Raw genomic sequence first — 130,094 nt, 5'->3', positions numbered from 1 at the left:
TTTTTATTTTTTTTGGTACGCGGGCCTCTCACTGCTGTGGCCTCTCCCACCGCCGAGCACAGGCTCCCGACGTTCAGGCTCAGCGGCCATGGCTCACGGGCCCAGCCGCTCCGCGGCATGTGGGATCCTCCCGGACCAGGGCACGAACCCGTGTCCCCTGCACTGGCAGGCGGACTCTCAACCACTGCGCCACCAGGGAAGCCCCCTCCAGCTCCATTCTTAAGATTGTTTTAGCTATTCAGGGTCTTCTGTGTTTCTGTACAAGTTTAAAAATTTTTTGTTCTAGTTCTTTGAAAAAATGCCATTGGTAATTTGGTAGGGATTGCATTGAATCTGTACATTGCCTTAGATAATATGGTCTTTTTAATATTGATTCTTCCAATCCAAGAACATGGTATATCTTTCCACCTGTTTGTGTCATCTTCAATTCTTTCATCAGCATCTTATAGTTTTCAGAGTACAGGGTTTTTTTTGCCTCCTTAGATAGGTTTATTCCTAGGTATTTTATTCTTTTTGATGTGATGGTAAATGGGGTTGTTGCCTTAATTTCTCTTTCTGATATTTCATTGTTAGTGAATAGGAACTGTATATTAATTTTGTATCCTGCAACTTTACTGAATTCATTGATGAACTCTAATAGTTTTCTGGTGGCACCTTTAGGATTTTCTAGGTATAGTATCATATGATCTGCAAACAGTGACAGTTTTACTTCTTTTCCAGTTTGGATTCCTTTTATTTCTTTTTCTTCTCTGATTGTTGTGGCTAGGACTTCCAAAACCATGTTGAATAAAAGTGGCAAGAGTGAGCATCCTTGTCTAATTCCTGACCTTAGCGGGAATGCTTTCAGCTTTTCACTGTTGAGCATGATGTTAGCTGTGGGTTTGTCATATGTGACCTTTATTATGTTCAGGTAGGTTCCCTCTGTGCCTACTTTCTGGAGAGTTTTTTTCATAACTGAATGTTGAATTTTATCAAAAGCTTTTTCTGCATCTGTTGAGATGATCATATGGTTTTTATTCTTCAGTTTGTTAATGTGGTGTATCACATTGATTGAATTGCAGATATTGAAAAATCCTTGCATCCCTGGGATGAATCCCACTTGATCATGGTGTATGATGCTTTTAATGTATTGTTGGAGTTGGTTTGCTAGTATTTTGCTGAGAATTTTTGCATCTATGTTCATCAGTGATATTGGCCTGTAATTGTCTTTTTTGTGTGATATCTTTGTCTGGTTTTGGTCGCAAGGTGATGATGGTGGCCTCATAGAATGAGTTCAGAAGTGTTTCTTCCTCTGCAATTTTTGAAATAGTTTCAGAAGGATAGGTGTTAACTCTTCTCTAAATGTTTAGTAGAATTCACCCGTGAAGCCATCTGGTCCTGGACATTTGTTTGTTGGGATTTTTAAATTACTGATTCAGTATCAGTACTGCTAATTGGTCTGTTCATATTTTCTATTTCTTCCTAGTTTGGTCTTGTGAGATTGTACCTTTCTAAGAATTTGGCTATTTCTTCTAGGTTGTACATTTTATTGGTATATAATTGTTCATAGTAGTCTCTTATCATCCTTTGTACTTCTGTGATGTCGGTTATAACTTCTTTTTCATTTCTGATTTTATTGATTTGTGCCCTCTCCCTTTTTTTTCTTGATGAGTCTGGCTAAATGTTCATCAATTTTGTTTATCTTTTCAAAGAACCAGCTTTTCGTCTCATTGGTTTTTTTTTCTTTGCCTCTATTTCATTTATTTCTGCTCTGATATTTGTGATTTATTGCCTTCTGCTGACTTTGGGTTTTGTTTGTTCTTCTCTCTCTAGTTGCTTTAGGTGTAAGATTAGGTTCTTTATTTGAGATTTTTCTCATTTCCTGAGATAAGCATGTATTGCTATAAACTTCCCTCTTAGAACTGCTTTTGCTGAGTCCCATAGGTTTTGGATCATCGTATTTTTGTTTTCATTTGTCTCTAGGTTTTTTTGGGTTTTTTTTTTGCAGTATGCGGGCCTCTCACTGTTGTGGCCTCTCCCGTTGCAGAGCACAGGCTCTGGATGCGCAGGCTCAGCGGCCATGGCTCACGGGCCCAGCCGCTCCGCAGCATGTGGGATCTTCCCAGACCAGGGCACGAACCCGTGTCCCCTGCATCGGCAGGTGGACTCTCAACCACTGCGCCACAAGGGAAGCCCTGTCTTTAGGTAGTTTTTGATTTCTTCTTTGATTTCTTCAGTGATCCACTGATTGTTTAGTAGGATATTGTTTAGCCTCTGACATGTTTGTGTCTTTTGCAGTTTTTTTTTTCTTGTAGCTGATTTCTAGTCTCATAGTGTTGTGGTTGGGGGGAAAAAAAAGATGCTTCATACGATTTCGATTTTGTGAAATTTACCAAGGTTTGTTTTGTGGCCTAGCATGTGACCTATCCTGGAGAATGTTCCGTGTGTACATGAAAAGAATGTGTATTTTGCTGCTTTCGGATATAATGATCTATAAATATCATCTGGCCTAATGTGTTATTTAAGGTCTGTGTTTCTTTATTGATTTTCTGTCTGGATGATCTGTCCATTGATATAAGTGGGGTGTTAAAAAGCCCCCTACTGGGCTTCCCTGGTGCTGCAGTGGTTGAGAGTCCACCTGCCGATGCAGGGGACACGGGTTTGTGCCCCAGTCTGGGAAGATCCCACATGCCGCAGAGCAGCTGGGCCCGTGAGCCATGGCCCCTGAGTCTGTGCGTCCGGAGCCTGTGCTCCGCAATGGGAGAGGCCACAACAATGAAAGGCCCACGTACAGCAATAAAAAAAAAAAAGCCCCCTACTATTCTGTTACTGTTAATTTCTCCTTTTGTTTCTGTTAATATTTGCCTTATATATTGAGATGTTCCTGTGTTGGGTGCATGTGTGTGTGTGTGTGTGTGTGTATGTATATATATATACATATATATATATATATTTACAATTGTTATATCTTCTTCTTCGATTGATCCCTTGATCATTATGTAGTATCCTTCTTTGTCTCTTGTAACAGTCTTTATTTTAAAGTCTATTTTGGGACTTCCCAGGTGGTGCAGTGGTTGAGAGTCTGCCTGCCGATGCAGGGGACACAGGTTTGTGCCCCGGTCCGGGGAGATCCCACGTGCCGCGGAGCGGCTGGGCCCGTGGGCCATGGCCACTGAGCCCGCGGTGCAGAGCCTGTGCTCCGCAACGGGAGAGGCCGTGGCAGTGAGAGGCCCACGTACCGCAAATAAATAAATAAATAAATAAATATAAAGTCTATTTTGGCTGATATAAGCATTGCTACTCTGGCTTTCTTTTGATTTCCATTTGTGTGGAATACCTTTTTCCTTCTCCTCACTTTCAGTCTGTATGTGTCTCTAGATCTGTGAGTCTTTTGTAGGCAGCATATATACGGGTCTTTTTTTATATCCATTCAGCCAGTCTGTCTTTTGGTTGGAGCATTTAGTCTGTTTATATTTAAGATAATTACCTTTTTTTTTTTTCTGCTACGTTGGGTCTTTTGTTGCTGCACGTAGGCTTTCTCTAGTTGTGGTGAGCAGAGGCTACTTTTTGTTGCAGTGCCTGGGTTTCTCATTGCGGTGGCTTCTCTTGTTGTGGAGCACGGGCTCTAGGTGCATGGGCTTCAGTAGTTGTGGCACACGGGTTCAGTAGTTGTGGCTCGTGGGCTCTAGAGCGCAGGCTCAGTAGTTGTTGGGCTTTGTTGCTCCACGGCATGTGGGATCTTCTCAGACCAGGGCTCGAACCCATGTCCCCTGCATTGGCAGGTGGATTCTTTTCTTTTTTTTTTTCTTTTGCAGTACGCGGGCCTCTCACTGTTGTGGCCTCTCACATTGCGGAGCACAGGCTTCAGACGCGCAGGCTCAGCAGCCATGGCTCACGGACCCAGCCGCTCCGCGGCATGTGGGATCTCCCCGGACCAGGGCATGAACCCGTGTCCCCTGCATCGGCAGGCGGACTCTCAACCACTGCGCCACCAGGGAATCCTGGCAGGTGGATTCTTAACCACTGCACCGCCAGGGAAGTCCTCGATATGTATGTTCTTAATGCCATTTTATTAATTGTTTTGAATTTGTTTTTGTAGGTCTTTCCCCCCCCCCTTTCTTCTTTTGTTCTCTATTTTGTGACTTGATGGCTATCTTTAGTGTTATATTTGGATTCCTTTTTCTTTTTTGGGGTGTATATCTAGTATAGATTTTTGGTTTGCCATTACCATAAGGTTTTTGTATAGCCGTGTATTATATACATGATTGTTTTAAATTGCTGATCTCTTAATTTCAAGTGCATTTAAAATACCCTGCATTTGTATTCACCCCTCACGATTACTGGTTTTGATATCATATTTTACATCTAATTGTTTTGTGTATCCCTTAAATGCTTATTGTGGATACAGATGATTTTACTACTTTTGTCTTTTAACCTCCATACTGCCTTTGTGTGTGGATGATTTCCTACCTTTACTATATGTTTGCCTTTACCAGTGAGCTTTTTCATTCCATAATTTTCTTGTTCCTAAACATAGCCTTTTATTTTTCACCTAGATAAGTTCCTTTAACATGTGTTGTAAAGCTGGTTTGGTGGTGCTGAATTCTTTTAGCTTTTGCTTGTCTGTAAAGCTTTTGATTTCTCCATCAAATCTGAATGAGAGCCTTGCTGGGTAGAGTATTTTTGGTTGTAGGTTTTTTCCTTTCATCACTTTAAGTATATCGTGCCACTCCCTTCTTGCCTGCAGAATTTTTGCTGAAAAATCAGCTTATAGCCTTACAGGAGTTACCTCGTATGTTGTTTGTTGCTTTTCCCTTGCTGCTTTTGTATTCTCTTTTTACCTTTAATTTTTGTAATGTTGATTAAAATGTGTCTTGGTTGTTCTCTTTGGGTTAATCCTGTGTGGGCCTCTGTGCTTCCTGGACTTAGGTGACTGTTTCCTTTCCCAGGTTAGGGAGGTTCTCCTTCTGGGACCCCTATAATGCAAATATTAGTGTGCCTGATGTTGTCCCAGAGGTCTCTTAAACTGTCCTCATTTCTTTTCATTCTTTTATCTTTTTTCTGTTTAACTGCAGTGATTTCCACCCTTCTGTCTTCCAGCTCACTAATCTGTTCTTCTGAATCCTTTAGTCTACTATTGATTCCTTCTCGTGTATTTTTCATTCCAGTTATTGTATTGTTCATCTCTGTTTGATTGTTCTTTATATTTTCTAACTCTTTGTTAAAAACTTCTAACTTCTCGCTCTGTGCATCCATTCTCCTCCCGAGTTCTTTGATCATCTTTAAGATCATCACTCTGAACTCTTTCTCAGGTAGACTGCCTATCTCCACTTCACTCAGTAGTTGTTCTGCAGTTTTATCTTGTTCCTTCACCTGGAACATATTTTTCTGCCACCTAATTTTGTCTCAGTTGCTGTTTGTATTTTATGTATGTCATAGGTTACCTACGTTTCTCAACCTTGGAGACATGACCCTCTGTAGGAGGCAGCCTGTGCATCCCCGCAGTGCATTCCTCTCTCATCACCCAGGCTATATGCTCTAGAGGCTCCCCCTAAGAGGGCTGCATGGGTCCTTCTGTGTAGCGGGCTGACTGTATGGGCTGTCTGGTAGGCTTGGTTAGCCTCTAGTCTGGTTGGTTAACGGGCCCTACTTTGCGCGGATTCTGCTGCATGTTGTTTAGCAGGGCCTGGTCCTGAGGTCGCTGGTTACGGAATCCTAGGGAGCCCCAGGGCTAGCGCTGTCTCGCTGGTAGGTAGAGTCAGGGTCCTGAAGACTCTGGGGCTGTTGCCCACCTACTGGCAGGTGAAACCAGATCCTGGGGTTGGTGCTGGGCTTCTGGCAGGCAGAGCTGGTTCCTGAAGTCTGGTTGCAGGGCCCAGGGATCCCAGATCTCATTTCAGATCATTGGTGGGAGAGGGCCAGTTCCTGACACAGTTGGGTATGGGGTCTGGAGTGTCCTGAAGGTTGCGTTGCCCTGCTAGTGGGCAAAGGCAGGGCCCAGCCGGTCCCAGGGTAGGGTCTGGCCTGTTTCAGGATCATAATTTTCTTGCTTCTGATGTCTGCTCCCCGGTGGGTGAAACTGGTCTAGAGGCTTGTGCAAGCTTTCCTGGTGGGAGGTGCTGGTGCCTGTCCACTGGTTTGTGGAGCTGGGTCTTGGCCCTCTGGTGGGCTAGGCCATGTCTAGGGGAGTGTCTAGAGGTGGCTGTGATCTCTTTAGTCTTTAGGCCACCTGTCTGCCAATGGGTGGGGCTGTGTCCCCACCCAGTTAGTTGTTTGGCCTGAGTCATCCTAGTACTAGAGCCTACAAGCTATTGAGTGGGGCCAGGGCTTGGCACTAATGAGCCAATATGGCAGCTGCCGGGAGTGTTCTTAAGGTTGAATGTTCCCCAATACGTCTGCCACCAGTGTCTGTGTCCCCAGGGTGAGCCACAGCCACCCTCCCACCTCTCCAGGAGACTCTAAGACCAACAGGTAGGTCTGGCCCAGGCTCCTATCAAATTACTGCTTTTGCCTTGGGTCCCAGTATGCATGAGATTTTGCATGCCCCCTTTAAGAGTGAAGTCTCTGTTTCCCCTAGTACTGTGGGGCTCCTGTAATTAAGCCCCACTGGCCTTCAAAGCCAAATGCTCTGGGGGCTCATCTTCCCGGTGCCAGACTCCCAGGCTGAGCAGCCCGATGTGGAGCTCAGAATCCTCACTCCTGTAGGAGAACCTCTGCAGTATAATTATTCTCCAATTTGTGGGTCTTCTACCCAGGGGGTATGGGATTTAATTATATCACGAGTCCACACCTCCTCCCTACTCCTTGTGGCTCCTTCTTTATGTCTTTAGTTGTAGAAAATCTTTTCTGGTAGGTTCCAGTATTTGTTCATCGATGGTTGTTCTGTAGATAGTTGTGATTTTGTTGTGCTTGTGAGAAGAGGTGAGCTCGGGGTCTTTCTACTCCATCATCTTGGTTGTTTTCCTTATTATTCTGATTTTATAGATCAGAAACAAACTTAGTGGAGCTCAGTCACATGATTTCAAGTGACAGGGCCATGACTCAAGTGCAGGGCCTCCATCTCCTCTTCTCACAGTCTTTCCACTTGTACCTTTCTCCCTCTTCCAGAAAATGATAGCAAAAACTCCTTGCTTGAATGTTTTAAATGTCATCTTGCCTCACTTTATAAATGTCCTAAATTCAGCAAGTATATTACAGAAACCAATAGTGAGAAACTGTCATCTCAATTAACTGGTAGGTAACAAAATGTATATAATAACTGGCTTTGTTTTATATATTAGATCATATTTGGATCAGCTCCTGACATCAATGTACTGACCTAAAGCATTTTAAAAGCCCTACATTGTACTTCCTTTCAGAAAGATGGGAAGTAGAATAAGAGCAGCAGCCTGGGGAAAACTCATACAAAAGAAAGGATTTAAAGGAATTGAGTCAAATAAATGGTCCTAAGCAAAGGTGGTACCCTGTACAAAACTGGGGAAATTGGTCACTAAGTTCCAAAATGAAGCAAGTGAAACTCCACCAAGGAAAAAATCAAGTGCCAGATGCATTTAAATTAAGTTTTCTTGTGTAAGGAAAACATACGCGTCAGAGTGTCAAAGGAGGAGGTAGCCAACTAGAGTGTTAGTACTAGGGGAGAGTTACCATTACTCAGGAAAAAACTAATCTCGGATCCTGCACTTTGGGATAAAAGCCAGAAGAAGAATTACTGCCTGGCTCTTTTCCCTCCATGTACCAAAACAGAGCAACCTGTATTTAGAAGAAAACCTGTCCCCCACGACGCAGGCTAGGACAAGCTTCTCTGCCCTTGGCCATGCTTCCCTTGCCAGCTCACACTCTAGCTCTCCGCAGCTACTGCCTCAGTCTTTGTTCCACAAACCTGTGAAGCCCTCACCTCCTCCCACACTCTCCAACTTCAGAGAGAAAATAGGAACTGTCATGAACTTCAACTTTCCTGACACCAAATCTACAAATCTAACTATATCTGTACCCACCTTTGAGCCTTCCTCACGCCTGTTGCATTGACCCTCATAGCTATGGCTAATGCCTTCACCTGTGCACAGGGATTTTTGTGCAGACAGTTCCTTCACACACAGCAGCAGCAGCAGGACTCTCTCCTGTTTTCCATCAGCATTTAGATGTACATATGTATTAAATCTCCCCATCTTTAAAAATAAATAAAAGTATGACCTCATGTCTCTCTCTAGATATTGACCTTTTGCTTTCTTCCTCTTTACAGCCAGATCTAAAGTGTCAGTTTCTCACCTCCTGCCCACTTCTCAACCCACGGTAATCTAGACTCTGCGCCCACCACTCTACAAAAAATTCTCAACAAGAGCACTAATGGTTCTCATTTTACTAGTCCTCCTAGCAACATTAAACCCTCCTTTTCAAACAACTCTTCCTTTAATTGATGTGATACCTAGTTTTTCTAGTACTTCCTTGACCACTCTTTCTTATTTGCCAGTTTCTTGTCTATTTGCTGTAGATTCTCAGGTTTTTGTTCCCAAGTCCCTTTTCTCATTCTGTACACACTTCCTAGGCTCTCCCATCCTTTCCCCAGGCCAGTGATAGATTTGGACACATCAGACCTATACTTCTCTCCTGACCTCTGCCAAACTTCTACCTGAATATCCATTTACCAGCCTACATCTTCCCTTGGATATTTCACAGGCAACTCAAATCCAACAAATCCCAAAGCTCAACTCATCTTTCCCCATCAGATCTGCTCTATCAGTATTTTCTACCTCAGGAAATGGCACCACTGCCCCACCCAATTCTAGCCAGAAATCTAGGAGTCATCCTTTACTTGTCTCTCTCTCTCACACACTTCACATTTCCCAATCTCCTAGTCGTGTTGATTCTACATCTTGAATATCCTTAACTCCATGGATTTCTCTCACCAATGCCACCACTGTCATCCGGGCAACCATCATCTCTCATCTGGACTGCCACAATATCTTGTAAAGTAGTCCTCCAGTATTCACACATATTGTCCATCCCCCAGTCGGTTTCATATCCTGCCAATATCTTTAATAAAGCTCTGCACAATCTGGCCTCTTCCTGCTTCTCCTGCCTCTCTATGAGCTAGATCCCTCTTGCCCTATTTTATTGTTCCCCAACTCTGCAGACCTTCTTTTAGTTCCTCCAGCAGAGCACATTCTTTTCTCCCCTTAAAGCCTTCCTACTTGCTGTTCTCTCCCCCTCTAACTCTCCAGCACTCTTCATCAGGGAAATTCCTATGGAATCTCTTCCTCAGGGAAATCTTCCCTGATGCCCCAGACTAATTTGCTTTCCTTGTTAAACAATACCCTAGAATCATGAACCCTTTCAGTGTGCCCAAATCACCTATAATTTTTGGTGGTGTAAAATTATAGGTGATTTATAGTGGCAAGATTTTCCAGTCTTGCCACTAAACTAGAAGCCCTGGAGGCCAGGGACGATGTCTCATCACCACTGAATCCACGCTGCTTAGTATAGTGCCTGGCACATAGACACTGGTTATTATTCGTTGAATAACTAAATACAAATATAGAAGCAATTTATCCAAAAAAAAGCCCATCTTTCCATGGTATTAAAGTAGAAATCAAAATGCCCTGTTAATCAGCATAACTTTTCATGCTTGCATAATACCAAGCTATTGTTGGGGGAGGGTTTGACAAACTTAAGCAACGTGACAGAAAACAAGGACCTCGCTAAACATGTAACTCTAACCATGGACATCTCTTCAACTTATCTGCTGATTTTTTAGAGATTTTCACATTTCACATAGTTATAATCCATGCATAAGCACTATTTTAATTCTGCTTTTACAAATTTCCTCCCTTAATCATTGTCTACTTGTTATGTTTAATGGTAACCTGGGGTTACAACAGGTTAATAGGTCATAACTTTCTTAGTCGTTTCCTCCCCAAAGTTAGGTGTTTTTTTTTTTTTGGTTAGTTCCGATGTTGTTATGAATGGCATTGCTGCAAACACTCTTCATAAACAACTTTTTCATTCCAAATTATCTCCATGAGGAATACAAAAGTGGAGCTGAGACATCAAAGCATATGAGCAATTTATTTCCCTTCATATAGATATCCAGAGAGTTCTCAAAAGAGAATCAATATGCAAGTACCATTAATAATGTATAATAAAAACCTATGTTTAGGGCTTCCCTGGTGGCGCAGTGGTTGAGAGTCCGCCTGCCGATGCAGGGGACACAGGTTCGTGCCCTGGTCCGGGAAGATCCTACATGCCGCGGAGCGGCTGGGCCCGTGAGCCATGGCCACTGAGCCTGCGTGTCCGGAGCCTGTGCTCCGCAATGGGAGAGGCCACAACAGTGAGAGGCCCGCGTACCGCAAAAAAAAAAAAAAAAAAAAAATCTATGTTTAATTCTGTGTAGCCATACCAACACTGGGTTTTATACTTATTTAAGTTTAAATTTTCTTGAAGCTTAATAGATAATAACTAACATTTATTGAGCTCTTTCTGTGTGTCAGGGACTTCTAAGGATTTGATGTAAATTTCCAACTTAATAATAACCATAAAGCTCTAAGGTAGACGCTACTACTGTCCCCCTTTTAGAGATGAGAAGACTAAAGCTTAGAGTTGCCCAAGTGAATTAATGAGGTTTAAATGTAGATGTGCTAAAAAAAAAAAATGTAGATGTACTGATTACAGAACCTCTACTCTTAACCACTGTGATACACTGCTGTATGGTTTATTAGTGGTAATGCTTTTTTTTCTGTTTTATTTACCCAAAAGGAAAAACTACTATTAAAAACAAAAACTGAATGTAGCTTTTCTGACTTCAGGAGTGTTGCATAATTTATTGCTAGAGAGCTTGTTGTTTTGTTGAAGTAAATATCTTGATGGACCTTTTTGGTTGAGAAAGGTCAACTCTCTGGGTTTAGCCTAAGTGGGCCAGGAGGATACAAAGAGAGATCAGTTACTCCAAATAATAAGATGAAAGAAATCTGAATTTTCATTGGATGCCCTAGAAAAAGAGAATGAGGCCTAGGAAAGAAAGTAGAGGGAGGTTGGTAAAAAGAACTGAGATGGGATACATGCCAGAAACACGGCAGGAGGCAGGGGCCTACTGGAGGACATGGCTGGTGAGAAGTGGCTGTCCTGAGAGAATGGCTGTCACATTGCTATAAGCAGTCATGTGTGCACTGAATTTGAAGTTGTTTTCCGCTTTGTGCCATAGCCTCCCATTAACTCTAAATCTTTCATGCAATTTGGATACATCTGATTATCTTGGTGGTGGATCATTTGGAGGAATGAAGGATGAGGAGTGGCACATCATGGGCAAGAAGGCAATAGCTAAAGGAACAGGAGACAGTAGACAAGCAGACTGCATCATGGTCTAACCCAGGAGACACAGAAGCAACCTTGGAAACTCTTGCAGAAATTGAGTCTCAGGACTGCCATAGTGGTTGGAAATGGGGCTCGGGCCATTTTTGTACTGAAAGAATAACCCTAAACATTAAATTGTTTGGAGTTGTCCAGGTTAGAAACTTCTGGGTTATATTCAAGTGGAAAAGAAATTTTGTTGAGCCACAGTAAAAGAAATTTGGTTTATTAGCAGCATTTGTCAGTCTCCTTGCCGTATGGTAATTACCTTCCAGAACACCAGACTCTTCTGGGTTTCCTTGTGCTTCATCAGGCACTCATCAGTTTCCTTTGCTAGTTCCTCCTTTTCTTCCTGATCTCTTGATCACAGTGTGCCACAGGGCTCAGTCATCCATACTTTCCTCTATCAATGGACACTCAGTCCTTGGTGATCTCATCCAGTCTCTTGCTACTACATACCGTCCATATGTTGACAGTTCCCAGATTTGTATTTCCTAGACTTCTCTCCTGAACTCCAGACATATATCTATTGCCCACTTGACATCCCCACTTATATGTCTAAAACTCATCTCAAACTTTACATGTTCAATGGTACATTTCTGGTCTTCCTCCCAAAAAATATACCACTCATGGCTTTCTTCATCTCAGTTGATGGCAGCTCTGTCCATCCTCTCAAGCCATAAAACATGAGTCATCCTTTATGACTCTTTTTCTGTTATCCTCCATCTCTAATTTGACAGGAGATTCTGTTGTTTTTACCATCAGAATATATCCAGAATCTGCCCATTTCCACCATCTCTGCTTCTACCACCTGAGTCAGAGCCTCTGTCATCTCTCAACACAATCACCCCAAAGTCTCCTAACTGACCTCCCTGCTTCCACCTTTCCCTGCCTCACAGCCAACAAAGATCCTTTTAAAGCCTATATAATTAAAGCGTATTATTCACTCCTTTGTCTCTCATTTCATTCAGAGTAAAAGCCAAAGTTCTTACGGTGGTCTTATCTGATCTTCACTGATTCCTGCTTTAGACAAAGATACATCTTGGTAAATCATAGTTCTTCGTTGCAGGCCAGGCTGTATCCATCCACTCTACCAACTGCCAAAAACAAAATGTTAAAAAGGTGAACGCAAGCCTAGCAAAATTACAGATCAGTAGCTTTTCTGCCTGTGGACAGATTGGACATTCCTTATTCAAAGCAGTGGTTGAGTAAGATGTGACTTGGGGGTGAGCGGGTAGAGAGAGAAATCCTGATATCAGCCACTTTCTTGCTAATGAGCACATTATCTGTAGTTTTGGTGTATCCTCTAGAGGTTTCTAATATGCAGAATGATCTACTTCTGAGCCTCTTTAGGCCATTAAGTTTAGGCCATTAAGTTCTTTGGCATTGATGACGAATTTCCTGTGGCAAGGAAATCATTTTTACTTTTGTCAGCTATTCTAAAAGTCAGTAGATTGATGCAGTTGGTTCTGAAAATACCTGCCAACATTCTGAGGTCCAAGCCCTTACCTCCTGCCTTCTAGACTAATGATTCTCAATCATGGGCCACTGCGTCCCCCAGGGGACATTTGGCAATGTCTGGAGATGTTTTTGGTTGTCACAGCTAAGGGTGGGAGGTGCTACTGGCATCAGGTGGGCCAAGGATGTGGCCGAGCACCCACCAATGCACAGGACAAACCCCCCATAACAAAGGATTACGCAGCCCAAAATGGCAGTAGTGCTGAGGTTGAGAAACCGCCATCTAGACTATTCTGGTGGACTTTTAATCTACCTTGTGCCCCATTGCCAAACCAGCATTCCTAAACCGTCACGTTTATCCATCACTCCTAAGTTCCAGTAGCCCCCATAGCTCTTCATTGCCTGAAAGATCAAGTCTCTTCTTCTCATCCTGGCGTTTAGATCCTGAGGTGTTTTGCACACTTAACGTATCCATTCCCTAGCAGGAACTCTGCTTCTCCTAAGCTTTCATTGGCACCATCCTTCGCACTACCATCCTTTTACTGACATTAACCCCCCAAACACACAACCGGTGAGGACCCTCCCCACAGCTCTCCTCTGATCCAACTCTTACCCTCTGAAGTCCACACGTGTGGCACACCCCTTGCCACTGAGTCAGTCTATGCCACTCCCTTCTGTACATATCAGGGCTCACATGTCTACACTGTTATACAGCTATTCCCTCTATCTTGTCTCCTCAATAAACTCTTTGAAGGGGTCCATATTGTATTTCTGGCCTATCGATCTCAGTTTCCACAGCATAAGGTGTGAAAACCATATTGTTGTATTGAGAGTTCCTTGTTGTGAGAGTCAAATGAGCATAAAAAGTACCTTGCATAGGGCCTGGTACCCAGTTTATTGCTCAGAAAATTACAGAATCATAGTATCTATAGAAGCATACATTCAAGAGTCTATAGCAAGTGCTTAATAAATCTTTTAAATGTAATTACAGACTGGAGAGAGCATGCATTCAGACCAGCCTGGTATTTGGAACTAACAGCAAAGAAAAACTTCCATCAGAAATCCTACACCAATTAACACTCCTTCATGCTAGAGTGAATCCAGGAGCAGTGGGTGTCACATTTTCCCAAAGTGGAGCCTAAGCCAACCTTTCTGCATTTAACAAGTTAATGAACAGCTTGTGAGTAACACTTTGCCCACTCTGGCCCAATTTAGAAGGCTGCCAAAAGGATAAGATGTCAATATGCCACTCTCTGCTTTGCTGCGGTGCCAGCTGCATCCTGCCTAAGTGCTTCTGCCCTCAGCCACTGGAGAGCACGATGTCCTTAGAGAAGGCGGCACCAGTAGGATGAGGCTGCAGCGCGGGCCTGGCCTTTCCCCAAGCGGAAGAGAGCCTTGTCTCGGATTCTGTGAGAGAAGTGAGTGGGGCATGGTATTCTGAGCAGCCCAGGTTTGGCTTTGGGCCAGGCACTGAGTGGCAAACAAGAAGGAACACATTCCGGGAAGGCAAGGAGCCCTGCCAACGCGAAGGAGGACCAGCCAGCAGGGCCTGCTGGGCGCCAGGTGCTCCTTGGCTCTGTGGAGGTCAGGCACACAGAGGATAAACTCGGGTTTCTCTGGATTATCGTTTCAGAGGCTTAAACGCCTCCCTCCCCCTCACTTTCATGGGCAAAGCGTATGTAGCCATGTAACCGTTAAATTTGAATCCTCTCTGCTCTGGGGTCCAGCCCCTTATCTCTAAATGAAGGTAGGAGGAGAAAGAGTGAAATCACACCTTGCAGAATCCAGGTTTCTGCAATTGTGTGCCCTGGGTAAGAGAAGATGCTACTGACAACAAGGGCAGAGCCGGGGAAAGCCTGGGGTTTCTGTGCCCCTGTTGGAAGCTGAGCTCCCCACTCACCCCCAGAGCCCACACCACACACACACCACACACACACACCACACACACCACACACACACACCACACACATACCCCACACACATACCCCACACACATACCCCACACACACACACCCCACACCACACACACCCCACACCACACACACCCCACACCACACACACACCACACTTGTTCTTCACACCAGCCACTTCTGCCTTCTGACTGACCAGACCTCAGGAGATCTGCAGAGTCCTTGGGAACGCTTTCCTTTCATAATCACCTCAGGCCTTTCCCCTGGGGTATGATAGAAGAGGGGAGAGGAGAGAAAGAACCAAAGGGCACCGGGGAGAAATGGCCTTGGGAGCCTGCCCAGCTTCCCTTCTGCCACTGCCAGGGCTCCCCCCCAGAGTGAGATCTGCCTAGGGATCTGGCCTGTCCCAGCCTGAGGCTGACAGGAGAGCCTTCTCTGAAAAGCTTCTCTGCCCTAGGATGCCCTGATTCTGCTTTTTTTTAATTAATTTATTTTTGCTGCTAGGAGAGAGGAGCAGCACAGGGTCACCACCTCACCTAGCTCGATAGGTGTCCTAACGGCATGGCCACCAGGTGAGAGGGCCAGGGCTGGCTGGGTGGGCGCCTGGGAGTGGGGGCAGTTTCTTACTCCCAGGATGTCTCTGGTAGGATGCAGTTCTCCCAGAGCCCCCCTCACTCCTGAATGCCTTTTTCACGAGAACTTCTGCCCACTCTCACGACTCTTCCTCATCTGGCTAAAGCCCATGTTGCAAACTGAGGCTCCCACATAAAATATATATACCTCCGTTTCTCCAAGTTTAGGGCTGTTGTTTCTCCCTTATAAAGTTAGCTCAACTTAAAAAATATGATATGCCCTCACTGTGATGCTGCTGCTATGAACCACTCCCTGGGAATAGTGAAAAGGAGGTGTGTGACAGTATGTAGAAATTCAGCCATATTTTTCTGCATATTACATCCACGTGTTTATTTTCTCTAGCAAAAGAAAGCACTTGGTTTCAGTAACCACTGATTCTGCCAGCTCCAAACTTTCAGACCTGAGCTGCAGTACCCAGGGAATGTATAAAATCCAAATTCCCTTCTGCCTACCTCTCCAACCTCTTATTTTTTTTATTGTGGCAAAATACATATAAAATTTATCATCTTAATCTTTTTTTTAATTAATTTATTTTTGGCTGTGTTGGGTCTTCGTTGCTGCGTGCAGGCTTTCTCTAGTTGCGGCGAGCAGGGGCTACTCTTCGTTGCGGTGCGCGGACCTCTCACTGCCGTGGCTTCTCTTGTGGAGCATGGGCTCTAGGTGTGTGAGCTCAGTAGTTGTGGCTCACGGGCTCTAGAGCTCAGGCTCAGTAGTTGTGGCACGCAGGCTCAGTAGTTGTGACTCACGGGCTCTAGAGCGCAGGCTCAGTAGCTGTGGTGCACGGGCTTAGTTGCTCCGCAGCATGTGGGATCTTCCTGGACCAGGGCTCGAACCTGTGTCCCCTTCATTGGCAGGCAGATTCTTAACCACTGCGCCACCAGGGAAGCCTTATCATCTTAATCATTTTTAAGCGTATAGTTCCACAGTGTGAGGTACATTCACATTATTGTCCAGCAATCATCACCATCTCCAGAACTCTGTTTATCTTGCAAAACTGAAACTCTGTACACATTAAACAATAACTCCCATTTCCCTTCCCCATAGCTCCTGGCAACCACCATTCTGCTTTCTGTTTCTATGAATCTGACTACCATAGGTACCTCATATATGTAGAGTCATACAGCATTTGTCTTTTAGTGACTGGCTTACTTCACTTAGCATAATGTCTTCAAGGTTTATCCATGTTGTAGCATATGTCAAGACTTTCTTTTGAAGGTTGAATAATATTCCATTGCATGTATACACCAAATTTTGTTTATCCATTCACCTCTCGATAGATACTTGGGTTGCTTCCACCTTTTGGCTGATTGTGACTGACACTGCTATGAACATGGGTGTACAGATAGCTCTTCAAGCCCTCATTTTCAATTCTTGTGGGTATATACGCAGAATTGGAATTACTGGATCATGTGGTAATCGTTTTTAATTTTTTGAAGAACTGCCATACTGTTTTCCACAGTGGCTGCACCATTTTACATTCCTACCAATAGTGCATAAGGGTTCCAATTTCTCCACATCCTCAGTAACACTTTTGTTTTCCATTTCTTTGATAGTAGCCATCCTAATGGATATGAAGTGGTATCTAATTGTGGTTTTGATTTGCATTTCCCTAATGACTAGTGATGTTGAAATGTCTATTCAAGTCCTTTACCGACTTTTAAACAGGTTGTTTTGTTGTTGCTGAGTTGCCCTTTCCAACCTCTTTTCATGTCACTCTCCCACTGACTAGTATCCTAGACTCATGCAGATGGTCTCTCTGTTCCACAGAGACATATGCGTTCTTTCCTACCTTTCACAGTTGCCGACCCTTTTCCCAGTTCCTTCCATGACTGGCTCCTCATCCTTTAAGCACCAGCTTAAATCTCACTTCAGAGAACATTTCTTGACCACCATCCAAAGCCACCTCCCTGTTTACTGTATCTTGTATCACTGTTTCTTTCCTTCATGGAACTTAACCACAATCTGGAATTACCTTGTTTGTTCACGATTTACTTGGAACTTATGTTTACGTGGAATGCAAGTGCCATCGGGGATGCAGAGATATTGCCTGACATGTTCACTGCTCTATCCTCAGTGCCTAGCTTAGTACCAGCTCATAGTCTGGGCTCAGCATTTACTGAACGAACGAATCACTACTAGAGGGGGCCTCCCAGAGAGAAAGTAAGGTGACGTGGCCCAAATTGGAATTTAACCTCCATAATCTAGGCTTGATGTCATAGAAAAGGACACAGGGGTTTTCTAGCTCTGAGTTCCAGACTTTAATTTCTGAGTCAGGAGCACAGTACTAGTTGAGCCAGGGACACTGCTTTAGAGTTGCCCAGGAGAAACAGGGAAGCATTCTCAGTGTCCATCCAACAGAGGGAGGAGGCTATGGTGGTGTGCTGTGGCCACCCTTACCATTCCCCATATGCCTGAAGTATGAGTCAGCTCAGCTAAAGTCCTGTGAGATGTGCAAAGTACTTGGGATTCTGGGAATGACTTTGGCTCCGTTAGTCTCCTTCGTGCCAAATATGTCAGTAAAGAGCACTTTTAATGAGTAGTCAGAAGATAAAAGTGAACTTCCCATACCACGGGACACCAGAAAAATCGGATTTTTTATTTAAAAATATTTTCAACATCATAGTGGAACAACTGAAGGATAGTTGAACCAAATTCTCAGGGAATTAGAGGAGCATCCTCCAATGCAAGCAGGTTGTATAAATACACATGGTTTATAAATGAGCACAACAGAAGGTACGCTGGCCAGAGGACCAGACTGGGGGACAGAAGGGAGAAACAGAGGGCCCTCCAAGAGGGACAGGCACACACTCCTATCACTCAAAGCCCTGGACCCCAAGAGGGCCTCCAAAGTCACCTACTCTACTGCACGCCTCTTGCCGTCTCTGAGCCTGGGGCATGGAGACTGGAGACTTGGCACCTCTCGTGGCCTCTGGCTCAACCCAGCAAGTCTCAAAGAATGGACCTGTTCTCCCTGCCCTTCAGCAAGGACCAGGGAGGGGAGGTGCTGGGGCAAGTAGGATTATTTCCCTGAAAATCTGATGGAAAAGAAGTGATTAAGGGGGCTGGTTCCCAAAAAAGGACGGGCATTCATCTGGTGTGGCAATGTGGGGAGAATGGAGCAGTGACTTTCACCTGAGACATACAGATTTAGTGCAGGTATCCCACAAGGCCAGGCTCTAAGCCAAATCCTAGAACCTGGGATGGGGAGAGAATGAAGAGACCTCCAGTCTGCGTTTAGGAAGTTGTCACCTCCTGTCAGTCCCTCCAGTCTTCAATTGGGTTTGTCATAAATAGGACAGTCACAGCTCCACAGTAAATAACTTCCACCTGGATTTCTCCCTAGTCAACCTCTCAGGTGTCTGAAGAGGGAAAAAGTGGCTCTTTCTGACACCACCCACCCCATCGCCAGTGACTTTCCCTGATACGTCTGGCCTCCTCACTAAGCCCTTTCCAGAACCTACAAAGGCACTCTCTTAGCATTTCGGAGTCCCAGAGAGGACAGGCCAGAGTTTTAAGGCACAGAGAAGCTTTTAGAATTGAGGAGACCTTGACAGAGAAGGAAGAATCTCTAAGGCAAAGCCACTACCATGTCCACTCTTCCTATCCTCTACCTCTCTTGTCCCCAAAGGTATCAGACAGACCCCCTTGGCCTGGTCCCTGCACTGTCCCAGGCCCACCTTGGACACCTCCATTATACTCATGGAGAACAGAGCCCGTGGAGTGGAGGAACCTCCTGCATGGCCTGCAGGTGACATGGTGAGCTCTGCCCTGCGGTGGCCCAGCACCATCGTGCCCAGTGCCCAGCCAAGCCCGACAGGCTGCCATTGGCCACACCCAAAATCCAGGCAGTCAGGCAGAGAGTACAAAGCAAGACCTCAGATCAAAGCCACTGCCCCTCCCATCCCCCACTTCCCACCTGGGGCACCTTGGAAATGTTTGAGCACGCCAGGGAAAGATCCAGTACCTGGTCTGCGACCACAGTGGTCAAAAGGCCCTGCTCCACCTGTCTCACCAAGAAATAGCAGCTGAGGACACAGAAATGCTGGACCTCTATTCTCCTTCACAGCCACTGCCACAGTCCCCGGCTGCAGGTAGTGTCCTCTCAGATTCAGCCAGCCTCCTCATGAGGGGCCAGAACAGAGCCTCCGCACAGAGTGAACACTCCTCTTGCTGGAATCCTGGCCACAGACCCTCCTCTCCTCGTTCATAGCTTACCTCACTCCCTCCAGTCTGCCCTGCATGGGTCCCTGGCTGACTGCAGAGAAGTCCTTTGGGCCCCAAATCAGGGACTCAGGCATCCAAGTGAGAGCACAGTATGCTGGGAGAGAGCGGAGCCCACACTGGTGGTTTGGGTTCTGGCCTCTGTCCTACCACTGGAGTGAGCCAAGTGACAGGTATCAAAGCGTGGCCGTTGTCCCTTGCAGCGGCCCCAGGTGCTCTTCCTGTATGTCAGAGCTGTTTCCAAGGAACAAGTTAAAATCTTCTTTTCATTGAAGTGGTTGCTAAGGCTTAGTGTACAGAATTCCTCAGCTAGATCCAAAAATCTGGCTTTTTGTCCGAGTCCCAAAATTGTAGGAGCTTTGTAAACAGGTACTAAAGATCACTCATTAAAGGAGGGAGAAGAGTTGTGGGGCGAGAAGGGATCCGGAATATTTTCTTTCAGACTCAGTCTCAGCATAGCAGCAGCATAACCCAAGCGGATTGTTGGTGGCACCTGAGCACCCAGAGCATTCTTCTTGGAGGAGTGGGGACAAAGGCCAAGTGGCTGTTACCTGCACACAGGAGAGATGACCAGGTCAGACAGAGGGCCTAGAAGGCAGGCAGACGAGTCAGTGAAGACTTTGTCCACCCATGAGAGGGGGTCCAGGTGGGATCTGTGTACCCTGCCCAACCTTGCTGAGGGCCATCAGGCCAGCTCAAGGGCAAGGCCAAGACCAGCCAGACTAACAAGCAGCCTGGCCATAGGTTTCGGCTGCTGTCCTTAACCCTCAATCCCAGAAGCATGAGAAAGAGAAAGGGCGTCACCTGTGCCCAGGGACTGAGCCGCCCCAATTCAGGGAGCGTAACTGCTGTTCTAGCCGGGAGATGCGGAACGCCAGGTACGATGAAGACATGACCAAGAAGCAGGTCCTGGAGAAAGAGGGGTAAGGAGGAATTGAATCTCTCTTCTAGAAACGGGGCATTTTTACAGAATCCCCCAAAATAGGAGTGGGACTAAGCTAGTTCCTGCAGTTGGAAGAATTAAAGAACCTTTTGCCTGCAGTTACGTTCTAGACCTAGGCATCTTTTTTCCCAGAGGGCCACATGGGGGTCCTGAGACTCGTCCCCATGGAGGTGTCCTTGAAGCCCAGCAGGAGTTCTGGGTCCTTCAGCTGAGCCCACCTTCCCTCTGACCAGCCACCTTGGTCCTACACCCCCTCTGCAAGGCCACTAAGATTACCCCCTAAGGTGGTAGCCCTTCCCACAGCAAGTGCTGAGGTTGACAGTCAAAACCCAGCCAGCAGAGCCAGAGGAAGGTGATGAGGTGAGGTGAGGGAATCCAGGGGCTGGCTCTTCATAAAACATCTCACCATGCTCACTGCTCTACTTAGGCAGAATTACAGACAAGCCTGGGTTTCCAGAAAACACCCCAATGGTGGGCAGCGGGAAGGCCATGGCTCTCCCTTAGTCTATCTGATGGGCCTCTCAGATTTTGCCAACCCTCCTCCTCCCCAATCCTGTGCAACTTTTTCTTTCTTCAACAGTTTCATGTCTTGCCCCTCTCCACAGCCTTAACCCTAAATTACAGGGTTGTAAGGATGAAAACTGGAAATACTTTATCTTGCTCTAGAAGAGCCTGCTGCACGGCTGCCAGATGCCACCCGGGAGCTTGCAGTTGACTCAGAACCTTCCCCTCGCTCTGGACACTGACCTCCCCACACACCAAGGCCCTGGCTCTAAACACTCAGACACCCACCACCCTCCATACAGCCACCTACAGCACGAGGAAGACCTTCAGGAGCCCGTGATCCCAGAGCCTCTGCTCCCCGTTGCTCTGGGGCTCGTCCTCCAGCCTCTTCTCCTCATAGTCAGCGTTCTCTGCAACAGGACGGCATTAGGCATCTTCCTGGGCAGAAGGCAGGGCCCCAACCCACTCTCCCGCCCATGTTCTCTGGAGCCGCTTTGGCTCTTGGCTTTCCCTTATGGATTTGGAGAAAGAAAGAAACAGCTCTCAGAAGCCCTGCTGGCTGTGATGACCTCTTTTTGCAGAAGTGGGAGGCGGGACAGCCTGGTCTTTGCAAGCAGTTGCCATGAACAAGCACGCTGAACTCACCAGACCCCGGAGGCTTCCTGGAGGGGAAGAAGTCATCCGTGGAGTCCATGGATGCCCGAGGGATACAAGGGATGTTGTCTGGGAGGGACAGGGACCTGGAGGCAGGGCACACTTTTCTCCACTTCATCTCAGGGATGAGGACTTCCTGCAGAGAAGGCAGGAGAAGCTGTCTCACCATGGCCCTTGGGACCTCACTTGCCCTAAGGGGTTCACGCTAGATTGATCAAAGCTTTTCCAGATATTATCAATATGGATGCCTAGCAAGCATGAAAGCAGGTGCCCAGAAGCGGGGAAACCACTGCCATAGCAATCACATGTCTCATCTGCTCCCTTGCTGTGACCAGCCACTCTTCCAGGGAATGGTGTCTTTGAAGACTGCTAGTGTAGAACCACAGTGGAATCTAAGACATGAGCCATCCCAGGTACGTGTTCAGATCGGCTGAGTCCAAGACAGCTTGGCACTGTATATCTTAGATGGAATAAGTTGTGACTCCTGCTAATCTGGGCTCTAACCCTATGTCACTGACCTTGACTTAAGGTCCCCATCAATAAAAAGGCGAACACCGCCTTCCATCCCCTGCATGGCATTGCGCGTATTGTATGCTTGGCTAAACGCTTAATAGTTACTCAAGTAGACTTCAAACACCCTGGGGTCATTTCCACCCCCCACCCCTGCTCTAGAAACTCTGCTTACCCAGGATCCCAGGAGCAAAAGAAACAGCTGGGACCTTGGCCAATCTAAAAGGATCCTGCCTCAGTTCTGACTGCCTTCAGCGCTCTTCCCCAGGGACATCTCCAGCCCCTTGAAGGCCCTCCTGACTGCTAAAGGAAAGAGGATGGGTTGCTGGCTCTGTACCCGCGAAGGTATAGGGTCCAACCTGGGCAGTGTTCTGGGGGCTGGGCATCTGTTCTGCTCAGGAAGTTAGCACATCTGCCCGGGACATAGTGGCTCTGCATGGTATGGAGCGTGGTGGGTCTAGGGGACCCCCTGACACAGCATGGCCACTGGCTCTTGAGCCTGCTGCCCCAGTTCTGCACTGTGGGCTCCTGCCTGGAAGGCCCTGAAGCCTTAGAACCACAGGCAATCTCAAGCCAGCCACTTTTGCCCCCAGCCTCAGCTCTCACCAGAGACTCGCACTCAGGTTCCTCTAGAAATTCTCTTGCACTCAGACTCTTCTTGCTGGAAGGCTGAGGAGGGAAGGGAACAGGGATCACTTGTCCATCTGGAACAGCCAAAGTCAGGCATGGGGAGGTATTAACACTCTCCAAGAGAGCTTTACCTCCAAATAAGCCACTTTAGGTCAGATAAGTTTGCAGGGGGATCCCTAGTTAATTCTGGAGCAGAGGGCAAAGCCAAGGCAACATACTCCCCCAAGCTGCTGCCCTCCCCCTTCCTCACCATAGGCAAGAGCGAGCTGTAGGCATATTGGGAAGTGGCCACGTGCTCCTGCCCGTCTGTGCACCAAGGAAGCACAAGTGAGGGCTATACGTGGGGACACACAAGGGCCCAGTGGCCTCAAAAAGGCTCACAAGCATAGACACATGGTCCAAGGACTGCCTCTGATTCACTGAGCCTGAGCCCGTTACTCCCCGTTTCCTGTGCCGGGGAGATGGGCCAGCCCCCCCCCCACAACAGCCCTGACCCCAAGCTTCGTACCTGTAGGTGGGTGCAGACCCTCCTCAGCATGTCATATACACTGTCCCGGGAGAGCAGTGACACAAAGACATACTAGAACATACAAAGAGAACAGAAAGAGGCAAGGTAAATAAAGACTTGGGAGAGTGCCAGGGTCAAGCTGTGGACTCCTAGAGCTGGAATGGGGAGAAGGACAAGGGAGCGCTGGCCCAGAATCTCACTGACCTTCTGGCTGGTGTTGGTGGTGATGGCCAGGCCATTGGGAAGGAGCCGCGCCATCTTGTGTTTTTTGATCATTTGCACAGACACCACGGGAATGACCACCTGACGGGGGAGAGGCATTCTTCTCTCAGGACTCACCCCCAAGGACACAGTCCCTTTGCTTCCTGCTTAGGGCGCCAGCCACAGCTGGCAGTGACCCAAGCACGAGCACCGTGGAGATGTCTGGTCCCATGTGGGAGAGTATCTGAGCCTCCACCGTCTCACGCAGGCTCCCATCAGTTATCCCCCACCCCTTGGCCGCACGCGCTGCTCCGGCCTCTCACCCCATCATCCAGGAGGCAAGGATGGTTGCCCTGGTGAATCCCATACTGCAGTAACAGAGTTCCCTGAGCCACCATGCACCGTGGCCACTTTCGGGCCCCCCTAAGTGTGACATCCCACTCTGATTCTGAAGGCATTTTGGAGGTACCCGTAGGCAGAATAATTTGGCAGTGAACTGTTCAGGCCGCTCAGGCCAGATGTGGAGTCTAGATGGGGGCCCCTGTTTGGAAGGGGTGGGGCTGCTGCCCTGGACACCAGGTGGGATGCCCTACAGTGAGAAGCCTCACCAAGTGTCAGCGTGTGGAGGGACAGGCCTGACTTGAGGTGCGCCCACAGGGCAGGGGCGTCTCTTCCCTGGGCTGTGGCAGCCCTTACCACTTATTACTACCTTGATATCCTTGCCAAAGAGGCTGGCATGGAAGCAGAGCCAGTTGGGGGAGATGAAGAGCCGGCCCTGGAGAAGGAGGTCCCTCTGGAGGGCGCAGGAGCACACTGGGAAGTCACAGGAGACTGCCGTGAGCAAGGCCAGCCCGGGAGCCCCGGGGCCTGGGTCCTCCCACTCAGGAGTCCAGAGTCCAGCCTCGGGGACTGTCCTCCTCAGTACCCTTCCCAATCCCAGGCCCCAGCAACCCATTCCCCCAGTACCCTAGCATCCTTTCCTGTGACTCCTGACCGCTCCCACCCCACCAGACTGCTAGATGTTTCCTCTTCCTCCATCCATGCCCCAAAAGGTCCGGCAGGTTTCTGCCCTGGTCCCCTAAGCCTGGATGTTCACCTCCACAGGCAGAACTCCTTGCCCTGCCCTGCCAGGGAGAGAGGGCCTTGATTGTGCAAATGCTCCCACACACTCCCTGGCAGGCCTGAGCAGGAGAGAATAGACACTGATAAGAGCAGAACAGAAATAAGATTTGGAAGCCCCAACATTTCCTCAAGAAAATTTTTGTAAATTCAACTTCATATCTCAAATCAGCCCATTCTTCTCACACTTTTGAAGAAAAAAAGGGCACGTTCAAAGGGCAGCCAGTTCCCATATCTGATTTGTGCCTGGAAGCTCTGGGGGAGAGGACCTGGGCCTTGGGCACTGCAGGTGCCTGTCCAGCCACCCGGGGAGACAGCTCACCTTTGAGAACCACCTCCTCCAAGGGGATGTCCTTAAACAGCTTGTGATATTGCTGGTTGTATTTTCTCAGTAGCGTCTGCAAACACACGAGCTGGGTCTGAGAAGTCCCAGGAGATCGGACCACAAGAGGGCCCTGCTCCAGCCACCAGCAAATAAGGCCACAGGGGTGGGGGTCCTGCGGTGACTTAGCATGAAGTAGTGGGTAAGCAGCCAGTGGGTGTGGAGGGCTGAGCTCCAAGCACAGCTTGTCTCCTGGTGACGCGAGGTCCTGACAGGCAGCCTAGGGCTGGAAGAGGACACAACTCCCACCCAGGAGGGGACACCCACTAGGTTTCCTGGTGACAGGCCTGTGGCCAAGGAGCCAACAGTCACCAAGTTCAGGCAGCCCGGGTCCCCTCTCTCAGTGGGCAGTGAGAAGTCGGCTTCCCCACACTTACCCCTTCTCGGCCGCACTTCTTTATGTCTTCACCCTTCAAGCCTTCTGGCCAGTGCATACTGCAAAGGAGACATGCCATTCCGGGGACAAGGAACCCTCAAAGTCCTACCCATGCATCCTTAGTGCCAATTCTGTCCTGGCCTCAAGCCACAAGCTTGGGGCAGAGATCGGAGGCTGGGGCCCTTCACAGCGAGCGCATAGCTCGCCCTGGGGAGGGGCACTCCTGAGGCAGGGAGGGGTCGCTGAGAGCCCTCTTCCCCGACAGCTGTGAGCAGCCGCCCCCAGGAGGTGTGCTCGGCCTGAGCCTCGATGTCCCAGAGCTGCCCACCCCTGAGTGTCAAAAGCCCTCTCCCGTTTTTCTGACCTAGGCGCAAGCAGAGGAGCGGACCGCAGAGTGAATGAGCAGGAGGCACAGGGATGGGGAGCAGGTGGGGTGGGGGCGTCAGCCTCACGGCTCCAGGGCCTGGCCATGGGCCATGATCCCAGCAGGACTGCCCTCTCCCCGGGCCTGCAGCTCTGCAGTGAGGGGCTGGGCAGACTCACCTGACCTGACGGAAGCTACCAGGGCTGGCGGAGAGGGGGTGGTGCTGAAACGCAAACTTTTGCCCTGGCCAGGTTGGCCTGAGGACAGGTGGGCAGGGAGGAGGCTGGTAACCCGAGAAGCCTGGACTCTGCTAGGTCCCAGTGCGCTGGGACAGGCCTGGGAGTGGGAGGAAGAGGCCCGGGGCAGCCTATGCCCAACCTAACCCCCTGACGCAGCCTTAAGGCCCCCTTTCGAACAGGTCACCTCCAGAGGGCTTCCCACCCCCAATCAGTATGTATATCTGATCGGGAGAGGGGCCTCACCTGGAGCCTCGGAGTCTCTGGACCCTGCCTAGTTTCTCCGTGCTCTTCAAAGAAGCCGTCTTTCCGTGCACCTGTTGAATACTGAGGAGAAACAGGCCCTCATCAGGAAGGGGGGCTTTCTGGGGACACCTTTCCCAGCCAGCTCCACCATGTCCAGGGCAGCTGCCTCTGCCCCCTACCCAAGACCGGCCCTGCTATTCAAGGTGCGCTGAAGATGTCACAGTCCAGAGGCAGCAGCCCAGGCAGGGCTTCAGGGCAACTGACAGAGCGGAGACTCACTCACTGTCTTTCCTGGAAGCGTGAAGTCCAGTTTATGCCTGGGTATGAAGGAAAATCAATCTCCCAGGCATCTTAGGCCTCCAGCCCCACCCTTGAGAAGGCACCTGGGAGGGAGGACCCTGTGACTTGCTCCAGACCGAAAGCAAAAGTTTCGGAGGAGCCCAGGCAGTATTACCTTAAACCATCAGCTTCTGGGAAAGGATTCTGAGCACAGGAGGCCTTATCAAGGCTGAGCAGCTGATACTGCGCAGATGTGGTCATGAACTTCAGCCCACAGCTGAGTGTGGGCTTAGGGGGCGGGGATGCCCCACACCAGGAAGTGGCCTCAATGCCTTCAGACCATCAGGGTAGCTCAGACCTGAGAGCCAAACCATCACAAAAATGTCCCATAGAGAGGGCCCGAGAGGGGGTAGACACCCTCTCCATAGGCAGGTGGGGCTCCCCAAAGGCTTTTGAATTCATGCCTCCACTAAACAGCTCCAAAGCCTAGGGTCCTCCCCTTCCTGCTCCTCCAGAGCAGAAAGACTAAAGCTTGAGCAGGCAAACTAGCCGCAGCTGAGTGGGCCCAGGGGCGATGGGAAGAGAGGGTGGCCAAGAAGCAGGGCCAAGGCAGGGCAGTGTGGTGGTCGTGAATAGGTAACGGGGTCTGTGCACTGGTCTCTCAGCAGGTAAGGAGCTGGAACCTGGAACCTGCAGATCCCAGCGCTCCATCCCTCTCGGCAGTGTCACCAGGCAAAGTCAAATTCTCTTCTTCAAGAACAGAGTTACCGGGACTTCCCCGGTGATCCAGTGGGTAAGACTCCGCGCTCCCAACGCAGGGGGCCGGGGTTCGATCCCTGGTCGGGGAACTTGATCCCACATGCGTGCAGCAACAAAGATCCCGACGCGGTGCAGCCAAAATAGATAAATATTTTAAAAAATAAAATTACATTTAAAAATAAATTTAATTAATTAATTAAAGAAGAGTTACTGCCTAGCCAAGATCTGCCAAGCCCCTCCAGGATTATTAATCTGACCCTCCTCCCACCCTACCATTGTACAGATAGGAAACTGAGACCTGCCAGGGACAGGCTGTACCCAGTGTCACACAGCAAAGAGCCAGGTGATCTTACCCACCAAATGAGCCCAGCCACAGCCGTGTGGCCTGATGACCTCTGTCCTCAACCTCACGGTGAGTTTTGGTGCACATATCATGTATGTCCTGAATCTTTCAAAGTGACAGGTTGTGCTAGCGATGTGACACCCTTTGACTCCTAAAGTTAATTTCTGAATTTATTTGGGTCCATCATAACACATTTCACAGGGACTTCTCCCCCTTGATTTTTTTAATGCTTATTATAGAAAATATGAGAAATATAAAATATATAAAGCATTATGATCAAAAATCACCCATAAGAAAAAAATTCCCCCAAAATCACCCAAAGAAAACATTTATGCATAAATATATAATTTACGTAAGGGGGATTATATATCATATAATTTGTATGCCCTATTTTTGCTTAACATAATTTCATGAGAAATTCCCCATGTCACTATTCATTCCTTGGTTAGATTCTCAGAAGTGAAATTTGTGGATGGAGGATGAGCATTTCTCAGGATCTTCAGACCCACTTCCAAAATGCTTTCCAGGTGCTGCACCAACGAGCATGGCCATCAGCACTATATGAGGATGCCCGTTGCCCTACATCCAGGCCGTACACTGGTATGATCTTTTTCTCACCTTCGCAAATTTGATAGGTGAAAATATATTGTTTTCATTTCTATTTCTGCTTATTGACAGGTGGAACATTTTTGCCAAATACATATTAACCACTGGGATTTCATCTGTGAATTGTCTATAAGGATCTTCATGTCTTTCTTATTGATTTGTATACCTTCTTTGTTGAGAAGATTAATCCTTAGTTTATCATTTTTGCAAATACTTCCCCCATTTGCCTTTCAGTTCTGTGGTATTGTTGCTGTACTTGTGTTTAATTTTTGTGCGGCCCATCCCATCCCTCTCTTTCATCTCTCCGTTTCTTTCTTGCTTTGAAGATAAGAGAGGCCCCTGAGGCAGAGTGTGTACAAGTCAAATCACGGAGCCTTAGAGACCTTGAACCCTGCAGCCCAGGAGCCCACGGGGCCACCAGGGAGGAGATGGGTGTGGGCTCCGCTCTAAGGAACACACTCCAGCCCTGGGGACCAAGGATAAAACAAGACCCCAAGAGGAAGAAGGAGGAACTTGATCATGCTTTCAGAGGCAGGGAGCCTGTCATTCAGGCACTGGAAAGTGTGATACGAGTTGTCAGGGCTGCAGGAGCTCAGAGGACACACAGTGAAAGAGTTATAGCAGGACTCCCAGAGAAAAGGAAGCTGAGCCTGACCAGCTGGGTGGGACTATAATCCTGCTTGGCTTCCATCATCTAACCCTGCGTGATAATCATGCCTTTGCATAGATTCTAAACCCAACCCATCCTTAGGTTCAAATGTGACCTCAGGGAGGGGCGCCTTCCATCAGTCCTCCCCCAGCCTAGTGATGAGCCCTACTGCAGGCTCTCAGCCCCGAACCCCAGGCTCCCTCTCAGGCACCTGTGTGTGAGCTCTAACTCCCCACCTCCAGGGGCTCCAGGACACCTCCTGCAACATCGCAGCCCCTGAGCCTGGGGCACCACCAGCGTGAAGCAGGCACTCGTGACGTGACATGTCTGAGGAAGGACTGTGTGGACAGTGTAAGTGAGATCAAGAACAGAGGTTGGAGGAGAGATGGGCCATGAGAATAACAAAAAAAGGCTGCCATGATTCCCACAGCATCTCCATGAAAAAAATAACGGTAAGAAAACAGGAGTCCCTTGGGGTAAATGACTCAAATATGTTCAAACTCAAAGCAACCCCTTTTCATGTGATGAACATTATGGTCACAAGCCAATCCTTCATGTCCATCGATTAAAATCAGCCCCTCCGGGCCATCCTGATAATGCTGTTGGTACAGAGACCCTGGCTATGGCCGAAATGCACTGCTTTCAAAATCACCTTCAAGTCAGACTTTCTACTGATTCGTCTTCTTTCCCACAGTATTTGTTTAGATGAGTTAAAAATAAAGAGATGGGAGCAAAGTCAGAGGAAAAGCTAGGTCTGGGGTGATAGTCATCGAGAATTCACCAACAGAACCAGGCAGGTGGGGTCCACCCAAGGACCAACAGGGCCCTGACCCAGACGAAGGAGGTGGCAAGAGCAGGGCGCTGGAGAGTGAGGGGCCAGGCTGGGTCCCCGCCCCCTGCCGGCAGTCTCTGTCCGCTCCCACAGAGCCTTCCTCAACCTAGTTGCTCTTGCTATGTGTGTTGGGAACCATACCCGCTGCCCATCCAGCCCCATCACACCTCCACGTGCAGACTATGGAGTTAATATCAAGGGTCTTCAAAACCGTATCTATTTTTTCAATCAAAGCCACAAAAAAATGTCATTATTGTCATGAGGGTGATGGAGCACGGGAGGCTCAGTATGCTGGACATTAAAGGGGGTAGAAAAGGTTTGAAAATTCCTCAGATGAGGCCCTTTCATTCTGCTGAGCCTGGTCCAAAGGCAAGATGCTGATCCAGAGGACACAACTTGTGCTTGCCCTGCCCTCAGGCCTTGCTGGCCCAAGTGGGAACTCAGGCTAACTGCCCATTCCTTCATTCCTTCCACAAATACTGAGCTTATCACCCCATGAACCCAGTATGAGCCTGCCCAGCCCAGGGGGCTGCTGAGAGGGAGGGGACGGGCAGCTAGCACTGAGAGACGTCGGGAGAGGAGCCAGGCCCATCAGGAAAGGGGAGACACAGGGAATTCCCTGGTGGTCCAGTGGTAGGACTCCGCACTTTCACAACCAAGGGTCCGGGTTCAATCCCTGGTCGGAGAACTAAGATCCTGTAAGCCAAGCAGCACAGCCGGAAAAAAAAAGAAGGAAAGGGGAGACACAGAGAGGTTAGGAGAGGGAGAGAGAGGCAGTGCAGAGAAGACCCAGAGAGGCTGAGTCTAGCTGCTTCCTAGGGACCTAACAGACGAAGCTTCATGGGACACTTGACACATGCTGTGGATGCCTCCCCTGGGCTCAAAATATCCACACCAGGTAGATAAATCCCTAATATGACACCTCGTCCCTCCAGAGTGGCAGAGCCTGCCATCTAGACGAATCCATCAAAGTGAGCTCAGCATCATCCCCCCAAACCTGCTGCCCCTTGAAAGGCCCGAACCTCCACAGTTACCCAAGCCAGAATCCTCAACTCACGCTTCTTCCCCACCGCTGCAACCAGTCAACCGCCAAGGCCCCGAGAGCCTGGCACCACCCGACCCACCGTACCATCTACTGTCTCCACTCCTGCTACAGCAGGCAAGCCTAGGCCACCATCATCCTCTTCCTGGATGCTGACAACAGCTTCCTAACTACACCTGCCCCCAGCCTTGCCCTTCCACACCTGGCACTCTCCCACACCCACACTGCCAACAGAGCCACCTGGGGCCCAGATCTGAGCCTGCCCCCCTCCTGCTGACTTTCCTCCTGTAGTTCCTTCTTGCCTCCTACCTGGCCTTCCTGACCTTCCTTGCTTCCTTTCCAGCCTCACCCCTGCAGCTCAGCGGCGGCCCTTCACCCCTGCATGTTTGCTCTTCCTGGAATTCCTTGCCATACTTATCTACCTGGGGAATTCCCTGGTCGTCTTTCAAAGCCCAGATCAGGCATCACCTCCTCTGTGAAGCCTTCCCAGCTTTCCGCCATGCAGAGCTGGTCATCCCTCCTCTATGGTCCCTGGTCCCTTCTTGCACGCTGCTGCTCCAGCCCTTACCACCCCAGAGTGTGCTTGTCTGTTTAGACATCTGAGCTCCACCAGGGGTGTGTCTTCTACATCTCTGTACCAGCAGCACACAGCAGGTGCCCAATGTTTGCTAAATGAATGAGTGAAGGAGAGACAGAGAAAGGGACACGATGACACTTCAAGAGGGAGGAGGGGAGAAAAAAAGCCGGGTAGTAGGGACTTCCCTGGTGGCACAGTGGTTAAGAATCCGCCTGCCAGTGCAGGGGACATGGGTTCGAGCCCTGGTCCGGGAAGATCCCACATGCTGCGGAGCAACTAAGCCCGTGCGCCACAACTACCCAGCCTGCGCTCTAGAGCCCGCGAGCCACAACTACTGAGCCCACGTGCCACAACTACTGAAGCCTGTGCGACTAGAGCCCGTGCTCAGCAACAAGAGAAGCCGCCGCAATGAGAAGCCCGCGCACCGCAACGAAGAGTAGCCCCCGCTCGCCGCAACTAGAGAAAGCCCGTGTGCGGCAACGAAGATCCAATGCAGCCAAAAATAAATTAATTAATTAAAAATTTTAAAGCCACGCAGTAAGAGTGAAGGAGGCACGGAGAATGATGGATGCCCAGCAGTAAGGGGAGGGGTGGTGGACAGGAGTGGAGGGGGGTCACCCACAGATGGGCCCTCCCCTCCAGGAGCCCTGGCCTGTGGAGCAGGCAGACAGCCCGGCACGGCAGCGCCAGGCACTCAATCCGCGCCGGCTGACTGATCAAAGAGGAGCCTGGGTGGGAGACAGAGGACATACGGAAAAGGGTAAAGTGGCTCGGAAAGGATGGGAGGGGGTGTTTGGGGAAAAGCACAGGCTGGGCCCCTCCCAGCCCCACAGCAGTGCTCACTGGCTGCACCCCGCTGGGCTGTCGCAGCTCCACCACCAGAACCCTCCCTAACCACAGGGCAACCCCTCCCCTCGCTCCTCAAGCCTCGGGCAGCAGCAGTGTCCATGGCTGGTGCTGAAGCAGAAAACTCGGCCAGGCCTGGCAGCCGGAGCCAGCTGGGCCTTTGTGGTCACTGGAGGGTCCCCTCAGGTGTCTCCTCCCCCAGGGGGATGTCCACACTCTCCCAAGTTGTCTTCTAGTGGACACCTGAGATGCTAGAGTGTCCTGTGGGTCCTGTCAGCTCTTCTCAAGGCCAGGGCCAGCTCCCCCCACTCGTGCAGGACGTGGGTCCCAATCAGCTCCAAGGAGAGACCTTTTCCAAACAGAAAACACATCTTAGGGAATTCCCTGGCAGTCCAGTGGTTAGGACTCCGCGCTGGCACTGCTCAGGCGGGGTTCAATCCCTGCTTGGGGAACTAAGATCCCGCAAGCCACGTGGAGCGGCCAAAAGAAAGAAAACCCATCTTAGCAGCAGGCCCCTGAGAGTGCAAAGCCAGAGACGGCGAATAGAGCCATCTAGGGACAGGGAGCTGAGGGCGCGTGTCCTGGAAGGAACGTCCACCACTGGGGCTCAGCAGCCTAGACCTTGGGGCGCCTCCAGATTCCCCCAGGCTCCCTCACCCCACCCCACCTCTACATCTCAGCACACAGCTCACCACCTACTTCACAGAGAAAAAAGATCATCCTGTTAACTCGGAGGGGTAGCCTGCCGGGTACACACTAGAATCACCTGTAGAGCTTTTCAAAAAACCAACCAAAGAAAAATGATCCCTGAGCTCTGTTCTCAAACCAGTTAAATCAGAACCTCTGGCGGTAGCATTTAGGTAACTATGTATTTTTAACTTGTTACTGATGTGTACTTTACATATTGAAAAGTGCACACAAAGTAAGTGAACCGTGCAACGCATTTCACAAACGGTGCATACCGGAGAAGCTGCCCTCCAGAAGCCCCTCCCACGCCTTCTAGTCTCACTGCCCACTCCCAACCCCCCACCCCCCGGTCAAAGAGAACCACCTACGCGACTTCCAACAACACAGATTGTCTTTGCCTCTTCGGGGACTTTCTGTGGATGGAATCATGTGGCACGTGTTCTTTTACTCGGCAACACACTGGTGAGATTCATCCACACTGTTGTGTGTGGCTGCCAACTCTGCATTTTCACTAACGTTTAGAGTTCCATTATATGGACATGTTGCAACTGATTTATTAATCTTACTGTTGGGGGGCATTTTACCATTGAGGTTCCAGTTTTCGCCTGTTACAAAGCCGTTGCTATAAACGTTTCAGCACCTCGTGTCTTGTGCACACAAGTATTCGTTTCTATGAGTAAACACTTAGGGTTGGTATTGCTGGGTCATGAGGTTCAGCTTCAGGCTTTTAAAAGCTCTCGGGTGATTTTAAACCCCTCCTTTGTTTGGGGCTCAGAGGGAGACGCATACCTCCTGGTCTCCGAGGCCAGTCCTCCCACCTGGGCTCCGGACCTGGGCTCCGGACCCTCCTGTGCCTTCACCCGGCCCTCTGGAGTTCCAGGAACATCCTTGGCAAAACAGGGAATCACGCTCTTAATAGAGATTTCCTTCATCTGTTAAGGTCGCAGAGTTCATTTCCTGAGTTTTGTCAAGGAAGTAAGGCCAGCCCTCCCGTGTGGCAGCGTCCAGCCCTGAACCACACTGTGTCCTGCCCAAGAGCCCCCCCTCCAATCTTTCTCTCAGGGCCACTGGCCCGAAGTACAGCCCAGAAAATGGCTGACAAGACCTCTCCCCAAGGGAAACTGGAATAACGTGGACAGGCTCGTCGTCAATACACTGAAACTTGAAGTGGAAAGGCAATCTCCTTTTGCAAAAAAATAACTCTATTATTTCTTACATAGAGGCTGCACCTCACTTTTTATTTTTTTAAGCTGATAATCCATACCTAGGACAACAAGGACAAGTTTCACCTTTTCCACCCATTAGGGAAGGGGAGAGAATCCCATAACTGAATTCCACACTGAGTGTAAGGGCGTGTGGCTCTGAGTTGGGGGCCACATGCTGGGCCCCAATCCGTCTGTCCTGCTCAGCAGCCCTGGCAAAGGACTCAGGGTGGGGCAGGTGCTCAGCCTAGTCACAATCCCCACTTCCCAGGAGCTGGTCTGAGAACCCCTGGGCCAGGAATATGCTTCGTTTCCCTTTACTACCTGTGGCAGCTTTGAAATGACAGGGAATGTGGAGACCCAGTTTGTACAGATGACCCGGGCTACAGGATAGAACCACGGGGGTGCTCCAGACCCGAGCAAAGCCACCCGCAAGCTGACCAGCGCCCTCTTTAGAATGAAAAGCTGAGGGACTTCCCTGGCGGTCCAGTGGTTAGGCCTTTGCCTTCCAATGCAGGGGGTGCGGGTTTGATCCCTGGTCGGAGAGCTAAGATCCCACATGTCTTGCGGCCAAAAAAAAACCAAAATATATTTTTTTAAAAAGCAATATTATAACAAATTCAATAAAGACTTTAAGATGGTCCACATTAAAATAAAAATTTTTAAAAAAAGAATGAAAAGCTGAGCTGGCCCATCAGGATCCCTTTCTGATGAATCCTAACTGGGAAATACGGGAGGTGGAGGAGGCGGGCCAAAGGCAGTGAACAGGCAGGAGAGAGCCGCAGGTGTCCTGGGCCAGAGTGACCAGGTGCACCTGGAGATTGGGTCTAGAATGAGGAAGAGAGTGAAGAGAGAAGCAGGTGGGCCGTGGGCCAAGCCCCGCCCTGGGAGACAGCGAAGAGGGTCCGCTCCCCGCGGCTGCTCCCTGACTTTCCAGCTGCTCCCAATGCCCCGGCCCTTGCAGCCAAGACCAAAAACCCCCATACCTGGTTTGCCCGAAGACCACAAACGAGGGCACACATGTGATGTCCTTTAAGACATGATGGGACTTCCCTGGTGGGGGAGGGAAAAAAAATCCTCCTGCCAATGCATGGGACAGGGGTTCGAGCCCTGGTCCGGGAAGACCCACATGCCGCGGAGCAACTAAGGCCGTGTGCCACAACTACTGAGCCTGTGACCTAGAGCCCGTGAGCCACAACTACTGAGCCCAAGTGCTGCAACTACTGAAGCCCGCCCGCCTAGAGCCCATGCTCTGCAGCAAGAGAAGCCACCGCAATGAGAAGCCCGCGCACCGCAACGAAGAGCAGCCCCCGCTCGCCGCAACTAGTGGGGCAGGTAGTACAACTTAACACCTCACGGGTGAAGAAGGGAGGCTCAGCTGGGTTCGCTGGCAGGGCCAGGACTCCATAGACGGCTGATACCCACACCTGGGGGTACCATACCTGCAATGCACCTTCAGGACCAAGAAAGGGAAGAAGCCTCTGAAGAAAGTTCAGACCAAGTCTGGCCCCATTAACGATGGAGCCCCCAGGGGGAAGGAGGTGAATGGATCTGGCTCATGATCTCCTCTAATCTCAGTCCAGTTCTAGTCATGCAAGAGAGATGCACCATTCCCATCACAGATGAGGAAACTGAGGCCCACAGAGGCAAAGCACTTTGCTCCTGACCACGTAACTGGAAAGCAGTGGAGCTCGAATTCAAAATCCAGTCTGGCTGAAAGTGTGCACTCTTTCTACCGTGCCTGGAGCGCTCGAGGGACCCAAATTCTGCCCTTTCCTAGAGCTCTCCCTGCTGCAGGGCCAGGCCCCCGCTCTCCCCACAGGCCCAGTACAGGGGGACTAGGGGAAATGGAGGGGGTGTCTACTGGGCTGAGATGATCATGTGGGAGCCCTTCTGGGAAGTGGGGTTCCCTAGATCAGAACCCCCTAGGCTTTATCTCCCTTACTCCAAGAACCAAACACACTGGATGAGCTAGTTGCTAGGAAGATGTGGGCTGGCCCAGCCCTCTGGGGGCGGCTAGATCCAGCCTGAACAAGGACCCCTTTGAGCGCTGGTGCTAACAAGAACTCCTTCTACCTACAGGGATCTCAGAAACCCTGGGTCCTCCCATCCAATGAGAGCTGGGAGGGCCAGGGGCAAGGCTGGCCCCATCTCCCACTCTCAGCAGCCAAGCTGCCTGGTTGACTGGACCAGCCCTGGTTAAAGGGCCCCAACCCCTTTTCCCTTCTCCCTGACCTCCCACCCAGGCCTGGGCTCTCAGCACACCAGAAAGGCCCTGCTCCTCATGCGGACAGAATCTGAGAGCAAAGTGCTCAGGCTGACGCTTCTCCTGCCCTCGGGAGCCGCGCTAAGGAGCCCCCCCTCCCAGGTCTGCCTGGGCCCTGCCCAGCTAAGCTGCTGCTGCCCGAGGTAGGGACCCCTCTTTCTCACCCCCCAGGACCTCTCCTCCCTGAAGCCTGGCCGGCCTGTACCTCCAGGGAGAGCAGAGCTATCCCCCGCCTGTGCCCACTTCTGCTCAGATAGCCTCCTTTGCTGTATCACCTGTTGATGCGGCAGTCTCCCCCCTAGACTGTCATATTCATCTCTTACCCCAGGGCCTCGCACAACCTCAGGCATACAGTAAGTGCTCCATAACTGTTTACCGAAGAGACAAATGCTCCCTGTGGAAAACCCCTCTGTGTAGTTTGTGTAGCAGCAGTGGGGCCTCAGGATACCAACATAAGACCTGGAGTAAGGGAATTCCCTGGCGGTCCAGAGGTTGGGACTCTGCGTTCTCACTGCCAAGGGCCTGGGTTCGGTCCCTGGCCAGGGAACTAGAGTCCCACAAAACACACGGCGCGGCCTGGAGTGAGAACAACTCACTCAAGTTTGCCTCTGGCTCCCCTGACCCTCCGGGTGGCCCCCAGGCATCTCCCTCTGAGTTTCCTCCCTCCTCTCTAAAATGGGGAGAATCCTTTCTCTGGCCTGCAGATGGTCAGGGCCGCTGTGAGGATCTGAGACTGGTCACGGCCCAGGCCTGGGGAAGGGGGCCGGTTCTCACAGCCTTGCCCGCTGGGCCTCCCACCCCTGCCTACACCACTGAGAGCTGAGTTGCCCCCCTACCCTCCCATCATGTCCCTTGAAGGATGCCCAGAGGTGAGCTCCCCATGGGAAGTAGAGATGGGGACACCACCGGGCCCCCCACTGCACCCGCAAAGCTCCATACATGTCCTGCGTGACTGAACCTTTCCCCTGGGACAGTGGCAGCGGGCAGGGCCCTCTTTACACCTGGGTGGCATCCACGGACTGCGTCCTATCCCCTGGGGCCCAGAGGTCCTCCCACAGCTCAGGCCCAACCATACTCAGGATCCCACCCTCTCTTCTCTCTCCACCAGAGGTACGAGGCCAGCAGTTGCTGCCCCCTTCCTGGCCAGAGCTCAAAGACCTGCAGAGTGACAACAGTCACCAGGGAGACAGATGGACAAATGGCTGAAACCTGGAAGCTTCGCTCCTGGGGATACGCAGGATTTCCTACAAAGCCCCGGCTACGATGGAGCAGGGAATTGGTTCTGCAGAGAGCGACCTGCCTGTTGCTGGCCTCCTCCCACAGTGCCCACCGCCGGAGCAGCATCTGTGAGAGCTGGCACCCCTGGACCTGGTCACAGACCACTTTTTCTTGGCAGGCCACTTGGGGCCTGGCTGTTTCCAGACAAGAAGCTGGTCATTCAGGTCTAAACACAGACTTGCATTCATGAAGAAACAGAGCACCCCTGTGCTCCTGGGGGCCACCCTCTGCCCGGCAGGCTGAGGGGAGGGCCCACAGACACCCTCAGATGCTCACCCCCACTCAAGGCTGCCTGGAGGTGTGGCTACTCCCGGGACAAGTCAGCTCTGTCCATCCATGGGTAGCATCCAGCATACCCAACTCCAACCACCCGGGGACACCCACCTCAGAATCACTCTGGCTTTGGGGGCCCACCTGGCTCTTGTCAGGGCACAGGCAGTCTCGAGCAGACTCAGTGTCCTGGAAGAGCCTGGGCGTGGGGACAGGAAGACAGGACGCAGGCCTAGAAGTACCTCTCACTGTTGTGGGTCCTTGGAGAAGCCACTCTCCCCTTCTGGGCCTCAGTTACTCCTCTGCAAAGGGGCAAGAAAGTCTCAAGCCAGGAGGGAAAGCAAATGTTGTCTGAGGGAATAACAAAGCCTAGCCAGGAACTGGGTGAGGGGGCAGATGGCCACTGGCTCTCCGTGGTCAGAAAAACCCCAATCCCAGGACAGGCTGGCAGAAGCCCTCAGAGGGCTGCCGGCCCCTCTGCCTCCATCCTACAAATGCCAATTGAACGCCTGTATTCGCTCAGCTCTGTGTAAGTGCTGTGTATACGAAGAGGGATAAGGCACGCTACTATCCCCAAAATGCCCAGTGGGAGAGGTAGACATGAAACAAATATTTATAGAGACCGATACATAAGTATAACTGTGTAATGTACGTTACGAAGGCAAAGCACAGCGTCCTAGGAGGACCTCTGTCAAGGAGTCCTGAGTCACCCATGGAGAGTGGGGAAGACCCCCCGAAGCAGCAGCAGCAGCATTTGCTCTGATAGCCAATGGATGCTAATCAGACTGAGGGGCTGGCAGGGTCGGGGTGGGGAGGATTGGAGGGTGTTGGGAAGGGGTCCTTGTAGAGGGTTTATTAGAGGGTGTATGATGTGCAAAAGCCCTGAGGCCAGATGTGTGTGGCACATATGAGAAATATAAACACAGCCTTTGTGTCTGGAGGGTAGAGGTGAGTAGTGAAGTGATGAGCAATGAGGCTGGAGAGGTTGGCAGGGCTAGATCATGCAGGGTCTTGTGGGCCCCAATAAGGGTTTTTGTCATTCTCTTAAAAACTATGGGGGGTAGGGCTTCCCTGGTGGCACAGTGGTTGAGAGTCCACCTGCCGATGCAGGGGACATGGGTTCGTGTCCTGGTCCGGGAGGATCCCACATGCCGCGGAGCGGCTGGGCCTGTGAGCCATGGCCGCTGAGCCTGCGCGTCCGGAGCCTGTGCTCCGCAACGGGAGAGGCCACAGCGGAGAAAGGCCCGCGTACCGCAAAAAACAAACAAACAAAACAAAAAGAACAACTACGGGGGGGGGGCCTTTTGCGCTGCAGAAATGGAGTCGGAGACACTAGATATAGCTGCTTACCCCCGCAACTGGTTTCTTCTGGGGACTTTGGGCCCCCAGATTTTGATATCTGATTTTCAGTATATACAGGAATTGGCTTTTTCTGGAAAATGTATGTGAAAGTGTGATTTTAATATCCATCACTTTTATACTTATATGAAAGTCCATGAATAAAGTTGTTTATAGTACAAAACAAAAAAAAGAAAAGAAAAGCTATGAGGAACCAATGAAGGGATTTAAAAGGGGAAATACACTGTCAACTTTGTACGTTAAAGAGTATGGAGCAGCATCCGTTTGAGCAGATCACTCTAATACATAGATTTATTTCAAAGTAATCCAAAGGGTGTGGGGCAGGGGGAGCACAGGATGAGTACTGATGTAATAGGGACAACCTGATCTTGGTGGTTATTGTAGTTAGTGGTGATGAATACATGGGGGCCCCTCCTACAACTCTCCTCCTCTTTTGTATATATTTAGAATTTTCCATGGAGACAGACCAGTTAGGAGACTGTATTCCAGCAAAGAGATGAGGTCTCAGACTTGGTGGCAGTGGTGGTGATGGAGGTTGAGGGATAGATTCACAATATATATTTCCAAGTAGAACCAACCTGGACTTGGTGATCAGCTGGATGTGGGGCATAAGGTAAGAAGTGTCAAACCTGACTCTAGATTTCTGGATTGCAAGCAGGATACTGCTGTGTTTTGCTGAGACAAAAGAGAGGAAAATATACTGGAAAAAGAACATATTTGAAGGAAACAATCATGAGTTCAGTCTTAAACATGTGTGAGAAACATTTAAGTGGAGATATCCAGTTACATATGAGTAAGGAGCTCAGAAGAAAGGTCCAGGCTGAAGGGATACATTTCTGAGTTATTGGCCCATGGATGGGTACAGGAGCTAGGAAGATCCCCGAGGGAAAGTGGGTACATAAAGAAGAGAAGCTATCGAGAAGGGTGCCAAGACTGATTCAACGGGGGAGAGAATAGTCTTTTCAATGAATGGTGCGGGGACAACTAGACATCCACATGCAAAAGAATTAAGTTGGATCCCTATCTCACACCATGTACAAAAAAATAACTCAAAAGTGTGAGAGCTAAGACTCTTAGAAGAAATCATATGTGTAAATCTTTGTTTGATTAGGCAATGGTCTCCTAAGCTATGACACCAAAAGCACAAGAAACAGAAGAAAAAATAGATAAATCGAACTTCATCAAAATTAGAAGATTTTGTGCTGCTAATTATATTGAGAAGGTGAAAAGGAAACTCATAGAATGAGAGAAAATATTTGTAAATCATGCATCTGATAAGGGACTAGTATCTAGAATATATGAAAAACTCTTATGACCTTGCAGATGTCATACTAAGTGAAAAAAGTCAGTCACAAAACTATAAATGCTGTATGACTCCGCCTATGTGAAGTACCTAGAGTAGTCAGATTCATAGAAACAGAAAGTAGAATGGTGGTTGCCAGGGGCTGGAGGAGGGGGGCGGAATGGAGAGTTATTTAACGGGTATAGAGTTTCAGTTTTGCAAGGTGAAAACGTTCTGGAGATTGATTGCACACCAATATGAATACGTATATTTAACATTACTGAACTGTACAAATGAACTTAGAAATGGTTAAGATGGTAAATTTTATGTTATGTGTTTTTCTTAACCACAAAATCTTTTTAAAGAACTCAAAACTGAAACATAAAAAGACAAATAATCCAACTAAAAATGGGCAAATGTTTAAATAAACATTCTTCCAAAGAAGATATCAGATGACCAATAAGTACACAAAAAGATGCTCAACATCATTAGTCATCAGGGAAATACAAATCAAAACCACAATGGGATACCACTTCACACCCCTGAGAGACTGTAATTCATATCAGGTGTTGGTGAGGATAAGGAGAAACTGGAGCCCTCACACATTGCTGGTGGGATTGTAAATTAGTGCAGCTGCTTTGGAAAACAGTTTGGTAGTTACTCAAATGGTTAAACGTTTACTATATGACCCAGCAATTCTCCTCCTAGGTACATATACCCAAGAAAACTGAAAATATATGGGCACACAAAATCTTGTACAAGAATGCTCAGAGCAAAGGGAACCCTCCTACACTGTTGATGGGAATGTAAACTGGTACAGCCACTATGGAAAACAGTATGGAGGTTCCTCAAAAAACTAAAAATAGAATTCCCATATGATCCAGCAATCCCACTCCTGGGCATATATTCAGACAAAACTACAATTCAAAAGGACACATGCGCCCCTATGTTCATAGCAGCACTATTTATAATAGCCAAGACATGGAAACAAGCTAAATGTCCATCAACAGATGAATGGGTAAAGATGTGGTACATATATACAATGGAATATTACTCAGCCATAAAAAAGAATGAAATAATACCACTTGCAGTAACATGGATGGACCTAGAGATTATCATACTAAGTGAAATCAGAAATAGAAAGACAGGTACCGTATGATATCACTCATATGTGCAGTCTAAAATATGACACAAATGAACTTCTCTGTGAGACAGACTCACAGACATAGAGAATAGACCTGTGATTGCTAAAGGGGAAGGGGGTGGAGGAGGGATGGATTGGGAGTTTGGGATTAGCAGGTGCAAACTATTATATATAGGATGGATAAACAACAAGGTCCTACTTTAGAGCACAGGGAACTATATTCAGTATCCTGTGACAAAACATAATGGAAAAGAATATGAAAAAGAATGTATATGTATGTATAACTGAACCACTTTGCTGTACAGCAGAAATTAACACAACATTGTAAATCAACTATACTTCAATTTTTTAAAGTTTTTAAAAAAAGGAATGCTCATAGCATTATGATAATTATTACCATAATAGCCAAAAAATGGAAACAACCCAAATACCCAACTGATGAATGGATAAGCAAAACGTGGTATACCCATACAGTGGAACATAATTCAGCCATACAAAGGAATGAAGTACTGATACATATTACAACATGAATGGACCTTAAAAACATTATGCTAAATGAAAACCCAGTTACAAAAGACCACATATCGTATGATTCCACGTACAGGAAATGTCCAGAATTGGCAAATCCACAGAGACAGAAAGTAGATTAGTAGTTGCCAGGGGCTGGAGGGAAGGGGAAATGGGAAGTGACTAATGCACATAGAGTTTCTTTTGGAGGTGATGAAACTGTTCCAGAATTAGACAGTGATGATGGTTGCACAACTTTGTGAATACAGTAAAAGCCACTGAACGGCACACTTTAAAAGGATGAATTTTATGGTGTGTGAATTATATCTCCACTAGGAGCATGGGGAAGAGGGAGGGGAAGGAGAGTAGCCTGGGACCTCAAGAATTACAGCACTTAAAGACTGTGTGGGGCTTCCCTGGTGGCACAGTGGTTTAAAAAAAAAAAAAAAAAAAAACCAGGTGTATAGGTTGTCATGGAAGCCGAAAGAGTACTTCAAAAAGGAGGAATGGGAAAGCAGTGAAGTTTGCTGAGAGGCCAAACAGCGGGAGGACTGGAAGGCAGTCTAAGTAACTTTAGCAACAAGGAGGGGATCTGCAGCTTTAGCCAGGACCGTTTTGGTGCCCTAGTGGGGGTCTGAATCCAGACTCGGGTGCTAAAGGCCTGCCCCTCCTTTCTCTCTCCCACGCTGCTGACTGCATCCCAGGGACGGACTGTGAGGAGAGGCCTCTGAGCCCAAGTGAGGATGCTGCCGAGCACAGCCGGCAGCCCAGGCCACCGGCCAGCTCAGCGCCCCACCAACCTCGGATCCTGCCTTCCTCCCAGTGAAAGACCACGGAGATTCTGGGGGATGGGACTGTACCTCCCTCTCCTGATTCCCTGGGCGGGGTGTCCACAGTCGGGGAGGGAGTGGGTGCTGCCCTTGCCCGCAGCTTCCCCGCCTGGTCCAGCCTTCCCCAGCCATCCTCACCTGACGCTCCTCACCCCTGGCGCATCTCTGCCGCAGCCCGCGAACCACAAGTCCATTTTCTGCGCCAGCCCTTGGAAGGGCTGGAGAACCCAGCGCCACCCGGCGCCGAGAGGGCAGCCACACCCAGAATTCCAGCACCGCAGGGCCCCGCGCCAGCCCGCCCGGCCCTGCCCTGCCCACCCCTTGGCGGGGGCCGATGCGTCAGTAAGCGGAAGAGCAAAAGCTTGCGTAGACTGGAGGGCTATTGGAAAAACAGCAACCATGCCGGCACCTCTGCTCCCTGGAAAGGGAGCCCGCACCCCTTCCGGGACCCAAACCTGGTATTGGCCCGGATTTGGGACGTCCCAGGAGGGTCCAGCTCCGCGCCCTGCCACAGGCTTCTGCTAACCGGGCTCCCCCAAGTCGTGCTCGTCTAAGGGTTCGGATTCCCGGGTGATGACCTACTCTTAAAGAGCTTACTGGGTCCTGGTACCTCTCCCTCCAGGGAGAACCCCAGATTGTCCAACTGGTGGAAACCCCCTAGGAATGCCTGCTCTCGCCACTGTTATTCAACATTGTTCTGGAAGTTCTAGCCATTGCACAAAAGCACGAAAAAGAAATCCAAGGTTCATACGTTATTGGGGCTGGCCAAATAGTTGGTTCGGGTTTCCTACCGTCCTACCAAAAACCCGAACTTTTTGGCCACCCCAATAAAAAGCAATGATTATTGTTTGAAAGATGGTAACATAAACTAACTAGAGGATACGTCATCAACTGGAAAAATCATAAGAAAGTGGCCCAGATATTCTTATATTTGGGCCATGGGCTAGGCAGAGCTGTGATAAGGAAAGACACACAGTACACTCTCATGGAGTTAATTGTTATTCTAGTGGTTACAAGATCAATATAAAAATCAGTAGTTTCTCAGTAGACCTGCAATAAACAGTTATAAAATATATTTGGGGAAATGATTCTATTCATATGGCAATACATATAAGTTACCCAAGAATAAACTCTTAAAATGTAGAGCAATTTATGAGAAGAAAATCACAGACATTTTTTAAATGACACGAAAGAAGCCTTGAATAAATGGAGAGATAAACTCTGCTCCTGAGTGGGAAGATTGAAAGTTTTAAAAAAGCGAATTTATCCCAAATGCCCTACCAGATGTCAGAATAAACTACAAAGCTGGAGCAATTAAAATACTTACTAGTTCAGGAAAAGATGAATAGATCAACAGAACATAAGGGGAGTCCAGAAGATGATCTATGGGTATCTGAGAATTTAGTATGTAAGAAAGAAGCTGTTTCAAATAAGTAAGGAAAGAACAGATTGTCCAATAAATGTTCTTGGGGCAACCGGCTACCTCACACCATTCACAAAAATAAATCCCAGGTAGATTAAACATCCAAATATTTTCTAAGTCAAATAAAAACTAAAATAAAATAGAAGAGAATATTAACATACCGAGAAAGGTCTTCCTAAGCAAGATATAAACCCCAGAACACATAAAAGATTTAATTGCATAAAAATTAAAAACCTTTGTACATCAAAATGTAAACTGGCAGGGGGCTTCCCTGGTGGTCCAGTGGTTAAGACTCTGCACTTCCACTGCAGGGGCATGGGTTCCATCCCTGGTCAGGGAACTAAGATCCCACATACCGCAATGCAGTCAAAATAAATTAATTAATTAAAATTTAAAAGGTGATGTAAACAACAAAGGATTGGTGTTTTTAAATGATAATGACTCATCCAAGTCAGAAAGAAAAAGGTAAACAATCTAATAGAAAAGTGGGTAAAGAATATGAACAGGTAAGTCACAAAAAAAGAAATATCTCTATTACCTATCTTACTGGTAAACACTAAAAAAATTATAGTGCTCAATATTACAGGACGTGGAAAGGATGTGGAAAATAAGCATTCTTATTTTCCATGATGAGACTTAAAACTTAGTTAACCTTTCTAACATATATCAAACTATTTAAGAAATGTAAATCCTTTGATCCTGCAACTCCATTTCATGGAACTTGGTATAAGGAAATAAATGGACAAGTAGGCAAAAATTTATATTCCTTTAGTTAACAAGTATGAAGGAAAAGGTGGAAATACCAAAATAATATTTTGTCAATATAACAGAGTCCTATGCAATTGACTAAAAGACTAGAGTATAGCTGCATGTGCTAATATGGAAAAAAATCCAAAATATGTTGTTTAGTGAAAAGTATATATAAGTAACCAAGATGTAACCCATTTATAAAATTAAAAGTTCTATGTCAAACAACAGTGATTATATCTCAGGGAAGAATTCATTCTCAATAGTTTCTGTTTTGTTTGAACTTATTATAACAGGGTGTAATCCTTTTAAAATCAACAAAAATAATAAAGATATTTAAAAATAAAATAGAAGGGATATTTTTACTTACTAAATTTCAAAGGCTTAAAAGTTTAATAACATCTACTGTTGATCAACATGTTGCTGAATGGGCAGTCTCACACACTCCTGTGTGAGAGGGCAGTGTGTGAAAACGTACATACATTTGTATGTAGATACTCAACAGACCCACAAATTCCACTTCTAACAATTTATTCTTAGGAAATAATTGAACACAAATTTAAATGTATAAGAATGTGCACTGAAATGTAGTTCACTACACTTGTAGAAGAGGAAAAAAACAATAGGGCATGAACAAATTATGGTTTATTCAAAGAATGAAAGGCTATGTAACTATTAAAATGATATTTATCATTATTTTTTAAAACTTATTAAAAATAAGTCTACCACAAAGGATAGCATTATAGAACATTGGAAAAAATATTATATAGAACAGCATGTATTATAAAATATATTGGGAAGGATGCTCACCAAAATTCTAACATTATTTTCCTCCTTGAGTTGGGATTGCAGGTGTTTCTTTTCTTCTTTATAATTTTCTGTAGTATACTTTGCCTAAATTTTATGATCACAATAAACTATTTTCATTTGGTGAGAGAATGAAAAAAAAGGACAAAGACACAGAAAGAAAAAAACTTGTTCCAAAGGCACAGCAATGTTAACTAATAGACATTTCTTAAATTCCAAATTTCTAAAACATGCTTCTTACATGAAAACCCTCAGAATCCAACAGAAAAAGAAACCTTGATTTTAAAAATGAACTTTGCCAAATTCCCACATGATAATACTGTACAAAACTAAACACACACACACACACACACACACACACACACACACACAAATGAATGCATGTGAAATTGGTGAAATCTGAATAAGGTCAAAGGGATTATATCAATGTCAATTTTCTGGTTGTGCTATTGTTATACAGGATATTACCACTGAGAAAAACTGGGGGAAATGTACACGAGATCTTTGTATTATTTCACACAATTGCATGTGAATCTACAATTATCTAAAGATTAAAAAGTTTATTTTTAAAAAATGAACTTTGCACCTTGAATAGTAAAAAAAGACCAAGCTTTTCTTACAGCTGGGTCTGAATCATCAGAGAGACCTGGTCTCAGATTCTCAAAGCCGGAGGAACTGCAGGGAAACTCATTTTTGGTGAGCATCTACTGTGTACCAGGCCATTACACAGCCTGAGAATCTTTGAAGTAGGCCAGATGTGACTCTGTTTTATAGAGAAGAGAGGGAGGCTCAGAGCCAGTAGTAACTCAGCAGTAACTTGTGGAGCAAGGATTTGAATCCAGGTCTTTCTGAAAGCTCAGGCTCTTCCTATTATTATACCACAGTAACTATGTAACCGAGAATAACTTAAAAGGGGGGAATAAAACAACCTTACTCAGTGTTATCCATATCAAGGAACTTAGTGTAAGGAAGTAAATATTCAAGTGGGTGAAAAAAGAGTAAAGTTGCAATTAGGCACAAGACATTTCAAAACGTGCGCCTACATGTAACTGTGATCTATCAGGTATGTCACTGAAGTTCTGATTATTAGAAAGTTCTTTCCAACACCCAGATGGACCTCTCTCTATCTACTGATCCTTCACCAAAGAACAAACTTTTGACATCATGTTCCTTTCTTGATAAAACCAGATCTTCACTGCTGGTGTGACCGGTGCAGAGTCTTTGCAATAACTACTCCTAATCTCTCTTCTCCTGGGTCTGATACTGCAAGACCCATTAGCTTTCCCATTTGCTGCTCTTACATGGGGCCAACTGGTTATTTCCAGTCCTCCCAAGTCTTCCTCCATCATTATGGACCCCAGTTGACAGTCTAATGGACCGTGGAATCCAGGCAAGGGTTGCAGGGAAGGTCTGTGAACTCCTGGAATTTGGGGCAAAACTGTTATGTCTGAACAAAGGAACATGTCTCTGGAAAGAGAATATTTCACTTTCATTAGATTTTTTTTTTTTTTTAAATGGGCATGACTGTAAGACCCTATTTACAAAAACAGACAATGGGCAGGATTTGGCCTGCTGACCACAGTATGCCAATTCCTGCGGGCTTCAATTCTCATTATGTAAAATGAGAGAGAGAGAGAGAGATTATTAAAACAACTGCCAAGTATAATTTAAAGTTTCTTCATGGATACATGTATGTGTATGGCTGAGTCACTTTGCTGTGCTATATTTTTAATATAGCCTATGACTCCCAAAATGATAGGAAATACAATTTTAATTTGATCAGCAATCAAATGGGTTTAAAAGATAAACTTCAAAACTGATTACTTTAAAAAAAATAAATACTCAGCTAGCAATGAACACCCCTGGTGCTTAGATTATGGTCATGCAATTTCCCATAAGGGAACCGGTGTTCCTTAGAGAAACGGCTGATTCCAGATTTGGGGCAGGAAATACACAAATGGGCCTAAAATATCTAATCATACCAGAAAGCAAGGAAGCCGTCAAAGACTGTGTGGGGCTTCCTTGGTGGCGCAGTGGTTGAGAGTCCGCCTGCCGATGCAGGGGACGCGGGTTTGTGCCCCGGTCTGGGAGGATCCCACATGCCGCGGAGCGGCTAGGCCCGTGAGCCATGGCCGCTGAGCCTGCGCATCCAGAGCCTGTGCTCCGCAACGGGAGAGGCCACACCATTGAGAGGCCCCCGTACCGCAAAAAAAAAAAAAAAAGACTGTGGTGATGGCACAAGTATTCAGGAGCCAACCTGAAGATAGAGCAAGATGGGACAATTTGAGCATCAATAAGAATAATGTCTACAGTGAGCTAAAACACATCAAATATGTTTAAATCCATGAGATCAATAATAATACCAAAATGACTCATTGGTCACCTTTGGTGATTACTAGAGACCCATCTCATTATTTTGAAAACCTGTAAATAAAAGGAAAGAGCTGAGGATTTATTCTCCCTTTCTAGTATTGGGGTAACCAAATAGTTGAAGAAGGGACATTTCTCTTATAGAAATATTCAAGCTAATAAATAATGAAAGAGTGATAGAATTGGAGTAATACCATTTTGCAATCCCTAATGAAATAATGGGTTTACGTGAAATAATCATCAATGGCTGTTAACATGCCCCAAAGAGAAATAACCAGACCTTATGTGTTTCCTCAAGTGTTCAGTACCTCCTGAATCTGATCAATGTCTAGATCCAGCTGCCAATCTATAGGAAATACAGGAGTCAGAGGAACATTTTTAAACAGCACCAGCAAACTGGGCAATGGTATAGGAAAAAAAAAAAAAAAAGATTTTTTCCCAACAAATAAGTTGCAAGGAAAAAAGAAGAAATAGAAGGGGAATTTATACATTACAAGAGACTACTAGAGACACAGATATATAGATTCAATGTTTCAGCCAATTGTATAAAACTCATTTGGATCCTTATAAAAGTTTTTAAAATGGCACAAAAACATTTACTAGATGATGTGGGAACTTTGCCGACTAGCTACCTGATGATTTTAAGAAGTTATTGTTACTTTTCAGGTGTGAAAATGGTATTGTAGTTATATTTTTAAAAGACCTTATCTTTTATAGGTATACACGGAAATAATTGTGGGTGAAATAATATATCTTAGATTTGCTTCAAAGTAATCCAGGAGGGAGGGAGAAGGGAGGCCCATGACGATAATTGTTGAAGCTGGGTGATGGGCACATACTGCTTATTATACTACTCTTCCTGTGTATGTGTTTGAAATTCTCCACCACGAAAAGATTTAACAATTAAATATATAAACATTTTCAACTTGTTTGGTAATCAAAGAAGCCCAGTATGAATAAGAATATCGATTCTGAGGTATTGTCACTAGGTTATTTCAAAACAAAATTGTTGAATAGTCCTTCAAAATTCAAAAATTATTTAAAATATAACATTTTGTGTGGCCCTGGTGATTATGGGCAAGTTTCAAATAATTTGATTAATGTTAACATAAATTAGAAATATTTAATTTTTTTTCTTTACATGAGGGAGAAAAACATTCTTACAACCAGTCACAGCTGTTTGCTCAGGCATCCCACCCATGCTGCTGTTCTGACCCTAAGCCACCAACGATGACCCCAAGACACCAGTGAAATGAAATACCAGTATGATTTTGACAATTATTTAATATACCATGATGTGCCGGGTCAACACGTCAGAAGGAAAATCAATTTGTATTTGATTTAAACTAATTCTTTATATGCTTTTTAGTCCATATTTTTTTTTTTTTTAAATTTATTTATTTATGGCTGTGTTGGGTCTTCGTTTCTGTGCGAGGGCTTTCCCTAGTTGTGGCAAGTGGGGGCCACTCTTCATCGCGGCGCGCGGGCCTCTCACTATCTCGGCCTCTCCTGTTGCGGAGTACAGGCTCCAGACACGCAGGCTCAGTAATTGTGGCTCACGGGCCCAGTTGCTCCGCGGCATGTGGGATCCTCCCGGACCAGGGCACGAACCCGTGTCCACCGCATTGGCAGGCAGCTTCTCAACCACTGCGCCACCAGGGAAGCCCTAGTCCATATTTTTTTGAGGGTGAAATAGATTAGGATAGCTTTATTATTTTGCCAGGCAAAGGGGGACACAGCAGGCTCCTGCCTCGAAAAACTATGTTTTCCCCTTTAGTTCATAGTTTTAAAAAATAGTCCCAGCCAAAACCAATGTCCTACTTAAAAATTAACAATGTGATTTTCTAGTGGTTTTAAACATCATCTGAGGAAACTCTAACTTAGGACAAGGACTTAAAGATCGGCTCAACCTCCACAGGTTATTAAAACACTCCAGTCCTAAATTATGACCAGGCATTTGTAAACTAATGAAAATGTGTAGTTGTAGTGGGGAGAAGGGAGACACCAGCCTGCCCCGCGGAGGCTTATATTCGTGGGAACAGTGCCTTCCTTCATGCTGTAGCTGGCAGGGACTCCCTGGGGAGGCAGGTACTTCTTAATTACAAAGGAAGCTCCGTTCCGGGGGGGCTTCTGCCCTCCCCCTCCTCCTTCCTTTCCTACCTTAGTAAACAGCAGGGGAATTAATCAAAGCTTCAAAGATTGGTGATAACATGTGGTGACAGACTGGTGCCCTGTGGCCCAGGTGAATAGCAGCACAGTGGCCAAGATTGACTTCTTGCCAAACTTACCCTTGCATAAGAGATGGCTACAGAATTGGGGGGAATTATTTTCACTTCTCAGGAAAGGAGAAAAGCAAATTATTTTCTGGTGTCCGGACTCAGACACTCGACACCAAAGTGGAATGCTGCATGGGTCTCGACTTCATGGGCTTTCCATAGGTAGTCATAGCAACGAAGTAATTATGTAAAGAGATAAAATACCTCCAGAAATCAAGGGGGAAACCAGGCTAGTTAGCAGAGTCACTGAATGGCTGCATGGAGAAGGCCTTTAAGGAGCCTACAATCCAACCTCCTTACCTTACGACGGCAAAGCAGGCCCAGAGAGGGGACTTGTCCCAGGTCACAGCAAAATAGGAACTTCTTATGAGACAGGCTCTTTATGCTGGTCTGATAAGTATGGTATGTGGCATTCAAGGGCCAAAGCCACGACTTAACCAGGTTAAGGACTAGGGGGGGCCCACCCAAGCACAGGCACGTGGAGGAGGTTCAGGGAGGCTGGCTGGCATAGCCCATCTTGAGTACTGCTGACCTCAGCCTCAGGGGGTCATCCTAGGTGGATGGGTTGGCACACAGATCCTTCTGGTCTGCACTAAGGCTTTGAAGACTCGCCTAAGCTCAGAAATTTCAAAGCAACCAGTAACATCAAGGCATGGATAGGACCTGGGCTGTCCCCTCTAGGCTATTCAGAAAATTCTCCCAAAGGCAAGTCAGGAAGGAGAACTTGGATTTGGCCCCAGCAGAAATGCTCCTGGAAACCAGGAGCAGCTTCTGTCAGCTTCTGCGCTGACATGATGCGCTCTAGATCTGCCCATTTGCCCCAGAGATGTGCACTGCTTAACGGGTTCTGTCAAACCATAACCTCAGACCTGAGAGTGTCTGTCAGCATGGTCAGAGGACTGCGGAAGGAGCATACTGGCCCCCTCACTGCAGGATGGGAAGGACACCCTCTATGCCACCTCTCCCTGCAGCCCCATAAGTCTTCGCTCTGAAAGGAACTGGACTTCAGAGCCAGCTAGGGGGTGTACACTGGGGCAAAGCCATCACGGATTGTCAGGACATTCTCTCATTCCCTAGGAGCCTGATTCCTGCAAGGATGAGTGGGGCAAGCAAAGCAAAGAAGGGCAAATGCCAGTGGGGTAGGGCCTCACCAGCCTCTTTGAAGACAGGACAGAGGGAGCCCTTAAACATTCCACCAGGGGGCTTCCCTGGTGGCGCAGTAGTTGAGAATCTGCCTGCTAATGCAGGGGACACGGGTTCGAGCCCTGGTCTGGGAGGATCCCACATGCCGCGGAGCAACTAGGCCCGTGAGCCACAACTACTGAGCCTGCGCGTCCGGAGCCTGTGCTCTGCAAAAAGAGAGGCCGCGATAGTGAGAGGCCCGCGCACCGCGATGAAGAGTGGCCCCCGCTTGCCACAGCTAGAGAAAGCCCTCGCATAGAAACAAAGACCCAACACAACAAAAATAAATAAATAAACTCCTACCCCCAACATCTTCTTAAAAAAACAAACAAACAAACAAAAAAAAACATTCCACCAGTTCCATGTACTTGTGTGGACTGGGCACTGGGCTCACACCACATTCACCCTATCTGCCCCAGTGCTAGATGGCCAGCCTTCAGAGCTCAGGCTGTGGGCTTTGGGACTGGGGCAAGCGCAGGAACTTACAGCTTCATCCACTGGCTCTGTCTTCCACAAATAATCCTACCTGCAGGGCCCCAAGACTTCATGGGGCAGAGGCCACAATTCTTGGTGCCACCTGAAATATCACCTCCTGCCTGCCCTGCCTCCCTGCCCCTTGCCCAGCTGCAAGAACTTTCCTTCCTCCGAGGGTGACTGTGGAACAGATCTCGAGGCTGAGAGACTGGCCCCAGCCTGCCCAACGGCGAAGGGCCTGAGGGATGGGTGCGGCCGAGTCGTCCTGGGACAGCTCCACGCTGCCTCCCGGGCAACCGAGCGCCGCTACAGACCCGTTTGGAAGAGAGAGAGGCTGACCCTTTCGGGGGCCAGAAGGGAAGCGCCAGCCCTCGGGTGGGGGGCAGTCAGGACTGGGGGTCGATATGGCTGGGGAATGAATGAATGAATGCCCAGCGACGGCGGCGGAGGAGGGTGACGGTGGACCACGGGAGGTATCCCGACGTGGGTGGGGGAGGTGCCCTCCACCTCCCTGGTACCGCCTGGATGTCCCTCATCCGACAGGTTCGAACCCCTCGCGCGAAGCGCCTACAGCCTGACATCCTGCCGCAACGCGAACACCTCTTAGCCCGGGAAGCGCCAGGGCCCGCGCGGCGCAGCTCTGAAGTGAAGCCCGCATTCCGGCGGGCCAGGAAGCGCCCGCCCCGCGGGTAGAACGCGCCGAGGCGCAGCGGCCTCCGGGTCCCGCCGGGCAGCGTCCCTTCGAGGCGGCCCCTGGGCCCTGGAGCCCGGTCCGTGGGTCGCAGCCCCTTACCTGCCCGCCTTGGCGGCCTCGCCCGGGCTCAGAGCAGTCATCGCGGAGCCTCTAGCAAGCGCCGGGGACCGCGCCGCAGGACCGAATGCCCACTCCCGACCGCCTCGGATGACACGCCCCCGACCGCCTATTGGCTGCTCGCACGGGACGGGCGCAGCCCATTGGTTGTTCCTCCCTCTCTCCAGATCCAGGTGGGGCCCCAAGCTCTGCTCGGATCCTACCCCGGAGGACGGCCTGGGTCTGCACGCTCTGCCCTTCCCTGCGAGGGCCTTGGGTGCCTGCTCCAGGTTCTCCCTCTTTAGCCATTTAGTCTCGGAGCCCGAAGCCCTTTGCAGAAACCCATCCCTCCCAAAACCTCCCAACGCTAAGCTCCAAGGCAGTTTCAATTTCTCTCCACACCAGAGAAGTGAGGACATGAGTAGGGAACACCAGTGGGAATTTTGAACAGCTCCGGAGCAGGAATGATTTCATGTGCTTTCCCGAGTTGGGGACTTTTCAGTGCCTCCCCAGGCAAAAATCTTTTGGAGGTGTCTGGAAAGGGACTGCAGATGGCCAGAAATCGAGTAGGAAAGCACAGGCAGAAGAGCTCAGTGTGACAATGAACCTGGCCTGTGGGCTCCTTCCCTCTTATCCCCACCAGGAAAGGCTTGGTCCTTCAGAGTGGTCAGGAGAGAGGAAAGGTGCAAGCCAGATTTAGTTCCATTCCCAACCCTCTCCCCCTTCCTTGACCCTGCTCTGTCATGGAGAGAGGACACTGGAAAACAGAAGGGGCACAAAGGGAGCCCAGGGCTCCACAAATATTCTGGAAACTGGGAGCAGAACTTGGGTCTCATATCAAGGGCCTCTACTGCAGGAAGACCTAAGGCGGAGGGGCAGGACAAGGGCCACTTCACTCCTGGTTTACCCATGAGCAGGAGGGAGGGGGCCTTGTTGCTGCCTTCTCCAATCTTTGGTCCAAATAAGCTGTTAAAATTTCCCCAGCTGCAGGAGCTTTTAGACCCCAGGGTGCTGAAAAGGGTAACCTATATTCTCAAGACAGTCAGCGACTGCTTCCCCAGCACCTCTGCACCCCAGGGAACAGGATGGCAGGTGGCCTGAGTTGTTACACAGGAGTACTCACCAGGAGCCACAGGGCTCTTGCCATTTTCACCCTACTCGGAGGGCAGGGTTCAACCACCGGCCCCCCCATCAGAAAAGAGAGGAAACAGGTGCTTCAGCTGTTGTTTATTGACATACAGGTAGGCTCTATAGCAACAGGCCTGGAGGCGGCTGCAGTAGTGAGGGAAATGGAAGGTGGAGGGTGGAGTGCTTGTCTGCAGCAACAGTCGAGTGGAGTGAAGGAACAGAAGTGCACAGTGCACAAGGTGGGAGTGAGGGAGGCTGAGGGGGCTGGAGAATCAAGTAAGGGCCAGGGCCAGAGTCTGCTTAAACTGGAACCTCTGCCCTATTCCCTAAGGCCCCTACTCTTAGCCGACTATCTCCTGATCCCACGCCAGGGCTGGGAGTTCTCTGGGTATCCATTTTCTACAGGAACTGAATCGAGTACACAAAGGAAGAGAAGCAGGAGCTGTTGCCCTCTATGTGAAGCTCTGGGGCCTCCAGTCCTGCCTGCACCCCTCCTTCGTCCCTTGATTGGATGGGGCCACATGACGGGTGGCCCAGCTCTGAACTACCCCACCCAAGCAGGGTCTTAAAAACAGCCGTGTTTCACAGAGGCATTAATCTTCTTCCCTGGCGTCCCAGCCCACCAGTGCCACACCACAGCCCCAAGTGAGCACTACAAGCATTGCTGGCCTAATGGATGGGTTGGGGAAGGGGGATGGGACAGGGGCTGGAGGAGGGGCTCCGGGGCCCATCACGGCACAGGAACTACACGCATGGTGTTGGTGAAGCCAGAACCAGGGCGCCACCCGGTCAGCACAATGACGACATCTCCCTTCTTGAAGAAGCCTCGGGCCTTGCCTGGAGGAAGAGAAGAGGGGCTGGTGAGTGAAGAATCAAGCGAAGAAGGTATGCACCTGGGAGACTGCCCCACAGTCGGAAGAAGCTAAGCAGGGCTGACGGGCCTTTACTCCCTTACACCACAAGGTGGCGCTAGCCTCACAGCCCAGGCAAAGGGGATGAGGGAAGCCTTGATATATCCGTATGGCTCAGATGGCAGAGTTGGCAGGGACCTTTAGACATCATTCATTTTCTACTCTAGAGGGTGGAGAGCCCAGCCCAAGGTAACAGCTAGCTGCTTCCTCTCATCACATGATATCCTACTCTTATACTGGGACAAAGACCATATGAATACATAATTTGTACATGTGCTGGCTCCAAGTGTAGGAGCTCTGGCTAATTTTATGAAAAACCTCAATGATGAGCAGATGCCAAAGAATGGACAACCCCGATTATCGAGGATCCTTTGCTTTGGATCCTAGACTGGAAGAGAGTGAGGAGAGAACCTGGGGTGCTCAGCTCCACAACTCAAAGGCCCCTCTTCCCTCCTGGGCTCAGCCCAGGACTCCAGGGAATGGGATGAAGGATTCAGAGAACATTCCCAGTGAGGACAGCTAGGGCTCTTGCACCCAAAGGCCAACATGTTCCCCTTTCTATAGGGTCTCAGAGAGACCAGTGGCTCAGGCACCTTCTCTTCTCCACCCCTCCACCTCTAGCCCTTGCTCCCAGCCACGCACCAACATTCATGGCCAAGTTCACCCGGAGGTCCACGTCCTCAGCCCAGGCCTCCTGCACTGGGTCCTTACACACCACAGGGAAGATGCCGCGGTACAGGTGGGCCTGGCGAGCTGTCTGGTGATTCCGGGTCACAGCAATGATGGGGGCCCGGGGGCGATATCTGGACACCTGGTGTGCAGACCTGAGATGGGGGACAGGCAGACAAGACTGTTAAACAGTGTCCCAGGAAGCTCCTCAGGGCCTTCAGCAACAACTCACCCTCTAATCCAACTCCCTATGCCAGCCTGAGGCTCTCTGGCCATTTCAACATCTGCTGCCAAGACTGGGGTGGCTCATCATCCTGTATCTTACACAGCACATAATTCTTCTTCATAGCTATGCTACCCATCTGCCCTACCCCGCTCCCAACAGGCCAGGGCCCCAGGGTCATGCCGACCCAGCAAGGTCAGTTTCCCCCACTTACCCCACATGGCCCGTACTTGGCAGCAGCTACAAGCCAAGCAACATGGGAATAGCACCTGACTCTTGACATTTGCAAGAAAACAGGAGCAGAGCCCACCAGTCCCCCTTGGAATCTACAACGCAAGTCTTCCCTATTGCTGTGCCCTCTCCTGACTCCACGTAACCCCCTGGGTCCCTGAAACAGTCCCACCAACTGGGCTGTAGAGCCCCACAGTCAAACCTGAGTATCTAAGTGAGGCTTAGAAATACAGGTGGCTACCCAGGAGGCAAGACCAGGGGATGGGAGTGTCAGTGGGGGAGGCTCTGCCTGTGAAGGCCTCTGGAGGGGAGGGGACCCCTGTACAGCCCCAGCGCCAGGTGCTTCCTTCAGCACTGACACTGTACACGTGTGGCTGCAGATGTGCCTCGGGAGGTGGAGGGGCCTGCAGGGGGAACTGGGGCCTGGAAGGCAAGCTGTGAGGACTACTCAACAGGTGTCAGGGAAACTTAAGCCATGTCACAGCAGAGGGCGCCCTGCGTTAAGGCCTGGCCTCCATACAAGGCTTTCAGAGGGCAGCAAGCGCTAAAGCCAGGACTCACTGAGAGTGAAATCCCAGAAGCCTGGAGTTAAAAATAGCCAAGGAGCAAAGGCTGGACTTTTTCACAAAGGTCAACCCAAATGGTGGGAGCTTTTCATCCTGAGCCCTCTGCTGAGGGAATCTGCACACATCGTGTGTCCTAGTCCTAAAGGCAGTCCCACCTGCTGCTCCTTGGTGCGTGGGGCTGCCTGTCTGCTCCTCTCCACCCGCCTCCTCCAGGAAACCCTAGCTGCCCTGTGGAGGAGGAGCACACCCCAGACCCAGGGAGGGAAGCACAACAGCCTAGTGATCTGGAAGGGACCCCGAGCCTGAGGCCGAGCAGAGGCCTCAGCCTGGATGCACGGCCCAAGTGCCAGCAACACACCACGCTGACCTTTCCTGGGCAGCACCCACTTGCCTTTGGGACTCAAAGACCGATGGGATGGGTGCACCAACCAAATAGCATGTCAGCAAACAGCACTAATTTTCCACACTGAACTTTTTAAAGAGCACACAGCAACTAGAATAAGCAAAACTGGTTACCCTTTACTTTTTGAGAAAAACAGCTTTTAAATATCAACCATTTGTCATCAGTCTGTCTGTCTATGTAATTAAGTCTCTAGTTCATCGTGAGGGTATAAACTTGCTTTGGACCCAAATGGTCTGACACGCCTATGAGTGCTGCCTGGGATCCTGTCCTTCAGGCCCAGGGCAGGGGTTCTGCTCGCTCCCAGAGCCTGGCCACGGGGCCAGGGGAGCTCTGTCCCTGCAGGGTCCCGGGCACAGGCTGAGGGGGTCTTACCTTGGCTTGGTGCCATCTGAGCACTGTTTAGTGCACTGCTCCCAGGACCCCCAAGGAAAGGTGCTGCCGAGCTGGGCGTTCCCAGGGAGCCGCTGCCACCTCCTACCTGCCAGACTTGGTGAGGACGATTATGGCCCCACTGCAGCACTTGAAGGACGCCTCCACGGCACCCACGGCGGCGGCTTCGGTGGGGTCACTGGTAATGGGCGACAGGCGGCGGAGTTCCTCAAATAATTGCAAATGGTAGATGGCAGCCTCTGCCTCACGGGCAATCTAGGGAGGGTCAACACCGGTCCAGAGGGACGAGAGGGGGACAGAGCTTTGTCAGAGCCGTGTCACACGGGAGAGGGAGGGGAAGAGTCGCACAGACAGCTGGTGAGGAGCATGTCCCTGGGTGCAGAGGCCAAGAAGAGCCCAATCACTGGAGGCTCTGAGCTAAGCGAGATCCAGACTCGCAGGAACCAGCCCTTCACCAGGCGCCTGTGACGTCGCTGTGCCTGCCGAGCTGAAGGACCCTGCAGTCCTGGCCTGCCCTGACTCCCTGGCTAGCTTCCTGCAGGTGAGAGGAGAGGTCCTGAGTGCGGGCCCCAGGTGCAGGGCTGGGCCCTGGCTGTCTTCTAGAATAGCTGGAAGTTACCTGCCCTCAGGGCCCTACCTGCCAGACTCCGTCAGAACTATCAAAGCTGCCGCTAAACACTTATAAGAAGCCTCCACGCTGCCCATGGCCATGGCTTCCATGAGGTCTGTGGAGCGACTTGAGGCTCGCGCAAGTTCTTCAAACAGCTTGAGGTGGAACATGGCTGCCTCAGCCTCACGAGCTATCTGTAAGGTTTAGGGGGAGGGGAGGCAAGGAAGAGGGGAAGGTACCTTAGGTTAATTGGCTAAGTCTGTCCTTCAGGCAGATGCGAAGAGGCAGGGTGATGAAGGCCCGCTTAGGGATGTGTGGAGGATTTCAAACATCAACTGCTACTGCTTCCCCTCCAACCGAGGGGAAATTGATTCTTCCGTTCTGGAAGGATCTATTGATCTTGGAAGGACTTTCTGATTGGCGGTGGAGGTGGAGGGAGATAATATGGTGGCAGGCTCTAGTGCCTGGGCATGGAAACATGCAGAGGCTGGGCCCCCGGGGCTCCCGGGCCTACACAGCTCCCTGGCAGGACTTGACCACGCTGCCTCATGAACACAGCTCACAGGAAGGAACAGGCCTCCCTCCTCACATGGCTGTCTGGTGGTTACTACCAGGCTTCATGCCTGGCCTCCATGCACACATGGAGTGCTTGCTTGGCTTCGGACACAGGGATGCTACCAGCCTGTCCAATGGCATGCCGTGCAAGCACACTGAGCAGTGCTGGAAAACTGAGGTCAGACAAAGCCAACGTCACGCGGCTTGACCGCGTTCTAAGCAGGCAGGTGGAAAATTGGCGAGCTTTGCCGTCAGGAGGAGTAGCCATGTGAAGAGAAAGGTGCCTGTGAAAACACGCAGGTAAGTTTAACAAGACATTTAATTAAATCAAATGATTAAAACACCCATGAGAAAGCCACTGAGTTATTTACAGACCACCTGGCTCAGATAACACCAAGAATTAGGAAGAAAATTTAAGCTTTAGAGGGTTATAATGCAATTACCAGCGTCTTAGAGAATGATGGGTGAGGGAAGAATCAGTAATACCACCTCATTAATTTGACAGGATAAGAAGATGAGTGACAGAATTTGCTAGGTTAACGGTTTTCTTCCTGCAAGAATGGAATGCATGCAGCCCAGAAGGACAGGAAACATGAACAGGAAGGAGAACCATACCTGGTACTGCCTAGCCCTTAGTTAAGGGACATCAACTGCATCAGTGAGATAAAGGAGAAAGCAGTGGACAGGTAAGAGGGGAAGCTGTTGGCCAGTGTTAACTGGTGACATGGACAGGAGAGGCCTGTACCAACTGGCCCAGACCCCATAACTTATCTCCTGAGCAGTGCCATGCAATCCCAGTCTTGCAGTTCTAAGGTGTCTGTCTGTTCAAAGGAAAGATTGGGGTATGGAAAAACAGACATGGGTTCAGAGCCCAGAGTCTGGTTCTTTGAAAGTGACCCCAGCACAGGCCCCATATGGATACCTGTCTTGATCTCCTGCTAGACCAAGTACCATGTTGCAGGAGAGAACATTAGCTTCAGAGTCAGCAGATCTGGGTCCAAACTCAAGCTGTATTACCATGTACCCTCATCTATAAAATGGGGTGACATCTATCTCACTGAGGTTATGGAGATTACGTCAATCTACACAAGGACTTAACAGACATTTAATAATAGTAGTGAAATTTAACACTAAGGCTATAATTAAATATATCCCATCTAATTCATTTCATAAATAAGGCCTTGAGAGGTTAAATTTGGTACAGACATGAAAGTCCCTACAGTCTATGTGGTTTCATGGTTCCATAAATCAGGTCAAGGTCACTCTCGCACCTCGGAGACAATGGGGCCACACAACTAAGCAAGGCAGTTATAGAGAAGGGATGATGTGTGGAGACCCATAAACACAATGGCAGCCACTCTAGAGGGGAGAGGTTCAAGGTCCACTGTCCCCCAGGAGAGAGGAAGCACTCACCACTGGGGCAGTTGTGAGAATGACCATGAGCCCATAGTGCATGAGCATCTGTGACAGCAATCATGTCACACACACAGGGTGGCATATCAGCCAGGAAACACAGCTGTGCCAGGGACAGGGATTGGTCTCTACCAATTTCATTACGGGCAAATCCACCCAGGGTGCCAAGGACAGACCAGAAAACATCAGTAGTCAAGATGTCTTGTTTTATGCCTGAAAAAGTATTTAATATAACTCTCATGTCTTCTCTGGAAGTCATCTAAGCCTAATAATCACATAGAAAATGAAGGAGGAAAGGACGATTATCTAGTCCAGACGTTCTTTTTGGGGGATTGTTTTAAATTTGCGGGAATGCAGGGGAGGGGGTGTCACACAAAGGGCTTGGGGTCCTTTGTTGGCTGGAAAGCGAATAGGAAGGTTAAAGAAACACTGTTTCAGGGTAGGAGGCAAGTTCACTGAGCTATACATTATCAACAGCGACCTAGGGCTGTTGTGAAAGTTCATTTGCAACACTCGTTTTCCCAGGCCTGATGACCCATCCTGTGTTAACTCTTCAGTAAGCTCTAGAGCAGGAGCAGCCAGGCTGTGGGACATGGCAGAGCGGGAGACCCTTGAAAAGCTAGCTCCCACAGGAGAAAGAGGAGTGGCCTCCAGGGCTCCTCCAGATGCTCTCACCCCAGGGCCAGGCGGGATCAGCCAGCCTTCCACCTGTTTCTATTTGTGGGCCTGCCACCCATCACTTAAACCCCACTTTTTAGTCTAGGGCGAGTGCAACAGCTCAGCAAAGCAGGCTCTGCTGCAGGCACCATGCAAGGCCAGCCTGCAGCCAAGTCAGTGCAGGCAACAGCCTCCAGTGCAGGCCCAGAGGCCCCCGTCGGGGAGGCACCTGGCTGGGGACAGGTGGGGAATCAAAATGGAAGCCAGACAGGACAGCTGCGAGCAGGAGCTCTTGGCCTTTCCCAGAACAGGGCAGAGGTACTCAGGTCCTCTAGGCTGTCCAGAGGAAGAGGTACAGATATCCCAGTACTTGAGCCAAGGGAAGGCTTCACAGTCCTGCAGACAGGGGTGAACTGTGCTATGGCTGATGAAGGTGGCCGCCTCCAGAACAGAAGGAACTAGGAGACGGGTGTGGGCAGGAAGGCAGAACAGAAAAAAAACAAGACACCTCCACGCCCCCAGCACACACCTCCTCATTCTGCTTGTAACTTGGAGGATAATAAAAGATCGTGGGCGCAGAAGCCTAAAAGGTGTCGCTCTGTGCCAGAGTTCACCTCCATCCCAGCCCCAGCCAGGGCAATGGGCGGGCCCCGAGAACTCACCAGGTGTTGCATGCGCACAGCTTCCAGCGGGTAGTCCCCTTTGGCCGTCTCTCCAGACAGCATGATGCAGTCGGCTCCATCCAGGACTGCATTGGCCACGTCACTGCCCTCAGCCCGAGTGGGGCGAGGCTTCTTGATCATGCTCTCCAGCATCTGGGAGGGGATGGGATATTCGTGAGACGTGGCCTGGGCTGTCTTCAGACACAAACTGACCCCCTGGATCGTGTGTATGTGCACAGAGTACAGCTCCGTGTAGGTGCATGGGGGCAGGGGAGGGGTGGTGGGATAGGGGGGAGGATACGTGTGTGTGTGTCTGTCTGTCTGTCTGTAACATGGGGCAGGGTCCATGCGAAGAGACCGGGTAGCCTCCAAAGCTTTCCTGTGCAAGGATGCAAACTCGGGAAGAGGCACATACCTGCGTGGCACAGATGACAGGCTTCCCAGCTCGGTTGCACCGCCCAATCACCATCTTCTGAGCAAGGAAGACCTTCTCTGCAGGAATCTCAATGCCTAGATCACCACGCGCCACCATGATCCCATCACTGGCTTCCAGGATCTCATCAAACCTGACAGGGAAGTTGGAAAGAGAGAGAGGTTATATGGAACAGAGGCCACAAGTAAGGTGACGCAAAGGAAGTTTTCCTGGATTTCTCTGACTTAGCCGTCCTTGCACCAGGACAACTACCCACGACATCATGATGGATGCATGGAGGTGGTGGGGTGTTTCAGCTACTCCAGTCCCCCAAAGGGGGCCAACAGTTCTGCTTGTTGGGCTTCTTTGGCACCAGTATGGACACATCACTGGGGGAAAGGGGAGGGGACGAGGTCTCCTCCAAAGTCCTATGGACTCATTTCCTCTCCATCTGCATCTTATGAGGCCCCTCTTAAGGTGTCTCTCTACCATCTTCATTCCAGTTGGCACTTCCAGGGCAGAAAGGGAACCCAAGGCGGCTGACTGCTCCTGACACAAAGGTCCGTGGCCTCTCCCAGCCAAGGACACTTGAGGGCTGCTCCTTCAGGGGGCCCCCTCCAACTTGCTGAAAGCATGAGAATATGGCTTTGCCTGGCCTGGAGCCAAGGTCAGCAAGCACCCATGGCTTATCAGGATGGCACAGGGAGGACCCCAAATTTCCCGGTACAAAGGACATCGACACAAAGCTAAGGATGGAAAGGTCACAACAGGATGACTGCTCCCCCCACTCTTCCCAAGCACACACCTAATCCCCACAAGTAGGTGTGGGGTGTCAGCAGTGCTGGGTTCTAGTAGGGAAACAAAGAGGAACAGATGTCACCCAGCTGGCCTTACTCATATGGCCCTATCTGGTAAGCACTAGGGAGGTGGTGGACCTGCGCTGGGACAATGTGCCCCTGGAAGAGGACGGCATGCTTTCCCCTCAGAAGCAGATACCATGCCAGAGCTGGCCCGATCACCAAGCCGGCTGCTTTCTAAGGCAAGACAAGGAGGCCACACACGTCAGTGTCAACACCAGGCCCTGAGGCTTCCACAGGGCTCCCAAGGGAGGGAGTCCCTTCCTGAGAGCCTGCTGTCTTCCCCCTTGGTGGTCCACAATTCCAGCAAACACAGGCAGTGTCAGGAGCACAGCACAATGGCTCCTGAGCCTGGGAGCAGTGACCCTGTCCTCTCCAATGCTGGTCCCTGGGCTCATGGAACAACGTCAAGATGCTGGCACCCCAATCACCTGGGAAGTTTTTTTTCCTTGAAATACCAATGCCTTCCACTCCCCCTCGTAGGATATTCTGATTCACAGGATATATCATACTCTTCAGAGCTGGGCTGGGGCTGAAGGGGGCAGGGACAGTCGGGTGCACTTACCTCCGAACTCCCTCGTGATTCTCGATTTTGCTGATTATCTTGATATTCTTTCCTTTCTCTCCCAGGACCTTCCTGACTGCATGGACATCAGACGCCTTGCGGATGAAAGACGCGAACACCATATCCACATCCTGCTCTACCCCAAACTTCAGATCCTGGATGTCCTTTTCTGAGACGGCAGGCAGGTCCACAGCAGCCCCGGGTAGGTTCACACCCTTCTTGCTGCCCAAGGAGCCACCGTTCTCCACCTCCGTCACCAGGAAGTCAGGACCTGTGTGAAATGGAGTAAGTACGAGAGGCAGAGCCACAGGGGCAAAAGCGTCCTCACCAGGAAGCAGGCTCTCCCCAGTACAGAGAACTGGGAAATAGCACATGGTGGGTGCTGGAGCCACACTGCCAGGGTTCACATCCCAACTCCACTAACTGTGTAACCGTGGGCAAGTCAATTAACCGCTCTGTGCCTCAGGTAAATAGGGATAATAATATCTACTCCTAAGATGGTTTTAAAATTCAAACAAATTATCATGTAAGATGCTCAGAATAGTGCCTGGCACTTAAATGTTAGCTCTCATTCCCAGGCACACTGGAGTCTTCTATGTATCCTACTGAGGGGATGCAGGAGGGAAGCAGAAAGCCTACAGTAGTGAGAATGAGTAAAAAAGAAATCTCGGGAATTCTCTGGCAGTCCAGTGGTTAGGACTCCACGCTTTCACGGCAGACAGCCCAGGTTCGATCCCTGGTTGGGGAACTAAGATCCCACAAGCTGCACCGCAAAGCCAAAAAAAAAAAAGAAAGAAAAAAAGAAACCTTCTCATCTCCTCCCCAAGAGCTCAATTAAGTTGGAGTGAAATCTGTTTTTGAGGCTAGGAGTTTATTATAAAAGGAATTTCTGAGAATACAGAGACCCAATCTCACTGCCAGCCAAATAAGCTATCTTCTGCCAGAGAAACTTAAGAGACGGGAGCTGGTTTTAGACAATTAGACCCTAACTCCCGCGTACGTACCTTTCTGCTTCACCTGCAGAGAAATAAGGCCGTCATCCACGTAGATCTTGCTGCCCACATCCACCACCTTGCAGATGTTCTTGTAGTCCAGCCACAGAGTGTTCTCGTCACACTTTTCCATGTAGGCGTTATCCAGGGTGATCTTGAGTGTAGCTCCCTTCTTCAGCTCCACCTCGGCGGTGCCGCTCTACAGACAAGACAGTAAACCACAAGTCCAAAGAAGCCAGGCCCTCCTAGCGGGAGAAGACAAGCCCTTTCCTCTAGGGAACAAGGAGGAAATCTCAGCTGCAAATAACAATAAAGCCTTTTCCTTTGGAAAGAAATAATCAGACTGTCTAACTTAGTATATTTCAAGGAAATAACCCAAGAGAAACCTAGAATATTTTAGTTATACTATTTAATGATAGGGGAAAAGAGACAAAGAAATTGCTCCCCCAAGTTAGAGAGACTTGGAAGTAAGTTTGGAGTGTAAAAGAGGTTCCTTTCTAGTATTGTTTCTTAGCGAAGTAGATGAAATCAAGACCTCTTACAGTGACGGATAAAACTCTCATTTATAGACCTAAACTCTGAGAAACGTGGCTTCTGGCCGGGACAGACTGCTGAGGATGTCTCTGGGGTCCCCTGCGCCTTCCTCCAGCTTCTCCCCAGGATACTCACGCCTTTGATGAGCCCGGTTCGGATCTCGGGTCCTTTAGTGTCCAGAGCCACAGCCACCGGCCGGTAGAGAATAGGGTCGGAAGCAAAGCTTTCCGTGGCTTCACGCACGTTCTTGATGGTCTCTCTGTGGTACTGGGGGGAAGGAGGGGTGATGATAAGCGTCCTCCCACACACTAAGATCTAGGACCGGCACTGAAGCTGATCACTCAGGAAAGAGCTGTGGGTGTTCTAGACCTCTGCCTCCAGCGTATACCCTCACGCTGCCCACTCCCCGAGCATCCTCTACCGGCTTATGTCAACCTCCTTGGCCTCTACCCACTTGTACCACAGCCCTTACTCACTCTAAGGGCAAATCTTAGGAACTTCGGAATATTTACATTTTGGTGGCAAGACATGTCAACAGAAAAGAGGCTTGTCTCCTTTCTCCCCTTCTAGGATTCATCAAATGCCCTCAGCAAATAAAGCAGATGACTGGGGTAAAAAACCTAGGACTTGTATCTGGATAATACTGATCCGGCCATCACTGTCAGACTGATAGATTTGGTAATTTTGAGCTTTTCCTCTACTGATTACAACTGCAATTCAAACTCAGTTATTTATTTAAGCTAACGGTGGCCCAAGCTAAATAACTCACTGCTAAGGTCATGCAGGCCTGGTTCTGACAATCACTTCCTGCAGTCTGATTAGAAACGGAAGTGGAACAGGGAGAGGTGGGAATATGCCTTTCTCTGAACTAATTGACCTTTGCCATTTCTCACTTGCAACAAATCCTGGCTTCAATCTCGCCTCTGAAGCCCTTTCTCTTTTTCCATTTGCCATTCCTGTTTGACTAAAAAGGGACTCAGAGCCAAGACGTCAAAAGTTCTTCGTGCTATCAATATGGCATTGCTAGTAACAGAGGCTCCCAACTCAGCACTTTGTGGGCCTCGTCCTTCAATCACCTCTGTCCAGGAGAGCAGCACCTGACAACAGGAGGTGGGAAGGGATGGGTAAACTTGTTTCATCCATCAACGCTGTCCTTGTGGAAGGTTCTAAGTGTATGTTGCTTAAAAGGCAGTATTTCGGGCTTCCCTGGTGGCGCAGTGGTTGAGAGTCCGCCTGCCGATTCAGGGCACACGGGTTCGTGCCCCGGTCCAGGAAGATCCCACATGCCGCGGAGCGGCTGGGCCCATGAGCCATGGCCGCTAAGCCTGTGCTCCGCAACGGGAGAGGCCACAACAGTGAGAGACCCGCGTACCGCAAAAAAAAAAGGCAGCATTTCTGGCCAACATGGCATTATAGAACCACATTCAGTAAGAACACATCTTGCCCAAGAGAACTGCCAAAAGTGGGGGCTAGAGACACTGTGGCAAAGCTGTCAAAAGATCAGATGCAACAACAACAAAACCAAAAGATCAGATGCAGACGTGTGGATGTGGATGTCCCTCTGTCAGAGTGAGGGAGAAAAAGCAATTCCAACGCTCTGCTTAGAAGAGTATTTAAAATTGTCAAGAGCTGGTAAAGCATGTCCCAGCCACTCATCAAACTAAGACTGTTACATCATATAATTAACATTAGAACAATTTCAGATCAGTTTCCAAAACCCTGATCCCAGAGACCACACAGTTTTTTCCTGGTCAAAAACCTCAAATTAAACCCACAAGATGGACTTGGGTGTTTTGTTTTGTTTTTTAATCCCAACTCTAATCTGGGAAGACAAGTTAAAGCACAGATAATCTCCAAATGCCTCTTGTAGTTTAAAAAAAAACAAAATTTCTGAGTTAGCCCCGCTCCCGCAGGGGCAGATACCACTCGCCCTTGCCATTTCAGAGCTGTGTGGTATTATTTTACTGGATGGAAGAGGCCATAAAGCCTAGTTAAAGGTCAACTTCTTAAAATCTATTTCTGCTACTCCCCCTGCACACAGGAGACCCTGGCACAGGCCAGCAGTAGGGATCAGTTGTGAACTGACGTTCAGTGATGTCTTTAGTTCTCTCTTCGGACTAAGCTAACACTTGCAGGAATGCCTAGCGACTCCTGCCGAGGACGCCCTGCCTTTGGAAAATTACAGAATGTCATCCATGGATGTCTTAACCTGCCCAGGGTGCCTGCTGAGCCCAGTTCATCTAAACTTGGTCAGGCCCTCATGATATTTGGAGGCCGGATACCTGCCAGGCCATAAACTGTTTATGGAACATGGGTTAGAAAACCTACAATGAAGATTCTCATGTTTCCAGAAAGGAGGGATTCACCTCTTAGACTGCACTTCCTGAGGCTTTATTTTTAGCTGAAACTGAACACCAACTTCCAAATGCCAGAGGGCAACCCCTCACCTCCTGACCTTACAGGGTAGCATTTTCTTTATCCTGAACAGGAAATACAGAGGTCAAGAGGAGGGAAAGTTTACCTCACCCATTCCTCCTCTGTTAATACCAGGATGAAATCCCATGGCCTGTGGTTGAACCTGAAGGTTAGGCACTGTCCCTCAGGCAGGTCCCACACACCTCAAAATGAGTTTGTTCTGATCTTGGGAACAGAAGCACGAATGGAGCACTTCCCAATAGCTGCCACCTAGTCCCTGGGTAAGGTCCAACGAGTCAGGTCAGCTCATCAACAGCCCCAGCACTAAGACACTCCTACCGGACTGTTGGGGAAGTATGCTGACTTTATTTTATTTTAATGTACCAAAATCCCTGGGAAGGGACAGGCTGGGAACACAATGCTGATTAGGTAGGTATTACATGCCAGACAGTGTTAGTGCATTAGACCCAGTCTTCACTTGCAATAATGGAAACCCTTCTCCTGGACCTGCCCAGTTTATCTTGGGTCTAAACTAGGCCAGAATAACCTGCAGGGTAACTTACTGGTTCGTCACTGCAGTTATGAGCTGTTACAGAAACCCTGGGGCAGGAGTGTCAAGCTCCATGGGTTAGAGGAGTTTCCAGGAGAACCCTTGCACACTTTCCTTGGTGAGGGCTAATGGAGCACAGGTGTTGGGGAGAACCAGGGCCAATTACAAAGTAGGTCTTCTTTGCTTGAGGAGACCTGGCCACTTGAGATGGCAGGAGACGGGGAAAAGGAAGTAGGGATGGGCTGGTGAAGACAATCTTCCCGTTGGCTGTAAAACCCACACTTTCTTGCCCAGTCCACCCTGGCTAAATGAACACGAAATCCCCACCCCATTTCCTACAAGCTGCCCCAGTGGCCAAACTACCCAGCCGAGGCACACCTCATGAGTTCCATGAGAAAAGTTCAAACGAGCCACGTTCATTCCAGACTTAATCATCTCCTTCAGCATCTCCACTGATCGGGAAGCTGGGCCTAGTTTTAAAAAAAAAAAAAAGTTTTAAAGTCATTAAGTGTTAATTATCCAAAGGAGGAATAACACTAAGTTTGCTTCAATTTAAAGAACTCTTGATAATTTTTCCCCCAAATAATTCAAAATTCTTTAAAAAACATACACATGACTATTACTGTGCTAGCCTACTTTCTTGATTTAGAAGGACATCTCCCATTTCCTTCAAATTCTACAGGCTCCATCTAATTAGGAAAGCCTAGGCAAGTCTTGGCCAGCCCTCTATGCTCTCCCTGAAACCCAGACAGATGTCCAACTACAGAATTCTGGTTGTACAGAGCATGTCAAAAAGATCCTTCCCTAGGTCTCTGAGATGCTCTGCTAAGGAAGATACCCTCTAAATTTTACCTTTAGCAGAATGCAGAAAGCATAAGAATTCTTTATTGCAAACTCCTCTGACCAGTTCTCATAAGAATCTCTGTAGCATCTTGCTCAGTACCCAGGTCTGCCACATTTATTTAGTCTTTTCAGGAGAGGAAAGGTCACTGTCTCAGGAAGCCCATGTTTCAGGGGGAGGGGGCACCCCCCCTCCACTCACCAATGGTGCAGATGATGCCGGTGTTCCGGGCCGTGATGGGCGGCGAGTCAATGTCCAGGCGGCACATGTGCTCCAGGAATGTGTCAGCCATGGCCGCGTGCAGCTGCTGGGTCTGAATGAAGGCAGTCCCGGCATCACTATGGGTCTTCGACATGGCTTCTGAGGTCTTGGGTCCAGGGGAGCTGAAGAGAGAGTAATCAGTGTGAGAAGCCTGAGGCGGCTATAATATACAGCTTGGCACAGGAAGCTGTTTCCTGCTTACACATTAACTCAACAAGCACACTTTGTTCAGAAGCCACAAGAAGCCCCGCCATGCTCTGGCTGTGTGGGTGCTCCTCAAGTCAGGCCACGGGCTCACGTTATTGTGAGCAAGTGGAAAAGACCTCAAAGAACAAGTTAAAACCACATACCCAACACGTGTACGGCCCAGGCATCCACTGTAAGCACACCTGCCTTACACTGGGCTAATATCTACCTCAACAACTTCCCTGCTAATCCTATAAAAATAACATCATTTTACATGCACTGCAGGAGCTTCCTCTAAAGGAAGTTGCAACCAATCTTCCAGGGATATAAAAACTCACCCCTAGTTTAGTACCTTGGTGAATCTAGATCTTTATATGAAAAGCTGTCTCAAAGCTACAAACATCTGCTATGGGGAGGGGCACCCACACTGCCTCTTAACAATCCCCACCCAAACCCAAAGTGACTCTCCTGGTCATAGAGACAACCACTATCCAGGCAGTCCTCCTAGTTCTAACCCACAGGACAACGTAAGTCCATTACTCAATTCATCCTAGGCTGGAGAGTAGGTCCCAGCCCACTGACAAGCAATAAAAACCAGTCCCTGGACAGGAAGCAAAGTTCAACCAGAACCCTGAATGCAAAATCTTTCATCCCAGGAATCTGTACCTAAAAATTACATATGGTACTTTTGGTCAGAAGGACTTTAGGACATGCAAAGCAATTTGCATCAAACCAAGGATAACCATAATGGTACCAGTCTGGCTCTAAAATTATTACAATTACATTAACAGGAGAGTTGCACTATGAAGAAATTAATGCTTGTCAAATCCTTCCCCCAGCTGATCTTCTAATGCACCACCCAATTCCCTTTCTAAGACTGACAAGTACACCACCCGCAGTGACAAAGACCATCGGTTCCAGGTAATTAATCAGCCCAGGTCACAATCCTGACCACGGGCACAACTGCCCCCGACCTTTGCTTTTCTTCATTACTGACTTTACAACTAAACTCACTCAGCCGGTTAGTTAGCTGATTACAGACAGAGACTTGAGAAGCTTCCAAGCAGTGTTTCAAGAACCATCAGGGAAGGATGTGAGCCAGAAGCCTGACATGCCTATCAGAATGCCATTCCTTTCCTCAAGTTTTCAGACCAAGGGTTATTCCTTCTCAAATCCTTCGCCTAAGTGCTTCAGCCCAGGCTCAGGAACAAGCCCTTCTTTCGCCTTGTCCCACCGCCTCCTAAATCTCAGGGCTCCAAATCAAGGCACCCCATACATGTAACCCTTACTCTGTCTCCTCCTCCATCCCCGACTCTGTGGCCTCTCTGCGGGGCTCAAACAAAGCATGCATCTAAACCCATCTCTGCCACCCTCGAGAAGTCCAGAAAAGCCCAAGAAGCTTTGCGACCAGTTGTGAGTGAATTTCCTGTAAGCTATTGAAAACTGATGGCTACAAGTCCCCAGCTACAGAAACTAAATATTTAAAAACGAGAAAATAAGATACCAGCTAACTATTCCACATGGCATATATTACTGTTCCTCTCAGTATGTGTTTCCTAACTCCCTACAACATACCAGGTACCAAAATGAAAACATCCTCTCCTCCGTGACCTATTTGGTTTTGTATCCCTTAGCACCAAGTACTTGGGGTTATTCCAGTTGTTTACTGAATGATGCTTCAGAGTATCTTAATGCCTCTTTGTCAAAATCAAAGTTATACCTATGTCCCTTTCCCCACAAAATCCGAGGAATTTTTGAATTCCTGACAACACGGCCTGGGCAACCAGGGTCCCTTTACCTGCACTCACGGTTGAAGTAGGGTGTATATCGCTCCAGAGCACCTGGGCTTAGGTGAGTCTGGCTGTTAAAGGAACATTATTGAAGAGATGGTGCCTGGTGGCACACCAAGGCAACTGGAACACACAGGCCTTGCTGTGGCCTCCAGGCAAAGGGAGTCATCCAGTGCGAGGACTGTACTGTGATCTCAATGAGTGGGTTGAAGTGACTAACCCGACTCTTCTTAAAAATCATCAGTTGCGGGCTTCCCTGGTGGCGCAGTGGTTGAGAGTCCGCCTGCCGATGCAGGGGATGAGGGTTCGCGCCCCGGTGTGGGAAGCTCCCACATGCCGTGGAGCGGCTGGGCCCGTGAGCCATGGCTGCTGAGCCTGCGCGTCGGGAGCCTGTGCTCCGCAACGGGAGAGGCCACAACAGTGAGAGGCCCGCGTACCGCAAAAAAAAAAAAAAAAAAAAAAAAAATCATCAGTTGGGGCTTCCCTGGTGGCGCAGTGGTTGAGAGTCCGCCTGCCGATGCAGGGGATGAGGGTTCGCGCCCCGGTGTGGGAAGCTCCCACATGCCGTGGAGCGGCTGGGCCCGTGAGCCATGGCTGCTGAGCCTGCGCGTCGGGAGCCTGTGCTCCGCAACGGGAGAGGCCACAACAGTGAGAGGCCCGCGTACCGCAAAAAAAAAAAATCATCAATTGGATCTTCTCCAGACCTGAGACATTAGGGTCTCCTTGCAAAGATCCGGCTGGGGCCACTGATTATCGTGTTCTCTGGGCTTGGGCTTCCAGTGACATAATGCTCTTTTTTTGGCTCAGGGTGGCTCCTTGGTCCCACCTGCAAAGACTGCTCGGAGCTGAGAAAGGCTTGCCCTGCAGAACTGTACAAGGATTAAGGTAAAAGCTGAGTGCACCTAAAGCTCTTTGGGGTAATGGAGAAATTACCTTAAGAACCAGGTATCCAGGTAGTAGTAGGTAGTAGCTGTTCCTAGAGATTCATGTTATAAGTGAAAACACAGAAGCCACCCAAGAAAATACCAAGAAACTGGTAACAGAAAATTCGCAGGTAAGACAGTTCTTAATGGCTCCTTTGCGATGCTTTATCCCCTCCTCTAACATCCCAAAGATTGCCTTCCTTTAAAGTCTCTTTAAACCTTGGTTTACTAACATTTCACTATTCTATACAAGAACCTGGTCCCTCTCCCTTTTCTTTGTCGGGGGGGGCGGGGGGGGCGCAGGAAGGGGCAATAAATTAAACATACATAACAGGACTGGAAGGATATCTAACAAAATATTATCAACATGTTATCTGGGTGGTAGGATTACAGCAAATTGCAAATTTCTTTCTTCTCCTTACTAAAAAATTTACTGATACTAAACACTTTCATAATAAGAAAAATTACAAATGTACCTCTTCTGAACATGATATATTTAAAAGCATCCTGGTAAAAGTGTTGGAATTAAAACAAATGTGAAGCTCCCCGTTCCATTATTCAACTGCTGCTCTAGGCACTTCAGGAATAAACACAGTAGAGGTGGGATAATGCATCTTAGGCCCTAGATCACAAATGCACTGCAGGATAGTTTCACTGACCTAAGAAGGTCAACCTTGGGAATTCCCTGGTGGTCCAGTGGTTACAACTTGGCACTTTCACTGCTGGGCCTGGGTTCAATCCCTGGTTGGGGAACTAAGATCCTGCAAGCCACACAGCACAGCCAAAAAAAAAAAAAAAAGTCAACCTTGATCTATTCAGAATCTCAAAGTGCAAAAAAAAAAAACAAGGTTAATATGGTCCATAGGACTACTCTGTGCCAAAAAACCTGTTAGTCACATGCCCAAATCCAACAAAATTCTTTTCTTGTTTAGTCTGTCCTCAAGCATCAGAGCAAAATCTTTGTGACAAGGATATTCTGGTACAGAAGGGCTGCCTCAAGGACAGGAGATGCTATTAGCAGATACAATTATACTGGGGTCAAACACTAACCCTATTTCACCATCTCAAATTAAATCTGAGGGCTTCCCTGGTGGCGTAGTGGTTGAGAATCTGCCTGACAATTCAGGGGACAAAGGTTCGAGCCTGGTCTGGGAGGATCCCATGTGCCGCGGAGCAACTAGGCCCGTGAGCCACAACTACTGAGGCTGCGCGTCTGGAGCCTGTGCTCTGCAACAAGAGAGGCCGCAATAGTGAGAGGCCCGCGCACCGCGATGAAGAGTGGCCCCCGCGTGCCGCAACTGGAGAAAGCCCTTGCACAGAAACGAAGATCCAACATAACCATAAATAAATAAATATTAAAAAAAAAAAATCTGAGGTCTGCAAGCTCTGATCTTTTGCTTACCCAGGTTACTAGGTACAAAAATAACAAGTGAAATTTTGTTTGAGTGCATTTGCACACCAGCAATCCAAAAGAGCTGGCTTGTCAGCAAGTCCATATTCCTACAAGATCTCACCACGTCCTTAAAGCCCTCTACCAAACTAGGGACTTCATGTCTCATGCCCAGGTCACCAACTAGTTTTCTATCCCCTCAGGCTCTGCCCCGGAGCCTCCCTTGCAGGGAGGGTCAGGGCTCTCCTGCCCAATGAGCCTCTTCTCCGGAGCACAAGCTGCCCATCCTACCTAAAACACACTCTGGACTCTCCCCCAGCCCCTGGACAGCAGCCTCAGCGGTGGTTTCTCAGGGCGGGCCTCTGGGAAGAGCTGCCCTCCCTCCAGCTGGCTGTCTGCACGGTGCCTGCCAGCAGACGCGGCCAGCTCATGCCAGTCTGACTCACTACAGCACCCTCCTCTGCAGGAGGCACAGACATGCAGAGGCAACCTCCAGCCAGCCGTGGGAGCCCAGCATAGCCACTGATGGCAGCAAATGCTGTGCCCAGGTATGGGAGCCTTATTCTTGAGCCTGAGCTCCTGCTGTAGGACCTTCCTCAGAGCCATTTCTCCTCTGTGAGAAACGAGACATCAGAGGCCTTATTGTGTGTGGGCAGAAAGGACGGAGCAGGCACAGTCACAGCTCAGCCCCAGGGGGCCCTACTCCCACCTTGCCTTTCTCAAGTGGCTCCTGGCTCTTTAAAGCTATAGTTCTGTTTATGCCAGACACAATTCTTTGGTCACTCTTCAGAAACCTGAGGGTGAAAATCATAGAAGAAAAAATACCCAGCACCACTTAGTGTCAGTACTGTTGGCAGGTTGCCCTGGGAAAGAATCATGCTTCACTCCACCAATTCTAGCTTTCACAAAAGCCCACATCATTCTGCCCTAGTAAACCAGCCTGACCTATGAGCCCGCATCTGCATAAAATCTTTATTTAACCAGCCAGGGCTCCCTGCACCAATTTTTGCTCTGATGCCAATCTCACCATACAGACTAACTCAATAATGATGGCACCTGGTACCTATGATTGTGTTTCTCGCTCTGACATCCATTTGCTACCTGCACCTCTTAAGTCTACAAGCCAGCATGAAGGTCTGATTCCCAAATCTTCAGAACACCAACATCCGTTAGAAAGTTTGCATCACAATGTGTTGGACAAGGCATTCAGGCCAGCCTGCTCTCTAGGAGCTCTGTTCCTAGATGATGGAGCAGAAAAATGTAATTCCCAAGACTGGCCCTAATCTGACTATGGTAACAAGAAGATCAAAATGGGTGCTGGGCCAGCCACAGAACCTAATAAGGTCTGAAGTGAATGGCTGTTCATCCTCATATACAGTTAGAGTAATGACAACAGTGTATTTGCATATGGAGTGGGGCGAGGACAAGCAGTTTTTAGCTAAGAGATGGGAGTTATATTAAGTCCATTCTACCCTCAGAAGGCCCAATAACAGAAAGCAAAGTCTGGTGTCACCAGGTTACACAAAACAAAATGAACCCACCTGTAGGTTCAAGTAAAATTCCCTTCTCTTTTATTCAGGGCTAGAACTAAGTGACAAACATTATAAGCAGGAGCCCAAGGTCCTATTTCAAATCCGAGTGTGCAATAGGGCACAAAAGCTGATATTAAATGAGCCTACCCCGCAAAAGGACCACTCAACTCCAGGGCAGGAAGTCCCGACAGAGAATCCACTACCATCTCAGATGCCGAGGATTTGATCACAGATGCTCAGAGAATAGAACTGGTTCAGTCTGAAGGAGGAAGTTTAGATGAACCTTTAGCTGTGTTGTGTTCCTTACTAGGCTTAAAATTATGAGGCAATGCCTCAGGGCACGATATTTACACTCTGGAAGCAGCAAGGAACCTGGGACACAGATTTAGGGCCTTTGCAAGCCAGGTACAACACCAGGATGGGTGACGGCCTCAGCAAAGGGAGGCACTGGCTCAGCATTTAAAGGAAGAGCTGCCCTGTATCACAGCTGCAGGGAGAAGAAGGGGGGAGTGAAAGGAGGAAGGGCAGTGCCAGCTCTCCCAGAGCACTGACCTAGTTAGTATACCTGGTCTTCCTGCAGTAACCATCATAGGTTTGCTATTTTATTTTGTTTTGAACTAAAGAAAGAAATATTAACATCTGTATTTTTACCACCCAGAACTGACCATTAATATTTATCCAGGGAATTCCCTGGCAGTCCAGTGGTTAGCACTCTGCACTTTCACTGCCAAGGGCTTGGGTTCAATCCTTAGTTGGGGAACTAAGACCCCGCAAGCTGTGCGGTGCAGGCAAACAAGCTGTGAAGTGCAGGCAAACAAGCTGTGAAGTGCAGCCAAAAGTTAAAAAAATAAATCCAGATTTTCTTTAGACCTAAAACAAAAATTTATCATTATATACAGGTCCATTCCTAGGTCCCTCCAACCCTTCCACATCCCATCATGAACTTTGATACCCAACCAGTGTCATGAATTTTGTATCCTTCTAGTTCATTTAAGGGTGTCTGTATCTATACTGAACCCTATGATATTGCTGTCTTCTAAAGTACCCTAAGTAATATACTGTAAGGCATCATCAAACAACTTGCTTTTCCAGCACATTTAAGATCTATCTAGTTGGTACACAGATCTAGTTAATTCATTTGAACTGCTATACTAGTCCAGTGCATAACTAGACCATTTATGTATTCCCTTACTGGCTGGTCATTTCCCCATTAAACCAAATTCTTCCTCATTAATCAATACTTATAACAACTCTCCTAGGACATGTCTCCTTGTGCAGGTGTGAGCTTCTATAACCAGAGATCAATTCCTGGGCCACAGGGTATGTTTATTTTCTATTTTACTAAATAGTGCTGAATTGCTCTCCAAAGTGGTTATATCTACTTACAACCAACCAGTAAAGTGATTTCTTGCCTTCCCACACATTTGTCAACACTTGATACTGTCAGACTCTTAAAATGTTTGCCCATCTGATGGGTGACATTTGTTAATCTGCTCTCTAATGTAATAACAAAAGAGAGATATCAGGTATCAGGATAGTTTTGTTTACCAAGTCTTCATTTCCCTGCCTCAACTAGATCAAAACTCCAGCACTCCTCCAAAATATGTACGACTTTGTCTCATATACCATGACTGACTCAGCTGACTGAGTAATTATTTTGCACTCATCACCTGAGATAGGACAGATACCAGTTGTCTAAAGTTAAATAAATGTTATCTGTTGGTTGATTAAATGTTTGGAAGGGCTGGGACTCCTTTCAGAGAATGTTTTTTTTTCTTAAACTGCATCAGCTGAGCTGGTCCATACTCTGAAATGCTATAACCAGCAACCTCTGCCCTATCATATCTCGTCTTGGCATCTCCTCCACTAAAGCCCTTATCTGACCTCCAAACACAGCTTGCTGGCGTCAGGAAAGAGAGGCTTACAGTTCCCCAGGAGTTTTGCCTATAGAAAGAACTGGGAGAGGTGAGTCGCAGAGGCCACCAGAAGTACTGCAGGCTGGCTCTCCCTCCTACGTGCAGACCAGCACAAACCAATGAAGGAAAAACGGCTGCAAGGGCGGGGCTGCACCACTTGGTGGCCCTGCCAACCTCCCCTCCTAAGAAGAGCAGTAATAGCAGGAGGACAAAAGGTAGAGCAGAGGCTGCCTGACCACCCAGGCTGGCTCACCTTCCCAAAACAGCTTCTTTAACAAAGCCCCAAATAATCAGCCTATTCATTTATCTAGTCTAAGTAAGGATGGCTTGTGGTTAAAGAAGAAGAAGAAGAAAAAAGAATGGTCTTCATTTTGTTCTATTCCTATTTGTATCAGAATTGATGCTTAAAGTGATGACTCAAGGTCCTATAAGACCATTCACGAAATAAATCACATATTTCACAAGATCCTCAACAGGGTTGCAAGAAAACTCTGCTCCCATGGACAACTCAGTCTTGCGGTGTACCAGTTAACTGGGGTTTGACTGTGGATAGTTTGAATGATTCAGAAATAAAGATAATGTCAAATGAGTCATCTCCCCCTACCTTCACCTCAGTCTTAGCTCTTATCCAAAATAACACACCCTGGCGTGCCTTCATGAAAGCTGAAGAAAAATAAAAAACCCTGTAGTGCAAGTTTGTAATCAAGAGTTGCATTTTTTTTCTACCTTCCTGCTCTCAACCATTTCCTTATTTCTTCCACTGCCTCGACATTAATAAACAGCTTTAAGAAATAAAATGGCTTTTCCTGTGACCCCACATTAATGTCACAATACTCAAAGCACAGAAGCACCTCCCGTAAGGTGCTAGCTCTGTCTGGAGTAACAGCTACCAAACTTGCCAAATCACTGGGGCTGCAATTCTTAAAGACCCAATAATGCTCTTGGCTAAACTGTGAATTCAACACTAAAATTATTTACTTCTAATGCAGTGCTTAAAGTGAGAGCAGCTGCCCTAGACAGAAGACTAATGTCCATATACTTAGGCTCAAGTCCAGTAACTCAGAAATGAGTTCAAGGACATTCTTTAAGTCATCATTATTCATGTCCACTACAACCCGTATTCCCAAAATGGTTGCCATGCCCACTGCACGAGGCTCAGAAATATAGGTGTGCAGACTGTTATCACCTGGGCATGAGGCTCTGCCATGCTGCACCTAAGCGCAGTACAGAGAGCCTGGGGACCTCCACCAACCATCTGTCACTTAGTTGAGACACTTTTAACTGGGGGAAATGCATGCTTCATTATTTGACTCACTGAAAGGGGAGAGGGGACTTTTTAAGCCGGCAAAGACCACAATGCAGTTTCCCCACTCACCCAATGAAGAGAGTTCTCTTAAAAGCAGATAAATTCAAAGGTTGAGTCCTCTTCCTCAAAGCCTCCCCCACCTACACACACAGACCTGGTGATGGGTTACATATTCTTCCCCTCAGAACAGCCCACTGCATTCCCAACAGCATCCTCAGGCAACCTGAGGGCAAATTATTTGCTAACAATGCTGCAGAGTCCTGACCTAGGCCCTCCTCTCTACCCCAGGGAGTGGCCACACCCTCATTACGGCCAACAAGGAGCTACTGTCCTTTGCCTCTAATCCTAACCTCACACTTAACCAGCCGGCTGAGCAAATCCCAGAACCCTACCAAGAGTGGGTGGGAATGGAACAGGTGAAGATTTCAGTCTTGGGGTTCCAAGTTTGTTTCTACTCTTGTAGCCAAACACCAAAGGCTGCAAATTATCCCCCCTCCTGCCTTCCTTTGTCTAGAGGACCAAAGAGCCCCTGTTAGCAAGTGGAGAGTTGAAGAGTAACATTATTAGTTACTCTGTAAACACTGTACCAGGACCTTGGAGGGGACTGGTTTCCAGGAGATGTCTGCTATTTAGAGAGCCTGATTCCCAAAGATTAACTATGAGTATGTGGTTTGGAGATGGCAGACAGAAGAGGAGCCCTTGCACTCAATTACGATTTAAGTAATTGCGCTCAGTGACCAAAAGAATACATTTGGAGGCATCTCACCTGAGATTAGACACTGCACTGAGTATTCAACATATATCCATGTAGGTGTGTATATATCAACCAATCCTTTCAACAATCAAGAGGAAAAATGTTACAAGTTACACATGGGAAACAGATCCAGAGGCTGAACTCCCACCGTTACTCATGTCAGTATGTCAATGAGTTAAACCTGACCTAGAAAAAGCCTGTTTCCGACTTCCCAATGCCTCTGTCAATCATGCCCGGACCTCAACTATCAGGCCGATTTGTGCAGAGGAGGATCAGTGTCCTGGGCTTCAAGGACACAGATAAGAAGCCAAGGGACGCCTTTCCATTACTGGGTCTTTAAATAACCTTCAGACTGGAAGGTGCTTTCCTGCTTCTTCAAACCCAGTGTGAGGCCTCCTCCCCTCAACCCCCAGCAGGAAGTGTGTACTTTCCTCACAGCACTTACCACTGATAACTTTCATGTTCTTTCCCTAATTAGACGGTGAGTTCCGTGGGCTATAACCATTTTAGCCATCCTGGTGTCCACGCCGCTCCCCAAAACAGCTCTTTACACACGAGTTTTTATTGAGTGAATGCAGGCACGTGGCACACAAGCTCTTGACGTTTTTCTACTCTCCCCATAACCTGCTCCCACCCCAACCCGTGGCCTCTGCGCTCTACAATCAGCCGCATCTGTTAAGTAACATGAAGCAGAGGCGGGGAGCCAGGTGAGTGGCTCGAACGCAAGGAGGCCTCTGAGTAGCATGCGGAGGCTTGTCGGGCCAGAGATGGTGCTTGGCCGGTAACGGGCCCGAAGGTCAGTGGTCCGCGATCCCGCGGGGCGGGGCTCTGCAGGGCGGGTGCCGGGCCGCTACGTGCAGCCCCGCCTTGGCGGGATGGAGCCCAGTAACCTCCTAGGAGCAAGAGCAGCCCTGCGGCCGCCCCATCGTATTCAAGGCGGCACAAAACAGGAACGCGCCACCACAGGGCAGCCACCCTTTCTTCCTCGGCAGCGGGGAAGACCAAGAGTTACGTAACCCTCTAGCTGCGCCCCGGGCCGCCGCTGCATCTCCCCGCCGCACGCGAGCCAGCCCGCCCATCCGCAGACCACTGCACTTCGGGCGGTGACGCCGGGACGCGGGCCCGGGGCTGCAGGAGAGCCCGAGACTGGGGAACTCTGATGGAGAAGGGGACAGGACTGAGATGGGAGACCGAGGGGCGGGGGGGCGGGAGAGCAGGCGGACGTGACCAGAACAGAGGGGGAGGGGCGAGGACGCGGGTGGCGAGAAGGAGGCTGCAAAGAAGAGGGATGCGGTGGAGCGAACGTGACTAGAGAGGAGGGGGAGGGGCGGGAGCCAGGGCATGAATGGGGGTAGGTACGAGGAGGGGACAGAATCCGAATGGAGGAGGGACGGGGGAGCGAAGCTAAAGAAGGAGTTTCAAGGAGAGGTTACAAAGAAAGCATCAGAATGAGGGGGACACGGACAGAATGAAGACGAGAAGCGAGTATTAAGGGTGAAGGGGAGGAGACGAGCGTGGTGGGGGGGGGAGACTGAGGGAGAAAAGGATCAGATTAGGAGAGAATAAGGGGAGGAAGACGAGGATGGGACCAGACAGAAGAGGGAAATAAAGAGAGGGGAGGATGGGACCAGACTGGGGGTGGGGGAAGGTTAGGGACTGGGACAGAAATGGGGCTGGCTGACCCATCTGCCTTCGGAAGAAGCAGGAGCTGGGGGCTCTGAAGAGGAGGCCCTAGGCGCGAGCACCCTTTCTCGTCTCTTCAGACCCCAACCGGGTGAATCCAAGATGCCACGGATCCTGCGCCACACTGAGTGCGCAGGCGGGCCAGGATTCCGCACTGGCAGGGGCGACGGAGCCCCGGTGGGGACGGATGGCCCAATCTCTCCCCAAGCTCACCTCCGACGTCGTCCGGCTCGGGATGCGCTGCTACCACTGGGAGGTCTGAAGGCTCGCAGCGCGTCGCTCCAGTGCGGGGATCAGCTATCTCAGCCTCAAGGTTATCCCAGCTAAAGGGCCGCCGCAATCCCTCCGCCGCCCCGCCCCCCACCCAATCCTGGTTCCCAGCTCGCGGGGCCCCGCCCCTCTGCGTCCTCGCCGGGTACAGTCACCTTCAGCAGGAGTGCTGAGGGGGCGGAACGGGCGGGCAGGTTGCCGTTTAGAGGCGGACTACATTCCGTGGCGGAAGGACATGTTACATAAAGGTCGCAGCACTGACGTGCTCAGCGCCCAATGGGGAAGCGTCGAGGCAGCAGGACCCGCCCCCGGAGCTCCGGGGATCTTACCCACCCCACCCCCCGGTCCCCCGGCGCCCGGTCCACCTGTTGCCGCCAATTTGGAAAGCTGGACCAGGGCTCTTCTCTTGACCGTTGGCCCAGGCCGCCCCAGCTGAGCTGCCCTGGCCTATCCAGATGATACCTAGATTTATGGGTCCCCAGGCAGCATTCCCCCAGCCCTGCCCTGCGACTCCCCGCCTCCCCCCGCCCGGGTGCCCGCTCCACTGCACACCCCGGAGACTGAGCCGAACCCGAGGTTCGCGAGCCTGAGATGGGATCAGAGGTGGGGAAGGTGGAGACTCGTGGGATGGTTGGAGGTTTGGGCCGTCTTCGGAGGGGCTCCGACACTGGAACGGGGGTAGGGAGAACCAGGGAGGGCGGAGTGTGCATGGAGCGGGAGCACGAGGCCCTTTTGTTCTTGGGGCTAGAACAAAGAAGGAAGTTGGGACCATGTGAATACTTATGTAGGGGCTACAGTCCTGCAGAGCGAGTGCCTGAGAGTAGAAAGTGAATAGAAGGTATTAATATTTTTTATATTTCCATCAGGAAATGTCAGAACGTGAGAGCCCATAATCTCTGCCGAAGTAAGCACTTCCGTTTCCAAGCTTGTGTATTTAAATCAATTATCGTTGGAGCTTTTCCTACATTCTTCTCTAAGACATTTTCTGATTTCCCAGTAATTAGCCAATAACAAGTGATGACAGCAGTTATCAACGAAACAGCTGTTAACTCTTGCTATCTTTCAAGAGAGCAAGTTTTGAGAGCAGATACAATGTTGCCTCGTTAAAAATCGTGAATACTATTATCTTAGGTTCTTTCCTTTTCCTGGAAAATGAGACCAAAGGGTGTGACCTGCTCAGGCAGACGCCCTGCCTGCAGCTGAATCACAGGCCTTCATTATGCTTTCCTGTTAGCTCAGATAAGCTGACAAGGAAAAGGTGACCACCTGAATTTGTTTGAGATAAAATATTTTAATTTCTTCTGTAAGTCCTTTCTGGTCCCCTTAGTTGTAGATAGGAGTAAACGCTTGGTTATTGAGGTGGTAAGAGCACATGAAGTTGCTGAGAGGAAAAAAAGCCATGCCTCACCAGGGAGAATCAGATTCCTCCCTATTCAGAGAAAGAGGAATGGCATAAACGGCCATCTCTGGCCCCTGAGCTAACCGTGAACTAAGTACAGTGGTGAACAACACTGGAGGGGCAATATCTGGCCAATGCTGGACTATGTTGCATTTTAAAGATCTAAATCTAGATGTATTCCCATGATTGAAAAGCACGTGTATTAAACTGAAGAGCTGATGGCAAACTACTGCTCTTCAGTTACAGATACTGATCATCCAATAGTTATAAAAATGCTGTCCATGAAACTTTGGCAGAGACTAATCCACCATATTTTTGCTCACATTAGATGTATAGTGAAAATTTGTCACAGAGTTTAAGGTGGTTGTCATTACTTTGCTGAGAAGCAGCAGAGTACAGAAGCAAGCGTAGGTTCCATCATATTTAATTCCAATTCCACTCACTAGCCCTATGACCATATCCTGTAATTTAATGAGTCCAGTTCCTTAAAAGTAAACTGAAGACAATTCTTGTTCCATAGGGTGGGGTTTGATCAGATGATGTTTGTGAATGAGTATAGCACACGGCCCAATAAGGGTCCTCTTCGAGAACTGGCTAGTCCTGGAGGTGTTTCCTTATGACTAGTGCCAGAACGTATTTCTCAATTCAAGTAACTGTTTGCCCTTCTCTGAGCCATCCTCCTGAATCAAATCTTCATTCCTTTGACCCAGCAACAAGTAACCCCAGGGCTACAGGAAATGGGAGGCTGAGGGAGGACACAGACTCCCCTGGAAGCTAGCTCCTCCTCCATGAGCCAGTCCTTCCTCTGTGCTCATAGACCTGGCCCGATAGGAGAGGGGGCTGCTAGGTTCACTAGAACGAGATGTGAGTGAGGGTGTAGATTGCTGTGTTACCTGTTTGGATTTTCGACCATGGAATCACAGAATCTGGAGTTTAATGATTTAACTCTTGATGGTCATTTGGAGTCCCTGGAGAGGTGGGTGTGTCAGCAAATACCCCCAACCAAACCCTGCAGCCTAAAGACAAGCCTTGGCCCTGGTGAACAGGGTAAGGTTACAGGTTTTACCATTACATGACCTCTTGGCCTCTGCCTGAAATAGTACTGTTACTTCTCTCAGGCCAATACGGTTTCCAGGGCAGCCCATTGGCCTGAATGTCAGATTTAGAAGTGCTTATCACTTTGGACTTCATATGCCCTTTCCAGAGCCAGACCAAGTAGACTGTAATTTCTTCTATGCCTTCCTTCAGATTCCCAAGGTCTCTTCAGGCCCACCAGGGTGGCAGAAAATCTTAATTCCAGAGTATCCCCCAGACAAATCGTGGAAGGAAGAGAAAGTTGGCCTTTTGGAGTTGGGGATAAAGAGAGAACAGGTTGTCTGTGGGGGAAAGGGAAAGATTCATGGAGGGGGAGACTTGGAGGGGTGGTTACCACAGAGATGGGTATGGGAAGCCCATTCCAGGGTAAAGGAACAGTAAAAAAAATGTTTTCTGAATGCAGCTGTGAGGAAATGCCTCATCGGCACTTAGAAGGAGGGAAGATCTTGAGGAGTCCTTGTTCATTCCAGTGCAGGAAGTACTGCTGCAGCCAACATGGCCTCCAACAATTTTTCTCTAGCCCAGAATTGCTAGACAAATCACAGGACAAAGCCTCCTTAGGGTGGGTTAGTCCTATCCACCAAGCCACTCCTGTGGAGGCCTGTGCTCTCTCCTTTTTCCCTACAAGAGTAGCCAGAGCTCAGGCTCCCCAAGATGCAAGTGGAACTTGTAAGCAGACCCTATTCCCCCAAAGTAATCCAGATTTAGAAGACCAAGAAAGGCATCAGCGGGAATTCCCTGGCGGTCCAGTGGTTAAGACCGCCCTTCCGCTGCAGGGGGCACGGGTTCGATCCCTGGCCAGGGAACTAAAGATCCCGCATGCTGTGGCCAAAAAATAAAATAAAATGAGAAGTATTACAAAAACGAGAAAGAAAGGCATCAGCAAACAATAGATCAAATGCCCCCTTCCCCAGGAAGTCTTCCTACTGCAGTTCAATCATAATCCGCATTTTCCTTGGCACCATACTTCTAGTCTCCACCTCCATGCTCACTGGCTACAAGTTAACCTGACCCACTTATCCTAGGAAGGACAGCTAGGACAAAGGAGACTTTGGTCTCCTAGATAAAATAATTTTTGTAGGCAATACTTTAACTTAAAGGGTGACATCTTTGGGCCCCTTGCAGGGTGCCTCTGAAATATTTGTGGAAAAATCTATACAGTACTCCAGAGAGACCAATGCCCCTTCAAATGAACTACTTTATTCCCCACCGCCTTCTGGGGGAGAAGGACCCTGAAGGAATTATGTGACCCCTGAAGCTTCCTCCCTGCCATTCCCAAATTGATCCCAGAAGCTGAGACATCATCCACCCAAACCTCCATCTCAGAATCCATTCTGTGAGAAGCTGGTAAGTAACCCAGTTATGACTCAGCATCAGACTCTTCCCTTCCTCTCCCCATTGGCCAGAATGAAAGGCCGAATCTAGCAGAAGGCTCCTCCCCTATGGATGGCCACATCCTCACCACAAACTGAGTCATGGCCACACCCTGCCTGGATGGAAAATTACCATGAGAGGTAAGGGGAAGGTTTAACTCCAGGAGTTTTAAGTTCTCAATCCAGAAATCACAGCCATCTACTCTCCACCTGGAACTAATTGAGGAAAACATTTTCCCGGCCCTAGCCCTAACAAAGCATGTCCAGGTCTAAATGAGTAAGGCTGCTTGAGCCCAGGACTATGTGAAAGGTAGGAGGCCACTGTCAACCACGGTGTGGAGTATTTGTTGTCCTGGCTTCGGTGAAGGATGATGTCTTGCTCAGATCTGGCTTTCACAGGCTCCACCTCCCCACATCCAAGGCAGCCAAGCCTGGGTGGGAGAAAGGGGCAATCCTCCTTCAACTCCCACTGCGGGCTGTAGGAGGATTCCCCTCCAGAAACTCAGGGCCCTGTGCAATTTTCCTTGCAATGAAAGCATTCTTGTTATAGGAATGCTGCGGGTTTTAATTAGATTTGTTTTACACCATACATGTTTTGAATTTTTTCAAATATGGTTATGTATGGCTTTCAAACTTCTCAGATTCGAAAAGTTCTGATGCTGTTATGTAGAACACTATAAAATGGTATATTTGATTTCATTACGATTTTATTAGCATTAAAAGACTAGTATGCATATGCTATTAAAAAAGTGAGTCCCATGAGGCAAGCTCAAGTTTTTTGAGTTTTTCTGGTAACACACACCATCTGTTCATCACTTCTCATTCCATCATTTGCTAGTACTTGCTATGTCAGATGCCACTGATAAAGAAAAACTGTAAGAAATGGTTAAAAATGAGAAAAGTCTATTACCAATTTCAGAAAATTGAGCAAAAACGTCGTTATAACATTTGAGTAGCCAAGCACCTAGGTTCAATTGCTGGAACACCAGTGGGAGCAGTTTGAGAACCCCCAGGAAAGTAAAAGAGTTAAGAGCTCAGGCCCTGGAGTTGAGCAACTCTGGTTAAAAACCCAGGATGGCCACTAACCAGTTGTGAGAGCTTACCCACATTATTTAAGATCTCTTAAAAAAAAAAACATCTTTCATCTTTGTTGTCAGGATTAAATGAAAAAATATTTGTAAAGTTTGAAAGGCTATATAGCATAGAATCAGAATGGCAGCTCTGGAGTCGGGTTGCCTGTCAGTCACTAGCTGTGGAATATGGACAAATCACTTATCCTTTGTGCCTGTTTTCTCATCTACAAAATGGGAATAATGGCATCTATTTCATAGGCTTGTTTTGAGAATTATATTAGTCAATACAGGTAGAGAGCTTACAACAATACCAAGCACAAAGTAAGCCAAGGTATTAGCAAATTATTAAGGTGCTTAGCATAATGCCCAGCACCTACCCAATAAGAACTGAAAAATGTTAGCTCTCTCTGATACTGTACACGTGAGCTGCAAGGGTCCTCCCACGTGGAAGGAATTTCAGTTAGGGTGGACTCCCTGATGGGGTCATTTACTTAGAGAAATTCCTCCTAGACCTGAAACCAGAATGGGGGAAGAGACTTGTAGAGTCAGAATGTAGCAGTCTTTATCAAGAAGGGGTAAAGGGGGCTTCCCTGGTGACGCAGTGGTTAAGAATCCACCTGCCAGTGCAGGGGACGCGGGTTCAAGCCCTGGTCCAGGAAGATCCCACATGCCGCGGAGCAACTAAGCCCGTGTGCCACAACTACCGAGCCTGCGCTCTAGAGCCCGCGTGCCTAGAGCCCGTGCTCCGCCACTGCAATGAGAAGCCCACACACCATAATGAAGAGTAGCCCCCGCTCACTGCAATTAGATAAAGCCCACGTGCAGCAATGAAGACCCAACACAGCCAAAAATAAATAAATTAACAAGTTTTAAAAAAAAAAAGGGGTAAAGAAGTTTAAGAAACAGCTCCTAGGGGGATGGACCATTAAGAATGGTACTTCCATGTTAAGTTCAGGCTTTGTAGTCTTAACTACAAAGCTGGTAAGATACCCAGGCAAAGAAGGTTACCTCCAAGGTAGGATGAAGGTAATGAAAGACAACAGGTAGCCTAGCACAGGCTTTATAAATCAAGAAGCTATAACAATTTAAAAAACCCTATACTTGGGCTTCCCTGGTGGCGCAGTGGTTGAGGGTCCGCCTGCCGATGTAGGGGACATGGGTTCGTGCCCCGGTCCAGGAGGATCCCGTGTGCCGCAGAGTGAGCTAGGCCCGTGAGCCATGGCCGCTGAGCCTGCGCATCCGGAGCCTGTGCTCCACAACGGGAGAGGCCACAACAGTGAGAGGCCTGCGTACGACAACAAGAAAAAAAACCCTATACTTAAAAGCCAGGCTTGTTTAATGCTTTTTGTAGTCTCTGTGCTTATATTCCTGTTTTCTTCATTAATAGCTCATAAAATATTTGGCAATATCCAACCTGTCTCTTAGAACTAACTTAGGGTTTTAGGTACACAGAGCACAGCCTAAAGGCCAGCAGAAGGTTGGCAGTGGGAATTTCAACAGGGAGATGGCTTTCACTGAAACAGGTCTCCTAGAAACAGCTGTCTTCCCTCACACTGCTATCCTTGGAGAATCTGGATTTTGTTTCATTAAGGGAGGCTTTATTTCCTTAGGATCTCTTTATAGATTTCAAGTTAGAGACCAACCTGCTTCCTGCACCTGCCAGCTCTCCCCCCACCTCTCTTATCCCAAAGAAATAGCTGCGAGGAGAGTAGGGCCCAGCCCCCAAGACACAGAGCAAGGGAGAGCGGATAGGTTTTGTGCAGAACGTAGAGGTCCTAAGGATAGGAAATCTGAGCTGCTTTGGCCTCAGTGGTCCTTTTAAACCTTGAAGAAGAGTCACCAGTGGTATTCTATATCCTTCTCAGTTTGTGTCATCTGCATAAGTTTCCTTTATCTAATCCGTTGATTAAAATGTTGACAGATCTGTAGTATACTATACTAGATGGACTTAGCTTTGACTCCATCCAACATAAATAGTCCCAACCCTCATGATATTCCACTCTCCCCACCCCCACCCGCATCTGGGGGCTTGGGGCAGGTGCTGGGCCAAGGTTAGTCAGACCACAGTGATCATATCCAATCCACAGCACCTTCCATTTTATTGTTTTATTTACAAACAGGGTGAAGTCAACTGGGAAAATCGGGTAGGGAGTCAGTCTGGGCCATCCAAATGTGGAGTGGTTCCTGGGTCAGTCTCCACCATGAAGGCCGCCTCTTCTGTCCTTTTCCTGCCCCTTGGTAATGGCCTCTTGATTCCTCAGGGCAGCCTCGGTTGCCGCTCCTGAACCCTTTTATGAGGGCAGGTGGATCCTGGGGGAACGGGGGTGGTACGAGGGCTGGGGCCCCCTCAGTTTGTGTAAACCTGAGTTCCGATCACACGCATGATTTCCTTCTGTATCTTGGGGTCCTGAGTATTAATGTTGGCATCGCCCACCTGACCATCCTCATATCTGCCAAAGATAGGGCAAGTGTGAGCATAAGAGAGAGAACAATACCAGAATAATGTCAACCAATGGAACTGCATTTAGAGGTGTGGCCATCCCATCCAAGAAGTCAAAACCCTTTCTTGATACTCTTTAGGGTGGAAGAGATTCAGCTTATCTGGTTTCCTCTCAACAGACCTTTATCTATACCCATCCCTATCCTCCAAGGGGAAAGTCCCAGTGCCAGCTCCACTCAGGTAGCCAGGGACAAGTCTCTGATAACAGAAACAGACTTTCCCAGTAGTCACATATCATTATGCTCTCACCCTCACTCCTCCAAGTAATTCCCAAGGAACCCTCCTAGACTTACACAAAGAAGAACCGTGTGCAGACATGGTCGGACACAGGGCACACCCAGATGTTCCCATGCTTCTGGAGGTCCTTAGATGTAATCACTGGGAAGAGAAGGGCCAGAAGTTATACATACAATGCTTGGGTCAGAGAGTCCAGGCAGGGAAGGGAAGATATGATGCTTCAACATCAACCTTGGCTGGATCATGTGCCAAAGTTGCACCAGAAATAAAGGTTGGGGACCCAGAAAAACAGGGACTGGGTGAGATACCTACCTTCACAAAGTGCTATACAGTTTAGATTCCGACTCTGCAGGAACCTTGACTGAATGGATCGGGTCTGGAAGAGGAGAGCAGAGCCAGGTAGATGGTTATAGCTTTCCCTAGAGAGGCTAGTTAGCTGGTAATGGTTGGGGATGGGGATTGGGATATCCAGCCACCCCCCTGAAATTTTTGCTTTCCATAATCAATCTGGATGAGTCCAGGCTTCCATCTTTACGTTTTCATGTCACTGGATTTAAACTCAGTCTCTGCTTTCATACTTATGACTGAGGCCACAGATGACTCTAGAAATGTGTTCATCTTAGAACATATCTGATTCCTTCAAATGATCTTTAAACCACCCACCACCACCACCACCACCACCACCTCCACCACCACCTCCACCACCACCATTGTTTCCCCATCCATCTCTGTAGCCTAAACTTATCCCAGAGGAAGGGTCCTGCCTCAGTGGAGCAACGGCAACTAATAATACCTGGGGGATGGTATTCATTCTGTTATATCTCTGGACCAGCTCATCCTTGGAGGGCATCCTGTGCTGTCCTTTTCCCATTCCTGTCACAGAAAAACAAACCAGTTCATTCACCCATTCCTTAGTCAAATATTTACCGAGTGCCTACTATGTGCCAGGCACTGAGCTAGAGACGCTTGGTGATACAGCAGTGAATAAAGCAAACAGTGTATCTGCCATCACAGAATTTAGTCTGATGGAGATTACAGGAAAGGAACAAATAATTACAACAGAGCGTGGTAAGGGTTATGATGGAGAGAATATAGAGCACTGTGTGAGCCAGAGGAGAACTAACCTAGCCTCGGGGTTTGAAGAAGGCTTCCTGGTGACAGCTATGCTGAGAACTACAGGATTAGGAAGAGTTAGCTAAAGGAAGAGGGAAGAAGTATTCTAGGCAGAGATAATAGGATATAAAAGGCCTGGAGGAAAGACAAAGCAGTGTGCCTTAGTTTGTACCAGCTTAGTTGATGGCAGAGAAGTGGTAAGAGATGATGTGGAAGAGATAAGGTAGGATAAGATCAAGCAGGCCTAATAGGCCATGTTAAAGCAAATGGAGTTTATCCTGAGAACATCTGGGAATCACTGAAGGGTTCTAAGACAGGGAGTAACACAAGAAATGAGTCAGGAATGAGGGGCCTAGAAGAGTGGTGACATCAACACCTCAGTTGGTCAAATGCCAGGCTGAGTGAAATGAGTGGAGAGGAAGCAAGCAGAGCAAGTCAGATCTGCTCTAGTTCAAAGTTACATAAAAAGCTCTGACCAGGGTCATTCAGAGAAAAGGGAAAAAGCAGAGCAGTTAAGTGATGAATAATTTCCCACAGGTAACCACAATGGCAACTACCTTCAAGAGTCCTGCTTCCTTCAGAAAGTCCTCCCAGACTTGAGGAAGAGGTGCCAATTCACTCATTTTCACCCTATCTAAATTCATAAATCCTCCGCCATCTTTACCCCTCACTGAATAGCCCTGTTTATAACATTTATAGATTCATTCTGGATTCTTCCTACTTAGATGTGCAACAGTGCTTGTGTGCCCCTATTCCCAACTCTTTCTGGCCTATGATTAGGACTTCAGTCTCTGTATTCAGCTTTATCACAGGCCCAGCCTTATCACAGTCAGGAATGAGTCTGTGTATGAGACCATGAGACCCAAGAGGGAGACGGATGAGGATGGGAAATGATGCTATCATTGCAGGCCATAAGCAGGGCACTTATCTCACCAGTCCACCCTGGAACTTTCTATTATTACTAACTCCACACTGCTGCAAGTCTTGGTTTTGTGATAGCCACAGTATAGAAGTAGGGATGATAACCACTGGACTGACATTCTTCACTGCTCAGGCTGTCAATTCATCATGCACTCACACTGAAGCCCCGTGACAGATTTACTGCCCGAACAAAATTTAGGGCAATGAGAGCCTCAAGACTTGAATTGCCAATTTCTTTCTCCTACAGGACACCCACCACCCCTCTGTTTACAACTTCTCCATTAGCCTTAACTAGGTTTAGCTCTGTATCCAAACATGATGACTTTCTCAGCCTGGGTATTTCAGTGCATGGTTCTGAGTGAAATTCCCATTTAGGTTCTATCCCAGATGTTAAGAGAGAACAATCTGATTTCTATGGCTGGTCTTAGAGATGGCCCTTATGATATAATCCAAATCTTGTCCCATCCCAATCCTGTTGCACACTGTCCTGACCATAATGACCCAATCATCTTTGTCAGTTTTCCTGAGACCAGACACCCTGAGAACCTGGAGGCCAGAATAATCTGCTTTGTGTCCAGAGTATACACTTGTGAGAAGCTTCTAAACACGACTAAACACATAGATGGAGTTTACCATCTCCTTTCCCACTGTCCCTCATTTTAACCTGCTCACTATGGCCAAGGCATTAGGGGCTCCGCTAGTCAAATGAATGCTCTCTATTTACAATGACCCCCAGAGGGCACCCAATGTCACTAGGCTACAGATACCCTGAGGAAAAATAGAGAAAACCAGAGCAGAAAGGGGTGGAAGGAAACATACAAAGAAGACAGAGTTGGCCAAATGCTGGAGTTAACTAAAATAACTTGGACATTTACACACGTCTCACCCAGTATCAGAGACTCTCACATATCTATGGGGCGCTCAGACTCAGTCATTCAAGCAAAGCCTACCCTGTGAATACAATATAATGATAAGAACACTGGCCTAGAAGTTAGGAAAACTGGATTCCAGTCCTAACTCTGCTACTTAGATCTGTGTGACCCTAAGAAAGTCATTTATCTTTTCTGTGTATCTACTTTCTTACCTGTAAAGTAATAAGAGACTGGACAAGATGACCTATAATTCCAGTAGTAAAAGCATAAGGTATTTTGTATCTATAATCAAATCGACCTTTGGAGGGAGAAGGATGGTGCTATATGATGTTTTTACGTTATCAGTACATGAAGAAGAAAGTTAAGAAGTCAATAGAGATTCCTGGCTCCATCTAATAACGAAAGGTATTCAGGCACTCAGTAATAAACAAAGGCCAATGGGAGAGGAGAGAGGGAGAGAACAGGGAGAAAACAGACAAGAAGAAAGAATTTTGTGGGCAGTAAAAGCCAGGAGGATCTCACTACTTAGAATTAGAGCTTAATTAGAGGGAGGCTCAGGCTGGGACAAAGATAAAAATTGTGGAACCTAGACAAAGTCAAAAGAGTACCCTGATCCCACCCTGACTGTGGACCCCAGGCACAAAGAATAAGATTCATTCACACGTTCAATAAATATATATTCACTGGGCCCTTACCCTTCTTGGATTAATCATAACCTTTGGTTCACAACACACTATCATTTATTTAATAGGACAATGAATACCTACAGACCTAAGAACGAAATCCAAGAACTAAAACATTAACAGTGACTTACATCTAAGTGCTCCTAACTCTATCCCAACTATCTGCCTCCACTTGGGAGGTATCCACTATCCCAAATTTTGAGTTACCATTTTCTTTAGTTTTATCATGCACACACACACACATAGCTAAATAATTTTAATTTTTTTAATTAATTATCTATTTTTTGCCTGCATTGGGTCTTCATTGTGGTGTGTGGGCTTCTCATTGCGGTGGCTTCCTTGTTGCAGAGCACAAACTCTAAACGCACAGGCTTCAGTAGTTGTGGCTCATGGGCTCAGTAGTTGTGGCTTGTGGGCTCTAGAGTGCAGGCTCAGTAGCTGTAGTGCACAGGCTTAGCTGCTCCCCGGCATGTGGGATCTTCCCGGAGCAGAGCTCGAACCCATGTCCCCTGCACTGGCAGGCGGATTCTTAACCACTGCACCACCAGGTAAGTCCTAATTTTAATTTTTGAGCAACATAAAAAAGGCATCATACAGTAGTCCTCTGGGATTGCCTTTTTTTTTTTTTTACTCAACTATTATTTACTCAACATTTTTTTCCATGTTGCTGAATGCCACTGTTGGTTCATTTTCATTGATGAATAATAATTCATTGTAAGAATATATTAAAATGTATTTATCCATTCTCCTGATGATGAGCACTTGGGTTGTTTCTAAGATTTGCTGTTGCAAACAATATTACTCTGAACATTCATGTACACACCTTTGGGTGCACATATGCAGAAATGAAAATGCTGGGTCACAAGGATAAAATTTCTCAGCTTTATGAAATTTAACACCAAATGTTTTCCGAAGTGGTCGTACCAATTTATATTCCCGTAAGTGATAAAACAGATCCTGCTTATCTGCAACCTCTGGTACAATCAGAGGTATTATCAGATTTTTTAATTTTTGTGAATCCACGTAGATGCTACATGGTAAGTGATTACGGTCTTGCTTTTACTTCCTTGATTAACAGAGGATGAGCAGCTGCTCATATTTTTTGGTAATTTTTCAGTGAGATGGCTGTTCATGCTGTTTGCCTTTTTTTTTTATTGGGTTGTCTTTTTCTAATTTGTAAGAATTTTTAAAACGCATCTTTATTACTAATCTTTTATAGTTGTATGTGTTACAAATGTCTTCTGGTTTGTAACTTGCGTTTTCACTTTCTTAAGGTGTCTTCTGATGAACAGAAGCTTTTCGTTTTAATAAAGTCAAATTTACCAATCTTTTATGATTTGTAATTCCATCTTTTTCTATTCTCTGGGTGATTTTGTTTAAGACTGGGATAATTTGTTCTTTGAAAGTGTGACTTAAGACTCACTTGTAAAATTATCTGGGTTTAGCAGAAACTAACACACCATTGTAAAGCAATTATACTCCAATAAAGATGTTTAAAAAAAAATTATCTGGGTTTGGTAAGTTTTTTGTTTGTTGTGGCAAATTTGAAACTACTATTTCAATGTATTTTACAATTTTAGAGCTATTCAGGCTTTCTATTTCTTCTTGAATCAGTTTTGTTAAGTTATATTTTTCTAGGAATTTATCAATTTTGACAAAGTCTTCAAATCACTGGCATAAAGTTGACAGAATTTTATTAGCTTTTAAAATTTTGCTCTATCTATAGTTATATTCCCTTTTTCATTCATAGTATTATTTAATTGTGCTCTTTTTCTTCTTAATCAATCTAGCCAGGTTTATCTGTTTTGTTAGTTCTTTAAAAGAATCATCTTTTGGCTTTTTTGAGCCTATCTGTTGTACCTGTTTTTATTTCACTGATTTTGGTTCTTACCTATATTAACTCCTTTCTTCTACTTTGTTTGGTTTATTCTGTCGTTAGAGACTTTTCTAGTTCTATTATTCTGGAACTAAGTGTTATCTTTATAACAGTTACAATTAATGGAGAATACTAAATAGTAATTTATAAAAATCTAGCACTGGCCCCTTCATATGGTAGACATGCAACTATATGGTGGCTCACTTTTATATAGAGACTATACAGAACAAGAACAAAAGAAGACTGAAAAGGAACTCCGACATAAACTTGAAACAATGAGAGAGCTAAGTCAGATTCGTTTTCTGAGCTGGACGAAGCTGAACTCATCTCCTGACTAGAATCTGGACATTGTTTATGCCTTATCTTTGGAATAAAATGCTTCCTCTTGCATTCAACGTGACTAATATAAGAGTGTATAATTATACATAGTTTAAATTTTAAAAGGTGGTTGACAAGGAGGAGAACAATGTCTTCAGAAATGTAAGCCAGTGGAAGGGGCTCAAGCCTTCAAGTGCATTCATATATAAACTCGCATGCACGTGGTGTGTACACACACAATCTATAATGACAGGCTAATGCCAACACCAAAAATGTGTTCTCCGAAGAGCCTAGTTTCATTTCCCAGTTATTCCTTAACCCACTCCCAGGACCAAGGCCCCACAATGAATAAAACCATCCCCATGGAGAAGAGGATACCTAAGAGAAAGGGAGATAGTTTGCCTCAACTTGCAAAGAATCTAAATTCCTAATGAGAGAAAACAGAGAAAGATTATGTATCCATGACTGGGGAGAGAGCTGACACAGACCAAGTGTCCATGATGGAAGAGGAGACAGCATAGGATTATGTATTCACAAAATGGATGCAATGTAAATAGAGTCAATGTGACCACAGATTATTTCTTACCTGAGTATCCAAAGGAAATACTGGAGATGGGGCTCAGGTAGATGCCTTTGCCATAGGCTGCTCCATGCAGCTTGCAGGGAAACACCAGGATGAGCAATATGAGCCTGGGCCCACCCGTGGCTGTGTATTAGGCAGCTACAAGGCTTATCCAGCCCTCTGTCCCTCCATTTAATCTTCTCACTCGCTCAGATAACTTTAGGCACCTACTCTTGAAAAGCTGATTGGCTGAAAAGTGGATGCAAGTTAACCCCTTTGCCTGTGAAATAGTAGATATTTATGCCGTGGAGAGTGAGGAGTGGCAGAGCCACTGAGTCAGTTCCTCAGAAGACATGCTCCTGTCCCTAGGCCTTGGTATATATGCAGATCCCCACCCTCCAAAAAGGAATGCAGAACAGGCAGTCAGGAGGAGGAACAATAACTATTCCTTGGAGTCTTGCAGGGCAAAGAAATGTCTCCTATATCAACTATCTGAATGAATAGTCACATATATTGAAAAGCTCTAACAAGTTAATTTATCACAGTGGCTGCAATCAGCAATTTATTATTTCTACCTACAGCTATATGCCCATTCCTAAAAACACCAAAAAACACAGGCTAGGGTCAAAATACAACAGCCACGTTCATTCTATACATATAGTTTCAACTTCCTCCCTAGCGAAGCCTCACGGGAGGCTAGGTTTGAGGACACTGAGGCAAAAACAGTTGAGTACTCTAGAGTAGACTTCAAAACTGAGTGGGGCAGAGAGGGGGGTGGAGAGAAAGGGAAAAGGGGCACAGCCTCACCTGCAGTTTGGTGTAGGATGCATTGACCAGCCCATTGCGCAGGATCGAATGCCAGTTCTCAATGTGGGACCCACTGTAAGGCAGGGTAGAATATATGTCTCCTCATGGAATGAGGTTCCCAGGAGCACTTTCAAGACTGCCACTCCCACCCATTCTCACACTCACAGGACATGAAGATGGACACAAATAAACCTAGCAATGGATATGCACATGGATATAGTCACAGGCATGCAAGATGTGTGTGTGTGTGGCTAACCCTTACATTTTAATATACAGTCTCCTCTTCTCTCCCACACTTCAAACAGTCCCATCCTAAATCCTCAACTGCTGGTTCAGTATTTTCATTTGCCTTTTATCCTGATATCTCAAATTAAACAAATTCATCTCAAACTCAACACGATTATCACTGATCCCAAATATGGCTTCCAGTAATGAGTTCACATCTCTTTTAAGGAAAGGGTACCACCAACTCCCTTTAAGTTACCTTTAATCTCTCTTTTTCTCTCTCTCCTCTCACAACTGGGCATAAATTGCTGATTTCCTTCAAAGTAGCTTTCAAATCTATCCCTGCTATAATCTGTTCCTTCAACCACATATTTTTATATGTAAAAGTCATTTCTCCTCAACTACATCACAAGTGGCTTGAGAGTAAAGACCATATCTTACGTATCTTTATCCTCTACAGCACCTACCACAATAGCATGTAGTATCTGTTGACTGATTGGTTGATGGACATAGATAACACAAACTCATATGCCTCAAGTGAACTTGCCTTCCCATCCCTCTACATTATTTCTGCCTTATCCAGCACCCATCCCCAGCCCCGCCCCACTCCTCACTGGAAGGCAAAGGTGCTGCCATAGAGCTTCTTGGCGGTCCGGAACCGAGCCTCCTTGGCGGGAGGGCTGCTCAGCAGGAGGAACTGGTGTGAGGTGTGCATGAACTTCAGCTGCTGCCCAGGGTGGGGGTGGGGTCAGGAAAACAGAGCAGAAATGGAGATCAGGGAGGGAAGGGAGCAAACTAGGCTTGCACTGACCCCAAAGAAAGGAAATATGTGTAGGCCCAAAGACTACTGAGACAAGCCCAACCAGGCAGGTCTAGGACCAATTCAGCTAGCTGGTTTGAAGCCCCTCCCTGCCCCTCACCAGAAATTTAGTGTTTAGAGGGAGAATGGTCACTTACCCTGCTGAGAGGTAGTTTGACAATGTGTGACCTGTTACTAGAGATGATCCTAGGACAAAACAGAGAAAAAACAAAAAGGTAGAATAAGTGTGTGGTTAAGCCATCCTGAACAAAGTAGCAGCCTTGCTCTGCCCCTGGGAGAACAAGCAAGGATTCCAGGGCTGTTTGAGTCCAGGACACTATCTGGATATTCCTGTGGGTGGTAATGTTTGTGTATAAAAATGTAAAAGCGAAGTTACTGACCAGGGACCAGCAAGTTACTGGGTAAACACAATGGATGAAAGAAAGAGAGAAGTGGGAGGTGGGCTGCTACATCTAGGGAGAGAAAAGGATAGAACAGAAGGTCAGCACAAGAGGTCAGCTACCAAAAAAAGTTAGAAAGGTAGGGTCTGTATTAGAATGGTGACAACTTACACTTGGGATTTAGAAACTTAGAACTGGGGCTCAGGAGCCATCCTGCCTGAGCTCAAAGGAAGGCTGAAGGCTCTCAGAGATGAGGGGAATGGAAAGCTATTGTTTGAGCTGCAGAAAAAGAACAGAAGAAACTAGAACAAACTTCCTGAGGATTTGGGGACAGACTGGGCCATATGTAGGCTGAACTTAGAGGATAGGAGAGAACAAAGGCATAAACTGTTGAGGGCTCAGCAAGGGAGTATTATCTCTTATAGTGGACATGGTGTTTTTCTTTTGTGCTTCACTCATGTACCTGTGATGCCATCCTGGATGGTCTATGCCTGGTCATTCCTCATACTAAGAGGGAGCATGTTGCATTGAGAAAGTACTAATGTCAAAGGCTGACTAGACAGAAGGAAGTAAGCTAGAAGGGGAAAGCTATGTCAGGAAAAGAGAAGAGAAATCAAGAGAACAGAAATCAAGATCAGGGAGGGAGGGCAAGGGGTGGAGGGAAGTAGAGAAAGGTCAGAACCTTTGCTAGGAGAAGGGAGTAATAATAGTGCTTCAAGGCTCTGGACAGTCCACATCAACAAGGAAGGGCTTGAGATATGGAAAGGGCACAGAAGAGGGAGACAGACTTCTCTGCATGCATAGAAACCCTAACTGAAATGAAGTGTTAATTCCGACATGCAAGCAGCACTCAAAAACCTACTGGGAAACAAGAAACACCTGAAGAGAACTTGAGACATCACATTAGAATTTGTGGGCTCTTTGTAGGATCTGAGTTCCTGTCAAGGGCAGGTGTATCAGTAAAACCCAAGAAAGAGCAGCCATAATATCTATAACCTTGGGAAGGATGCTGAAACCACCTCTAAGAGAAGGTGTAGGCTCCATGTCCGACACTATGCCCCATTCCCCCACCCGCCAAAGGATGAACCATTCTACTCATACCACTGCAGAAGAGGATGGGCCAGGGGATCCAGCTTGTCCATCTGCTTCTTGATTTCCAGATATGAGCCCTGTAAGAAAATGGCCGTAAGGTTATCTCCCAGGAGAGATGGGAGCCCTCCCACTTTCCACAGACTATCAGGGGCCCAGGGCAAGGTAGGCACTGAAGACCATACCAAACCAAGAGGAGATGGGGTTCCCACCCTCAAGGACCCCAGTCAGGTTGGGAAGACTCATAAATAAATATGAAAATGACCGAAAATGCTTACAAAACAACATGCAGGTGGGTCTCCCTCATTTTATGCAATTCCTACAGCCCTAAAAAGTTGATTATAAATCAAAATAAATAAATAAATAAAATCAATGTCCCAGAAAGATTAGGCTAAGGAATCCTGTGGTAAAACTTTACATAAAACATAACAGTCCTTCTGACAAGTAAATCATCCCTCCTGGGTGTATGTTATGTGTTAATCTGAACTGTGATATATAGGATTTGCTGAGAAGAGGCCCACCTGTAAATGTGAGTACAAATGAATGTCTATTCATGCAGAGATTGCAGACGAGGGGTGGGGAAGTCTGGTGAGAGACAGCCTTGATTCAAAGGATGGTCACTGCTCCATGTGGCTGCCCCACCCCTAGAAGGATAGAAGATGTAGGCCCCTGGGTCTAGTTCCTTACCTCCAAGCCCCCCTCCTCACCCTCCCAACCCTGGACAGAGGTCTTTCCCTCACTTCTCTAATGCCCTAAGAATTATGGAAAAAACATTAAATAGGAACAACTTGTGAAGGAATTAGCAGCAGAGGTAAAGGCTGAGAGAGACATAAGGAGTGAGAAATAGGAGTAACAGAGCTAACAAAACAGAGAACAAAGACTGGGAAGGCTAAAGAGGGAAAACTAAAGAGAATACAGTGAGGGATTTGAGTAGCATCTCTACATCTTCACTCCACTTGCATGAATTTCAAACAGAACAGGGCACTTGAGTGGGCAGGCAGGCGACAGGCAGAGGGTAGAATACCTGGGTCATCTCCCGGATGGACATCACACTATCCAGAGCTTTCTGAAGTCGTTCATAATTCTTCTTCTGTGGGGAATCAATGGGAAGAGAAGAACCAGATGAACAAAAGTGGAGGAGAGTAAGATATGATGAAAAGGAGGGGCCAGATGTACAAAAGAATTCTAGGTCCCAGGGAAACAGCATAGTATGTCATGGAAAGAACACAGATTTAATGTCAAAAAGTTCTAGACTCACATACTAGTTCTTTTTTTTACTAGCTGAGAGTAATAGGGTAAGTTACTTAACCTCTTAGAACCTCAGAATCCCTGTATGTAAGTGATGATAAAAATTCCCACTACCCTCAGAGAGATGACCTGAAGATTAAATAACGTATGTAAAGAACCTGGTATAGTGCCTGATACATAGCAATGAGAGTAATAGTGAAGCACTGTGCTGGGTACTTGTGATGGTTAATTTTGTCAATCATCAATTGTGTCAATTTGGGCCATGGGTGTGTCTGGGTGTGGCTGTGAATGGGTTTCTAGAGGAGATTAACCTTTGAATAGCAGACTGAGTAAAGGAGACTGCCATCCCTATTCAGGTGGGACTCATCTAATCAGCTGAAGGCCTGAATAGAACAAAACAGCTGAGTAAGAGGGAACTTCTCCAGCCTGCCTGCCTGGAGCTGGGACATTGGTCTTTTCCTACTTTCAGACTGGAACTGAAAAATCAGCTCTTCTTGGATCTCGAGCCTGCTGGATTTTGGATTGGAACTTACACCATCAGCTCTTCTGAATCTCCAGCTTGCCCACTACAGATCCTGGTACTTCTCAGCCTTCATAATCACATGAGCCAATTCCTTACAATAAATTCCTTTCTCTAAACATCTCCAATTGGTTCTGTTTCTCTAGAGAACCCTAACTTATACAATATTTTATATATATTATCTCCCATTTTTATAACAGTAGATATTATCTCCTTTTTACAGATAAGGAAATTGAGGTTCAGAAAGGTTAAGTGATTTGCCTAACACCATTCAGCTAGGGAGTAGCAGAACCTCAAATGGAATCAAGGTCTGTCTGGCTCCAAAGTCTGTATTATTCCCTATCATAACATAACTAATATTAATCGTTCTCCCCTTCTTCTGAGAAACTCAGAAGTTATTATTTATCTTATATTATTAGTTATGTTTAGTTATTTATTCACTAAAACGGCTAAAGCAAGAGTTCCCAAGAAACAAGTGCTCCATTTCTTCTGTCCCCTTATTCCAAGCTGTTGGAATGACAGCCCAAAGTCTTCCACTGTCTTTTAACACCTTTGTTCCTGAGTCCTGATTTTCTTCCCAAGCAACTATACCTTAGGATTAAAGGCCAGAGTCTTGGGATCAGTGGGGTCCACCACAGAGGGATAAGGCTCAAAGATGATGCTCTTTCTAGGGGACTCCAAAGCTGCCCTACACATGGCCACCAGCAGATCCACCACCTTAAGAGAAAGGAGAGAAAGGGGGCAAAAGCTAAATGATTTCCCAGTGCTGGGAGTCACACAGTACCCAGCACAGGCCTACCTTCTGGAGGTTCTCAGCATTTCTCTTTTTTTTTTTGCGGTGCGCGGGCCCCTCCCGTTGTGGAGCACAGGCTCCGGACGCGCAGGCCCAGCAGCCATGGCTCACGGGCCTAGGAGCTCCGCGGCACGTGGGATCTTCCCAGACCGGGGCACGAATCCGTGTCCCCCTGCATCGGCAGGTGGACTCTCAACCACTGCGCCACCAAGGAAGCCCAGCATTTCTCTTTTTAAAAGCGAATATGAGGGGTGGAAGAGGGATGGATTTGGAGTTTGGGATTAGCAGATGCGAACTATTATATATGGAATGAATAAACAACAAGGTCCTACTGTATAACACAGGGAACTATATTCAATATCCTCTGATAAACCATAATGGAAAAGAATTATGAAAATGGACGTATATATATGTATAACTGAATCACTTTGCTCTAAAGCAGAAATTAACACATTATAAATCAACTATATTTTAATAAAATTAAAAAGACAAATGTTTATGACTTTTTCATTAGAAAATATAACCTCATTATAAAAATTCAAGAACAATGTTTAAAACGGTGATTAAAAAAAGAGAAAAATCATCCCCTTGCCCCCAAATCTCACTCCTCACAGGTAACTACTGCTAAGTTTGATGTATATTCTTCCAGATATTTTCCCTACAGAAACTGTTATTTTATTATATAGGCAATAAAAAAAAAAGAATTGTATTATACATACTGTTGTGTTTTCTTTTTTATATATGCTATAATTTTCTATCCAAAAATTTCTACTGCAAAGGACATACCATCATTCTTTAACTGGACCCTATACAGAGGGGCTTGTATCCATTTTTTTTTTTTAAACCTATTATGAACAATACTAGGGAATTCCCTGGAGGTCCAGTGGTTAGGACTCTGCGCTTTCACTGCCCAGGGCACAGGTTCAAATCCTGGTCGGGGAACTAAGATCCTGTAAGCCACGTGGCGCAGCCAAAAAATAAATAAGTAAAATATTTTTAAAAACCCACTATAGTGGGGTTTTTTTATACTATAGTGAACATCCTTACATAGAAAAGCATTTCTGGAGATTAAATTCCAAGCAGTGAAACTGCTGTGTTCCCCAGCCTTTCTTGATCCCAATTCCCCAGCAGCTTTTCCCTCCCCCATACCTCTGCTCCAGTGGCCACCTCCTCTGCAGCTCCAGACATGACTCCCAAGGTGTAGAAGGAGAAAACGCACAGTTCACGAGTACAGACGGCTGGCTGAATGGACATATTAAAGAGATGGTGGTGGCAGGAGGTGTCCAATAATAAGGTATCATAGTGCAAGAGGGGTGCCTGATCTCAGACAACTCTAGATTGATATTCACATATCCTCATCTTTCCAAATAGGACTGCTGAGATTTGCTTTCTGAGAAAAACAATTATTTCTAGAGTCTCAAGGAGTGTGGACAGAATTCTACCTTTACCATAGATCCAGGAAGAAAGGAAAAATGGAGAGATGAGGAATTAAGGGGCCTCAGCTAAGGGTGCAAGAAAGAGGGTCACGAAATAGAGGCATATACCTTGAGCATGGACCCATTCTGGAAGACATGCTGCTCATCACACACCACGCAGTACTCGTTCAATGTTGGAATCCTCTGCTCTGCATATTTCATGATCTGAGGAGAGAAGAGATTCTACTTATCTTTTGGAAGCCCAGACCCAGATGTAGGAAATAATCTGAACTTCTTTTCCAGTTACTCTCCTACCTCCCAGCCCTGTGCCTAAGGTAGAATCTGTTCTTGGATCCTGCACTTAGTTAAACTGATAGCCTAACTCTAGAGCTAAGACTATATAGTATAATAAAAATAAGATCAGCCATGGTAGAAGACCTGGGTTAAGATTCCCCCCTACTACTTAGTACCATATATAACTTTCAGCAAGTCAATTAACCTGAGCCTTGGTTTCTTCATTTACAAAGTGGACATTATTCACCTCACAAAGGCACTGAGAGTAAAAAGATGATTTCTGTGAAAGTAGTTTATAAACAAGTACTAATCAAACTATTAACATTAGTTGTAGTAATTACAGATTGCCCCCATGTGACAAGTGAGTATTCAGTCCATGATCAGATGCCTGAGAAGCCATTTTAACTACCTAGAACAATCAGCCTGTAAACTGATCAAGACCATAGATAAAACTCTGTGCTGGGAAGACAGCACAAACCCAGAGCTCATGCAGCAATATCCTAAAGTTTTTTTTTTTTGTTTCTTTTTGGTTTATTTTGCAGTACGTGGGCCTCTCACTGTTGTGGCCTCTCCCGTTGCGGAGCACAGGCTCCGGACGCGCAGGCTCAGTGGCCATGGCTCACGGGCCTAGCCGCTCCGCGGCATGTGGGATCTTCCCGGACTGGGGCACGAAACCGTGTCCCCTGCATCGGCAGGCTGACTCTCAACCACTGCGCCACCAGGGAAGCCCCTAAAGTTTTTTTTTTTTTCCTAAAGTATTTTTTATACACTCTGTCTTAACATGGCTTTTGCAACCATGTATACTTTGTGTATAAATCAAATTGCTCCCATTTCACAAACTTTTGGGATGGTAAATGGACATGCAAGGGCTTTTATTCATTCATTTAATGCAGATTTATTGAATGCCTACTATGCACCTAGCTCAGTGAAAGGTCTCCTTGATTATTCAATAACATAAAAGACTGTCTTCTCAGACCCCATACTCCAACAGAGAAGATGTGGTATGTACACAAATTAATTACAATTCAAGGCAGCATATGGCACCTGACACATCAGTGTCATATAAAACAAAAAGCATCAAAAGAGTTCAATGAGAGGAGACACACTTCCAGCTAATACACTTCAAGTAACAGAGAAGATTTTATGGAAGCTGGCATCTGAGACTTGACTCCAATAGGCAGATATAGTGAGAAAGGTCAGTGGAGGGAATGACATGAACAAAGATAATGGGGACGCAAAAGTGAAACCATGGGGCATCCCTGGTAGCACAGTGGTTAAGAATCCACCTGCCAATGCAAGGGACACGGGTTTGAGTCCTGCTCCAGGAAGACCCCACATGCCACGAAGCAACTAAGCCCGTGCGCCACAACTACTGAGCCTGTGCTCTAGAGCCCACGAGCCATAACTACTGAGCCTGAGTGCCACAACTACTGAAGCTGGCGCACCGCAACGAAGAGTAGCCCCTGCTTGCTGCAACTAGAGAAAAGCCTGTGCACAGCAACAAAGAGCCAAGGCAGCCCAAAATAAAAATAAATAAATTAAAAAAAAAAAGTGAAACCATGTCTGGAAAATAAAGAGGGTTTAAAAAGAAGCAAATGACCAGAAGCGGCTAAGCAGTGAAAGTTTGTGAGGAAAAGTGAAGCCCACTTGAGCAAGGATGTGCGGGATCATAAGAAAATCAGTGTCAATCCTTCTCTCATCTTGGCACCAGCGCACTTAACATTTGCAATGTCTCATTTGGCACTTGATCGTAAGTGGTCTATAAGCGTTGTCTTCCCAATAATGCTATAAGCTTCTTGACGGTGGAAACTATGCCTTCTTTTCTCCTATCCACACAACACTCAGTATAGTTCTGAAAGCAGAACAGTTCAGGAAATGTTTGCTAACTGACTGAAGAGCTGGGAGATGTTAGGGGATCAGATGGGTCAGAAAACAGGGGAAAAGGCTTTGGAATGAATCTTTGGACTTGATTACCTGGACAAGGAATCCATATTCCAGAGTGGGGATGTTTTTGCAGTGACCACTGACCTGATGAGAGGAAAAAGACAGACTCCGTGAACCTCCTATGAAGCTGGTGACTAGAAAGACCTCACTCACGCCCACTACCTAAAATTCTCTTAAAGTAGCTAAGCCCTAACGCTGATCAGTCTAAGTAATCCCCAAGCTGCAGAGAAGACCTTCAGACATTTTTGCCAAGGTTCTTAAAAAAGACTCACCTCAAAAAAAACAAAACAAAAAAGACTCACCTGTCCTTAAACCCCTTCAAGGTAGGTTGAATAGGTCTGTAAAGTAGCTGACTACCAAGTCCTAACCACAACCTAACAAAAGCATACATGACATCTCCGTGGGATGCCCAACCCCAGACTCTCTGCTTCATGACATACTATCAGAGAAGCCTGCCAGACTGTTCAGATATAAGTTCACAACTATTAAAAAATGTGTTCCATTCTACTCACTCATGATTCATGCCCAGGTTTGGTTTATGATGCCTGGACAACCAGACCCCCACCCCATTTTGAGAAGCTGTATTCCCACATTTCCCCTCCCACCCTCTGACACCCAAGTCAAACCCTCCTCAGCCATGTACCAAAGGAGAGGTCCATGCTGGGGGAGGGAGGCCCACGTGCTGGGGGCACTGGAGACCTGCCTGGGGGCTGGGAGGGTAGCCAAACACCTCTACTTTGGGGTTCTTCATGGTGCAGGAGATGGAACGGTTCATGAGGCGTCCAACTCGAAGCTCTGGTACACCCAGTTTGCCTTTCAGCATGGAGTCCTGTATGATAGGGAAACTCGGAGACCTGAACACAGAGCAAAGAGAAGTGATGAGACTGAGGATTCAGTATGAGCACTAGAAGAGGCCTGGAGGGACTTCCCTGGGGGTCCAGTGGTTAAGACCCCACAGTTCCAATGCAGGGGGTGCGGGTTTGATCCCTGGTCAGGGAACTAAGATCTCTCATGTCATGTGGCATGACCAGAAAGAAAAAGAAAAAAAAGAAGAGGTCTGGAGATAAGAATAGATGAAATGACCTAAGCCAAAGAGCAACTCATATCTGAGGAAAGTTCCATTGGATCAAACTGTCAAAGCAAGTAGATCACTACACAACTGGTTTGATTTTTATGTCATTATCTATGTGTTCTTCAGATTGGAACATGAAGGGCAGGCAAAGGCAAAGCCTAGGTCATTCTCTGCAGCATCTAGGCCAGGTAAGGAATGATACCCTGGAGAGGATGCCTGTTTCACTTAGTGTGTGTGTGTGTGTGTGTGTGTGTGTGTGTGTGTGTGATTAAACTACTAGGCAAGAAATAGTTGGACCCGAAAGAGCCTAATGTCTGTCTGTCTGTCAATAATGGCACCTGGAAAACTACAAATCTGGGTTTGTATTTGCCTTTGGGAAGATCAGAAGGCACCAGGGGGGATAAATGTAGGCCTAGGATCAAAGAATTGAGCAATATTTATTTCCAGAACCTAGGTAATAAATCAATGCGCCCTTCCATAAGAGCAAGGACTTGGGGCCTATTAGCTCTGACTCTGCCTCCTTAGGATAGGGAATAAGGATAAGTGTCGAAGAAAGTAAAGATGGAGAGATTAGCATACATTTCTCCAAACATGTACCATGCGCTAGGTACTGTGTTTTACATAAAGGACAAGATATGACTACTGGGTCAGGAGCAGAAGGGTAAAGACACATAGGGGACAGGACCATGTGGGTGGTATTAGTAGTTAAAGGTACAGAATTTAGAGGACCTAGGAAGAGGATAGAATAATTTACATAATCAAGAAAGTGGGGTGGAGGCTTAGTTGAGATTACAGTGATTAGAGATAATCAGCTCATGGAGAAACTTACTTGGGGATGGGTGAGAAGATGCTGAGGCCAGCTCGAAACTTCTTGATGGTGCCACTTGCCTTGAACCAGCTGTGCCTCTTCTCCTGCTGGGTCTTTAAGAAATCGTTGCTGAGATGTTTCCATTGTTGGGATGTAAACATACCCAGGATCCTAAAGAATTAAAGAGCAACAGGCTTAGAGAAGCTCAGGCAGGGGAAGCCCAGGTCAAGAAATAGGACTATGAAAGGCAACTAATCTAAAATTCAGACCCAGGGACTGCAAAGCTAGCTGTTGTAGGGGAAGGTGTGTCTCAAGACCCCACTGATAATAATCTTAGCACATGGAAATGTACTGTCCTAAAGTACCTCTTTACCTTCATGGGTAAATTCCCACTCCCTTACCTAGTCTAATGGACCAGAAAAATTCTTAGATGCTTTGCCTTTAGAGGGAGATCTCAAAGGTGAGTCTTCAAAGGCTGTGAACCTGGCAATTTACTGCCAAGAAGAGCTATACTGAAAGTGGAACAGAAGTGATGAGTACCACCCTCTGCCTTATGAATAGTGAAGAAAAGGACAAGGGACACGAAGGGTATAACATTGTTAGGCAAAACATTACATCCCCAAATTTATGGTTTCCAACTTGGGCTGGGCCCTCAGCTAGTCTTGTCAGTCCTTTCACTTGTCCTTGATCAGTTCTCTCTAGTATCACTCTACCTTATTATTCTAAATCCTTATCACCTTCTTTAAGCTCCTAACTTCACCTACAACTGATAATCTCTCTTCTCAATAGAAAAAACTGAAGGCATGAGATATCATCTTCCATAATTTTGCAACCTTACTACAGAATCCATTTCCATTTCTACCCTTACTTGATCCCTCCATTCTCTGGAGACAAGGTGACCTTCCTATTAAGGATCAATTGCTCTATTTGTCCTCTAGATCTCAGCCCCTGATGGGACCTTGATCTGTCAATCATCCCCCGCTCCTGTCACTTCCTTTACTGAAGTCTACAAAAAGTTTCAAGTTTCTTTACCTCAGCCTAGCTACCTCTCCCTCTTCCCCTTATATCCTCATCCAAATTTCTTAATCCACACTTATTGTTTCTATTTTGTTGCCAATCACTCACTTCTCCAGAATACTTACTGTATTCTGGTTTCTACCTTCACCACTCCACTACAATTGCTCTCACCTTGATGCTAAATCCAACAGAAACTCCTAAGTTCTCCTCTTACTCATCCTCTCTGGCATCTGGCCCTCCTTGTAGAAACGCTCCTCCTTGCCTTCTCTGACTCTATTCTCTTCCCATTGTTCTCCAATTTCTCTGACCTACCTTCAGTGTTTCTTCTTCCTCTACCTACTCCTGCTATTTTGTCTGGGTTAAAGGGTGTTCTGCCCTTGATTTTATTTTCTTCTCATTCTATCATGCCCTTTAGCAATCTCATATTCTACACTGGGTGCAAGTCTCACCCACACACTGCTATATAACTTCAACCTGAACCTCTCTTGTAAGTATCAAATCTACATATCTAACTCTGTATTGAGCATCTCCACTGGAATATCCTAAAGTTAACTTTAAACAACATGTTTAAAATGGAACTAACTAGCTGTCCTCATTCCACAAACGTGCTCTTCTTCCAAATCCCTATATAAATGAGTGGTATTATAATTTACCCAGACATCTAGGCTGGAAACCTAAGAGTAATATTCCACTATTCCTTGGCTCTTATCATATACAACATACCCAAATCATTCTTCAAGTCTTATTGATTTTAAACCCTGCAAATTTCTCTAGTCTATCTCTCATCTCTAATCTTACCCACAGTTGTACTTTGGTTCAGGCTTTCATCATCTCATGTATGGACTTCTACAAATGCCTCCTATTAAAATAGTTCTGGTCTCTTATCTCATCCCTCCTACCTATTTTGCACAGTGCTACCAGAATGGTGTTTTTTTTTTTTCTTTTTTTTGCGGTACACGGGCCTCTCACTGTTGTGGCCTCTCCCATTGCGGAGCACAGGCTCTGGACGCGCAGGCTCAGCGGCCATGGCTCATGGGCCTAGCCACTCCGCGTCATGTGGGATCTTCCCAGACCGGGGCACGAACCCGTGTCCCCTGCATCGGCAGGCGGACTCTCAACCACTGTGCCACCAGGGAAGCCCTAGAATGTTTTTTTAAAAACTAAATCTGACCGTGTCCTTTCTCTGCCTAAAACCTTTCAATGCTCCCAAAAGCCCAATATCCTCTCTGATTTGGACTCCTTCCTGCTTCTCTGGCTTTAACTTTAGTTCCTACCATTCTCCCCTTGCATTTTACTAGCAATACATAACTACTTGAAGCTTCCTACACACATGCTGCTTCACATAACTATGCCCTTGCAAATGTTATTTACTCCATTGTCTACAGGGGCAACTCTTATCCATCCTTGAAAACCAGTAATCATCTCCCTTTCACCTTTCATTCATCCACCTGCCACCAGACTGAGTTACACCTACATCTTCCTCTGTGTTCTTTCTAAATCTTACATATTCACTTGTATTAGAACATGTGTCCACTGGACTCTATTTGGAACTTGACTGAGTTTACTTCTCAGTATTGTATACCAAATGCTTAGCAAGGTGCTCAACACATTCAATAAATTAAAACTGTCTGAAATCCTAGAGTCCCACTCTGAGGAAATGTGATGAGCATGACTAATTCCAGGGTTGCACTTTTCCTTAAATGCTAAGTACTGACGAGTTTCACCTCTCACCTCCAGGAAGCCTCAAGGCCAGATACCCCAGAAACACAAGCTCCCTTACCTAACCATAAATTTGGCTCCCCAAATTTATTTTAGTCTTTCTTGGGCATATCTCAGAAATACAATTTTGGAGGGAAACATTCAAGAGTCTGCCTGTCCATCCACATGTCCATTTCTCTTTCCCTGAATGTTCATAACCAGAAAGATCAAAGTTCTTACTTTTTCAACTGAAGACCCAGCCCAAATCCTTCCTTATTTGATGGCTGGAAAACCTCAATTGATGGTTCTGCAAAGAGAAGAGAAAGCTCCTACTATGTATCCATGTCTATCCTCCTGGGAGTCTAAAGCCCCAGTTCAGTGGATTAGCTTCCTCAGATTCTAACGGTACTCTAAACAATAATGATGGACAAGGGAAATATCTGAGGCAGAGGGTAGATTCTGGGAACTGTCTGACCAATTTCAGATAGCCTCAACTTATACTGGAAGTTGAGGGGAAGGGGAGGAATAAGTAATATCTGGGAACAGAAAGGCCTTTAAGGCATGACTGTCAGGCAATAAGGTATGAAGACACCAATGAGAAGAGACTGAAAAGCTCCTACAAATGGCCTACAGATTACACCAACAGGTCTTGCTCCTAGTTTTTCTCTACCTCAGTTAACTTAGGACTTTGGATGAGACCACACACAGAGCACCCACATGCCCAAAGTCACTGCCTTTACCCGGTCCATCAAGGTACTGGGAGAGCGAAAATCGCAGCCTCAACACAATAGGTTCTGTCCGGAGGACCTTCCAGGCTGTAGAAACTTCCTCCTAAAAGAGTAAGGTCAATAGTTTCTAGTTTAGCAACAGAGAGGAATGGACTTGAAGTTTTCGCTATATGATACACACATGCACACAGCACTGTCTGCTGATGATCTAGGAAAAACAGGCATGAATAATATGTGCTTCAAATACAGCGGTCAGGAACAAGACTCCAGGCCTACATGGCAAAATCCACAAGCCCAGCTAGACATGTTGTTGGTAGGTACCAGCACCACTTACATCGAGGAAGCTGATGTTGATGTGGAGGTCAATGTCCACGTCATCAATAGTTCCATATTCTCTATAGAGATACAGGCAACCACAAGTGAGACTCATTAAGGGAGAAAGAAGGGAACAGAGACTGAGGTGGAGGGAGAACTGAGCCTGGGGATAAGGGAGAGGGAAGGGTGGAAGGCAGCTCTGTATTTAGGTTCTTAGCTACAGCCTGAAGCCACTTTTATGATCTGGGCCTTTGCCAGGCCAGAAGCGCTTCTTACCTCAAAGGTGAAACTATCAGCCTAGAGGAGTCTAGGATACGAGGGAACTTCTAAGAAAAGTGGCTATACTTTCCTACTTACTCCTGTCAGCCAACCTCAAGTATTCCAAACAACTCCCACCATCATTAAGCTCAAAACTTATCAAGGTCCACTGACCACCCGCGTCCCTATCATACCATAAAGAAAAAACCTCTACCCTTTTAACAACTCAGAAAGAAGTGGCTGAGTCCCCTGCCATCCCTGAAGTAGAGTCCCACCTGATGGATACAGAGTTTTCACTGTAGATCTCCTTCACTGCTTCAATGTCTGCATCAAGCTGTGGGTGTCGATATAAGTCAGCTGCACAGCTCCCCTATGTCAGGAGGAAAAATGGTGGAGGGGAAAGACAGAGGGGAAGCGATGAAAAACAGAACATGACGAAACATCCAGGACAGGGATATCAAACTACAGCAATACATACAAGCAAAAGCTGCTTATGTGAAGGGGCTTTTGGTGGTGGCCATAGTTGGGCCGACAGACAAGTTTCCCTCCATCACCACTCTAGGAAGTTTTAGGAGACCAACTGCAGGCTTTGCTTAAGGAGTTCACATCCTTAAGCCTCAGCTTCTTCTCTCAACCCTGACCAGGACACTTAGGGATCCCTTCTGTAAGAACTCAGAACAGACTGAAGAGTACAGAATTTAACTCAGATTGGTTCTGTCTAGAGTCCAACATTCCTGCTCAGGATCATGCCCTAGGCAGTGATAGCATTAAACAATCATTGGTAGAATAATCTTTTAAAATTTTGACCCTAATGAATGAAACGACCCCTGCTGGCTAGTGAGGGAATAGCCAGAAAATAATGTTTTACAACTAAGAACATATGGGTCAGCGGTCCCCAACCTTTCTGGCACCATGGACCAGTTTCCTGGAAGACAATTTTTCCACAGACCAGGGTGGTGGGGGTGGAGGGTGAGGGTGGGAATGGGGATGGTTCGGGCAGTAAGGCGGGCAATGGGGAGCGATGGGGAGCGGCAGATGAAGCTTTGCTGGCCTGCCGCTCACCTCCTGCTGTGCAGCCTGGTTCCTAACAGGCCGCGGACCACAGACCCCTGATATGGGTAACCTCCATGTACAGAGGGTGTAGTTTACACTGGGAAAGATATGAGTTCCAGGCAAGAGCAAAGATATGAAATCAGCATTGACAAGACAATCCTCAGATTACATTGACGTTGTATCTTCATCTCTACTCCAAAATAATCTTTCATTCTTGATGTATCCAAAGAAAAGCACACATTTAGACCATCCAACACGGGTTTTGGGGGCTGTAATCTCACCTGAACGCCATAGAGAAATTCCTCTGATTCATTATCTCCCTCCGAATCATCATCATTCCAGAACTGGCCTTTGATGTCCTAATGATGAGAAATAAGGATACAACCCTTTGTTGGGTCCCTGTTATCCCACGGAACAGAGTGGGGTTAGGATGGGAAACAGGTTTCCACAAAGAATGGGAGGTCCCTTGGGATAGAATAACTGAGGCCCTAATCCCTTTGCTCCCTTCCCCTCACCCTTTGGGAGCGTCTCACTCTCTTCCTGAATCTGGTCATATCCATGGTCTAGCACTGACTTGGTGTCATGGAGGAAAGCAGTAGGGAATTTTAGCCTTCTTAGGTATGGGGTATGATGATTGAGGCTCTGGTAGCCAGTGGGGGAGGCATGAGGAAGATTTCAATGTCAAGGTTGATTCCTAGGCATATCTAAGTTCTAGTACAAGCTGGCCTCTTCTGGGTCATTACCCAAGGTGGCTCTCAAGCATACCTAGCTCTTTTGTCTCATAACTCCTTTTCTAACCCTTATTTAACTCTCCCCTTCCTTCCCAAGAAAACTCCCTATACACACACCAAGTAATACTGTTTCCATGCCCCTTCTCCTTCCTTTAACTTCAAACAGCCACTCTATTTACCAAAAGGGTAGGAGGGAAAACACCGGGAAAACGTGAGGTCTGCACTTTGTTCCATCTACCCCTGGATGATCAGTTGGAGAGTTGGGCAGTCAGTTCTCACCATTGGGTCAGTGGGTCACACACACTCCCAGGTCAGTGCTAGGCAGCACCCCTCCATACCACCAGTTGAACCCAGGCCAACGAGATGGGCATTTAGGAGGCCACAAAGGGAGACAAGGGAGGGAGGGGGAGATGTCAGGGGCTGACTGGAGATCTGCTGAGGAAGGCAGGCTCTACTGTTGTGGTGGTAACAAGTCACTGTCCTGTAGAAAGTAGACAACAATTGATCTCATCACCACTTAATAACTGGGTGGCATATACACAAGCACACATTTATGGGTACACTTTTATTATACATATGTACAGACACTTGCACACAGAGACATACTTGCATGCATGTACACACACTTGTACACACAGTTCTTTAAAAATAATGAACCGTGAAAGCACTATACAAACATAAGACATTATTGCTCTCCAGCTGGAGAGCTGTGACCGAAGCAAGTTCTTGCTCTAGTTCATAATGCTATATCAACCCCGAAGCCAAAAATGATGACGGTGGGACCAGATGCTTATGCTACTCAGTCTAGTCAGTTCATTTTAGAATATTCTTCATAGCGCCAACCACCATCAGAAGCAGACTCTTTTTCTGGATTCTTTACCTCTAGTTACTTCTCCAAATTGAGTCATTATCTCTTTTAACACTAGTATCCATAAAAGCCTTTATATAACAACCATAGCTACGTTTAAAAGTCCTCAACAACACTGATCATTCTCCGGTAGACACAGTCTGAGTTGTCACAGCCAAAATAATGCCCTGGATTCCTCCTGGAACCTACTCCCCAAATAATGTAATAATGATCCTTGGAAATGCTCAGAAAAACACTAACCCCTACCCCTTTCACAAGATTAAAAACCACTGTCCTAGGCCTTCTTGGCTCTGCATTTATCTCAGTTTCATCCACTCCAACCTTACACAGAGGTGTTCTTGGTCTTTAACATGGTTCTATTTAATCTTAGGTTTCTAGATCAGTGGTTCTCCAGTAAGGTCTGTGGATGTGCAGCATCAATATCACCTGGGAACTCATTAAAAATGTAAAGTCTCAGAGCCCCTACTGAGACCTACTAATTAGAAACTCCAGAGGTCTAGTAATCTGTTTTAACAAGCCCTCCAAGTTATTCTGAGAACCACTGTTCTAAATCCTTGCGTGTTCCAAGGGCCTATGGTCTGTTCCTCAGATAACAACTTAAACTTGGTAACTGACGCAGAATGGAGTTATAAAGCACAATGCCAGGGCAAACAGCACAGCAGTCCTCCAGCTGGCAGTGCTGACTGACCCATCAAAAACAATATGCAGAAAAAAAAAAAATGCAAAAGGAAACTGCAACTGAAGTTTAGAGGTGAAATGGCCTGAGATTTGCTTTAAAATACAACTCCAGCACAAAAAGGTGGGGGGTGGGGGGGAGATGAAATAAACATGGCAAAATGTTGATTACTGATGAAGCTGAATGATGAGTACATAACGGTTTCTTACACTCTCTACTTCTGTATATAGTTGGAAAGTTTCATAAAAAGGAAAAAAAATCAGAGTCTACTCTTGTACTCTTGTAAGGGCTCTCTCTAAAAAGTTAACTCTAAATGAGAACAGGAAGATTATCACTAAGACTCCATAAATGTCTTCTTGCTGTTCTTCAAACATATCAAGCATATTCCCACCACAGAGCCTTTGCCCCTGCTGGCCTCCCTTCTTGGAATGCTTTTCAACCAGATACCCACATGGCTTACTCCTTTACCCTTTCAGATCTCTGCTTGAAGGTCACCTTGACTATCCTATATAAAACAGCAAAACCCCAACACACAACATACTAGCACTCTCCATCCCCCTTCCTTGCTTTTTTTCCACATCACCTACCACGCTCTGACGTACAAAATGTTTGTTTATTGCATTTATCTCCCACCAGAATGTAAGCTCTATGGTGGTAGAGGCTTTGACTCTTTTGTCTATAATGTCAGCCCCTCAACACACATTTATTGAATGAGTGAATAAATGAATGAACTGTCTTCTGGAGACGTAAGCCCAAGGGGAGAGACATACAAGACCTTAAACACATCTACGCAGACAAAAATCATACAAAAATGATTTTAAAAAGCAAGACTCCATTCACCTTCAAGAGCAGCCGAGAACCAGAATATGAAGATCTGGCGGCTGTGTTTGTGAGATTTGAAAATAAACAGTCAGGTGCTGATCTGGATGATCACAGCGGAATAAAGAGGGAGGCACTAATGTCCAGCCTGGGCTGTCTTGGGTTGGGTGGTAGGATGATGACAGCGTAGGCCAGAAGTACCAACTTTCACAAGCTCTCTGTCACTGTGGAAGTCAAGAAAACTTAGTCTCTCTCCAAGGGCTGTTGCTGCTTGGTTTCTGTTGTTATCACAAGGAGAAAAAGGTAGTTCAGAGGAAATTTTTCCTGTCCAGGCAAAAGACAATTCAGAAACTACCACCTTTTTCAAACCAGGCTGTTTCAGTGAAAGGGACTCCCACCTTCTAATCTCAAGGCTCATTTCTCTGGAGAGATGGAGAATGGGTTTAAACAGTGAAGAGTGGGAAAAGGGGAATGGTGGGTAGTTATGGAATTCATGGAATCACAGACATTTTAAAGAGGAATAAGCCTGAAAGATGGTCTATTTCAAAGCTTTCATGTTATGTACAGAATAATCAGGTGTAGGGAGGTCAAGCTACTTGCTTAGGGTCAGGAGTAAAGTGGAATTGGGACTTACGCACATCTGACAGGTTCTAATTACAGCCACTCCTCCTGTGATTTGGTTACAACCACTTAAGGGAGTTGTTAATGAATTAAGCAAGAGAGACCTATCTAACTTATCCAAATGAGGTAAAGCAGGGAACCTTTCAAGAAAGGCCAGGCCAAATACAGACTGTGTGAAGAATGCCCAGAGAAGGGTGTCTGTTGTTCAGTGCTTTGGATGATGGCAGCTAACGGAGAATTTGCACGGGGACAGGCCAAATGTAAATAAGCCTCAAGTCCGGATGACAAAGGTCCTGGCCTAGGCCCAAGGGCGCTTCCCCAGTGTGACAACTTTACATCTAGTCAAAGCCTCCGATCTCAACGTTTATACTCTGGGTTTGACTCCCCGCTTTGTGGTACTGGGCAAGCAGGTTACTCCGCTCTACAGCGAGTGCTCCTCTCAGAAAGCCTAGGCCACGTAACAAAGAGTGCGGGGGAGAAGCCACAGACCTGCGATTCCCGCTATCCAGGGTAGCCGGCGGAGGCAGAGGCCGGCGTGAGCCTCTGAACACTGGCTGCCACCGCGCTCTCAGGACAGGCCCTGAGGCCTCCTTTAGAGGAGCAATTAAAAGCTCTTCTCCGGTTTCCTCCGGAGACCCCAAAGACACCCAACACCTGCCTCCCGGGGAAGAAGCTCTGTGCCCGATCTGTGTCGCCAGCAGCCCAGCAGCCCAGCCTTCAGCGAAGCCTGTCAAGGCCAGGAGGGCCCCTCAGAGCCACCCGGCGCAAGCCCCTCACTTTATCCACCCCGGCCGAGGCGGGGCGGGCCCCGCACCCTTCCCGCGGCCCGGCCGCCCCGCCCCGTCCCCGTGGCAGCCGCCTCACAGGCTGGCCTCGTGAGTACTCACGGCGACCCCGGGCCGCGCGCGGCCGCCGCCGAGGGAACTAGCGGCCCGGGACGCCCCGCGGGGGCGGAGCGGCAAGCCAAGGGGCGGGGGCCGGGCCGGGCGGACGAGGTCGCGCAACTCCACGCCTCGTCGTTCCGTCACGGCCGCGCTCAGCCACTCTGCGCACGCTCGCGCGGCTGCACCGTGACCACGTGGCCCGCTTCGGACCAACTGCCACGCGACCTGCTCCTAGGCCCACCACCTCCCCCGACGCCTGGTTGGGGCGCCTGCGCAGTGATCGCTGGTTGGGAGCGGGGTGCGGAGCGGAGGGTGGCGCCTGCGCCATGGGGCTGGGCGGGTGCGTGGAAAAACAAGAGAGGGCCGGCGGGTGCACGGAGGGCCCTCTGAGCAAAGCTGTTGGCGTTTGGCGCCCCTTATGGTTGGGAGGAAGGAGAGGGGAAGGCAGTTCCGGCTACCTCTCTACTTTAGAACCCGGGCGGCGGATAAAGATTGAGACGGTCCCCCTGAGACCCTGCTGACTCCAAGAATCTCTAGTTTGTAACACCTTAGGGTCTTTTAATTCTTCTTTTGTTTTTAATTTTTTTTTCTTTTTTGGCTGCACCACTCAGCATGTGGTATCTTAGTTCCCCTACCAGGGATTGAACCTGAGCCCCCTGCACTGGGAGCACAGAGTTTTAACCATCGGACCGACAGGGAAGTTCCAGCGTTTTTTAATTCTTAAGTTTAACTCTTTTGCTCCCCTGGTAGCTGTGGTGTGCTGGAAAGCACTCTGGCCTTCTATTGGGACAATCTGGGTTCAAAGCTTGGTTTCAGCACTTACTGATTGTTCAGCCTTAAACCAAGACTTTCACTTTCTGAGTCTTAGTTTTCTCATCTGTAAAGTGGGGACAATGATATCTGTTTAATGGGGCTGTTGTGGTGAGGTTGAAATGAGATGGTATGTCGAACCGTATGAATGTGCAGGTATTTGACTCTTTGTATTTTACAAAACAGAAATTTCATATGGTTCAACCTAACACATATAAAGTAACCAGCAGAATACCTGGGACTAGGAAGTCGTCCATAAATGGAAGCTGTTAACCGTGGTTATTATGGTTATTCCCCTGAGATGTGGCCAGACCTCCCTTCATCCTTATCAGAATTGGGTGTCTTGGAGCTCCCATGTGCCCCTCTTTTCCATCAGCACTAATGGGGAAATGTTTATCTTATATCTACTTACCTTCCTCATTCCCTCTTTTTAGCTAGACACAGTGTACACAAGGAAGGCTTTGGCTCTGAGTGATGTAAACACGTGATATATCTATCCCTCCGGAGCTGGCCTCAGTCAGAATTTTTGCGGTGAGGGACTTCCCTGGTGGTGCAGTGGATAAGACCCCGTGCTCCCAATGCAGGGGGCCTGGGTTTGATCCCTGGTCAGGGAACTAGATCTAGATCCCACATGCATGCCACAACTAAGAGTTCACATGACCCGGCACAACCAAATATATATATATATATATAAAATTTCACAGTGATTTTTTTACACTTGGATAACCTCAGCATCTCCCTTCTCACTCTCCCTCCTTTTGATATCCCTGCTCTTCTCGCCTGGCCTCTGAGCCTGGGCTTCAACACTGTCTTAATATTGGTTTGTTACACCCATTGTGTATAATAACTGAAAAAAGTGAGGTATATAAAATAACAGGACTTGGAGCCTTAGTGGCAGAATGTAGAAGTTCAGAGTCACTGGGGAAGGAGTTGGCTCTGCTCCCTCAAACAACTCACCAGCAAGGGCCCCATAGCAGCTTTGGAGAGCCAAGCATGTGTGGAAGTGTTCGAACAGAAGCACTTTGGGTAAGCACGGGAGGTCCGTCCCCATGAGTGAAATGTCAAAGTCCAGTATTCCATAACCTTTCAGGATTTCCCCTCCTCACTTCCCCCCAACTCACACCACCAGCTCTTCTACTCATTATGAATCCCATAAATCTCAACTGCCTCATAGTTGATCAGTATTTTCCTGGCTTCACTTTTTCCATCTGGTCTAGATCCTATGGTCAGTTACTTTAACCACATTTTTGCTAATATGCTTGCCCTTAAAATCATAACCACAGATATTCCAGCCATCTACCTTCTCTATTGTCCTATCCTAAACCAGGATAACGGAAATCACCCAGTCCCGCAGAATTGAGCTTGTGAGTGGACACTGTTTTATGTTAGTCCAGCCCACGAGCCCTATTCTTTGGGAATTAAGTTTTCCACACTCTCTCTCCAGATCTATAGGCTCCAGGGCCATGTTTGTCTTCTGTGACCCCTGGCATTCTGGATGCAGTTTATCAAACTGTGAGTGGATTCCTAATGTGAGCTGAGCTAAGCAAATGTTCTCTCCTGGGAATCTTGGATTAGGGCTGAGAGATTATGATTCTAACTGGACTGGTTTCTTGAGCAGAAGAGATACATAAACTCAGGAGCTATGGTGCATCTACCTTCCAGATACTATGAGGAATGAGGAATGGAGAGAGTTTATTTGCAGAGAGAGAATGAAGCCTGGACGGGCAGAGACCAGAAATCATGAGACTGCTGTCTGGTTCCTGAAAGTTTCCCAGACCATTTCTGAGGCCCTCTGACCTTAGAATCTATGAGTCACCCTTATCTAGAATAAATCGTTAAGAAAACTTACCCTGGACCCGATATAGAGCTACAACAAATTCACAGTCTCCTCAGCTAGGCCCTGAGTGTACCCAGCAATCCTTCTACACATCAGCTTCCGCCACCATCCCTTCTTCTGCTTCACAGAGAAAATAAAAGCAATGAGGAGGAAACAGCTTTAATGTTCAGCCCCCTCCAAACATTCGAATCTCTCCCTCCCTTTCTTTCTCAGAGGTAGTGAGGTCTCCCTTCAAATCCAAGCTTAATTGTTTCACTGCAATTTGTTTTTCACTCTCTTTGTCTCTTCAGGAAATTTGATCCTTTATTTTCATCTCTCTTTCATGGATAGTCAACTTTTTCCTCTCTCCTACTCTTCGATCTCCGCATATAAACTTGATCAACTAGCCCAACCTAAAAAAAAAAATCCAATTTTAATCCCACACATTACTGATTATTACACACTTTTTCTTGCCTTCAACCAAGCTTCTAGGGAGTGGTTTACACTCTCCATCTCTACTTTCTTACCTCCCATGTGTTCCTTAAATCTAGTGCCATCTTACCTCTCCCCCAAATCTCTACTGAAAATACTTTCACCAAAGAAACAGATGACTTCCGAGCTTCCGAACCCACTGGAAAATTCCAGGCTCAACTGATTTGACCATTGATGTCAGTTGGCATCGTTGATCAGCAGTCCCTGCATCCCTTTTCTCTGTTGGCTCCTATGGGCTATATTCTTCCAGTTTCTTCCTAAACCTCACGTGGCTCTTTCACAACTTCCTTAATAGACTCCTTTTCTGTCACTCATCATTTAAATAATAATAATTTTTAAAAAACAGTTCAGTCAACACCCATTTCTCATTTCATCACTCTTTCCAGTGACTTCCCAGAATCTGATTCACCTTCCTGTGTTACAGGTCTTGGAGGTAAGCAGAGCCCACCTTCCATGACAGATATTGAAAAGGTTGGGTCTTTGCTTTCCCAGCTTTTTGGCATCTAAGACAGAGGTATGTGACCTACGCTTGGCCAAGTAGCCCCCAGAAAAGTAGATTCTGGAGTAAATGATTCAGAGAAATAGGACCATGGAGAATTCATCCTGGTGGCAGTGGCCACAGTGCAATCAGCTCTATCCTGTGCTTGGGGGCTGTAGTGGTGTGGGTACTGGTGGTGGTGACATCCAGTGTCCAATGGTGATGACAGTGGCAATATTCTCACGGTGCTGGTCTGACATCTGATTTTGGCTTTTGCTCTGGTGGACTGGCCTTCCATTGTTCCCAGTTGTTTTTCAAGCTTGCATGTCCTGCTTGGCAATCCCGTGACCCACCCAGTGCCGTTTCAAGAGACGGCTTTTCTAGAATTTGAAGAAGAATAGATACATGTATATGTTACCAAAATAAAACAAAAACAAAAAATAATAAGCCTGGGAAATCTTTTTCTTAGAATGAGAGAGGGGTAAGTGAGAACACTTACACAGCAAAAGTGTTTCTAGTTCTTTGCTAGCACTAAAAGAAAAAAGTGGCTTTTCTGTTTAAATCGTCCCGTGTGACACACTGACTGCAGGTGACTGGGACTCCCAAATATACATCTCCATCCTTTACCTCTTGCATTTCAAGTTGCCTTTTAGACAACTCCACTTGTATGTCTCACAGGCAAACTCTTCTTCTTCCTCTCAATCTGCATTTTTTTCATGACCCTAGCTTAGTAAATAGCACCTATGACTTGTTCAGCCGGAACCCTGAGAGGAAAACATCTTAGACTTCTCCCACACTCGTGTGAACAGAACAAATTTTACCTCTTATTACATCTTAAATCAATCCCTCTTTTATATTCCTACTCTTCCTCACCAGAACCATTGTACTAGCCTCCTAACTAGCCCAGTATCAACTCTTCTGATCTCTTCTCCACTTAGCTGCCTAGGGGAATCTTTCTAAAACCCAAAGCTGATCATGTCATTCCTCTGTTAAAATTCTTCAATGGGGGGCTTCCCTGGTGGCGCAGTGGTTGAGAGTCTGCCTGCCGATGCAGGGGACGCGGGTTCGTGCCCCGGTCCGGGAGGATCCCACGTGCCGCGGAGTGGCTGGGTCCGTGAGCCGTGGCCGCTGGGCCTGCGCGTCCGGAGCCTGTGCTCCGCAACGGGAGAGGCCACGGCAGTGGGAGTCCCGTGTACCGCAAAAAAAAAAAAAAAAAAAAAATTCTTCAATGGCTCCTTACCACCTCCAGGATAAAATATGTACCCCTTCTATGGCTGTGGCTCCTACCTGGCTCTCAGCCCTCCCTCACCTGCATCCTACGCTCCAGCCAGGTCAAACTACATGTTTTTACAGACCATGCAGGACATGTCTTTACATTCTATGACTACTTAGTGGGGCTGACAGTCACAGTGCCACCTCTGCTCCCTCCCGTTTTCCACCACCCAGAGGTGGATACATGACCCATCAGGCCAGGCGGGGGACTCCATGCCCCTGGCCAAAGTGATTAGTTCAGGTAAGGGTTTGTCACCTAAGCAGAGCCAATCATAACCTTCCCCTTAAACTCTCTTGCTTTTGAGGCCATGGTGCCAGGAGCATATGAGATTGAAGCTGCTGGCACCCAGCTCTCTATCACAGGGAGAAAGTATATTTATGGCAGGAAAGAGAAGGGGACAAGGAACGAAGAGAAGCAGAGCCCTGAGAGATGAAGTGAGAGAGGTCTGATGACATTTGTTTGAGCCCTTGAATTCAGCCCTGCCTGGTTGGTAATAGCACTACACTTCTCAGCTCCCTTCTTGCATAAGCTGGTTTGGGTTCGTTCCTGTCGCTTGTAATTAAACCAGACCTGATACACAAATGGAATGGTGTGTGCAATCAACAGACTCTAGAATGTATATCTGGTGGAACTGAAGTGAAGTGGAGGGAGTGTGGGGATCTGCCCATCCTTGAGTGGGAAGTTAGAAATCCCTGTTATGTGGTATCAGGTCAGGTGGTTACATGATCTTCTTTTTTTTTTTTTTTTTTTTTTTTTTTTTTTTTTTGTGGTACGCGGGCCTCTCACTGTTGCCGCCTCTCCCATTGAGAGCACAGGCTCCGGACGCGCAGGTTCAGCGGCCATGGCCCACGGGCCCAGCCGCTCTGCGGCATGTGGGATCTTCCCGGACCGGGGCACGAACCCGTGTTCCCTGCATCGGCAGGCGGACTCTCAACCACTGCGCCACCAGGGAAGCCCCATGATCTTCTATTTTATGTGGAGCTTTGGGTCAGGCATCCATCCTAGATGGAGACTCCAGGGACACACTGGACAAATGTCTGGATGTTGGCGTATGCTGGCCTCTCGCAAGATTTCTAGCAAGGAACTGCAGTTCAGCTTGCTTCCATGCTGGCATAACCAGACCATATGCAGCTTTGTTTAGAGTTGCCTTTATTGCCTTTGGCCTACTAGCTAGACTGCCAAGGGTCAGATAATCATGTGTCTTACAGATTATAAAAGCCAGATCCTCTACCCCAAACTAAAATGAGTGAGAACAAAGGCAGAGAGGTGGGACATCAAGCAGGAGATACTGAAGCTTAGGGCCTGGGAAGTTCTAGAGAAAAAGCCTGATGCTCCAAGCCACACCTGAATGCATCTTTTTTCTCCCAAATTAAATAATGTTTATTTTACTTAAAATTCAGACAGTCCTGGGGGGTTCTGGTGCCTGGGGACCCTGGCTGTGAATCCTGTGGGAGAGAGTGAAATGTATTGGTCACAACCCTCATGCACCTTTCTGGGCTTCCTGGGCCACCTCCGTCTTTCTTTCTCTTGGTTGGCACCCCACCCGTGCCAAGTAGCCCCTCCACTTCCACATTTGTGATAGAAATACCACATGGAAGGCATGGGATCTAACCTCCCAAGCAGCCACCCAGAGGGTGATGCAACTCAGAAATGCAGTGGAGTTAGCTCTCCGTGAGGTGCACCTTGGCCAGTAGAAAACAGATGAGAGGGGAACAGATGGGAAAATTCCCTCTCAATTCTCCTCCTGGTGAACGGTTCTAAGGTGCAGTTTCTCCCTGCAAACACCATGTGCTTTAGCAAACAGTCCTGTCAAGTCACCTGTTCTCTCCTCACAGCTCATGTGAAACAGTGGCCACCACAGTAATATGTTGTCTTGCGTTGCTTCACATCTTTCTCCCCTGCCACATGTCTCTTCTCCCCTCTCATTATCCTGGGCTTCCGTCTCCCCAAAGAGTGTGAGCACTTTAGTCCTTGCCTCAGAGTCTGCTTTCTAGAGCACTTGCGTTAAGATATGGAGCCGCAATCAAAGCCCCCATCCCAACACTGAGTCCCAACAGTGGGGTAGCAAGAAGGTCCTGAGGGCGCAACTGATTTTTCCTGCTCACATGCAGGAAATCCAGCCCAGGCTGCTGGATTCCTGTCAGAGGCCCGGTGGCAAGGGTGCAGGGTCAGCCCATTTCTGGCATACTCCCTAGAAGAAGCTGAGGCTGATTTTCTCAGGCTCTTTCTGTGGTTCCCTGCATTTTCTCCTGGGTACCTAAGACTTACCTTTGGAAGAGTCAAACCCAGGCTTGCAGCTTGCTCTGCCTTCTGGGTCTCTGTGCTCTTAGGCCGCTAGAGGGCAGCAGGCTAGAGCATGGACGTTCAAAGTCCCCTCTACAGACGGCCAATCAAAGGCTCTGATCAGCCCAGGCTGCCATACTGTCTGTGATGGCAGTGTCTGAAGCGGGGTTGGGGAGAAAAAGAGTAGCTCTCCACCCTTTCTGAGTTTGCACTTGGCGCAGACTTGGTCAACTCTTTGTGGACCTCACGTGGCTCAAGCTCGAAGGGCAGCTACAGAATCCGCTTTGGCTCTGAGCTTCCTGAGCCCATGAGGTTTATTCCTTCATTGGTTCTCCCAAAGAACACAGGACTGTGTAACATGCTTGAGCAAATATACTGGCTGAGGGAGGCGCAGAGACCCAAGACAGCCTCTGAATCCCTGCTGGATTTGGCTGTGTCACAGTGAAGGCAGGTACAGTGAGGACAGTGGATGCCAAAGATTGCAAACAAAGCTGGAAAAGATAAAGAGAGATTCTGTGACCTCCCTGACCTTAGTACCCTCTTTTGGAGGGTATTACATGCATGTTCTGTTCCACTGAGGCAGAGGTGAGACCCCAGGTCTGGTCAGAGCACACAGTAGATCCAGAGCTGCTCTGAGGTCAGAGGTTGTCAGTCCCATCTCAGACCAAAGGTCTTTTCTCTCTGTATGCAAGACACCCAGGTTGCATCCAGAGAGACAGAGAGAAATTCTGGGGGCCCTCCTGAAGGCTGAAGACTCTGCCCACAGTCCCCAAGTTAAACAAGTTCTCAGAGGGCCCCCCAATTCAATGTCCACTGACAGACTCTTCTCAGGAGTGCTTTGGTGATGTGGCCTTAGTGTAATAATGGACCATAGCCAGAGGGCGAGGAGTGGAGCAAGCTGCAGATTGTCCAGAGTGAGTGCTTGTGTGGTTGCCTCACTCCTGTCCTAAGCATTGCCTTGGGGCTGAGACCTAGGAGCCAGTACCACTTAGGGATTTTGACTATCTAGTCAGGGTCACTGGAGCGTGAGCCAACCAAGTGTTATATAGGTAATCTCTCTCTGAGGGCACTGAGCAGATTAAGGTTGACTTATTATCACAGACAGGCTATCGTGGAAACCATGAAGCTGAGGGGGAGGGGAATGGGCCAACTGTGACCTGTTGCTAAGAGACAGAAACCACAAGGGCCAGATCCAGACTCAAGGACAAGAACTCAGCAAGATTCTTGACGATGGTTACTAGCTCACAGAGAGCCCAGGAATCAAATCATTTGGTTTAAAAGGAATTGTCCAGAGAATCCTCACCAGGCAATCAGGGATGTGGGAAGGCATAATCTCTAAGGCAATCTTTAGGTCCAAACCCATGTCTAAAGAGATGATTCAATTCCAGAAGAGGTATCTTCTCAGGGCTGTCCATAAAGGAGGGAGATATTTCCCAGTGGAAAGGACCAAGAGCGATTAGTTTTGTTGATGAAGAAACTTGCTCCACTGTCCAGAAGGATGTGCTATATGCTATAGATTAGAGACTATTGTTTTCTCTTCTCCCCTATTCCAAATGGAAGGCGTTTTTTTTGTTTTTTTTTAAATGGTTACCCTATTTCTCTCCATATTGGTTATGTAGGGGTAGCTAAATTTATCTTTAAGCCAGAGATTGCAAAATCACAAGAAATTATATCCAGACCTGATCAAGAATTGCACATCACAAAGGGACCCTGGACTGAGGGCTCAATAAAGCAACTGGGCATGATTCTGTTTTGTCTCCTATTCAGAAGTGGGTGACTGTTTTTTGTTGAGCCTAGGAACATTGCATTGTTAGGCAGGCACATTTTTGAAAGTGTATGTTTGTCAAGAAAAGTATAGGTGGAAGGTGAACAATAAAGGGGAGGAATACTGTGGATGCAAATTGCTTATCTGCCCATCATCCCTTCTTTTGAAGACCCAGTTCTCCCCTCCACACAGTCCTTGTGAAGTTGTCAATTACGGTGGCCTACTCTTCCACCCTAGAGGTAGCCATATGTCCATTCTGGCCAAAGTCCTCCCAAGGTCTTTAGAGCTGGAACTAGCGAGGCCACTAAATAGAAGGGAGCAGAGCCGAGAGATGGAGACATCATCATTTGAACCCCTAGATCAAGCCATGCCTAAAGGTAGATACATCCTTTGATTTATCAATTAAGCAAGCCAACTAGTTTCCTATTGGCTTAAACATGTTTGAGTTGGGTTTTTGACACTTGCAGCTGAAAGGATTTGGACTAACACATGCACACACAACAGAGACACAAACACCATTGTTGCTTAAACTCATTAGACATTATACACGTCTTCCATGAGCTTATAGGGATCAGCAAACATTTTATCTAATGGACCAGATAAATCTTTTAGGCTTTGTGGGCCACATATGGTCTCTGTCTCATATTCTTTTTTGTTTTATCTTTACAGCCCTTTAAAAATGTAAAAAAACATTATTTGTAGGCCATACAAAAGCAGGCTGTAGGCCAGATTTGCCCACAGGCCATAGTTTGCCGACCCCTGATCTAGATCCTGCCAACCTCTGCAGCATTTATACATGGTCTGCCAGCCCCTAACCATGGAACAAGATACTTCAAATGCCATTTTGGTTTGTGTCTTGACGTGACTTGATGAGTTAAGGTTCAGGGTAGAGTTAGAAATGGGAAAGGGTCTTATCTTGGTGCCCACTGTCTGCCCCATAGCTGGCACTGAATAAACGGTAATCATTATGATTTCTTGCTAATAATTTATCAGCATGATGCGGCTGTCCAAATGGCTTTGTGCATATGTGCCAGTTCATTCTCGAAGACCCTTCCCCTCCTTCATCTTCTTCAGTAAACCTTTCTCTGACCTGCCTTACCAGTCAAGTCTGAATTCGGTACTGTTCTTGCTATCACAGACTCTCTGGGGCCCTCCATTATAACTACATTATCGGACCGTCCTTCCCCCAACTCTGAGTGCTTAGCACCTAGCAGTGACGGGTCTCTATGCCTCCATGTGAACAGCTGTTTGAATGTGCAGGTGTTAACATTCCCATCTGTGTCCAGGGTGGTCAGTCTACGTGTCAGCCCTGTGAACTACCACACCTTACCTGGCAATGTTATTTTTCATTCCATTCCCTCCAAAAACGAGTCAAAGACAGAGGAACAGGTGGGAACAAATTTTCTTAGAAACTCTTATTAAGGAGGAACCCGCCGCCCCCGCCCCCACATGCTTTATTGTCTGATGTGATATCAGATCAGAGGCCTCCAGTCTCAGCAACATCTAGGGACCAGAGTGCCCACCACACAGCTGGGGCCCCAGACTAGTTTGATCCAGGTCTGTGGGGTAGAGGGAAAATTATCCTCCTAGGAAAAGTTATGTGCAAGGCCCTGCAGGCCCAGGAAAGGCTGACCAAGGCAAGTGAGTCATGGTGCTCTAAGCTGAATCTTTTGCCCATCTCACAGAAGCAGGCAGGAAGCACCACCATCGATCAGCTTTATATGGTACCCACTGTATACAACAGACAGACAAAGACAGACAGACAGAGCACACACCACTTCTAAGCTGAACACTGCTCACCATCTAGAAGCACCTTGGATAAGCACATTGAGACACTCTTGCATAGGAAAGATGTAGTTTTTAAAGGAATGATGAAGTATTTTGGCAAAACATCTACTTCCCTCCCAGGTCCTGGGTAAAGAGGGACCTCTAAATTCTGAAGCTTCTACATATTGAAAATTATCCCCTTCTCAATGGCAGTATATACAGTAGCGAACCTTCCAAGTCTGTTGTCACAGCCCTCTACATATATCCTGAATCTACTTTACTGGTGGGCAAACTTAGAGACAGAAGGTGGTCTGGAGCAAGGGGACACTGGAGCTGGCTCAAGGTGAGGGGAAACAGGAGGTGTCTCGGCTCAGCCAAAGGCAGGGCCTCTGTCTAACTGGATGGGGAAGGGAAAGGCTGGGGCAGTCCAAACTCCCTTTCTTCCTGCCTGAGGAAGCAGTGGTTCCATGCGAAAGGCTGTCAAGAAGGAAAGGCAGGTTCCCACCCCTGCTGGCTTAAGGGGTTTTTCGGGGTGGCAAAGAGCAGGGCAGGCCAGAGCTCCTCCTTGAGGCCTCTTCATGGATGCTCTCTGAGTTTGGGAACTGTGGGTTCACTGCTTCAATAACTCTCTTGTTACCTGCATATGAGCCCAGACCTCAAGTCCTTCATTATTTTTAAAAGGTGGTGAGGTGGAGGTGGGGGGCGTTAAGAGGGAATGAGACACAGAACAATCTTTCCACACCCTTCCTCTGCCTAGGCTGGGGCCTTCAAGGGTCTCCTTCACCCTGCCTCCTAGGGGTATTTAAAGGCAGCTTTTATTAGACTCTATACTGTCTTTTTTGTTTCTCTTGTGATTTTTTTGTTTCTTTGTTTTAATTTATATATACATATATATATATATATATATGTATATATATATATATAATTCTTTAAAAAGCAATAGTCCTTTGGTCCCTAAACTCTAAGGAATGATATGATTTTGAAAGAAGTAAATCTGGGCTTCCCTTGTGGAGAAGCCCTTGGCACCCCCCAAGGCCCTCTGCTGGTTCCCCTAGACAGTCACTCCTCAGCCAGCCCCAGCTGCCTTGCCAGCCTGAGCTCTACATCACAGGCACAGAACAACCCACTTGGTGAAAACAATCCTTAAAGTGGCCTGAGCCCAGGCACTGGCCTTGGGTCCACCTCCATCTGTGGCTGCTCCTTCAGGAAGGGCTGCTCAAGCATTTCTGTGCTTTTCTTTTCCTTTCTTCTCACTCTTCAGTTTCCAATGTTGGGTATTAATTGATAAGGAGAGAGAAAGGGAAAAAAAGGAAAAAATCACTCTGGAGGGCAAGACAAGAAGAGCAGCTTGCCCTATCCGTGACAGGTGAGTGGCTGGACCTCAGGCTCAGGTGAGTGGCTGGACCTCAGGCTTCCACTGAAGCCAGACCCTGGGTCCTGGGCAGATGACCTCAGCCCAGCACTCCCTCCAGAGTGCTCCCTGGGGGTAGTTCAAGTGAGGCAGGGTCCTGTGGATCTTCTGAGACAGCAATCTCTAAAAGTCGCAGGCAGCCGGCCCTGCCAGAAACCTGAGAGCTTGTCATAGCCCTCCCCATCACCACCACACCCTGTAGATCCTGCATCTTCAGTGTATTTGCTTCTCTCCTCATCTCCATGTTCACTGCCATTATCCCAGCCCTTACATCCTGTCCCTTCTTTGCTTAAACTCCACAGTGGTCCTCTACCATCTTCAGGATAAAGTCCAAACTCATGGCCTTTAAGACCCTTCACGAGCTAGCATAAACCTACTTTTCGAGTCTCGTTCTCCACCCCCCTGCCCTCCCCACACAGGAATTCTCTACTATGGTCCCCTGTGGCTGTCTCTGGAGTGGAGCGAACTGGTTGGATCTTACTGTAATTGTCTCTCCCAGACTGTGGGGGCAGGAATGTTGTCTAATTTATCTCAGTCCTTAGACTGAAGGAAAAACACAGCCTCAGACTGAGGATTCCTCCTAACTCCTGGCTCTTCTCTCCCAGACTTTTTCAGGGGTCGGTGCCCCCAGCATCCCAAAAGGAATATCAAAGCTGAGAGCACCTCCATCACTCAGGCCCCATCTGCCGGGGGTCCACTAAGGACTCACCTTTCTGTGGCTGGTCAGTGAGAGTAGATCAGTAAGGCCGGTTGGCATCCTTGGGCCTCTTTAGCTGGACCTTGAGCCTCTTCATGCCAATCTGAAAGCCATTCATGGCCTGAATAGCTGTCTGGGCACTGGTTGGATTGTCAAAGCTAACAAACCCTGGAGGGTGTGTGCAGAGAGGTTAGCTGGGAACTCTGAGTGGCAGGGCCTCCTTTCTCTATGACCAGCCCCTTCTCCTTGCCCTCTCAGGCCAGTTCCATCAATCAGTACTCCTCCACCCTCCAGTGTTTGCACGTGTGCACACACACGGACACATGCTCGTACTTACACAGGCAAGTGGCCTGAGTTTCCTAAACGTGTGATTCTTGGAAGGACAGGAGGTAATTCTGAGTGTGTGTATTGGGGAGGCAGGTAGTGTGTTGATGGGGTGTTTCCCTGTCTTTCCCTGGTGTGGGAAAACTCTCTCTCTCCACAGCCCCCATTCTGGTCCTCTGAATTGCAGCTGGAGGGGATCTCTGGTCCCAGACCCAGACTCCACCTGCCCTGGCTAGACTCTAAAGCCTAACCTGGTTGAAGATCTACCAGACACCTGACCTTCCCAGGTGAACCTGAAATAGACTTGTCCCTTGTCTGGGCTTAGCCTCATCACTGGTCTGTGACTCTGTTGAGCGCTATACATTCAGTTTCTAGGAGTCACTGACTTCCGGAGGTACAGTCTTAGGGTCTGTAAGGAATCTCGAAGTTGGGAGTGGGAGAGGCCTAGGGATGGGGCTCAGCTCACCGAAACACTTGCTCTGGTTGGTGGCTCGATCCACAAAGACTTTGGCAGAGACAACGGCTCCAAAGGGCAGGAATGTCTGGATGAGTTCTGCATCACCAAACTCCTGAGGCAGGTGATAGATGAAGAGGTTACAGCCTTCGGGGCCTGCAGGAACAGGAGCAGGCTGGTTCAGGGGAGGAATCCTGAGTCCAGCCCCACCAGGCCCTGATCTCCAGACCCCTGTCCCTCACCTTCTCTTTGCTGCTGGGGCAGGCCTGAAGGCTGCTGGGGAAAAGTTGTGCTCACTGGGGCATAGGCCGACGGATAGGCTGCTGGAGACAGAGGTGGGAGTGGGCAGTGACCCCCAGGAGCCACCCCCAATCAGGGCCCCATCTGCCTGGCCACCTTTGACCAACTCAGCCAGTGCACAGTAACCCTCACCCCTAGAAAGGTCGTACTGGGTCCAAGGGTGGGCGAAAGGAGGGTCGGACTCCTCAGCACAGAGCCTAACCCCCCCACCCCCAAATCTCCCTATTACTTTCTGGGGCCCTTCAAACCCCCCAGGCCGCGTAGCGCCAAGTGAAACCTGCGTAGTGGTGCATCCCAGCGTAGGCCTGCTGCAGGGGGTCAGCCACGCCGGGACTCTGGGCTGGGGAGAGAGGGGCGCAAGGCCCACAGTGAAGGTGGGCTGGCGGGCGGGCAGGGTAAGGTGAGAACGCAGGGAGTGTAGAGGGAGGCTGTGAGAGGCAGCAGGGAAGGAGGAGGAGTCCCTTCTCAAGGAGACCAGGAGCT

The 130,094-nt window shown here is 47.7% G+C and overlaps 4 protein-coding genes and 1 long non-coding RNA gene across 14 annotated transcripts in view; 1 reads left to right on the top strand and 4 right to left on the bottom strand.

The window, feature by feature from the left end:
* Positions 1 to 17,895: 17,895 nt before the first annotated feature.
* GRAMD2A (GRAM domain containing 2A) lies at positions 17,896 to 53,136 on the bottom strand. The gene is given in 11 exon segments (XM_024761762.1): positions 17,896 to 20,450; positions 21,299 to 21,415; positions 21,417 to 21,778; positions 22,759 to 22,821; positions 23,291 to 23,362; positions 23,495 to 23,593; positions 24,201 to 24,304; positions 24,933 to 25,008; positions 25,370 to 25,427; positions 26,215 to 26,295; positions 53,045 to 53,136. Coding segments are annotated over 11 exon segments (1,182 nt in total). The 5' UTR covers positions 53,086 to 53,136; the 3' UTR covers positions 17,896 to 20,341.
* On the top strand, positions 26,321 to 29,697 carry LOC112410936 (uncharacterized). Its single transcript, XR_003005535.1, has 4 exons — positions 26,321 to 27,286; positions 27,536 to 27,664; positions 28,123 to 28,195; positions 29,093 to 29,697. It is a non-coding gene; the product is annotated as an uncharacterized LOC112410936 (long non-coding RNA).
* A 1,115-nt stretch (positions 53,137 to 54,251) lies between the features above and the next one.
* PKM (pyruvate kinase M1/2) lies at positions 54,252 to 80,801 on the bottom strand. 2 transcript variants are annotated; one of them, XM_024761712.1, is made up of 11 exons: positions 80,580 to 80,801; positions 68,827 to 69,008; positions 68,163 to 68,254; positions 64,955 to 65,086; positions 64,298 to 64,484; positions 63,294 to 63,564; positions 61,875 to 62,025; positions 61,460 to 61,612; positions 57,651 to 57,817; positions 55,723 to 55,904; positions 54,252 to 55,006 (listed from the first exon to the last, which is right to left on the bottom strand). In XM_024761712.1, exons 2-11 carry the CDS (start codon positions 68,978 to 68,980, stop codon positions 54,900 to 54,902), a joined length of 1,596 nt encoding a protein of 531 aa, XP_024617480.1. In that variant the 5' UTR covers positions 68,981 to 69,008; positions 80,580 to 80,801; the 3' UTR covers positions 54,252 to 54,899. The 2 variants fall into 2 exon arrangements, with proteins under 2 accessions (XP_024617480.1, XP_024617481.1); XM_024761713.1 differs by lacking the exon at positions 57,651 to 57,817 and adding an exon at positions 58,200 to 58,366 and having other exon boundaries at positions 80,580 to 80,728.
* Positions 80,802 to 87,651: 6,850 nt separating this feature from the next.
* Positions 87,652 to 115,869, bottom strand: PARP6 (poly(ADP-ribose) polymerase family member 6). Of its 9 annotated transcripts, none has more exons than XM_024761743.1 (23): positions 114,258 to 115,807; positions 112,153 to 112,354; positions 111,424 to 111,501; positions 110,365 to 110,459; positions 109,851 to 109,911; positions 109,529 to 109,619; positions 109,029 to 109,095; positions 106,095 to 106,244; positions 104,837 to 105,047; positions 104,224 to 104,277; positions 102,085 to 102,180; positions 101,690 to 101,782; positions 100,339 to 100,464; positions 99,004 to 99,069; positions 97,992 to 98,059; positions 96,648 to 96,696; positions 96,305 to 96,417; positions 95,466 to 95,538; positions 94,683 to 94,752; positions 89,107 to 89,186; positions 88,626 to 88,689; positions 88,370 to 88,454; positions 87,652 to 88,026 (listed from the first exon to the last, which is right to left on the bottom strand). In XM_024761743.1, the coding sequence occupies exons 2-23, from the start codon at positions 112,153 to 112,155 to the stop codon at positions 87,924 to 87,926; spliced, it is 1,896 nt and encodes a 631-aa protein (XP_024617511.1). In that variant the 5' UTR covers positions 112,156 to 112,354; positions 114,258 to 115,807; the 3' UTR covers positions 87,652 to 87,923. The 9 variants fall into 9 exon arrangements, 1 of the variants encoding a protein (XP_024617511.1); XR_003005527.1 differs by lacking the exons at positions 87,652 to 88,026; positions 94,683 to 94,752 and adding an exon at positions 95,631 to 95,657 and having other exon boundaries at positions 88,383 to 88,454; positions 114,258 to 114,514; positions 115,745 to 115,869; XR_003005526.1 differs by lacking the exons at positions 87,652 to 88,026; positions 94,683 to 94,752 and adding an exon at positions 95,631 to 95,657 and having other exon boundaries at positions 88,383 to 88,454; positions 114,258 to 114,514; positions 115,347 to 115,809.
* A 10,187-nt stretch (positions 115,870 to 126,056) lies between these two features.
* The window catches only part of CELF6 (CUGBP Elav-like family member 6), an 18,555-nt gene continuing 14,517 nt past the window's right edge, over positions 126,057 to 130,094 (bottom strand). The window contains exons 6-10 of the mRNA XM_024761799.1: positions 129,889 to 129,951; positions 129,554 to 129,634; positions 129,324 to 129,467; positions 128,546 to 128,701; positions 126,057 to 127,680 (exon numbers count right to left, since the gene is read on the bottom strand). Of these exons, the coding sequence (XP_024617567.1) occupies positions 128,574 to 128,701; positions 129,324 to 129,467; positions 129,554 to 129,634; positions 129,889 to 129,951 (416 nt within the window). The 3' untranslated portion in view covers positions 126,057 to 127,680; positions 128,546 to 128,573. The remainder of the gene's footprint in view (positions 127,681 to 128,545; positions 128,702 to 129,323; positions 129,468 to 129,553; positions 129,635 to 129,888; positions 129,952 to 130,094) is intronic.

Source organism: Neophocaena asiaeorientalis, unplaced genomic scaffold (genome assembly GCF_003031525.2).
Source record: "Neophocaena asiaeorientalis asiaeorientalis breed wild unplaced genomic scaffold, Neophocaena_asiaeorientalis_V1.1 scaffold54, whole genome shotgun sequence".
Classification (NCBI taxonomy): domain Eukaryota; kingdom Metazoa; phylum Chordata; class Mammalia; order Artiodactyla; family Phocoenidae; genus Neophocaena; species Neophocaena asiaeorientalis.
Note: the sequence above shows the minus strand (reverse complement) of the source record. Positions and strands in the feature narration are given on the sequence as shown.

Bases quoted from the DNA above. Each gene is read 5' to 3' on its own strand.
- PKM (XM_024761712.1), bottom strand. From the start codon at position 68,980: ATGTCGAAGACCCATAGTGATGCCGGGACTGCCTTCATTCAGACCCAG. The intron at 68,255-68,826 runs GTGAGTGGAGGG...TTTTAAAACTAG, and splicing joins CGGCATCATCTGCACCATTG to GCCCAGCTTCCCGATCAGTG. The intron at 65,087-68,162 runs GTGTGCCTCGGC...CCTTCCCCCCAG, and splicing joins TTTCTCATGGAACTCATGAG to TACCACAGAGAGACCATCAA.
- PARP6 (XM_024761743.1), bottom strand. The intron at 102,181-104,223 runs GTAATCAAGTCC...TTCTCTCCTCAG, and splicing joins AATATGGATTCCTTGTCCAG to ATCATGAAATATGCAGAGCA. The intron at 89,187-94,682 runs GTAAGAAATAAT...TTTCTGTGACAG, and splicing joins TATTTCCTTTGGATACTCAG to GAATGGGAAAAGGACAGCAC.